General features: G+C 35.6%; 1 protein-coding gene and 1 pseudogene across 1 annotated transcript; one reads left to right on the top strand and one right to left on the bottom strand.

Annotated features, from left to right (window-relative positions):
* Positions 1 to 84,215: 84,215 nt before the first annotated feature.
* LOC110652729 (DEAD-box ATP-dependent RNA helicase 50) lies at positions 84,216 to 95,659 on the top strand. The gene is made up of 9 exons (XM_021808353.2): positions 84,216 to 84,624; positions 84,989 to 85,098; positions 85,229 to 85,594; positions 86,733 to 86,927; positions 88,010 to 88,197; positions 94,132 to 94,345; positions 94,546 to 94,677; positions 94,769 to 94,944; positions 95,048 to 95,659. The coding sequence occupies exons 1-9, from the start codon at positions 84,402 to 84,404 to the stop codon at positions 95,283 to 95,285; spliced, it is 1,842 nt and encodes a 613-aa protein (XP_021664045.2). The 5' UTR covers positions 84,216 to 84,401; the 3' UTR covers positions 95,286 to 95,659.
* A 1,717-nt stretch (positions 95,660 to 97,376) lies between these two features.
* LOC110652709 (transcriptional corepressor SEUSS-like) lies at positions 97,377 to 139,010 on the bottom strand (annotated as a pseudogene).
* Positions 139,011 to 144,179: the final 5,169 nt, after the last annotated feature.

Raw genomic sequence — 144,179 nt, 5'->3', positions numbered from 1 at the left:
GGTTTATGGAATAATGATGTTAAAATGTGTTGGTTATTATGGTAGTTTGAGTGTGTGTAAGGTGGTGTGAAGTGGGACATGTAAATAAGCATAAAAAGGTGATTGAATTGTTGTAAATTGGATTGAAAAATTCTGCACTTGTTGGTGTATATTGAATGTAATTGTAAGCTGCCAAAATGACCTATAATGTGTTGTGAATTATGTTTAGGTTATGGTACAACCAGAATTGGTTTGAATGTTAAGTTTGGTGAGTGTTAAAAGTGATGCTTGATGTGTATGCAAGAAATGCAATAAGACAGTTTGAGTTTTAGGCCTATAACTTTAATTGTGTGGCTCCAATTGGTATGAGACCAATTGGAGGTAAAACTAGGCACAAAATGTGCCAACTTTCATAAAGGAAGCTTGCCAAAATTCTGCTTTCAAGGTAGCTTGAAAAATGACCAAATCCGGATTAAGTGCAAATGAGGCCTGAAAATTGACCATTTGGGCAGCAGTTAGTATTTAGGCCATAACTCACTCAAAACAGGTCTAATTGACCTGAAATTTTAACCATGAATAGTTAAGACCCATATATACAAGTCTTATGAAGACACAAAAGCCCAGAAATGACCATAAGCAAGTCAAACAGCTTGCACAAGTTCGGGTCCAAAAACTGGCCGAACCTAAAATGACCTAAAGTGACCTAAAATGACCAATTTTGGTGTAATTTGACCAGCAATAATAAAATGACTATAACTTGGTCTACATAACTCAGAATGATCTGAAATTTTGCCCCGCGTTCCATAAGACATAGATCTACAAGTTTGTAGTTTTGACCAAAACCCGAAAACTGAGGGAACTAGGTCGTCCGGCTAGGTCAAACTAGTATCCCGGAATCCAGCAAATTGCAAGAAAACGCAAAATACATAGAAATGAATTTGGTAACGTGTACCAACCCTAAAATACTGTCGAATGTGACATATTAGTAACATTAAAACCTAAGTTACCTAGAATGCATCGAGGGTCGACATATTAGGTTGACTAAGCAAATATTTGAATTCAGTGAATTACTTATCAAGCATTATCGTTAGAGACAGTTTAATTTAGTGCTAAAACACTTCAAATTGTGTTTCTCAGTTAGCAAAGACTCAGGAAAAGGGAAGGAAACACTGAGTCAAGACCAGAAGACAGTTATCAGAGGTTTGTGCACAACAGCTATTTCTTTTGAATTATTTTCAATTGGAATAAATTATGACTATTTGTATATTATTATTTTAAATTGTGAAACTGTGAAAAATTGTTTGTATGATATTTGATGGATATTTATTGCTTGAAAAGCATTGTAAATGGTTTGAAATTGTGAAAAATTGTTTGAATGATATTGATGGATACTTATTGATTGAAAAGCATTGGAAATGATTTGAAACCACAGCTATCATGTATATTGATTGTATTCCTCGCTAGCTTGTCTAGTGGGACAAATTGAATTCCCTCTCTGCCTGAAGTGTTAAGGTGTGTGCCTGTTGAGGACGAATTGGATGAGTACTCATATTTTTGCTAGCTAGCTATGTTATTCCTCATTAGTCATCGACTTTTGGGACGAATTGAATACCTCATTAGCCATCGGCTTTTGGGACGAATTGAACTTTGGAACATGATTAAGCTGTGTGTGATTTATTGATATGTATTGTGAAATTGTGAAATGGAGTTTAAATTCTTATTGACATTCACTGTCTTTTGAATTTAACTATGTTTTGATTACTGAGATTTATTGTGATATTGTGTTAAATTCCTTCTGACATTCATTGTCTTGAATTTAACTATGATTTTACGTATCCATCATTTAAATGATTTATGAATTGTGATTTAAAGTTGTATTTGGTTAATGTTGTGCACCACTGAGACATTGTCTTAGCGATAGCTTTTTATTGCTGTCACAGGTAGACAGACAGACAGGGCAGCAGACTAGGCTATTAGTATATCCAGCGAGAGATTATCGGGTATAACGAGTATACCCCATTTTGCATTTTGTACTGTAATGTATAACCACTGTATGTACATATTGTTTTTGGTTTTGAGCCGTTGTAAATTAAAATTGTACATTGAAGTTGTAAAGTAAATTATGAGTTATTTTGACTTGTAAAAATTGTATTATATTTCTTTTATCTCAGTCTTTGAAAAATCACTATGGATTTGAGTTGAGAAATATGTTGTGTTGAGAAATATGTTGGAGTTGAGATTTGGAAATATATTGAAGTGCTTTTTACAGGTTTTCTGAAGGACTGTTTTATCCAAAATACAGATGGCACTCTGCTAAAATTTTTACAGAAATTCCAATTAATTCAAATGTGTTAGTTCTATCACTTCAGTTCAACAAAGGTTTTTAACACCTGTAAATAGTGCTCACCACTGTAAAAGAAGTAAGAAAAGTTTTTAAAATCCCTTGTAGTGTATTTAATGGGTTATCAGTAGACGGAGTTTGTAATTCATTAGGTATACTACGGGATCATGTCATGCCTTACAGAGGGGTAGGGTGTGACATCCACCTACATAGCCACAACCACAGCCACCACCACCTATACAGCCACCACCACTACCACCTCCACAGCCATAGCCAGTGCAGAGGTCCCCTTTGCAGAGACTGTAGAAATATGGGGCCATTGATTTTAAGGGTAAGAAAGAGGATGATCCAGCTGCTGTAGAGTACTGGCTAGAGTGGATAGAGAGGGTATTGCAGTAGCTACACTACACCACAGAGCACTAGTTGGAGTGTGCTCTGTCACTGCTTCAGGATGATGCATATCAGTGGTGGGTGACAGTGTCGAGAGTGGTATAGCCTATACAGATCACCTGGAATTTCTTTCTGGTTGAGTTCAGAAAGAAATATATCAACCATGTGTACCTAGAGGCCAGAAGGAGAGAATTCCTGGCATTGAGACAGAGGCAGCTTACAGTCTCTGAATATAAGCGAGAATTCATGAGACTTAGTAGATATGCATGGGAGATAATGCCCACAGAGGCTGATAGATGTAGGAGGCTTCAGGACGGACTAAATAACAACATCAGACTGATTGTTACATCTCACCACTTCACAAACTTCTCGTTGTTAGTAGCACTAGCTCTTGATGTGGAGAGAGTTAGAGATGAGGAGCAGTATAGGAGGGACAGGTAGCGTAAAAGGGGTTCTGGATTCGGCCAGTCTTGTGACACCCGTACCCGTGTACAGTATACCCGAGTAAGTAATGCCACACGGTGTACTGGCACACTCTAATATACCTTAATTGATTTATATCATGCTTTTGAATATAATTTGTGAAATATAATTCATTTATTGAAATTGTAATTTATTTGAGGTTCCAAAAATTTTAAAGAAAATCCAGCGGAGTACCGGCTAAAAATGGAGAAAACAGTTCTTCGGAACCTGTGAAAAACACTTCTAATAATCATATTCATCTATTCACAAACTCCAATATCAAAATCTCAATATTTTTCAACCATTCGTTTCTCAATCATTCATCACATTTGATAGTCATGTAACAGTCACAGATCAATATTCACTTTTCCATTTACAAACACAATTTTGCATTATTTACATGAAAATCAAAATACATTACATAAGTTTCATTTACACAAAGGAAAATAAAAATCAATTACAAAATACCAAAATGAAGCCTAGTGTCCTACCAATGCACTATAGACGGTGAGGTGACACTGACACTATGCAGAACTGTGAACTGCCTTACCGAATCTGTGGTCTACTGGGCTCTCTGTCCAAATCTTCAGTACCTACGCGTTGCAAAAGCGACGCGCTAAGCATAAAGCTTAGTGGTGCCAATAATACAAGAAAATATAATATGCAAATAAAAATGATAATTTCCTTGCTATTGTGTTCATAAGAAATAAGTAATTACTAACTTATTGTTTAGTCGAGGGCTAATCATGTTTTATGATATTAACTTCTTCATGCATTTCGTTAATTTTTTTTTTTTTTATGATCTTGAGCTTCCTTGTATTTTTGTAATCATTCCTGATACTTAATTTTCGTATTTTCTTTAATAATCAGTTCACAGTTATACTTTTCCATTCATTTGGTTGCCCAAGTAACCTATACTGGATGACTAGACTGGATAACGGGTCGTTGGCACTGGGCACCGTGGTGCCTCGGGCCGTTATACCATGGGACGCAGAACGTCAACCACGTATGCAGTCAATATAGCTAAAAGCTATGATATCACATAATCGGGCATAAAAGCCATGAATACGGGCATAAAAGCCATGGATACGGGCATAAAGCCATGAATACAGGCACAAAGCCCTTCCTTTCGCAGTACTGCTAAAACAATACCCTATTGGCATGCCAAACTATCCAAACCAATCTAGTTAGGTATACTAGGGCATTTGATACTTTTAAATTCTTCAAATTTTGAATTTCAAGTTTTGGTGTCACTATTCACCTCATTGGTCAACAAAAATGTTGACTTTTGGATAGAAAATAGGTGTATTGGTTTTAACAACCCAAACATACCACATTTTGTATTTAAAACTTGTTGGAATTGATTACTATTACCATTTCTAAGTTTAAACCAAGGGAAGCAGAATTTTCAGTTTGTGAAGCTTAACTTTACTATTCCATTAAGTACTGTTGCAGTGGGAATTTAAAGAAATGGCAAACATGAAAGTTGTTCCTTATTTTTCCTAGTTGAATTTCCTTTTTTGAATCACTCCATTTGGAGTTTTGTAGCTCCAGATATGGTCCAAAAACCACAGCTGGCCGGATTTCCATTCTGCAGAAATTACCATAGCTACTGAATAACATGAGGATGTTGCCACTGCCATTTGGGTTAGGTTCTGGTCATAATTTGGGGTAGGTTTCTTCATGAAAGTTCTTTTTCTATGTCTTAACTTATTGCTGTAAAAATTTCAGGTCAATTGACCTTATCTACAGTGAGTTATACACTGTTCATTTGGTCATTTCTGCAGGTGCTGTTGCAGGGTATTCGGATTGGGGCCAACTTTTGGTCCACTTACTTTGGTCTTTTGGGCATGGTTTCTTCAGCAAAAATGTGCCATTATAAGCCTAGTTTCATTTCCAATTGGCCAAACACCAATTGGACCTACACAGCCAAAGTTATGGCTGTCTAAGTGGACTGAAATCTCAGTCACCTTGCTGCTGTCTTTAGGCAGCCTACACATTCACTTTGCCAAGCTATATTTCAGTCCAAATTGTGGTCAACTTACCTAAAATGGTTACTAATTGACCATTAGAGTGTTCTTTAACAATTTCATAAGCCAAGTCAAGTTTTCTCTCCTAAACCCTAGCTCAAATTTATAGTTTTGCACAAACTACCCTAGTTAACTAACTACATCAATATCCTTATGTTTATATACTTTAAACTTGATTTGTAGTTCATTCTAAGTCAATCAAAAACACCCAATTCTATTCCTTCCCTAGGGCAGCCGAAATCCATGGCATACATACCCATAAGTTTCATTCATTTAATCCACAATTTCATACTCATTTTTAAGTCCTTAACATGGAACAAGAGATATACATGCATAATTAAGCACTAACCTCTTTGCTCAACTTATTGAGCTTGTGAAAACTCTAGAATTTCTCCTCTTTGTGGCTGCCTAGAGTTGCCTTGTGATGTGGGGACAAGTTTTAGTGAAGGTGACTTAGGGTTTAGTAGTGGAATTTCATGGGAAATGGAAGAAATTAAAGGAAACTTTCATTGAGGGTTATGGAAAAGGGAAGGTCACGTTTTGGTTGAAGAAGAAGAAGAAGATGACCAGAATTTTTGGTCTCCTTTGGTCTCTTTTATTAGTTAATTAAAGGGTTGTTTAATTGTGATTGGAGGAAGCTTTTTAAATGACATCACAATATGTCATATTTGGCATTTTATTGCATTTTCTTTTCTTTTCTTTTCTACTAACTTTCAATTAATTTTTCATCAATATTAATTCATATTTTATGTCATAATAATTATTTACTCAACTGGACAAGTCGGCCAAAAATCGTCTCTGAAGGCGAAATGACCAAAATGCCCTCCGTTTGGCTTAACGAGTCAAAATTGTCTGTACCGATTGTAAAATTTTTCTAAATATTTTCTTGGCATTCTAATGCCATAGGAACCTCAATGACCCTTCTCTAGAGTCCCAAAATTTATTTTATGAATTTTTCCCCGGGTCTAGGGCTCCTCGTTGCTAGAACCGCAACTTCCCTCTGGGTTACCCATCGCTTGGGCACTGACTCATTTGACTTGGTTGTATTTTATTTCTAAAATTTTTCCTAAATTTTTCTTATTAATATTTGAGTTAATTTTGGTTCTTGACTTTAGTTTAAATATTTTTCCGGACGTTCTAGCTGTCCGGACCGACACTGGTCACCGGAACAGTAGAATGTACGGAGTTGCTACCGGGAGGGTGTTACAAGTCTAGTTCAGTAGCCACTGATAGTAAGAAGACTAAGGGGTCTCAGGGTCAGACTCAGGGCTGAGGTAAGAAGCAGAGATCTCAGTTTACTCCAAGGAGAGGAGGACAGTCAGGTGTATCAGTTGATAGTTCTCCGAGTACAGTTACATGGGGATCAGCCCCGATACTAGCCTGTACTCATTGTGGGAGGAACCACTAAGGAGATTATAGATTGTTGACTGGTGGGTGTTTAAGATGTGGATCTACAGAGCACTTCTTGAAAGACTGTTCATAGAGGAGTGCTCCCACTACTCCACCCTAGACAAAGAGGTCTACCTTGGCAGCATAGAAGGGTAGAAGACCTGCGAGGCCCGATACAGTTTACACATCACATAGGCCTACTACAGAGACTGTTGAGAGGCAGGAGGCTAGGGTAGCACCCTGTGCTTATGCTTTGAGAGCTCGAGAGGAGCCAGATCTAGCAGATGTCATTCGGGGTACTTTTCTCTTTATGACATATCTGTTTATACTTTGATAGATCCTAGTTCCATGCACTCTTACATGTGCATCGCACCACTGGATAGTAGAGGGGTACAGATCGAGGAGTTAGAAGAGGACATGTTGGTCACAATCCCTTTAGGCTATAGTGTTATGGTGAAGAAGGTCTATAAGGGTTGTCCTTTGAGGATATAGGGTTATGAGTTTTCGGCTGACTTGATTGAGCTACCATTCCATGAGTTTGATGTGATACTGGGAATGGATTGGTTATCACATCATCAGGTGATGGTAGATTGTCAGTTGAAGAGGATTTTATTATAGACAGCAGATGGGGATGAAATTACAGTTTTGGGTGAAGCAATGGGTTATTTTTCTAATATCATATTAGCCATAGTAGCCAGGAGATTGATAAGGAACGGTTGTGATGCTTTCTTAGCACATGTGATTGACACTAGGAAGACTAGCCTGAGTTTATAAGACATCCCCACTGTATGTGATTTTTTGGATGTATTTTCGGAAAAGTTGCCGGGTTTGCAACCAGAGAGAGAGGTGGAGTTTGCTATAGAGGTTATGTCGAGTACTACACCGATTTCCATTGCTCCATATAGGATGGCACCCAATGAACTGAGAGAGTTGAAAGTTCAGTTACAGGAGCTACTGGATAAGGGTTTTATACGCCCTAGTGTGTCACCCTGGGGAGCACTAGTGCTGTTTGTGAAAAAGAATGATGGTACCCTTTGGCTTTGTATAGACTATCGGCAGCTGATAGTTGATCTATTTGATCAATTGAAGGGAGCAGGTGTATTTTCCAAGATAGATCTCATATCAAGCTATCACCAGCTGAGGATAAAGGAGACAGATGTGCCTAAAACTGCTTTCAGGACCTGATATGGACACTATGAGTTCCTAGTGATGCCATTTAGGCTGATGATGCACCAGCAGCTTTCATAGACCTAAAGAACCGTATCTTTAATCCCTACTTGGATCGATTTGTAGTGGTCTTCATAGATGATATTTTGGTGTATTCTAAGAATCGGGAGGAGCATGATGAACACATGAGAGTGGTACTACAGACACTGTGGGAAAAATAGTTATATGCCAAACTGTCCAAGTGTGACTTCTGGTTAGATGAGATATCTTTTCTTAGACACATTGTATCAGCAGATGGGATCAGGGTAGATCCAAAGAAGATTGAAGCAATAATTGAGTGGAAGTCTCCTAGAAATGTAACAGAGGTTAGAAGTTTCTTGGGGTTAGCAGGTTACTACAGAAGATTTGTGAAGGGATTCTCCCTTATAGCTACTCCACTGACCAAATTGCTGCATAAGAATGCCAAGTTTAACTGGAATGACAAATGTCAAGCCAGTTTTGAGAAGTTGAAGGCTATGCTTACAAAGGCTCCAGTGTTGACACAACCAGAGTCAGGGAAAGACTATGTGATCTACAATGATGCCTCTCATAACGGGCTTGGGTGTGTCCTGATGCAAGAAGGGAAAGTGTTTGCTTATGCTTCCAAATAGTTAAGACCACATGAAAAGAACTATCCAACTCATGATCTAGAATTGGCAACAATAATATTCGCATTAAAGATATGGAGGCATTACTTATATGGTGAGAAATACTACATTTACATGGATCACAAGAGTCTGAAGTACTTGCTAACCTAGAAGGAACTCAATCTGAAATAGAGGAGATGGATTGAATTCCTTAAGGATTATGACTATGTGATTGACTATCACCCTGGGAAGGCAAATGTAGTGGCTGATGCACTGAGCAGGAAGTCCATAATGGCTTTGAGAGCACTGAATGTTCACTTGTCCTTAGCTCTAGATGGAACTATTTTGGCTAAGTTGCGTGTAAAGCCAAGTTTGCTACAGTAAATACAGGAAGCACAAATAAGGGATGAAAAGCTTATGACTATTATGGGCAGAGTTAAAGAGGGGAAGGAGACTGATTATGAGCTGAAAGAAAATGGGTGTTTATACTACAAAGGTAGCATATGTGTATCAGGAGATGAACAACTAAAGAAGAGTATTCTGAAAGAACCACAAGGTAGCTTCCATACCATACACCTAGGAAGTACTAAGATGTATCATGATTTGAAAGCACATTATTGGTGGCTTGGAATGAAGAAGAGATTGGTGACTTTGTGGCAAAATGTTTAACATGCTAGCAGGTTATGGTTGAGCATCAGGTTCCATCAGGGTTATTGCAACCTATATTCATCCCAGAGTGGAAATTGGATCGCATCACCATGGATTTTGTCACTAGGCTGCCATTGACATAGAAGAAGCATGATATTATATGGGTGATTGTTGATAGATTAATCAAGTCAGCTCACTTCCTACCAGTTAGAGCCAACTGCTTACTGGAGAGGTTAACAAAGATCTACATGGAGTTCCAACATCGATCATATCTTACTGAGATCCAAGATTTACTTCGAGGTTTTAGAAGAAGCTACAAGAGTCATTAAACACTCAACTACACTTTAATATGGCTTTTCATCCTCAGATGGATGGACAGTTAGAACAAGTGATTCAGGTGCTAGAGGATATGCTTCGGAGCTACATCATTTTGAAGGAAGTTGGGAGAAGTTCCTTCCTCTGGTAGAATTTGCCTATAATAATAGCTACCAAGCTAGCATAAAGATGGCTCCATATGAAGCATTTTATGGGAGGAGATGCAAAACTCCCTTATGTTGGACAGAGTTGGGCAAGGAGAAAGTAATGAGCCCAAACTTAGTTAGGCAGATAGAGGAAAAGGTGAAACTCATTAGAGATAACTTGAAAGCCGCCTCAGATAGACAGAAGTCATATGTTGATTTGAAAAGGAAAGATATAGAGTATGAGGTTGGTAATAAGGTGTTCCTCAAAGTGTCGGCCTGGAAGAAAGTGCTAAGATTTAGCAAGAACGGTAAGTTAATCCCTAGGTTTATCGGTCCATAAGAGGTCATTGAACATGTGGGTCTAGTAGCTTATAGGCTAGCTTTACTACCTGAGCTGGACAAGATCCACAATGTATTTCATGTATCGATGCTCAGGAGATACAGATCAGATCCCTCACATGTCATCTCAATGGAAGAGATAATTGTACAACCTGATTTGACATATGAAGAAGAACCAATCAAAATCTTAGCACGAGAAATAAAAGAACTCAGAAATAAGAGGATTCCACTGGTGAAAGTTCTATGAAGACACCACAACACAGAAGAGGAGACATGGAAGAGCGAGGAAACGATGAGGCAGCAGTTTCCTTAGCTCTTCACATCAGGTAAATTTCGAGGACGAAATTTTTATTTAGAGGGAAAGAATTGTAACGCCCTCACTTTAGGTAGTCCGTACATGCTACTGTTCCGATGAACTAATGTCTGTTCGGATAGCTAGAATATCTGGAACTACACTTAAACTTAGGTGAAGAGAAATAAATTGACTAAATATAAACCAAACAAAATCAAGAAAAAATAAAAGAAACGAAGTGCAACTCAATTAAAGTAGCCGAAGTCACGGCAATGGGTGACCTTAATGGGAAGTGACTGTGAATACAGTTGCCGACCCCAGACCCACGAGAAACCCTATGACATAAATATTTGGGATTAGATTAGAAGATATGTGAGGTTTAAATAATATTAAAAATTTCAAAGAAAATTTAGTCAATCGGTATAGACAAGTATAACCTGATAAGTTTAACGAATGGCATTTTTGTCATTTCACCCTCAAAGTTGAATTTTAACCTAAATGTCAATTAAAATGAGAAAGATTAAAATACATAAAATAAATTAAAATTATGAAAAATGCAATGGAAATGGGAAAAGAAAAGAAATAAATTATGATGTAGGCATTACATCGTGCTAACTTAAGCATAACCTAAGCATGATGCAAAAATTAACCCATAAAAATTTATTCTAATTTACCATAGGATAAATATTGACATAAGAGACAAAGTAACATTAAAAAGTCATCTTTTTTCTCCCATTTCTCTCCATGGTCGAACCACCTTCTTAGAGAACTCCCACCATTTTCAAGCTTTTAAGCTTGAATCCCTCTCTCTTCTCACTCTAAAACCCTAAGTCATTTTCTCTAAAAATTAATCCCACACCATAAGGAAGATAATGGCAGCCAAGAAATTAAAGATTTGTGGAGTTTTCACAAGTCCAAGAAGTGTTCATTAAGGTTAGTGTACTAAATAAGTTTTCTTTCTCCTTCAACTAGTATAAGCATGCCAAACTAAATCCAAATTGCTTGAATAAAGAAAACCATTACCAAGTGAAAACCCTAAAATTCGGCAGCCTTGGGAGATGTAGGGATTTGATGAAATTATGAACATAATTGTAGTTTGTGGTGTTGACTAACAAGTAGAGATGAGTTATATATTGATTTGCAAGTGTTATATGCTTGAGATCGAAATTTTGAGTTAAGGTTTTGATCTAACTTTTGAAAATTTTGTATATGACTTGAAATTTGCATTGTTAAGATTAATTGTTGCTTAATAGAAGTGCTATGAATGTCAATTGACATAACACCCTCACTTTAGGTTGTCCATACATTCTACTGTTCTGATGACTAATGTCTGTTCGGACAGCCAGAATATCTGGAACTACAGTCAAACTAGAGTGGGGAGGCATAAATTGACTGAATAAAGACCAAGAAAAATTAAGGAAAAATAAAAGAAGTGAATTGCAAATGAGTTAAATGAGCCGGGGTCACAACAATGGATGACCTCACCGGGAAGCCACTGTAAAGAAAGCTAGCAACCCTAAACCTATGGGTAATCCTGTGAAATATTTCCTGGGACTCCGGTGAAGAGTTATTGAGGGTTCGATGACAATAAATTGTTAAAAAAAACTAGGAGAATTAAAACAATTAGTATAGACAATTTTAGTGCATTAAGCTAAATGAAGGGCATTTTGATCATTTCACATTCAGAGATGATTTTTTACCAACTTGTCCAATTAAGTAAGTGAATTATATGACATAAAATATGAATAAAATATTTCTAAAAGAAAAAAATTTAATGGAAAAAGAGAAAAAGAAAAGAAATGAAAGAAAAGAAAAGAAATAAGATATATATATATATATATATATATATATATATATATATATATATAATGTCATAATGACATCAATTAAAAAGCTTGCCCAATGGGAATTTAACAAAAACAATAAGGGATAAGAAGAGAATTTAAATGAGCCAAAATTCATAAAAAAAAAAAAAAGAGTCATCTTCATCGTGTTTTCTCTCCATGGTCGATTTCCCTCTTCTCCCATGCTCTCTTCTTTTTTTTTATTTTTTGTTAGTAGTATGCCCTAGAGTATATCATTTAGTATGTATCTTGTACATGTTTTATTAATAAAAGGCATTTTCACTTTTCCGTTTACATAATATATTTATGTGTAATAGAAAAGGTCCATTGATATATTGTTAAAAATTCTATTCTTAAGTTGTTAAGAATATGAGTGACAGTATTTCTAGTACAAAATATCATAAATTGGTTCACAATTGAGGATACTTCACACAGGACATGACTTATCCAGAAAGATTGTATTCATGTTTATTCCCAATGTATTTATATGAGATATAAATAAGATGGAATGGTGAGTCTCATGCCATATAACAAACATGATAGGCACTTATACATGATAAATAGGCTGAACCAGTGATATTTATGACAAGCATATAGAGTTTACTCCTATTAATGCATTGTCATAAATCATATCAGTGCATATAATCTTTAGACCTGAGATAGCACAATTATCTTATATATAGGTGGTTTGAGTTTGATACTGCTTTCATACTTGTACTGTGTATGGGCATATGGGCATGTGTTGGCACCTACTAGTTATATATGGAGGTAGGTGTTGATCAAGATGGAATCTGTTACCCTAAGTAAATAGGGATAAAATCCTATATTCATTTAATTATTCTTGATGTCTCAAGTTCCTAGCCAGGACAGATAGATTTAATTAGAAAAGAGTTTCTGATGAGAAAATCTTTTTAATCAAGAACTAGAATTAAAAGAGAACATAATATTCATAGCAAATGGGGTTTGACATAAACCATGACTCCAGCTCGAATTGGGATTTTGTAACAGAGAGATTCTAGTGCATGGTAACATATGATTATAGGTTCATTTAAGGTAAACCTTATTACTAATTGGGTGGCTATGGCATGCTATGCTAGATGTTAACCATGGTCTATGAGGTGCATAAAATGATTTAGAGAAATCATTTATGGTAAAAAAGAGTTCTGATGATATTAAGAGTTAATATCATATCTCATTGCCAATTAGTGATGAGCCTAGTGAGTCACATACATACACAAGTAATCACCAAGTTAAATGTGATTTAATTAATTAATTAAAGAGTTTAATTGATTAATTAAATAGGTTTGGTTTGCAATTAGATTGCAAAGTCCCTAGCATGGCTTGAAGCCAAATCTAGGTTATTTGATGTATAGTATAAGTTAAATTTATATTTAAAGTGTTTAAATATGAATTTAATTATGATAAATTAATTAATGGAGACTAATTAATTAATTTATATTTGATATAAATTGATTAGAAGAAGAGAAATAATTATTTTGGGTTGAGAACTCAAAATTAAGACACAAGGGTATTTTGGTCATTTCACAGGGTGACACTTGGCACCATGAGATGGTGACATATGGCACTACACGTACACTTGCCAATTGTCTTTTAATCATGTAAGATGATCAAAATTAAGATTAAATCTAAGTTTGACACTTGGCACAATGTGAATGGGTCAATTAAACTAAGAGCCAATCAGAATGTGACATGTGGCAAGGGTTTTAAGTGGTGACCTAGCTATATAAGGGAAAGGATAAAAGAACAAAATTATAAGCTGCTATTCTTTCTTTTGTACCACCACCAAAAGAGCCTCTTCCCTCTCTTTTTCTTCATCTCTCATCAATTCAAAGAGAATTGACAACATTCTCTTGAACTAAAATTACCAGAAATCGTTTCTAGTGTCCTGTATGCATCTATAACATCTCTAAAGGCAAAACTTGAATTTCTAATTAATTGGAAAGGCTTGAGAAGCTATTCAAGAGGCTGTCATTGGTGATCTTAGTGTGGACAAGCTAGAGGGACAACATCTGGTGTCCTAGGTGCATCCCAAAGGTGCCAAACACAACTACAGTTCATCAAAAGGTTAGTGCACTTGTTCTTGATTTAATCTAGGGTTCTAATGAATTAATTTGTTAATTCTAAAATCTTAAATGGAAAATGTAGATCCAAAAAATATATTGAAAGTGTTTTAATATGCTGTTTATCATTGAAATCAAATAGATAAATAATGAATCTTGCATGATGCATGAGACCCTAGAAGAAAAATTTCGGATTCAATGATCTAAACTTATGTTTTTCATGTTTCTGCTCCTTCAATTGGTATCAGAGCCACTATATTTCCCATTTAGATTGTTGATTATATGATTTAATTATGTGATTTGATCATGAGATGATTGTTTCATTGCTGGTTGGACCAACAAAGGTGGTGGCATGCTTGTTTGGAGTCGCCATAGGTGGCGGCTTCTATGGTTGTGCAAACCTAGGGTGCGCATGGCTGTTTGGGCTTAAATGTGGGCTTTATTTCAAGGCCCATAATTAGGCCCATGACTAATTAAAGTGTTTAATTAGGTGTTTTAATCACACAATTAAATTTTGATTCAAATCTAAATTTTTAAAAGTTATTTGAATGTGATTCAAATCTGAATTTTTAAAGTTGTTTGAATGTGATTCAAATATGAATTTTTAAATTTGTTTGAATCATATTCAAATCTAGATTTTTAAGTTGAATATGAGATATTCAATTTAATTTAAGCATGTATGTTTTATTTAATTGTTAAATAGTGATATGCATAATGGATGATTATGGACTATAAAAGACCAATGTGATTGGATTTATTTCTTTTATATTTTCTTTGGGTTGTAAATTAATTAACTTATTTTTATTTATTTTGGGTATGTATTATAAAGCTTATAATATTTTGGATTGTAATTTCATTTATTTAGTTCTTGTAAATTTGCCTTGGTATGCTAAGGATTACTATGCAATTGGATTGCAAGAAGATCAAGGAGATCAAGAGCATTGGTGGGACCAATGGAAGGAATTCAAGATCAAGTGTTGATTATGTACTCCTTCAGCAAATCTTGTAATATAAATGAATGAAATGCACCTAGGAATGCCCTGATTCAATTCTTGGTGGCTCAGAATTGAATCCCTTAGAAAGTCCATGATCATACCATATTTACTATTTATCCATGAATGCATGAGATGTATGGGAATGTATGCAAGTATATGATATATGCATGCTAAATGGATAATGTGCAAAGTGAGAGCATAATAGTAATTAGGATGACCACAAAATCTTCCAAATAAATGATTAAGTTGGATATGCTATAATTAAAGTAATTATAATATGGGCTCTCCATTGGGGCAATTATTTTAAGAAATTTTAAATAGTTGTATATGATGCAATTAATTTAAGAGATTTTCTTAAGAATAATTGTTAAACATGAGATGTTGTAAATATGTAAATGGTTTGGTGGCCAATATTGGATGTACCTGAGGACATTAAAATTATTTGCATGTTTACTGGCTCAACGGGATTAACTTAATTAATGCAAGATAAGTTAATAATGAATGTACCTGAGATTTTGAGCATTAGGGGCTTCGTAAAGGATTGAACCTCACATGAAATGTTATGGGTAAGGAGTATCTTACTTATAGTTTATTGTAATTCCAATAATAGATATACTTGAGGATGATTAATAAGATTATAAGAATTTAATCACCCACTAGAAATCCATCCAACTAGGATTTCCGTTTTCTACTTTGGAAGTGCAGGATTCGCCAAGTTAGTGGGGGGACCAATTTGATTAAAAGATCATAATCATTTTGGTTAATTACATGATATATTTACTAATTAATCTGGTTATTTTCTACAATTAATTTTCTGATAATAATAAGCACAGAACAACCAACACCATCCAATATCCTTGTAAGCATACTTGATCACAATAGGTTGACAGGACCTAATCTGTCTGATTAGCTAAGAAATTTGAAACTTATCCTAAACCTTGATCATATAGGATATGTTATAGACTCAAATGTTCCAGGTCCCTTACCTCCAAAGGCCACACAAGAGGAATATGAAACTTTGGACAAGTGGAAGGAGCATGATATGAAAGCTAAGTGTTACATGCTTGCTTCCATGAGTAATGAGTTACAGAAGTAGCATGAGAACATGCAGAGTGCGAGTGAGACCCTCCTTTACCTATAAGAGTTATATGGTGAGCACCGCAGGAATGCTAGGTATGAGATATCTAGACAGCTATTCCGCATGAGGATGTTTGAGGGACAGAATATTGGGGATCATGTCCACAAGATGATTCGGCTGATTGAGCAGCTGGAACATCTTGACTTTAACATGGATTTCCAACTGCAGACGGATTTGATCCTTCAATCCCTTCCTGAGTCTTTTGGGAATTTAGTGACAAATTTCCATATGACTAAATAGGAATGCACCTTGGCTGGTTTACTCAACATGCTGGTTATTGCCCAAAAGAATATGCCGGGCAATAAAGGAAAAGAGGTAGCTTTGATTGCATCTTCTTCTACTGGAAAGACCAACAAGAAGAAGGGTAATAAGAAAAAGAGACCTCAGATTCCTGGTCATTCCAAGAAAATAGCTAAACAGAAAGGGAAGACTAAAGCTGATGGAGGCAAAGGAAAGTGTTTCCACTTTGCGGAAGGATGGGCCTTTGGAAAAGAAAGCGCCTGAGTATCTTGCTTCTCTGAAGGACAAGAAGGATAGACCTTCGGAAGGTATGTCCGTATCTTGTTATTTAGATTCTGATGATACTCATAGTTCATCTACAGCTTGGGTTTTAGATACTGGTGCCAGTTCTCACATTTCTTATAATATGCAGGAACAAGCAAATAGTAGCAGCTTGCGTTCTCGAGATGTTAGAGTCTAGATTGGCAATGGCTCAACTATTGAAGCTTTAGCCATAGAATCTAAATCTTTTTACATGTCTGGACATGTTTTATATTTGGATAATATTTTATATGTAACTGATGCTTTTAAGAACATCATTTTTATATCTAGTTTGACTAGAAATGGCTATGAATTTCAGTTTATAAATGATGTTTGCAATATTTATTTTGGAAATAAATATGTTGGTTCTGGTTATATGAATGATGGTCTTTATTATTTGGATAATAATGACAAACGCAAAATGAATGCAAGTGATCTAAATGAATGCATTGCCATGGTGAAAATCAGCTCAAGTTCAAAATATATTTGGCACTTAAGGTTATATCATGTTGTAGAAGATAGGATTGCAAAATTGGAGAAAATGGGGATTTTATCCTCATTGGGCTCTGAGCCTACTCCAACTTGTGAATCTTGCCTTCAGGGTAAAATGACTAGATCACCCTTTGTTGGACAAGGCCTATGGGCTGAAAATATTTTGGAGCTAATACATAGTGATGTATGTGGTCCATTTAAGGAAATGGTTAGAGGCGGTTTTCATTACTTTATTACCTTTACTGATGATAAATCAAGGTTTGGGTATTTGTATTTGATGAAATACAAACATGAATCCTTTGAAAAGTTCAAAGAATTTAATTCTGAAGTAGAAAATCAAATAGGAAAGAGTATTAAAGCTCTTCGATCAGATCGTGGAGGTGAATATTTGAGTACTAAATTTAATGAATACTTGAGAGAGAATGGCATTGTTTCCTAGATGACTCCTCCAGGAACACCACAGCTGAATGGTGTATCTGAAGGAGAAATCGCACCCTATTGGATATGGTACGTAGTATGATGAGCTATACTGATATGCCAATCTCTTTTTGGGGATTTGCATTAGAATCAGCTTTGCATATTCTGAATAGGATTCCATCAAAATCAATATCTTCCACACCTTATGAGATATGGCATGGAAGAAAACTAAGTTTTAAGCATGTTAAGATTTGGGGTTGTCCAGCTTCTATCCAAAAGCTGAACACTGATAAATTGAAAACTAGATCAGAAAAGGGTCAATTTGTTAGATATACAAAAGATAGTTTTGGATACTATTTTTATTTGCCTACATCACAAAAGGTTGTGATAAGTAGAGATGCCACATTTCTTGAACAACAGTTTGTTCAAGAAGGAGGCAAAGGAAGGCAAATAGAGTTAGAATTGGAGAATTTTGACCAACCAACAGAACAGATGGATATAGATCCATCTAGACAGCCTACACCTATTAATGAAATATCTACAGCTGTTCCTCGTAGAACAACCAGGGTATCTCACCCACTAGTGAGATATGGTTTCCTTCATGAAGAAGAACAAGAGTTGTCTACTCATGAAGAAGTAAATCATGGAGATGATCCACTTACCTATGAAGAAGCTATATCAGATATAGACTCTTCAAAATGGATTGATGCTATGAAATCCGAGATTGATTCCATGTATAAAAATCAAGTTTGGGATCTTATTGATCCTCCTGAAGGCATTGTACCTATAGGGAACAAATGGGTTTTCAAGAAGAAAATTGGTTCTAATGGAAAGGTAGAGACCTATAAGGCAAGGCTAGTAGCGAAAGGGTTTCGCCAAAGGCAAGGAATTGACTATGAGGAGACTTTCTTGCCTGTTGCCATGCTTAAATCAATTAGGATTCTATTAGCAATAGCTACATACTATGATTATGAGATTTAGCAGATGGATGTCAAAAAAGCTTTTTTCAATGGATACACTGAAGAAAACATTTTCATGGAACAATCTAGGGGTTTTGAATCCCAAGATGGTTCCAAAGTATGTAAGCTAAAGCAATCCATTTGTAGGTTGAAATAAGCTTCGAGGAGTTGGAACATCCATTTTGATGAAGCTATTAAGTCATTTGCTTTTATCAAAAATAAGGATGAGCCATGTGTATATAAGAAGATTAGTGATAATGCTGTCACTTTCCTTGTCTTATATGTGGATGACATTTCGCTAATAGGTAATGACACAGGTATGTTAACAACTATAAAGGTATGGTTGTCAAATACATTCTCCATGAAGGACTTAGGGGAGGCAACCTATATTCTTAGGATTCACATCTATAGAGATAGAGCGAAAAGAATAATTAGTTTATCCCAAAGTCTATACTTGGAAAAGGTGTTAAAGAGGTTTAACATGCTTGATTCGAAGAGAGGATTGTTACCAGTGAGACATGGTATCCACCTTTCTAAAGAGATGTCTCCAAAGACACCTAAAGAAGGAGATAAAATGGCTAGGATTCCATATGCTTTGGCTATTAGAAGTTTGATGTATGCAATGTTGTGTACTAGATCAGATATCGCATATGCTGTTAGTTTGACTAGTAGATATTAATCCAATCCAGGTTTGGAACACTGGATTGTCACACCCTACCCCTCTGTAAGGCATAACATGATCCCGTAGTATACCTAATGAATTACCAACTCCGTCTACTGATAACCCATTAAATACACTACAAGGGATTTTAAAAACTTTTCTTACTTCTTTTACAGTGGTGAGCACTATTTACAGGTGTGAAAGACTTTGGTGAACTGAAGTGAAACAACTAACTCATTTGATTTATTTGGAATATCTGTAAAATTTTTGGCAAGGTGCCATTTGTATTTTGGACAAAACAGTTCTTCAGAAAACCTGTAAAAAGCACTTCAAATCCACAGTGATTTTCAAAGACTAAGATACAAAAATATAACACAATTTTTACAAGCCAAATAACTCATAATTATTTTACAACTTTACTGTACAACTTAAATTTACAACTGCTCAAAACCAAGAACAAAATATACATACAGTGAATATACATTACAGTACAAAATGCCACATGTGGTATACTCACTATACCCAAAAATCTCTCGCTGGCGATACTAGCAGCCTAGCCTGCTGCCCTGTCTGTCTCTCTACCTGCGACAGCAATAAAAAGCTATCGCTGAGACAATGTCTCAGTGGTGCACAACATTTACCAAATACAAATTTTAAATCACAATTCATAAATCATATCAATAGTGGATACTTAAAACCATAGTTAAATTCAAGACAATAAATGTCAACAAGAATTTAAACTCCATTTGTTAATATCACAATAATTTTCAATAAGTCAGATCATGGTTGAATTCAATAGACAGTATATGTCAATAAGAGTTTAAATCAATTTCACAATCTCACAATACATAATAACACAATTCGATCAAATAACTGAAGAATACAGTGTTGCCAATCTATAACACAATTTAGGCCATGACACAATTTTTCCATATATGCCGTGTTGTACACCACGACAAGACATGCTCACCCCAATAATCGAAATCAATGAGGGAGGAAGCTAGCTATATAATGAGAACTCATCCATACTCACCTCGGTGGGAAGTCAAAGAGGGAGGAAAATAATAATACTCACACATGACTAATAAGTCAAAGAGGGAGGAATAATCACACTCACCCCATTAATGGAGGAGGAACATAGTATCAGTGTCATGCCAATTGTGAGTCAAAACAATTCCAAACATTTTATTCAAATGATCCGTAAGAATCCAATAAATTTCCAAAGTTATAATTTCATTCACAAAATGGCAACACAATTCGTAATTTACTTCAATTTCCACAAAAACCATTTCTGATGCTTTTCAATCAATAAGTATCCATCAAATACCATTCAAACAATTTTTCACAGTTTCAAACCATTCACAATGTTTTTCAATCAATAAGTGTCCACCAAACACATTTCCACAATTTAAAACAATGATATGCAAATAGTCAATATTTATTTCCATTGAAAATAATTCAAAAGAAACAGTTGTTGTGCACAAACACAATTTAAAACAATAATGTACAATAGTCATAATTCATTTCAATCGAAAAATTCAAAAGAAATAGCCGTTGTGCACAAACCTCTGATGACTGTCTCCCTGGTCTGGACTCAGTGTTTCCTTCTCTTTTCCTGAGTCTTTAGTAACTGAGAAACACAATTTGAAGTGTTTCAGTACTAAATTAAATTGTCTCTAACGATAATGTTTGGTAAATAATGCACTGACTCAATTTTTCACTTAATCACCTAATATACCGACCCTCGTTGCGTTTTAGGTACATTAGGTTTTAGTATCGTTAATATGTCACATTCGATAAGGTTTTAGGTTTGGTATGTTTTACCAAAGTCATTTCCTTGCTTAGTGCATTTTAATGCAAATTCTTTGGATTAGGGACACTGGTTTGACCTAACCGGACGATCTAGTTCCCTCGGTTTTCGGGTCTCGGTCGAAACTACAAACTTGTAGATCTAGGTCTTATTGCACGCAGTGCAAAATTTCAGGTCAATCCGAGTTAAGTAGACCAAGTTATGGTCATTACACTATTACTGGTCAAGTGGTACCATTTTAGGTCAATTTTAGGTCAAATTGGTCAATTCTGGTTCGGCCAGTTTTTGGACCCGAACTTGTGCAAGTTGTTTGACTTGCTTATGGTCATTTCTGGGCTTTGGTGTCTTCATAAGACTTGTAGGTATGGGTCTTAACTATTCTTGGTCAAAATTTCAGGTCAATTGGACCTGGTTTGAGTGAGTTATGGCCTAAACACTCACTGCTGCCCAATTGGTCATTTTCAGGTCCTAATTGCACCTAATCCGAATTGGTCAAATTTTTAGGTCACCTTGCAAGCAGAATTTTGGCATGGTTTCTCAATGAAAGTTGGCACATTTTGTGCCTAGTTTCACCTCAAATTGGTCTTATACTAATTGAGGTCACACATTCAAGGTTATAGGCCAAAATATACACTGCCCTTAATATGCATTACACACCCCAACTTCAAACACACACTTACCTTTGCAAGGTTTACTTCCATACCCTACCAAACTGTTTTGGCACATTACCAACAACATTTTCTACATAACATTAGCATTATTTTGGGCAGATTCCAATCACCCTCAACACACCAAATATCATTCACAATTACAATTTCTAAGTACCATTACAAACACACCTAAACATTACAAACTTTACATACACTTTACAATGTAAATTGACATACATATCATCAATCCTTCTAGGTCAATATGCTGCCCACACTCCCTTCAATATACACCATTATTCAAGTGTCCACAAGCTGCCACAATTCATTCATCAACATCCCATTGCCGTACCAATATACAATTTCCCATCCAAGTGCATAAATCACCATATAAACATGAAGTAAATCACTAGGTTACTAAATCACCATGATCAACATTATTTCTCATCAATTATATGCATATTAAATCATCAAAAACGTGACCCCATGGCTGTCCAAAATGGAAACAATAATAACCCTTCAAACTCAAAATTTTCTTTCACCAAACTAACACCCATAACATAAACATAAACTTTAACAAAGAAATTCTCAAAAATGCAAACTTACCTTTAATTGTAACTTGCTAAACCTTCACCAAACTTCTCAAAATTGGTATCAATATCTTCCTTGTGATGTGTAGACCATTTTTCATAAAAGAACCTAAGTGTTTAGAGGTGGAATGGAGGGAGAGAATGAAGCTCATGCAAAACATCAATGGTGGTTCTCTTCTCTCTTGAATTCGCCACTTTGAATCTAAAGGAGGAAGATGAATTGCAGATGGTGAGATGAGTGTACACCTGCCCCATTATGTCTTTAATTTATTCCCTTAGTGGCCCACTCACATTATTTAACCATATTATAAGTTTAATGTTTTATTTACACCATTTCCACTCCATTTTTGGCTATTTATTTTAGGTACCACTAAACAAATTTTTCATTTCATTTTCTAAGTGTAATATTATTTATTTTTAATGGACATTTAGGTCAAAAGACACTTCGGGATGTCAAATGACCATAATGCCCTGCTCGGGTGGCATTCCGATTTTTCAGTACACTGGTTTTGTCTGTTTTTCGATTTCTCACTTTTCTTTGTACTAATTATTTAATTTTTCTTTGATCTTTCTAATGATATTTATTCTTCAATAAGGTTATATTTATGTCCTAAAAATATTTTACAGTGGTTCCCGCATCCAGGGTACCAACGGTCCACGCCGTGACTTCCAGTCTGATCACCCATCGTGAGGTTTCCTACTGCTTAACTTGATCACATTTCTTTGCAATCATTTTTCCTTTGTTTTTCTTGTACTTTCTTTTCTTTTATTTCATTATTTTATGTCTCCTCACTCTCATTGAAGTGTGGTTCTAGGCATCCTAGCTGTTCGGACAACACTGGTCACTGAAGCAGCAGAACGCACTACCGAACTTAGGGGTGTTACAATTCTCCCCCCCTTAAATAAATTTCTTACTCGAAATTTTACCCAGTAATCATCTTACAATAGTCATACGTTTATTTTCTCCTTTCTATATGATCGTAAGACTTTTAACAATCTAATACAATGTTTACTTTGTTTGGATAACACCAATCTCCTCTTACTATTATGTTGTCTAATATTTCAGATCACGTTCCTTATGGAATGACCCTTGAGGTCATATTAGAATCATTCATCGTGCATTGGTCCTCGACCATTCTAGTCCATAGTCTTCCTCACATTCGGAATATTTCTTTGTTACATATGAATCAACTGTTCAAGTCTCTACTTCCATAACTCTTTTTATCTGTCAATGTTCTATAACTTACTTCCTTTTGTACTGAACTATAACCTTTCGATATTTTAACTTTTGAGTTTTAGATCCCTAAGTAGGATTTTCAAACTTATTTCTAACAATTAAATTCTGTCCTGGCATAACTATGCCAAAACAGATGCTGTTGGCAACTATTCTCATCTAGGTGTACTATCGGTTAGTACGTAGCTCTACACAATAATCTCAAGTTAGTATCGTAATCTGCACTACAAAGATAAACATCAAGAACATTGCATAGTTACTACGATACATCCCAATAGATCAAACTTTGTTATCTTTTATTCTTTTTGAATTCACTGATATTCGAATCTTATTCTGATTACAATATCCATTAGCAATTTCTAACAGTAACCTCCTTGCCCTCATCTAGAGCAAATCCATTACTGCATCTTACTTTTACGTCCTCTTGCCTTACATTAAGTAGGCTCGCCAATTAGCTTATAATTTTATGGTGTGTCAGCAATTACTTTTCACCGATAAACTCTTCCAAAACTAATTTCACTTGTTATCACAATCCTTATCCTAAAGGACTAGTCACTAATGCATCAAAATTTATTTCCCTGACCTCCTGTACAATAATACAAGGAGATTTCTCCCGTTAGTGCATATTTATAATGTAATGTCTTGTATGTATCAAACATTTGAGCGATTGTAGTTATCGACAAAAGATTTCAAATTCACGATTCAAATTCACTTTAAAACCATTGCTCGATACCACTAAAACATGTCACACCCTACCCTCTGTAAGGCATAACATGATCCCGTAGTATACCTAATGAATTACCAACTCCGCTTCATCGATAACCCATTAAATACACTACAAGGGATTTTAAAACTTTTCTTACTTCTTTTACGATGGTGAGCACTATTTACAGTGTGTGTGAAAGACTTTGGTGAATCAAGTGAAACAACTAACTCATTTGATTTATTTGGAATATTCAGAAAATTTTTGGCAAGGTGCCATTTGTATTTTGGACAAAGCAGTTCTTGAAAAACTCAGAAAAGCACTTCAAATCCACAGTGATTTTCAAAGACTAAGATACAAAAATATAACACAATTTTTACAAGCCAAATAACTCATAATTATTTTACAACTTTATCAGATAACTTAAATTTACAATCGCCAAAACCAAGAACAAAATATACATACAGTGAATATACATTACAAGACAAAATGCCACATGTGGTATACTCACTATACCCAAAAATCTCTCATGGCGATACTAGTAGCCTAGCTGCCGCCTGTCTGTCTCTCTACTGCGACAAAGAATAAAGCTATCATTTGAGACAATGTCTCATGGTGCACAACATTTACCAAATACAAATTTTAAATCACAATTCATAAATCATATCAATAGTGGATACTTAAAACCATAGTTAAATTCAAGACAATAAATGTCAACAAGAATTTAAACTCCATTTGTTAATATCACAATAATTTTCAATAAGTCGATCATGGTTGAATTCAATAGACAGGTATATGTCAATAAGAGTTTAAATCAATTTCACAATCTCACAATACATAATAACACAATTCGATCAAATAATCAAGAATACAGTGTTGCCAATCTATAACACAATTTAGGCCATGACACAATTTTTCCATATATGCCGTGTTGTACACCACGACAAGACATGCTCACCCCAATAATCGAAATCAATGAGGGAGGAAGCTAGCTATATAATGAGAACTCATCCATACTCACCTCAGACTGGAAGTCAAAGAGGAGGAACATAATCATACTCACCCTGGACTAATAAGTCAAAGAGGGAGGAATAATCACACTCACCCCATTAATGGAGGAGGAACATATTATCGATGTCATGCCAATTGTGAGTCAAACATATTCCAAACATTTTATTCAAATGATCCGTAAGAATCCAATAAATTTCCAAAGTTATAATTTCATTCACAAAATGGCAACACAATTCGTAATTCACTTCAATTTCCACAAAAACCATTTACAGTGCTTTTCAATCAATAAGTATCCATCAAATACCATTCAAACAATTTTTCACAGTTTCAAACCATTCACAATGTTTTTCAATCAATAAGTGTCCACCAAACATATTTCCACAATTTAAAACAATGATATGCAAATAGTCAATATTTATTTCCATTGAAAATAATTCAAAAGAAACAGTTGTTGTGCACAAACACAATTTAAAACAATAATGTACAATAGTCATAATTCATTTCAATCGAAAAATTCAAAAGAAATAGCCGTTGTGCACAAACCTCTGATGACTGTCTCCTCGGTCCGACTCAGTGTTTCCTTCTCTTTTCCTGAGTCTTTAGTAACTGAGAAACACAATTTGAAGTGTTTCAGTACTAAATTAAATTGTCTCTAACGATAATGTTTGGTAAATAATGCATTGACTCAATTTTTCACTTAATCACCTAATATACCGACCCTCGTTTCGTTGTAGGTAGATTAGTTTTTAGTATCTTTAATAAGTCACCTTCGATAAGGTTTTAGGTTTGGTATGTTTTACCAAAGTCATTTCCTTGCTTAGTGCATTTTAATGCAAATTCTCGGATTCCGGACACTGGTTTGACCTAACCGACGATCTAGTTCCTCGGTTTTCGGGTCTCGGTCGAAACTACAAACTTGTAGATCTAGGTCTTATTGCACGCGGTGCAAAATTTCAGGTCAATCCGAGTTAAGTAGACCAAGTTATGGTCATTACACTATTACTGGTCAAGTGGTACCATTTTAGGTCAATTTTAGGTCAAATTGGTCAATTCTGGTTCGGCCAGTTTTTGGACCCGAATTTGTGCAAGTTGTTTGACTTGCTTATGGTCATTTCTGGGCTTTGGTGTCTTCATAAGACTTGTAGGTATGGGTCTTAACTATTCTTGGTCAAAATTTCAGGTCAATTGGACCTGGTTTGAGTGAGTTATGGCCTAAACACTCACTGCTGCCCAATTGGTCATTTTTCAGGTCCTAATTGCACCTAATCCGAATTGGTCAAATTTTTAGGTCACCTTGCAAGCAGAATTTTGGCATGGTTTCTCAATGAAAGTTGGCACATTTTGTGCCTAGTTTCACCTCAAATTGGTCTTATACTAATTGAGGTCACACATTCAAGGTTATAGGCCAAAATATACACTGCCCTTAATATGCATTACACACCCCAACTTCAAACACACACTTACCTTTGCAAGGTTTACTTCCATACCCTACCAAACTGTTTTGGCACATTACCAACAACATTTTCTACATAACATTAGCATTATTTTGGGCAGATTCCAATCACCCTCAACACACCAAATATCATTCACAATTACAATTTCTAAGTACCATTACAAACACACCTAAACATTACAAACTTTACATACACTTTACAATGTAAATTGACATACATATCATCAATCCTTCTAGGTCAATATGCTGCCCACACTCCCTTCAATATACACCATTATTCAAGTGTCCACAAGCTGCCACAATTCATTCATCAACATCCCATTGCCGTACCAATATACAATTTCCCATCCAAGTGCATAAATCACCATATAAACATGAAGTAAATCACTAGGTTACTAAATCACCATGATCAACATTATTTCTCATCAATTATATGCATATTAAATCATCAAAAACGTGACCCCATGGCTGTCCAAAATGGAAACAATAATAACCCTTCAAACTCAAAATTTTCTTTCACCAAACTAACACCCATAACATAAACATAAACTTTAACAAAGAAATTCTCAAAAATGCAAACTTACCTTTAATTGTAACTTGCTAAACCTTCACCAAACTTCTCAAAATTGGTATCAATATCTTCCTTGTGATGTGTAGACCATTTTTCATAAAAGAACCTAAGTGTTTAGAGGTGGAATGGAGGGAGAGAATGAAGCTCATGCAAAACATCAATGGTGGTTCTCTTCTCTCTTGAATTCGGCCACTTTGAATCTAAAGGAGGAAGATGAATTGCAGATGGTGAGATGAGTGTACACCTGCCCCATTATGTCTTTAATTTATTCCCTTAGTGGCCCACTCACATTATTTAACCATATTATAAGTTTAATGTTTTATTTACACCATTTCCACTCCATTTTTGGCTATTTATTTTAGGTACCACTAAACAAATTTTTCATTTCATTTTCTAAGTGTAATATTATTTATTTTTAATGGACATTTAGGTCAAAAGACACTTCGGGATGTCAAATGACCATAATGCCCCTGTTCGGGTGGCATTCAGATTTTTCTATTACGGGTTTTGTCATTTTTTCGATTTCTCACTATTCTTTGTACTAATTATTTCATTTTTCATTGATCTTTATAATGATATTTATTCTTCAAAAAGTTTCTATTTATGTCCTAAAAATGTTTTCGGGGTTCCCATGATCGAGGCAGTCAACGGTCCACGCCGTGACTTCCCAGTGCGGTCACCCATCGTGAGGTTTCCCGGCTCGTTTAACTTGATCACATTTCTTTGCAATCATTTTTCCTTTGTTTTTCTTGTACTTTCTTTTCTTTTATTTCATTAATTTATGTCTCCTCACTCTCATTGAAGTGTGGTTCTAGGCATCCTAGCTGTCCGGACAACACTGGTCACTGGAGCAGCAGAACGCACTACCGAACTTAGGGGTGTTACATGGATAGCTGTCAAGAATATTCTTAAGTACTTGAGAATAACTAAGGATTTATTCTTGATATATGGAGGTGGTGACTTGCAATTGGATGGTTATACTGATTCTGATTTCCAATCAGATATCGATGATAGAAAGTTTACCTCTGGGTATGTGTTCATATGTAATAGAGGTGCAGTCAGTTGGAAGAGTTCCAAATAGAGTATGACTGCAGATTCCGCTCTGAGGTGAGTATATTCTTGCATCGAATCTTTGCAAAGGAAGGAAGTTTGGATAAAGAAGTTCGTGACAGAACTTGCAGTAGTTCCTTCCATTGAGTCAGCAGTTCCACTTCACTGTGACAACAATGGAGCAGTCATACAGGCTAAGGAACCTCGGTCTCACTAGAAGTCCAAACAAATAGAAAGGCGCTACCACATTATCAGAGAGATAGTTGGGCCAGGCGATGTAGCCATGCAGAAAATAGCATCAGCTGAAAAACCAGCTGATCCATTCACTAAGCCTATGTCACAAAATCAGTTAGACCAACATCTTGAGAAGATGGGTCTAAGGTATTGTAATGAATACATCTAGTACTAGTGGGAGATTATTAGTAGTATGCCCTAGAGCATATCATTTAGTATGTATCTTGTACATGTTTTATTAATAAAAGGCATTTTCACTTTTCCATTTACATAATATATTTATGTGTAATGGAAAAGGTCCATTGATATTTTATTAAAAATTCTATTATTAAGTTGTTAATAATATGAGTGACAGTATTTCTAGCACAAAGTATCATAAATTGGTTCACAATCAAGGATACTTCACATAGGACATGACTTATCCAGAAAGATTGTATTCATGTTTATTCCCAATGTATTTATATGAGATATAAATAAGATGGAATGGTGAGTCTCATGCCATATAACAAACATGATAGGCACTTATACATGATAAGTAGGCTAAACCAGTGACATTTATGACAAGCACATGGAGTTTACTCTTGTCAATGCATTGTCATAAATCGTATCAGCGCATATAATCTTTAGACTTGAGATAGCACAGTTATCTTGTATATAGGTAGTTTGAGTTTGATACTGCTTTTATACTTGTACTGTGTATAGTTATATGGGCATGTGTTGGCTCTTACTAGTTATATATGGAGGTAGGGGTTGATCAAGATGGAATCTGTTACCCTAAGTAAATAGGGATAAAATCCTACGTTCATTTAATTATTCTTGATGTCTCAAGTTCCTGGTGAGGACAGATAGATTTAATCATAAACGAGTTTCTTATGAGAAAATCTTTTTAATCAAGAACTGGAATTAAAAGAGAACATAATATTCATAGCAAATGGAGTTTGACATAAACCATGACTCCAGCTCGAATTGGGATTTTGTAACAGAGAGATTCTAGTGCATAGTAACATATGATTATAGGTTCATTTAAGGTAAACCTTATTACTAATTGGGTGGCTATGGCATGCTATGCTAGGTGTTAACCATGGTCTATGAGGTGCATAAAATGATTTAAAGAAATCATGTAACAGCCCGGCCCACTAGTGATATTGTCCGCTCTAGGCCGAAGCCCTCACGGTTTTAAAACGCGTCAATAGGGGTTACGAACCACCAACTTATAAACCCAGCATCTCTCCAGTGTTTTGTCGATGTGGGATTTGCCTAGGGTGTTACAATCCACCCCCCTTATGGGACTCAGCGTCCTCGCTGAGGTTTGTCCCACCATCGCTCAAGGTTGCACGTGGAGCGGCTCTGATACCACAAATGTAATGGCCCGGCCCACTAGTGATATTGTCCGCTCTGGGCCGAAGCCCTCACGATTTTAAAACGCGTCAATAGGGGTTACGAACCACCAACTTATAAACCCAGCATCTCTCCCGTGTTTTTTCGATGTGGGATTTGCCTAGGGTGTTACAAATCATTTATGGTAAGAAAGAGTTCTGATGATATTAAGAGTTATTATCATATCTCATTGCCAATTAGTGATGAGCCTAGTGAGTCACACACATACACAAGTAATCACCAAGTTAAATGTGATTTAATTAATTAATTAAAGAGTTTAATTGATTAATTAAATAGGTTTGGTTTGCAATTAGATTGCAAAGTCCCTAGCATAGCTTGAAACCAAATTTAGGTTATTGAATGTATAGTATAAGTTAAATTTATATTTAAAGTGTTTAAATATGAATTTAATTATGAGAAATTAATTAATAGAGATTAATTAATTAATTTATATTTGATATAAATTGATTAGAAGAAGAGAAATAATTATTTTGGGTTGAGAATTCAAAATTAAGACACAAGGGTATTTTGGTCATTTCACAGGGTGACACATGGCACCATGAGATGGTGACACATGGCACTACACATAAGCTTGCCAATTGTCCTTTAATCATGTAAGATGATCAAAGTGAAGATTAAATCTAAGTTTGACACTTGGCACAATGTGATTGGGTCAATTAAACTAAGAGCCAATTAGAAGGTAACATGTGGCAAGGGTTTTAAGTGGTGACCTAGCTATATAAGGGAAAGGATGAAAGAACAAAATTATAAGCTGCTGTTCTTTCTTTTGTGCCGCCACCCAAAGAGCCTCTTCCCTCTCTTCTTCTTCATCTCTCATCAATTCAAAGAGAATTGATAATATTCTCTCGAATTAAAATTGCTAGAAATCATTTCTAGTGTCTTGTATGCATCTATAACATCTCTAAAGGCAAAACCTGAATTTCTAATTGATTGGAAAGGCTGGAAATGCTATTCAAGGGGTTGTCATTGGTGATCTTGGTGTGGATAGGCTAGAGGGACAACATCTGGTGTCCTAGGCACATCCTAAAGGTGCTAAACACAACTACAGTGCATCAAAAGATTAGTGGTCTTGTTCTTCATTTAATCTAGGGTTCTAATGAATTAATCTATTAATTCTAAAATCTTAAATGGCAAATTTAGATCCAAAAAATATATTAAAAGTGTTTTAATATACAAATAGATAAATAATGAATCTTGCGTGATGTATGAGATCCTAGAAGAAAAATTTTGAATTCAATGATCTAAACTTATGTTTTTCATGCTTTCGTTCCTTCATTTTCTACCTTGATTTTCCCTAAGTTTTCTACCATAAAACCCTAACTTATCTGCACCAAAACTTGTCCTTACATCTTGGAGAAGCTAATTATAGCAAAAAGAAGAGAAAGGATTGAAGTTTTGTTGGTTTGAAATTAAGCTACAAAGAGGTTAGTGCACTATAAGACTTTCCTCCTTTCTTTTATAGTTATTAACACTCAAACTAAGTCAAATTTTTATGAAATTGAAAAGAAAACCTTAGATACATGGGACTTTAAATTTCGACAGCCATGGGTTAATTGGAGTTTGATGCTTTTTATGGATGTAAACTAGTTTAGTGATGATGTTTAATGAGTTGTTATGTATTGAAAGTTGTATGGATTGAGTATGCTTGACCTTGAAACCTTAAGTTAGGGTTTTGACTTAATTATTTGAGAAATTTGTGAAAATGTTTGAAATTGACCAAATTGAGATTGATTGATGATATTTAGAAGAGCTATGAATAACAAATTGTAGTTTGGGAGTAAGGAGGAATGAATATAAGGAGTGCATGTTCTTTGCAGGAAATTTAGACCTATGAGTCCAGTGTCTTGTTTGAGCTATAACTGAAATTGTGTGACTCCAATTGGTATGAGGCCAATTGGAGGTAAAACTAGACTCAAAATGCCCCATTTTTCATGAAGAAACCATGCCCAAACTCTGTCCATAAGTTGACTGATATATTGTCCCCATTCGGATAACCATACATTGAACCCAGAAAAAAATGAATAAATAAATAGTATATGTTCATTTAGCTTAGACATAGGACTAAAACTCTCATTGAGAACACCAAGCGCAGAAATGCCTCTAACCTAATGAAATTGCTTGCCCAAGTGAGGTCACCAAACTGAACAGAATCCATTTTGCCAGAATTTTCTAGACATAAGCCTACTCGACCAGTTTTGAACAAATGGCCATAACTTGGTCTATAAAAACCCAAATCCAATGAAACCAGTGGCAAAATTTCCACAAGACATAGATCTACAATATTGATGATTTGACCAAAACCCAAAAACTAAGGAAACTAGGTCAATTTACTAGATTAATTCAGTATATGAATTCTGGAAATTACCTAAGTGACCATTTGACCCCAGAATACTCATTTAGTCATATCTACCACTAGAAAACTCCAATTAGGATGAGCCAAACTGATCTAGAACCCTACGAAAAAGGCTCCAAGTTTGTTTTAGACATGGTCCTCAACTTATGAACATAAGAACCCTAAAATGGAGGTCAAATCTACTGACCTAAACCTGGACCCTGAAGACATAGGTTACTCGAGTCTAGGCCAGTTATTTAGCCATAACTAATTCTAAAAAATTTGGAAAATTGTAATTAAAATTTTTGAGTGACCATAAGACATAGGATAATAACTTTTATGAACATTATGCCTAAAAATGACTGTAACATGTCCAATTAATTAGACCAAGATAAACTCCAGAATCTATCTAATTCTGGACCCAGAAAAAGACAGTGAACCAGTTATGGTTATTTGACCATAACTTGAGTTCTAAAACTTCAAATGACATGATTCCAAAAGAAAAACAAAGACAAGACATAGAGGGACAACTTCCATGAAGGAAGTACAACCAAACAGTGGCCACATCTTGGCCAATTGGTTAGATGAGTTGAAGACACTAAATCTGGACTTTGAGAAAGGTCCATAAAATAACTGAGTATATGAGATGAAATGAATTAGAATAAATTGTTAAACATAAAAATAAGATGAATTAATGAAATTATAAATACTTAATAATATTAGTCTGCCCAAAGTACACCGAGACTCATTTATATAACTTGGATCAATTGGTATACTAATTAGGGACTATAGATTGCAGTACTGCCCATAGGGATAATCATTGACAGACAACATATGTCTAAGATGATTGTTCTACTGGCTTTATGCCTGTCTGATGGCCATAGTGTCAATTTTCATTATTACTGGCTTATGCCTGCCAGCAGGCCTTGCGCCTAACATAACCATTGTATACTGGGTAGACATACGAATGTCTAACTAGTATACTCCCATGTATCCAGTCTTTATAGTCTGTCACAGGTTACTTGGGCACAGTTATGAGAAATAAAATTTTAAATTCAAACAAGTACATGAGAGAACTATTAATATAAATTATATAAGACCAGGTATAAATTACATGAATAAAAATATCCCTATTAATTTAATTGCTTTCAAAGTTTGATAAACAAGTAAAAAGAATGTAAATACATATAATTGTATGTTACTTTATAAGGTTATACTTAAAATAATTATTTTAAATTGTTTAGTTATTTTTTCTTATTTATGCACCACTAAGCGTTATGCTTAGTGCGTTGATTTTTTCATCGCGTAGGTAAAGGAAACCTATAGCAGCAGCAGTAGAGCTTAGACAGGACTTGAGTAGATCTGTTACAGTGTAGATTCTCACATCATTAGTCATTTTGGTAGGGCTCATGTATAGTTAGATTTTGCATTTTGGTATTGTATGTAAGTAAACACTGAAAATCATTTTGGATTATATATAAATTGTAAATTATTGTGTATAAAGTTTATATGAATGAAATGAAATAGGTTTTCCAAAAAAAAAAATTTATGAGCAATGATATGATATGATGTGTGAAAAATTACTATGAGATGATGTATGAACTGGATATAAATTGTTTTTAACAGGTAAATAAGGAAACCCGCCACGCACTAATAAAACAGAGGAGACTCTGTCTGGATCTCCATAAAAATGAAAAAAAAACATAAAAAAAAAATTCTACATATAAGATAATATAATTAAATAGATAATTAAATTAACATTGTACACGATAAGACAATACAAGGTGCTCCGACAACGATTGTAGCACGCCTTGCTCAACTACACTATAGACGGGTGAGGGGTGTTACATTTATTGGTATCAGAGCAAAGGTTTAGGCGTTCCTAGGCACAGGTAAATAGAAAGATATAGTGCGCATAACATGTATGAGCCTTTATTTAGGAGTCGAGGTGACACTAATGCACATCTTCTCTTTGTTTGTTTTATAGGATTGATGGAGTTTGATCCTTCAGCGCAAGGATCTTTCAGACCTGAGGAGGAGGAGGTTGGCAGTCATATACCTACTCCTAGTCAGGACTAAGACAGGAGAAAGGAGTCATCATATGGTGCAGTGCATGGTGCAGTGGGTAGAGCACAGCAGGCATTCTTAAGCAGATGACCCAGATGCTCCACTAGTTTACCGGGGCCATTCCATAGCCACAGCTGCAGCCACAGCTGCAACCACAACTGCAGCCACAGCCAGTACAGCGGTCCCCACTAGAGAAGCTAAGAAAATATGGGGCCGTCGACTTTATGGGTAAGAAGGAGGACGACCTAGCCGCTGCTGAGCATTGGCTAGAATGGACTGAGAGAGTGTTGAAGCAACTACACTGCACACCAGAGCAGCAGCTAGAGTGCACTCTGTCGTTACTATAGGAAGAAGCCTTCCAGTGGTTAGATACGGTGTCTAGAGCAGTGCAGCCGACAGTGCTTACTTGGGCTTTTTTTCTGACTGAGTTCAGAAAGAAGTATATTAGCCATGTGTAGCTAGAGGCTAGAAGGAGAGAGTTTCTGACCTTGAGGCAGAGGCAACTCACGGTCTCTGAGTATGAGAGAGAGTTTGTAAGGCTAGGAAGATATGCCCGAGAGATAATGCCTTCAGAGGCAGATCAGTGCTGTAGATTCAAGGATGGAGTGAACGATAATATCAAACTTATAGTGACGGCACATGGGTATACAGACTTCTCCAAGTTACTAGCCGCAGCTCTAAATGTAGAAAGAGTATGAAATAATGAGCAAACCTGAAGAGAAAGACAGTGAAAGAGGAGTTTTAGGCAAGGTCAGTCCAGTACACCAGTTTCTGAGGGTAAGAAGCCCAAGGGTTCATTAGGCCAGGGCCAGAGACAAAGGTCTCAGTTTACACAAAGAGGAGGATAGTCCAGAGCATCAATGGGGAGTTCTCCAGGCATAGCAGTAGAAGGATTAACCTCCATACCATTATGCACTTACTGTGAGAGGAGGCACCGAGGAGAGTGCCAGTTGTTGACCGAGGGATGCTTCCAATGCGGAGCTACATACCATTTTCTACGGGATTGCCCCCATAGGAGTGTTCCCACTGCCCCACCACAAACTGAAAGATCTGCCCCCACAGCTCAGAGGGGTAAATGACCTGCGAGGCCAAAGGCAATGAGTACATCACAAAGACCTGCTTCTGAGACCATTGAGCGACCCGAGGCCTGAGTAGCACCTCATGTGTACGCTATGAGGGCACAGGAGGAGCTAGAGCCAGCAGATGTTGTTAGAGGTATATTTCTCATTATGATACTTTAGTATATGTAATGATAGACCCCGTATACAAGGTGAAAGTAGATAGGTGCAGAACTAGTTGAAGATAAAATTATAGTGCTAGATTTAGTCAGATAGACTAAGAAGACAAAGAGATAGTACTTCCTCGATTATTTACACTGGGTAAATTTTGAGGACGAAATTTTATTTAGAGGCGAAGAATTGTAATGCCCTCACTTTAGGTAATCCGTACATTCTACTGTTTCAACGAATAATGTCTATTCGGACAGCCAGAATGTTTGGAACTACAGTCAAACTAGAGTGAGGAGGCATAAATTGACTGAATAAATATCAAGAAAAATTAAGAAAAAATAAAAGAAGTAAATTACAAATGAGTTAAACGAGCTAGGGTCACAGCGATGGGTGACCTCACTGAGAAGCTACTGTAAAGACAGCTAGAACCATAAACCTGTGGAAAATCCTGTGAAATAATTCCTGGGACTCCGATGAAGAGTTATTGAGGGTTCGATGACAATAAATTATTCAGAAAACTCAAGGAGAATTAAAATAATTAGTATAAACAATTTTAGCACATTAAGCTAAACGAAGGGCATTTTGGTCATTTCACATTCAGAGATGATTTTTGACCAACTTGTCTAATTAAGTAAGTGAATTATATGACATGAAATATGAATAAAATATTTCTACAAAAAAAAATTTAATGGAAAAAGAGAAAAAGAAAAGAAATGAAAGAAAAGAAAAGAAATAAGATATATATATATATATGATGTCATATTGACGTCAATTAAAAAGCTTGCCCAATGGAAATTTAACAAACACATTAAGGGATAAGAAGAGGATTTAAATGAGACAAAATTCATAAAAAAAGAGTCCTCTTCCTCATATTTTCTCTCCATGGCCGACTTCCCTCCTCTCCCATGCTCTCTTCATTTTTTTATTTTCTACCCTGATATTCCCTAAGTTTTCTCCCATAAAATCCTAACTTATTTTCACCAAAACCTGTCCTTACATCTTGGAGAAGCTAATTGTAGCAAAAAGAAGAGAAAGGATTGAAGTTTTGTTGGCTTGAAATTAAGCTACAAAGAGGTTAGTGCACTATAAGACTTTCCTCCGTTCTTTCGTAGTTGTTAACACTCAAACTAAGTTGAATTTTTATGAAATTAAAAAGAAAACCTTGGATACATAGGACTTTAAATTTTGGCAGCCATGGGTTAATTACAGTTTGATGCCTTTTATGGATGTAAACTAGTTTAGTGATGATGTTTAATGAGTTGTTATGTATTGAAAGTTATATGGATTGAGTATGCTTGACCTTGAAACCTTGAGTTAGGGTTTTGACCTAATTATTTGAGGATTTTGTGAAATTGTTTGAAATTGACCAAATTGAGATTGATTGATCATATTTAGAAGTGCTATGAATGACAAATTATAGTTTGGGAGTAAGGAGGAATGAATATAGGGAGTGCATGTTCTTTGCAGGAAATTTGGACCTATGGTCCAATGTCTTGTTTGAGCTATAACTGAAATTGTGTGACTCCAATTGTTATGAGGCCAATTGGAGGTGAAACTAGACTCAAAATACCCCATTTTTCATGAAGAAATCATGCCCAAATTCTATCCATAAGTTGACCAATTTACTGTCCCAATCCGAATATCCATACACTGAACCCAGAAAAAAATGACCAAATAAACAGTACATGTTCATTTACCTTAGACATAGGTCTACAACTCTCATTGAGAACAACAAGCCCAGAAATGCCTCTAACCAAATGAAATTGCTGGCCCAAGTGAGGTAACCAAACTGACCAAAATCCATTATGCCCAAAATTTTCTGGACATAAGCCTACCCGACCAGTTTTGGTAAAATGGCCATAACTTGGTCTATAAAACCCCAAATCCAATGAAACCAGTGGCAAAATTTCCATAGGACATAGATCTACAACATTGATGATTTGACTGAAACCCAGAAACTAAGGAAACTAGGTCAATTTACTAGATTAAGTCAATTTATGAATTCTGGAAATTATAGTATTAGAACCAATGTAACTATTATCTATGCAAAAGTCAACATTTTAGTTGACTAATGAAATGAATAGTAACACCTAAACTTAAATTTCAAGAATTGTACAATTTAAAAGTATAACATGCCCTAGTACACCTAGCAAGATTGGTTTGGATAGGTTGGTAGGCCAATAGGGTTCAATTAGTAGTACTGCACATGGCATTATGCTATTCTGTGATTTCATGGCTTTTAGCCATTCTGACATTGTGTTGATGCTTGGCCTTGTGCCTAATGTTATTACAGCTTATTAGCTGTTCTGTTGCACACCGAGAGATGCATATGTGACCGATGGTGTGACGGCCTGAGGTATTAGATACCCAGTGCCAGTTTACCCTTTTATCCAGTCCAGTCATCCAGTATAGGTTACTTGGGCAACCAAAAATGAAAGTTGATAAATTTAATGAAATAATGAATATAATAAGTACCAAATAAATAAGACTGCCAATAATTATCAAAAATTTGTCTGCATGAGACATCAATACACTCACTGCATATTTATTTCCTTTCAGTTCTTTTTATTTCATTATTGGCACCACTAAGCATTATTGCTTAGCTCGTCACTTTTTGCCACGCGTAGGTTCCAGAGAGACAGATAGAGAGCCCAGCTATCACATCTTACCCCTCTGTAAGGCATAACATGATCCCATAGAATACCTAATGAACTACCGAACTTCACCTACCGATAACTCATTAAGTACCCTACAAGGGATTTTAAAACAATTTTCTTATTTTTAATAAGTGGTGAGCATTTCTAATAAGTATTTTAAACATGTAATTAAGTTGAAAGCTAGTTGGAAATTTTAGCCCATTTTATTTTTCCGCAAATTTTATAAAAATTTTGACAGAGTTCCCTCTGTATTTTGAGAAAACAGTTCTTCAAATACCTGTAAAAAGTACTTCTAAAAATTTTCTCAACAACTGCTTCAATTTTAAACTCAATCTCAAATAATTTCTCAACACATTTATCAACTTTCAATTTCAAATCCAGTATCCAATGATCATCAAAATACTAACAATCCATTTCATTTAAATTAAATAAAATAGTTCCATTCATATTTCATTAGAAACAAAACAATTTAAATAGATCATTACAAAATTTACATTAAGAGAATTTCAAACTACAATATATATTACAACTTTATACAAATTTTATACAACTGCTCAAGACCCATTTTTACATGTCCATACATTTATGTGCAATATATACATCAAAAGAAATATTTACAATTAGGGTATAAATTATACCCGAAAACTTTAGACTAAATGATCCTCAATCTTTAGCAACTCAGTTTTCTGCTCCTCTAGTCTCTGTATCTGCGACAGCAATAAAAGCTATCGCTGAATACTAGGACTCAGTGGTGCACAACATACTAAAATAATCTTTATGCAAAAATAAAATCACATTTATTCAAAAAATTTGACTAAACATGAGCATTAAACACAAAACATGAATTATGAGATTTTAATGCAAACTACGCTTATTTCGAAGTATCAAAACACATTTCATAAAACCCACAGTTAAATCATGCCATTCGAAACAAATAGAATCTCAATAGCAAGAGGCTAAAGAGAAATCACATCACAAGGCTAGCTAGCTCACATATATGGATATCCATTCACATCCTCTTCTACTGGCACACCTCAACACTTCTCCAGAGAAGGAATCAAAATTCAAAACTAATTACCCCCACTAGTCGTGCTAGTGACGTGTTCAAATATATGGTCATGACACTGTGGTTTCAAAACTTATCTTAACAATTTGCTAAACATTGCCATTTCAAATATACACAATAACTCACAATTTAAATCAAACATCCTGAATAAGATCACAATAAACTTTCAACAATTCAAAGCAAGAGTAAAAATGCATATTTCATTCACTTTATCAATAACTTTTAAGGCATAGTAGTGTTGTGCACAAACCTCAAGCGAGTCATCCCTTAGCCTCGACTCAGTTCCTCGGGTTCCTTCCCGATATTCTTTTCAACTGAAACACACAATTTTATAATGTTTCAGTACTAGAACTTAACACAAATCTAAAATAAATTTAGCTTCACATTCACCTAGTTCTAACGTGTTAAATTCGACGTCCTCGAAATTTTTGTGTTTCGGGTTACTATTCACTGCACTATTCAAGTCAAATTGTTGACTTTGTAAGGCTTAATAGGTATGGGAATTCCAAATTCACCCACATACCACATTTTGGTCGCTAAACTTGTTGGTTTTGGTCATTTTCTCAAAACTTAGGTCTTTTAGGCAAAATTGCCAATTTTCGGTTTTGGAGTCCTAAGTTGCACTGTTTCATTGGCCCTTTTACTGTTAGAATTTGGCAAAACTTCCTTCATAGAAAATGTTCCTTAATGTCTTAAGTGTATTCCCATTTTTGGATCACCCCAATTGGAGTTTTGTAGCTCAAGTTATAGCCAAAATACAATTACTGTTCACGTGCACTGTTCATGCTGCAATTTAGGTTCTGGCAAATTTTTAATCCAACTTCATTCAATAATTTGATCAAGTTAAGTCCATAATGTGGTCTAATTTCCTTCATACGAAATATTCTACTACGTCTTAGGTTTCCATCGGTTCAAGAATCGCCTAAATTGGAGTTTTCTAGAGAGAGTTATAGCCATTGGAACTTTACTGCTCAAATGGAAATCTGCAATTTTGCAGGTTCAGTAACTCAACTTTGCTCAATCATTTGATTATGTTAATGGCATAATTTGGGTTGGTGTTCTTCATGAAAGTTTTAGATCTATATCTTATCTAATTACTGGTAAAATTTCAGGTCATTTTGACCTTCCTACCTCGAGTTATGACCAAATGAACAATTACTATTTATTTGGTCAATTTGTGCAGTGGCAGCCTGCTCTCATTTCACTTTGGTCAATTGGTTCACTAAGTTTTGGTCAGTTTTTGGCCATGGTTCCTTGATGAAAATTGTGCTATTTTATGTCTATTTTCACCCCCCCATTGGTGGCATATGAATTGGACTTTTAAAATTTCCGTTTTGGTCCTTCAAATTTGGCTTGGTCATGCTGCCAGCAGCATGACCATTTGCCCTACGAATTTAACTTTCATTCTCACAATTTCCACACATCTCTTTTGGTCATTATTGACCATTTTTCATCTCAAAATATACCAAAGTCATTATTTAAGCATTTCTCCAAAAATTTGCCTCAAAACCCTAGGTCTCCAAACCCTAATTACACTAAAATGTTGCATTTATTCCCATTTATGCATTTCCAACTTACTACCATTCTCATGCAAGCTTAGTAACACATTTAATTCATTCAAAATACATCAAACTCTCCCACATCCATGGCTGGCTGAAATTCCCTTTGCTCCTCTACAATTGTTTTCTTTTGATTTTAATTAAATTTCTAGATTACTCAAACCATAAAGATAACCAATAAACTAAAATTTGCAATTTGGATTGCTTACCTCACTTGAAATTCCTCTTCCTCAATTTTCTTCTTTTTTTCCTTTCCTAATCTTGCTCAAACTTCCTTTCAAGTGAAATCAACAAGGTTTAAGGTTGGTAAATAAATTTTCTAGGTTGGGATTTAGGGTTCTTCAAGCTCAAAATGAGCTTTAATGGTGGTTTAAGTGAGAGAGATTTGGGAGAGGGAAGGGAGGCCGCAAAAGGGAAGAAGAAGAAGTGATTTTTTTTGTTTTTTTTTTCTTTTCTTTTCTTTATTTATTTTAGTTATGGAAGACCACAAATTTTCCAATTAATTTATTAAATTAATTAGTCTAGTTATGGCATCATGCATGAGGTCATGCATGATGTCATCACCTTTTTACTTTTTGATTTTTTCGTTTTTTTTTTCTATTTTTCTATTAGTTCTTTAATTTAATTCTCGATTCTGAAATTTTCTTTTCTCCGATTTTATTTGACAGTTAGGTCAGGAGTCAGCTCTCGGGGTCAATTGATCAAATTGCCCCTCGCCGGTTCATCCCGGTTTGCAAATAATTCCATATTTCTTTCAGTTCCCTGACCTAATTATTTGACTGACTTAACAGTTCTTTTTCGTGATTTTCTCTTTTCCACTGTGTCCATAAGGATCCTAAGGACCGCAGCGTCACTTTTTACGGTTCGAAATTTGAGTTTAAAACGACTTCGCAGTCATTCCCGAGAAGGTCACCCATCGTTGTGACTCTCGGCTCGTTTAACTTCTTTTGTTCTGTTTTTCTTATTTATACTTAACTAATTGAACATTACTAATTATTTGTATTTGTGGCTTATCTAGTTGTCTTAAGTGTGGTTCTAATTCCCTTAACTGTCCGGACCGACACCGGTCACCGGAACAGTGAAATCTACCAGGCTATGTAAACGGGGGTGTTACAATTCTCCCCCCCTTAAAATAAATTTCGTCTAGAAATTTTACCTGGTATCAATCTACGAGCATTTGTGGTCTTTGTCTCCTCATGTCCTCCTCTCATTCCCAAGTAGCCTCCTGGCCCGAATGATGGTTCCACAGCACTTTTACCAACGGTATCTGCTTGTTCCGTAACTGCTTCACCTCATAAGCCAAAATCTCTATGGGTTCTTCTTCATATGTGAGGTCTGGATTTACTTCAATTTCCTCTACTGGTAGTACATGAGATGGGTCCGATCGATACCTCCTCAACATAGACACATGGAAGACATTATGTATCTTTTCCAACTCTGGAGGTAGTGCCAACCGATATGCTAAAGGACCCACTCTTTCCAAAACCTCATATGGCCCAATGAAACGAGGACTCAGTTTTCCCTTTCTGCCGAATCTCATAATTCTCTTCCAAGGAGAAACCTTGAGGAAAACTTTATCACCCACTGCATACTGAATATCCCTTCTTTTCAAATCAATGGAGGACTTCTGACGGTCTGATGCAGTCTTAAGTCAACCTCTAATCACCCTGATTTTCTCTTCAGTTTGCTGAACGATTTTGGGTCCAATCATCTTTCTTTCACCCACGTCATCCCAACACAACGGGGTTCTACATTTCCTGCCATACAAAGCTTCATATGGAGGCATCCCAATGCTTGATTGGTAGCTATTGTTGTAAGCAAACTCAATCAAAGGCAAGTGTGTATCCCAACTACCCTCAAACTCAATTACACAAGCCCGTAGTATGTCCTCCAAGATCTGAATTACCCTCTCAGACTGGCCATCTGTCTATGGGTGGAATGCAGTACTGAAGTTCAATCTAGTTCCTAAGGCTCTCTGAAGACTACCCCAGAATCTAGAAGTGAACCTAGGATCTCTGTCTGACACGATGGATACTGGCACTCCATGCAGTCTCACAATCTCATCGATGTATAACTTGGCCAATCTTTCTAAACTGTAATCCATCCGGACTGGCAGAAAATGAGCAGACTTAGTTAGTCTGTCGACAATGACCCAAACTGCATCATGACTCTTCTATGTCCTCGGAAGTCCCATCACAAAATCCATCGTTATTCACTCCCATTTCCATTCTGGTACTGGTAGTGGATGTAACAACCCAGTAGGTACTTGATGCTCTGCCTTCACTTGCTAACAAGTTAGGCATTTGGATACAAACTCTGCCACATCTCATTTCATACCCATCCACCAGTAATGCTCCTTTAGCCCTCTATACATTTTTGTGCCACCAGGGTGCATGGCAAAAGGAGATTCATGTGCTTCCTTCAAAATTATCTTCCTCAATTCAACATCATTAGGAACACATATTACGCCTGGTGTAGCGATGAGACCATCATCTCTCGATTGCAGTGCGGTTTCTTGCCTGCCGAACTTCTTCCAACGACACGATACTTCGATCATTACGAGCGACCATTCTAATCTGATCAATCAACACTGGCTGCACATGCCATGCAACTGCTATCTGCCCATCATCATTAATCTCTAAGCTGGCATGCAATGATCTTAACTCATGTACCAAAGACAAAGGAGTAACCGGTAGACTTGCCATAGTCTTGCGACTTAAGGCATCAGCCACAACATTAGCTTTCCCTGGCTGATAGTCTATCACACAATCGTAGTCTTTTATCAACTCTAACCATCTCCTCTGTCTCAAATTCAGCTCTTTCTGGGTGCCCAAATACTTCAAACTCTTATGATCTGTATAGATGTAACACTTTTCCCCATACAAATAGTGTCTCCAGATCTTAAAAGCAAACACAATAGCTGCAAGCTCCAAATCATGTGTTGGATAGTTCCTCTCATGCGGTTTCAGCTGGCGTGATGCATAGGTAATGACATTTCGATCTTGCATCAATACACAGCCTAACCCATTGTGAGAAGCATCACTATATACTGTGTATTCTTTACCCGGAGTAGGTAAAGTCAGGACTGGAGCTTCAGTCAAACATTTCTTCAATTCATCAAAACTCTGTTGGCATTTATCCGTCCACTGAAATTTTACATCTTTTCTAAGCAACTTGGTCAATGGAGATGCCAACATGGAGAATCCCTTCACAAATCTACGGTAGTATCCAGCTAAACCCAGAAAACTACGAATTTCTGTGACATTTCTGGGTGGCCTCCAATTAAGGACAACTTGAATCTTACTTGGATCTACCTTAATGCCCTCTTCTGATACTACATGCCCCAAGAAAGATATCTCCTTCAGCCAAAATTCACACTTCGACAATTTGGCATATAATTGTTTCTCCCTCAAAGTCTGCAGTACAATCCGCAGATGTCTATCATGCTCTTTTGCATTCCTCGAATAGACCAATATATCATCAATGAATACCACAACAAACTGGTCGAGGTATGGTCTGAAGATAGTGTTCATCAGATCCATAAAAGCAGCCGGAGCATTAGTTAACCCGAATGGCATAACTAGGAACTCATAATGGCCATAGCGAGTTCTGAAAGCAGTTTTGGCAATACTCTACTCTTGTACTTTCAACTGATAATAACCTGATCTTAGGTCAATTTTGGAGAACACAGCTGCACCCCTCAACTGATCAAACAAATCATCAATGCGGGGCAATGGATATCTATTCTTTATTGTCACCTTATTCAACTGCCGATAATCAATGCATAACCGGAGAGTGCCATCGTTCTTCTTTACAAACAACACTGGCGCTCCCCAAGGTGACACACTAGGGCGGATAAAGCCCTTGTCAAGCAACTCTTGCAATTATACTTTCAACTCTTTTAATTCTGCAGGTGCCATTCTATATAGCGTTATGGAGATTGGGTCCACACCAAGCATAACATCAATCTCAAACTGCACCTCTCTTTCTGGAGGTAATCCTAGCAATTCATCAGGAAATACATCCGGAAAATCACATCTGATGAGGATGTCCCTTAGTCTTTGGACTCCCCACTTGGCGTCTATCACATGTGCTAAGTATGCTTCACACCCCTTTACGATCATTCTTACGGCTAGTGCAACGAAATGATGTTTGATGGCGATAATGCCTCTCCCGTGTATTACCACATCACCGTATAAAGGAGACCAAAAGTGACTGTCTTGATCTGATACCAATCATGGCATAATGCCTGGCTAACCAATCCATGCCCAAGATGATATCATACTCTCTGAAGGGCATTTCAATCAAGTCTGACAGGAAAACATGTCCTTGGATCACCAAAGGATAGTCTCTATAAATTCTGTTGACCCGGACCTCTTGTCCTAATGGACTAGTTACTAGCACTTCAAAACCCATTTGCACACATGGAACAGCAAGTGAACTAACTATGCTAGAACTAACATATGAATGAGTTGAACCCGGATCAAACAATACAAATACTTCTTGATCAGAGATAGAGAATATACCAGCTACCACGTCAGAAGTCTCAGCCTCTTCTCGCTGTCTCATTGTATAAATTCTGGTTGAAGCACTTCCTTGTCCCGATCGACCAAGCGTGCTCGATCGCTCAAGTAGTGCCTCTACCTCTACCTCTTCCTCTGCCAACTGACTGTGAACCTCTGAGAGCAGGACTCTGAATAGATCCCTCGGCAGTAGTAGGAGCTGGACTATATTTCGGAGCACTAGTACAGTCCTTAGCTATATGACCCTTGCCACCGCAGTTAAAGTAGGCTCCAGTGGCCCAGTAGCACTCCCCCCCATGAATCTTGCCACAAGTCTCACAGGGGCGGGCAGAATGTGAACCCCTGCTTGACTGCTGACCAGACCTAGGGGGTCTCTGTCCGGAGAATCGGCCCCTACCAAATCTTCCACCTCGACCCCTGCTGGGTCCACTAAACTTCTTCTTTTTCCCAGAAGTCCCACCAGAACTCAGCTCTACAGACTTTTCCCCTTCGTCTTTGTCTAATTTCTTAGCTTTCTCTGATTTTTCTTTGACTGGGGTTGATTCTGATTCTATTCTTTCCAACTCAAGTGCTTGAGACATGAGCTTTGAAAAGTTGCTGTGTCGGAATCCCACAACTTGCATCCTTATGCTGGGCTTCAAACCCATCTCAAATCTCTTGCACCTTGCCTTACTAGTAGTAAGGAGACTCCCCGCATAGTGACTCAGGCGGGAGAACTCCCTCTCATACTCTGCCACCGATCGACTCCCTTGTTTCAGACTCAAAAATTCTTGCAGTTTCTGGTCAACATATGCATTTGGGATGTATTTCTGTCTGAACTCTCTGATGAAGTCATCCCAGGTCAGCACTGGTGGTTCAGCCAAGCTGTGGGGGATGGTCTTCCACCAATCATACGCATCCCCTGGCAGTAGAGATACAGAATACTCAAACTTCAGTTCATCTTGGCAGTGCAACTTCTTAAATACTCTGTCCATTCTTTCAAGCCATTGCTCTGCCTCTAAAGGGTCCACTGTACCCTTAAATTCTACAGTCCCATACTTCAGTAATTTATCATATTGTCTGGCTGGAGGCAGTGGTTGTGCCACAGGTGCTTGGGGTGGAGCTTGAGCAGGCATACCCCCAGCCATTTGTTAAAACATCGCAGCCATCTGCCAGGCAAACTGCGTGGAATCTGCGGCATTTGTGGGGCTGGCGACCCACTAACATTCGGTAAAGCCGGGCTTCCGCGTGCCTCGGCTTCAATAGATCGCTCAATCGAGCGATCCCCTTCTTCCATAATACCGAGTAGGGTATCTCCTGAACAAGTAACACATGGAGATTTCCGTCCGTTAGTTCATATTCATGATGTAATGCACTGTATGTAACAATTATGGACATTGAGCAGTTGTACTTAACAAGAAGGACACAAATTTATATGTTAAAACATACTTCAAAATTTTGCTCTGATACCACTAAAACATGTCACACCTTACCCCTCTGTAAGGCATAACATGATCCCGTAGAATACCTAATGAATTACCGAACTTCACCTACCGATAACTCATTAAGTACCCTACAAGGGATTTTAAAACAATTTTCTTATTTTTAATAAGTGGTGAGCATTTCTAATAAGTGTTTTAAACATGTAATTAAGTTGAAAGCTAGTTGGAAATTTTAGCCCATTTTATTTTTCCGCAAATTTTATAAAAATTTTGACAGAGTTCCCTCTGTATTTTGAGAAAACAGTTCTTCAAATACCTGTAAAAAGCACTTGTAAAAATTTTCTCAACAACTGCTTCAATTTCAAACTCAATCTCAAACAATTTCTCAACACATTTATCAACTTTCAATTTCAAATCCAGTATCCAATGATCATCAAAATACTAACAATCCATTTCATTCAAATTAAATAAAATAGTTCCATTCATATTTCATTAGAAACAAAACAATTTAAATAGATCATTACAAAATTTACATTAAGAGAATTTCAAACTACAATATATATTACAACTTTATACAAATTTTATACAACTGCTCAAGACCCATTTTTACATGTCCATACATTTATGTGCAATATATACATCAAAAGAAATATTTACAATTAGGGTATAAATTATACCCGAAGACTTTAGGCTGAATGATCCACAATCTTTAGCAGCTCAGTCTGCTGCTCCTCTAGTCTCTGTATCTGCGACAACAATAAAAGCTATCGCTGAGTACTAGGACTCAGTGGTGCACAACATACTAAAATAATCTTTATGCAAAAATAAAATCACATTTATTCAAAAATTTGACTAAACATGAGCATTAAACACAAAACATGAAATATGAGATTTTAATGCAAACCACGTTCATTTCGAAGTGTCAAAACACATTTCATAAAACCCACAGTTAAATCATGCCATTCGAAACAAATAGAATCTCAATAGCCAGAGGCTAAAGAGAAATCACATCACAAGACTAGCTAGATCAAATATATGGATATCCATTCACATCCTCTTCTACTGGCACACCTCAACACTTCTCCAGAGAAGGAATCAAAATTCGAAACTAATTACCCCCACTAGTCGTGCCAGTGAGGTGTTCAAATATATGGTCATGACACTGTGGTTTCAAAACTTATCTTAACAATTTGCTAAACATTGCCATTTCAAATATACACAATAACTTTCACAATTTAAATCAAACATCCTGAATAAGATCACAATAAACTTTCAACAATTCAAAGCAAGAGTAAAAATGCATATTTCATTCACTTTATCAATAACTTTTAAGGCATAGTAGTGTTGTGCACAAACCTCAAGCGAGTCGTCCCTTAGCCTCGACTCAGTTCCTCGGGTTCCTTCCCGATATTCTTTTCAACTGAAACACACAATGTTACAATGTTTTAGTACTAGAACTTAACACAAATCTAAAATAAATTTAGCTTTACATTCACCTAGTTCTAACGTGTTAAATTCGACGTTCTCGAAATTTTTGTGTTTCGGGTTACTATTCACTGCACTATTCAAGTCAAATTGTTGACTTTCTAAGGCTTAATAGGTATGGGAATTCCAAATTCACCCACATACCACATTTTGGTCGCTAAACTTGTTGGTTTTGGTCATTTTCTCAAAACTCAGGTCTTTTAGGCAAAATTGCCAATTTTCGGTTTTGGAGTCCTAAGTTGCACTGTTTCATTGGCCCTTTTACTATTGGAATTTGGCAAAACTTCCTTCATAGAAAATGTTCCTTATTGTCTTAAGTGTATTCTCATTTTTGGATCACCCCAATTGGAGTTTTGTAGCTCAAGTTATAGCCAAACTACAATTATTGTTCACGTACACTGTTCATGCTGCAATTTAGGTTCTGGCAGATTTTTTATCCAACTTCATTCAATAATTTGATCAAGTTAAGTCCATAATGTGGTCTAATTTTCTTCCTACGAAATATTCTACTACGTCTTAGGTTTCCATCGGTTCAAGAATCGCCTAAATCGGAGTTTTCTAGAGAGAGTTATAGCCATTGGAACTTTACTGCTCAAATGGAAATCTGCAGTTTTGCAGGTTCAGTAACTCAACTTTACTCAATCATTTGATTAGGTTAATGGCATAATTTGGGTTGGTGTTCTTCATGAAAGTTTTAGATCTATATTTTATCTAATTACTGGTAAAATTTCAGGTCATTTTGACCTTTCTAGCTCGAGTTATGACCAAATGAACAATTACTGTTCATTTAGTCAGTTTGTGCAGTGGCAGCCTGCTCTCATTTCACTTTGGTCAATTGGTTCACTAAGTTTTGGTCAGTTTTTGGCCATGGTTCCTTAATGAAAATTGTGCTATTTTATGTCTATTTTCATCCCCAATTGGTGGCATATCAATTGGACTTGTAAAATTTCTGTTCAAAGTTGGCTTGGTCATGCTGCCAGCAGCATGACCATTTGCCCTACGAATTTAACTTTCATTCTCACAATTTCCACACATCTCTTTTGGTCATTATTGACCATTTTTCATCTCACAATAGACCAAAGTCATCATTTAAGCATTTCTCCAAAAATTTGCCTCAAAACCCTAGGTCTCCAAACCCTAATTACACTAAAATGTTGCATTTATTCCCATTTATGCATTTCCAACTTACTACCATTCTCATGCAAGCTTAGTAACACATTTAATTCATTCAAAATACATCAAACTCTCCCACATCCATGGCTGGCTGAAATTCCCTTTGCTCCTCTACAATTGTTTTCTTTTGATTTTAATTAAATTTCTAGATTACTCAAACCATAAAGATAACCAATAAACTAAAATCTGCAATTTAGATTGCTTACCTCACTTGAAATTCCTCTTCCTCAATTTTCTTCTTTTTTTTCCTTTCCTAATCTTGCTCAAACTTCCTTTCAAGTGAAATCAACAAGGTTTAAGGTTGGTAAATAAATTTTCTAGGTTGGGATTTAGGGTTCTTCAAGCTCAAAATGAGCTTTAATGGTGGTTTAAGTGAGAGAGATTTGGGAGAGGGAAGGGAGGCCGCAAAAGGGAAGAAGAAGAAGTGATTTTTTTGTTTTTTTTTTCTTTTCTTTTCTTTATTTATTTTAGTTATGGAAGACCACAAATTTTCTAATTAATTTATTAAATTAATTAGTCTAGTTATGGCATCATGCATGAGGTCATGCATGATGTCATCACCTTTTTACTTTTTAATTTTTTCCTTTTTTTTCTATTTTTCTATTAGTTCTTTAATTTAATTCTTGATTCCGAAATTTTCTTTTCTTCGATTTTATTTGACAGTTAGGTCAGGAGTCAGCTCTCGGGGTCAATTGACCAAATTGCCCCTCGCCGGTTCATCCCGGTTTGCAAATAATTACATATTTCTTTCGCTTCCCTGACCTAATTATTTGGTCGACTTATGATTCTTTTCGTGATTTTCTCTTTTCCACTGTGTCCATAAGGGTCCTAAGGACCGCAGCATCACTTTTTACGATTCGAAATTTGAGTTTAAAATGACTTCGCAGTCATTCCCGATAAGGTCATCCATTGCTGTGACTCTTGGCTCGTTTAACTTCTTTTGTTCTGTTTTTCTTATTTATACTTAACTAATTGAACATTACTAATTATTTGTATTTGTTGCTTATCTAGTTGTCTTAAGTGTGGTTCTAATCCCTTTAACTGTCCGGACCGACACCGATCACCGGAACAGTGAAATCTACCAGGCTATGTAAATGGGGGTGTTACACCAACAGACCACAGACTGGGTGAGGTCACAGATCTGCCTTGTAACACCCTCTCGGTAGCAACTCCGTACATTCTACTGTTTCGGTGACCGGTGTCGATCCGGACAGCTAGAACATCCGGAAAAATATTTAAACTAAAGTCAGAAACCATAATTAACTCAAATATTAATAAGAAAAATTTAGGAAAAATTTTTGAAATAAAATACAACCAAGTTAAGCAATGGTGCCCAAGCGATGGGTAACGAGAGGGAAGTTGCGGTTCTCATAACGAGGAGCCCTAGACAGGGAAAAATTCATAAAATAATTTTTGGGACTCCAGAGAAGGGTCATTGAGGTTTCTATGGCATTAGAATGCCAAGAAAATACTTAGAAAAATTTTTCAATCGGTACAGACAATTTTGACCCGTTAAGCCAAACGGAGGGCATTTTGGTCATTTCGCCTTCAGAGACGATTTTTGGCCGACTTGTCCAGTTAAGTAAATAATTATTATGATCTAAAATATGAATAAATATTGCTAAAAATTAAATTAAAAATGAATAGAAAAGAAAGAAAAAGAAAATGACTTAAATGCTTAATTATGACATCACCATGATGTCATTTAAGTGCCCTCCACTAATTACCATTCAACAACACAACAAAGACTCTTTAAAAAGAGAAAAATGGCAAATTAAGAAACCAATTTTCTGGTTCTTCTTCTTCCTCAAAACGTGAACCTCCCCTCCATAACCCTCCATGAAAGTTTCCTTTAATTACTTCCATTTCCCATGAAATTCCACTACTAAACCCTAAGTCACCTTCATTAAAACTTGTCCACTCATCTTGGGGAAGTGTTTGGCAGCCTAGAAAAGGAAGGAAAGTGAAGTTCAAGCTTGGAAAATTCTGCCCTACAAGAGGTTAGTGCACATATCTACTTAAAACCCTTATTTTTTATGTTAGCGACTTGAAATCAATATGAATTTGTGGATTAAATGAACCAAATTTGAGCGTATGCCTACCATGAATTTCGGTAGCCCTATTGAAGGAATAGGAATGAGTGTTTTTTTGGACTTAGAGTGGACTAGAAATGATGTTTAAGGTACATATACACAAGTATAATGAATTGGTATGCTAACTAAGGTAATTGGTGTAACCCTTGAATTTGAGCTAGGGTTTAGGAGTGAAAAATTGGACTTGGCTTATGAAATTGTTAAAGAACATTCTAGTGGTCAATTAGTGACCATTTGAGGAAATTTGACCATAATTGGGACTAAAATATAGCATGGCAAAGTGAATGAGTATACTGCCTAGAGAGTGCAGCATGGTGACTGAGATTGCAGCCCACTTAGACAGCCATAACTTTGGTTGTGTAGGTTCAATTGGTGTTTGGCCAATTGGGCATGAAACTAGGCTTATAATGGCACATTTTTACTGAAGAAACCATGCCCAAAAGACCAAAGCAAGAGGACCAAAAGTTGGCCCCAATCCGGATACCCTGCAAGCTGATTCTGCAGAATGACCAAATGAACAGTAACTGTTCATTTGGCCATAACTCACTGTAGATATGGTCAATTGACCTGAAATTTTTACAGCAACAAGATAAGACATAGACAAACAACTTTCATGAAGAAACATACTCCAAATTATGGCCAGAACCCATTCAACAAGTGTAATACCCTCCCGATAGCAATTCTGTACATTCTACTGTTCCGGTGACCGGTGTCGGTCCGGACAGCTAGAACGTCCAGAAAAATATTTAAACTAAAGTGAGGAACCATAATTAACTCAAATATTGATAAGAAAAATTTAGTAAAAATTTTAGAAATAAAATACAAACAAGTTAAACGAGCCGGTGCCCTAGCGATGGGTAACCAGAGGGAAGTTGCGGTTCTCGCAACGAGGAGCCCTAGACCCGGGGAAAAATTCATAAAATAATTTTTGGAACTCCAGAGAAGGGTTATTAAGGTTCCCATGGCATTAGAATGCCAAGAAAATACCTAGAAAAATTTTTCAATCGGTACAGACAATTTTGACCCATTAGGCCAAACGGAGGGCATTTTGGTCATTTTGCCTTCAGAGGTGATTTTTAGCCGACTTGTCCAGTCGAGTAAATAATTATTATGACATAAAATATGAATAAACATTACTAGAAATTAAATTGAAAATGAGTAGTGGAGGAAAGAAAAGAAAAATACAATATATGCAATTTATGACATTATTTTGATGTCATTTAAAATTACCAACCAATCACAATTAAGCAACCATTTGACTAACTAATTAAAGAGATAAATAAAGACTAAGGAAGACCAAAAACCAGTAGCCATCCCTCTTTCCTCAAGTACAGCCGAAACCTTTGATTTCCCTAAACCTCCATTAATCCTTCAACCAAAGCTCAATTTCCTCCTTCATTTCACCCTAAAACCCTAGAGACCTTTCACTAAAATTTGTTCTTACACCTTGCAAAACCTTTTGGCAGCCAAGAAGAAGAGAAGAAAGTGAAGAATTTGAGCTTTTGAAAAGCTCCTAAGTGAGGTTAGTGCTATACTTTCACTCTCACTCCTTTAATCCTTGCTAGAGCATCATTTTAAGTTAAGAAATTGTAAGAATTTGAAGTAAATCATATATGTTAGAGTATCTTCAATTTTCGGTAGCCCTAAGGAAGGATGAGTTTGATTGTTTTAATGAATTTAGAGTGGCTAGAAATGATGTTTAAGGTATGAATATGCATGGATGTTGAACTAGTGTGCTAATTGAGGTTTATGGGTAAATTGAATTGGACATTAGGGTTTTGAGAAGTAAAAATTGATTTGGCTTATGAAACTGTTAAAGAACACTCTAATGGTCAATTAGTGACCATTTGAGGTATGTTGACCATAAATTGGACTGAAAAATGGCATGGAAAAGTGAAATGGTAGGCTGCCTAAAGACAGCAGAATGGTGACTGAGATTTCAGTCCAATTACACAGCCATAAATTTGGCTGTGTTGGTCCAATTGGTGTTTGGCCAATTGGACATGAAACTAGGCTTATAATGGCACATTTTTGCTGAAGAAACTATGCCCAAAAGACCAAAGCAAGAGGACCAAAAGTTGGCCCCAATCTGGATACCCTGCAACAGCACCTGCAGAAATGACTAAATGAACAGTAACTGTTCATTTAGCCATAACTCACTGTAGATTTAGTCAATTGACCTGAAATTTTTACAGCAACAAGTTAAGACATAGACAAACAACTTTCATGAAGGAACCTACCCCAAATTATGACCAGAGCCAATTCAAAAATGCAATCATAGTCACTGTTCATGTTACTGTAGATGTGGTAATTTCTGCAGAATGGAAATCCGGCCAGCTGTGGTCTTTGGGCCATATCTGGAGCTACAAAACTCCAAATGGAGTGATTCAAAAAAATAAATTCAACTAGACAAAATAAGGAACAACTTTCATGTTTGTCATTTCTTCAAATTCTCACTGCAACAGTGCTTAATGGAATAGTAAACATATGCTTCAAAAACTGAAATTTTCTGCCCTCTTGGTTTTAAGTTAGAAATGGTAATGGTGACCAATTCCAACAAGTTTTAAAAGCAAAATGTGGTATGTTGGGAGTGCCAAAACCAATGTACCTAATTTCTACCTAAAAGTCAACATTTTAGTTGACCATAGAGGTGAATAGTAACACCGAAACTTGAAATCCAAAGATTGAAGAATTTTAAAGTATCGAATGCCCTAGTATACCTAACAAGATTGGTTTGGATAGTTTGGCATGCCAATAGGGTTCAGTTAGCAGTACTGCACATGGCAATATGCCATTCGGTGATTTTATGGCTTTTAGCCATTTTGACTTTGTATTGAGACTTGGCCTTGTGCCTGATGTTATCTGACTTATTAGGCATTACATTTGCCTGCACGGAGATGCATATGTGACCGATGGTGTGACGGCCCGAGGTACTAGGTACCCAGTGCCAGTTTACCCGTTATCCAATCCAGTTGTCTAGTGTAGGTTACTTGGGCAACCAAATGAATGAAAGTGAACAAAGTTAATGAATTAATGTATATACCCATACTAAACAAATGAATCATACACATTCCCTACATATTTGTTTTCTTGCTATTTTCTTTTATTTTATTATTGCACCACTAAGCATTATTGCTTAGCGCATTGCTTTTGCCACGCAGCGTGAGTACTGGAGATACAGATCGTGAGCCCGGTAGACCACGCAGGTGGGTGAGTCTATCTGCAGATTACGCTCGATGTCCGTGTCACCTCAACTTCTGCAGTGCATTGGTAGGACACTAGGTGTCATTTTGGCATTCTGTAATTAATTTTGATTTTCTTATATATAATTAAACTTGTATAATGTATATTGATGTTCATGTAAATTATGAAAATTGTATTTGTAAATGGAAAAGTAAATATTTATTTGTGATATATATGTGATCATCACATGTGATGGATGACTGAGAATTGAAATTGAAATGTTGAGATCTTGATATTGAGTTTTGTGATGATATTGGAGTTGAGAATGAATGAATTTGTTTATTGGAAGTGTTTTTCACAGGTTCTGAAGAACTGTTTTCTCCATTTTTAGCCGGTACTCTGCCGGATTTTCTTTAAAAATTTTCGGAACCTCAAATAAATAATACTTTTGATAAATGGCTAAAATAAATTATATTTCATAAATTATATTCACAAGCATGATATAAATTAATTAAGGTATATTAGAGTGTGCCGGTACACCGTGTGGCATTACTTACTGGGTATCTTGTACGGGTAAGGGGTGTCACAATAAAGCGATGTGATCCTTTGTTCATGGTCTTGTAGATTTGGTAAATTCTGCGAATTGAAATCCGCCATTTGTGGTTTTGGACCATATATGGAGCTACAAAACTCCAAATGGAGTGATTCAAAAAAGGAAATTCAACTAGACAAAGTAAGGAACAACTTTCATGTTTACCATTTCCTCAAATTCCCACTGCAACAGTGCTTAATGGAACAGTAAAATTAAGCTTCAAAAACTGAAAATTCTGCTCTCTTGTGTTAAGCTTAGAAATGGTAATGGTAATCAATTCCAACAAGTTTTAAATGTAAAATGTGGTGCATTGGGAGTGTTAAAACCAATGTAACTATTTTCTATCCAAAAGTCAACATTTTTGTTGACCAATGAGGTGAATAGTGACACCAAACTTGAAATTCAAAGTTTAAAATTTAGAAATGCATCTAGGGGACTTTAAATTGCAATTGGCAATTAATACTAGCAAATATAAAACTCAAAATATGGGATCTTGGTGTAATTAGAATTAATATATCCATTAAGTATAAAAAAATCAATATTTTGGTTGACTAGTAAGGTGAATAGTAATCAAAATAATTAGTAAACTAATATGAAGACCTAGAACCAGTTCTAAGCTTAAATGCTTAGAATTGTATGACAAATGTGGACTATGCATCCTAGGTAAAATTGTTAAAAAAAGAAATTAAGGCCATAAATTTGAAATCCATGAAATATTCATGGATTACTTGAAACATGAAAAATAAGTCACCTAATTGATGTGAATAGATAGTTAGGGCTTATATGCCCATCACAAATGGAATTCATAAAATATTAATAATTCAACTTGAAATATAAAATTTGTAATTACATAAGTAGATTCTTGAATGTATAAATGAGAAAAGGGAAAATGTTTTGAATACAATGGTACATGTGAACCATTGTTTAGAATTGTGATTAATATGAATAACATAATGAATGAATAAATGAACCATATTAATGTATGAATGAGACATTAGTTCTCATTATTGTAGAGAGGAGAAGTATTTTAAGTACAATGGTATAAAAGGATAATTGATGTGAATTGTGATCATATAAATGATCAAATGAATGTATGAATTATAATTGAAATTTATCATGAAATAATGAAGTCATAAAACACAATTTATTAATATTTAATGATATTATGTGCCCGTGTATTGTCTAGACATGTGTGTCAGATTGGATAGTTTGGCATGCCAATAGGGTATTGTTTTAGCAGTACTGCGAAAGGCTTTATGCCTATATTCATGGCTTTATGCCCGTATTCATGGCTTTATGCCAACATTTATGGCTTTTATGCCCGATTGTGTTATCATTGCCCTTTTAGCCATACTGACTGCATACGTGGTTGACGTTCTGCGTCCCATGGTATGACGGCCCGAGGCACCGCGATGTCCAGTGCCAACGACTCGTTGTCCAGTTTAGTCAGCCTGTCATAGGTTACTGGGGCAGTGTAACTTATTGAAATAAATTAAGACTATTAGTAATTAAAAATATTTGAAATTAAATAAATGAGTAAGATGACCTAAAATAAATTAGAATAGTTATTTATTAGAAAGTATCGAAATGAACTGGACCGATATTAAAATTTACTTATTATGAAATAATCTGAATCAACCTAGCAAGTATAGAGAAAGTGCTAAAAGATTAGCAAAGAAAATTATAACATAAATAAATATTGCAAATGTGACTTATATAATAATATAAGCATAAATTTATTATTTTCAGATCATTTTTCTTTGTACATTATTACTGTACATTGGCGAAATAAACACTTTCAAAAAAGACTAAATTAGGATAAACCATATTAAATTTTAGAAACCGCATGTGAAGTATAAATAAATCTTAATTATTTGAATTATGTTTTATTTCTATCTTTATTTGTATATTATTTCCTTGTTATATTATTGCACCACTAAGCAGCAATGCTTAGCGCGATGGAATTGTTTCCTCGCAGTCTTGAAGTTAAAGCCCAGCAAATACTAAACAGAGATTTTGGAGATTCGATCTGCATAGCGTTCAAGGTTGTCACCTCCTCAGCAATGCATGTAGATAGGGCTCACATTAAGCATATCATGTATTTTGTGTATGTTATTTATTTCTTATATTGTAATGTAAATTAGCAAATTGTAATTAATTTGTATATCATGTAAATTAATGATCTATTTAATTATTGCATATGATGTAAATTAATGCAAATTTGAGAATTTTGCTATAAGAATGGAGCATGAATGAATTTGTACAAATGAGTATAGATTTGAATTACATAATGATTTTTCAAATGAAATGTATGGATGAGATTTGAAATATGAGATAATTATGATCAGCATGGATAAGATTTTATTTTAGAAATATTGTTGAATTTCAAACAGGTGAATATTGAAATACGCCAAACGATAATAAAATAGGGGAAACTCCGCTGGTTTCTCCGTTGAAAAATAATTGATATTAAATTAAATGAATTCAAAATTATTTAAGAAAAATAAGGTAAGATAAGTTAGGGTGCTCCGGCACCGATTGTAGCATGCCTTGCTCGGCTACACTGTAGTCGGGTGAGGGGTGTTACATGCCTAGAGTCAGAGTCACCTCTCATCTACAGTGCATCAGTGGTATGACCTTTAGGCCCCTTTTGAAATTATGTTTATGCATTTTGTAATAGGTTGTAGTTTGTGATTTGTAAATTATGAAATCATGTAAATAGTAAATTTATGTAATCATATGTTGATGTACATATTTTGAAGAATTTTGTTAATTAATATAATTTGAGAATATCTTCATGAAATTTTAGTTGATTTTGAATTTGAATGAAATTGTGGATTAATGTTGAGAACTTGAAATGATTGCTAATGTTGAGACCATGTTGATTGTTATTGGAGTTTGAGAATGATTGGAAATGATTATTGGAAGTGTTTTTCACAGGTTTTGAAGAACTGTTTTCTCCATTTTTAGCCGGTACTCTGCCGGATTTTCTATAAAATTTGCAGAACCTCAAATAAATTATAATTTCAATAAATGACTTAAATGAATTATATTTCACAAATTGTACTTCATAACTATGAAAAAAATTAATTAGGAAGGATAAAAATGATTGAAATAAAATAGGGTGTTCCAGTACACTGTGTGACATATCTTACTCAGCTATACTGTAGACGGGTAAGGGGTGTCACATTTAGTGGTATCAGAGCATGGTTTAGGCGTTTCTGAGCCTAGATTGAGTCCATACCATGCATTACATTTGTAAGAGTCAAGGTGACACTAATGCAGATCTGTTTGTCTTTGTTATTTTGATTAGGATATGGACCCCACATCTCAGAGGGCAGTTGAGGAGGAAGTGGAGAGTCATGCTCCACCTGCAGTAGCTGAGACTGGGGGTAGGGGAGAACCTTCTCCACCAGCTCCAGCAGAGTCTGCTCAGCCTCCACAGGCCATGTTTCAGCAAATGGCCGAATTCTTCAGACAAATGGCTGGGGTAATGCCACCACCACCACCACTTCCACAGCAGAAATCATACCTAGAAAGACTGAGAAAATTTAGAGCAGTTGATTTCTTTGGCAAGAGAGAAGATGATTCTGTTGCAGCCGAAAATTGTTTGAACAGAACAGGAAGGGTTTTAAAACAACTCCACTGCACTCCAGAGCAAAATCTAGAAGCTGCTATATCTCTGTTGCAAGATGATGCCTACCAATGGTGGGATACAGTGTCTAGTGAAGTGCAGTCAGAACTAATAACTTGGGACTTCTTCCTCTCATAATTCAAAAAGAAATATGTGGATAGTGTATACCTAGAAGAGAGAAGAAGAGAGTTCATTAACCTGAGGCAGAGACAACTAACAGTGGCCGAGTATGAAAAGGGATTTGTCAGACTGAGCCGCTACGGAAGGGAGATAGTCCCTAATGAAGCTAAAAGGTGTAAGAGATTTGAAGAGGGATTAAATGATAATATAAAGATCATGATCACTGCCTTGGGAATCACAGACTTCACCAAGTTAGTGGAAGCTACAATAAAAGTTGAAAAGGTTAGAACAAGTGAGCAGACCAGAAGAGAGACACAGCAGAAGAGGGGCCCAGGTCAGTCTAGTTCATCTCCTATACCTAGAAAGAAGTTTAAGGGTCCACCTGCACAGAGTTTAGGTCAATCACAAAGTCAGGGTCAGACCCAGGGGCCCAGGCCATAGTTCACCCCTAGGAGAGGTCAGTCCACACCATCAGTGGGCAGCTCTCCAGGGACAGGGTTCAGGGGACCAGCCCCAGTATCTTCTGCATGTCCACATTGCCTGAAGTGGCATAAGGGGGAGTGTTGGAGAGTGACTGGTGCCTACTTAAGGTGTGGGTCAACAGAGCATCAGTTGAGGAACTGTCCATGCAGAACTACTACAGCTGCTCCAACATAAACAGACAGACCTGCTCCTGCACCACAAAGGGGTAGGAAATCTGGCAAATCTGAGGCAGTGAGACCATCACAGAGGCCTACATTTGAGCCAGCAGAGAGGCCTGAGGGTAGAACACCTTCCAGAGCCTATGCCATAAAAGCTCAAGAGGAGCAAGATGCCCCGGATGTCATCAGGAGTACTGTAACACCCTCCCTAGAGCAACTCCGTACATTCTACTGTTTCGGTGACTAGTGTCGGTCCGGACAGCTAGAACGTCCGGAAAAATATTTAAACTAAAGTGAGGAACCATAATTAACTCAAATATTAATAAGAAAAATTTAGGAAAAATTTTAGAAATAAAATACAACCAAGTTAAATGAGCCGGTGCCCTAGCGATGGGTAACCTAGTGGGAAGTTGCGGTTCTTGCAACTAGGAGCCCTAAACCCGGGAGAAAATTCATAAAATAATTTTTGAGACTCCAGAGAAGGGTCATTGAGGTTTCTATGGCATTAGAATGCCAAGGAAATGCTTAAAAAAATTTTTCAATCGGTACAGACAATTTTGGCTCAATAAGCCAAACAGAGGGCATTTTGGTCATTTCGTCTTCAGAGATGATTTTTGGCCAACTTGTCCAATTAAGTAAATAATTATTATGACATAAAATATAAATAAATATTACTACAAATTAAATTGAAATTGAATAGAAAAAAAAAGAAAATGAATTAAATAAGAAATTATGACATCACATGATGTCATTAGTGTGCCTCCACCCAATCACATGGTGACACATGGCTATAACTCACTTAAAATGAGTTAAATGGGCAGAAATGAAAGAAAAAAAATCAGTTTTCCTTTTACTTTCTTCTTCCATCTGTAGCTCTCCTAACCCTTACCACTAGTAAAGCTTATCCAAGCTTTATAACCCACCCAAATCTCACTTGAAACCCTAAGTCCACTTCAACAAAATTTGTCTCTATATCTTGAGCAAGTGTTTGGCTGCCAAGAAAGCCAGAGAAAGTGAAGGAATTTTGAATGGGAAAATTTTGCTCAAAAGGTTAGTGTCTAATCTCTTCCTTTTCTTGCTTAATTCATGTTTAAGGCCATGAGTCAAGTGGAAATTGTCATAAAAATATAATATAATTTATGTGTATTTATCTATACAATTTCTGTAGCTTAGGGATGTTAAGGGTTTCATTAACTTCGTTGAAACAAAATGGTATGTGAGCTGCCTTGACATGAGATGAGTGTTTAAACATTTAAGTGCAAGTGAAATGTATGTATGGAACTAGAAAACTTGGAGACTTGAACAAAATTGGGTTTTGCTCATATAATGGTATATGAAAATTGTAATGGTCAATTAGGGACCATTTGACTATATGTGAGGAGGAATTGAAGTGATTTAGGACAATGGAATTGAGGTTAGGCAAGCTAGCCTTTGCTGACCTGCAGGACTGACCATGAGTCCAGTAGGTTTGGGCAGCAATAACTGGAGTTGTAGAGGTTCAATTACTGCAAGGCCAATTGGATATGAAACTAGACACATAATGGTACAATTTTGGTGAAGAAACCTTGCCCGAAAACCAAACCAAGTTGACCTAAAAATTGCCCTAATCTCAGTGACTTGCATTTTGCCTGGGCAAAATGACCAAATGAATAGTGTTTATTTATTTGGTCATAACTCAGTGTAGAAAGATCCAATTGACCTGAAATTTTACCAGAAGAAATCTGAGACATAGACCTAAAACTTTCATGAAGAACACAAATCCAAATTCTGACCATAATCTAGTCAAATTGCCAACCAAACTTAGGTTACCAAATTTGGCAGAACCAGTTTTGCCCAAAATTTTGGATTCTGTCCAATCCGGCCAGTTATGGTATTTAGGACATAACTTGAGCTAAAAAACTCCAAATGGAGTGATTCAAAAAAGGAAATGTAACTAGACAAAATAAGGAACAACTTTCATGAAGACAATTTTTCCAAATTCCTACTGTAAAAATGACCAATGAAACAGTAAACACAAGGCTTGAAATCTGAAAATTTTGAACAACTAGCACTAAGCTTAGAAATGGTATTGGCAACCAATACCAAAAATTTTAGAATGCAAAATGTGGGATGTTGGGAGTATTAAAACCAATGTACCTATTGTCTATGCAAAAGTCAACATTTTAGTTGACTAACGAAATGAATAGTAACACCTAAACTTAAATTTCAAGAATTGTACAATTTAAAAGTGTAACATGCCCTAGTACACCTAGCAAGATTGGTTTGGATAGGTTGGCATGCCTATAGGGTTCAGTTAGCAGTACTGCACATGTCATTATGCCATTATGTGATTTCATATCTTTTAGGCATTCTGACATTATGTTGATACTTGGCCTTGTGCCTAATGTTATTACAGCTTTATTAGCTATTATGTTGCACACCGGGAGATACATATGTGACCGATGGTGTAACAGCCCGAGGTACTTGATACCCAATGCCAGTTTACCCGTTTATCCAGTCCAGTCATCCAGTATAGGTTACTTGGGCAACTAAAAGTGGAAGTAGATAAATTTAATGAAATTATGAATATAACAAATACAAAATAAATAAGATTACCAATAATGATCGAAAAATTGTCTGCATAAGACATCAAAACATGCACTGTATATTTATTTCCTATTATTTCTTTTTATTTTATTATTGGCACCACTAAGCATTATTGCTTAGCGCGTTGCTTTTTGCCACGCGTAGGTTCTTGAGAGACCAACCGAGAGCCCAGTAGACCACAGACTGAGGAGATCTTCTGCAGCTCTGCATAGTGTCCATGTCACCTCACCGTCATCAGTGCATTGGTAGGACCCTAGGTTTTATTTTGGTATTTTGTAATTAACTTTTATTTTCTCATGTATAATTAAGACTTATGTAATGTATTTTGATATTAATGTAAATAGTGAAAATTGTGTTTATGAATGGAACATTGAGTATTTATTTATGACTTGTATATGAATATTATGTGAAATGAATGAATGAGAAATGGAAATATTGTTGAAAAATATTGAGACATTGTTGATGAAATGAAGTTTGGGAATGATAGAAAATTTTGGAAGTGCTTTTAACAGGTTCCGAAGAACTATTTTATCCATTTTTAGTCGGCACTCTGCCGGATTTTCTATAAAATTTACGGAATCTCAAATAAATTATAATTTCAATAAATAACTTAAATGAATTATATTTCACAAATTTTACTTCATAACTTTGAAGAAAATAAATTAGGAAGGATAAAAAATGATTGAAATAAAATATAGTGTTCCAGTACACTGTGTGACATATCTTACTCGGCTATACTGTAGACGGGTAAGGGGTGTCACAGGTACGTTCTCCCTCTACAATACATCTGTTCATGCATTGTTGGATTCAGGATCCATTCGTTCATACATCTGCATCAACCTACCCGTAGAAAGGGGGATATAAGTAGGGGAGAGTGACCAAGACATTCTGGTCACTAATCCATTGGGCCACAGTGTAGTGGTGAACAAAGTATACAAGGGTTACCCGTTAAGGATTCAGGGGTATGAATTCTTGGCAGACCTGATTGAGTTGCCTTTCCATGAGTTTGATGTGATTTTGGCAATGGACTGGTTATCACGTTATCAGGCAATGGTTGATTGTAAATTGAAAAGAATTTCTTTGAAAACTCCTGAGGGTAATGAGATTACAGTTGTGGGGGAAAGGACAGATTTCTTGTCTAATGTGATCTCAGCCACAGTTACCAGAAAACTAATGAGAAAAGGCTATGAAGCCTACCTAGCACATGTGGTGGATACTAGGCAGGCTAAGCCAGATCTGTGTGACATAACCACAGTAAGAGACTTTCCCGATGTGTTCCCTGAAGAATTGCCTGGCTTGCCACCAGAAAGGGAAGTCAAATTTACTATTGAGTTACTGCTGGGTACAGCACCAATCTCTATTGCTGCTTACAGGATGGCACCCACAAAATTAAAGGAATTAAAAATCCAGTTACAGGAGTTACTGAATAAGGGGTTCATACGCCCCAGTGTGTCACCATGGGGAGCTCCAGTGCTATTTGTGAAAAAGAAGGATGGGACTTTGAGGTTATGCATTGATTACCGGCAGTTGAATAAAGTGACTGTGAAGAATAAGTATCTGTTGCCTAGAATTGACAATCTGTTTGATCAGTTGAAGGGAGCAGGAGTATTTTCTAAAATTGATCTCAGATCAGGGTATCATCAGTTGAGGGTGAAGGATGCAAATGTGCCAAAGACTGCATTCAGGACCCGGTATGGGCATTATGAGTTCCTAGTGATGCCCTTTGGCCTAACAAATGCACCAGCAGCTTTCATAGACCTTCTGAACCGTATCTTCCATCCATACCTAGATTGGTTCATAGTGGTCTTTATTGATGATATTTTGGTGTATTCCAAGACCAGGGAAGAACATGATGAGCATTTGAGGATTCTTCTGCAAACCCTAAGAGAAAAGAAACTGTATGCTAAATTATCCAAGTGTGACTTCTCGTTGAATGAGACTGCATTCCTTGGACACATAGTGTCAGCTGATGGGATTAGAGTGGATCCTAAAAAGATAGAAGCAGTGATGGAATGGAAGCCTCCCAAGAATACAACTGAGGTCAAAAGTTTCTTGGGGCTAGCCAGGTATTACAAAAGATTTGTGAAGGGATTTTCCTTAATAGCTGCTCCAATGGCTAAGTTGTTACACAAGAATGTCAGATTTGACTGGAATGACAAGTGTCAGACCTGTTTTGAGAAGTTGAAGGCTATGTTGACAGAGGCACTAGTGTTAACACAGCCAGTGTCAAGAAAGGACTTTGTGGTCTACAGTGATGCCTCTCATAATGAGTTAGGGTGTGTATTGATACAAGAGGGGAAGGTGGTCGCTTATGCTTCCAGGCAGTTAAGGCCACATGAACAGAATTACCCTACCCATGATCTAGAACTTGCAGCAATTATCTTCGCACTGAAGATATGGAGGCACTACTTGTATGGTGAAAAGTGCTACATTTACATAGACCACAAAAGTCTGAAATACTTGCCAACCCAGAAGGAGCTGAACCTCAGATAGAGGTGATGGATTGAGTTCCTGAAGGACTATGATTGTGTGATTGACTACCATCCTGGGAAAGCAAATGTAGTTGTTGATGCTTTAAGCAGAAAATCCATCACAGCTTTGAGATCATTGAATGCCCGTCTATCCTTGGCTCGAGATTGAGCTATTTTAGCTGAGTTATAAGTGAGGCCAAACCTGCTATAGCAGATTTTAGATGGGTAGAAGGTAGATGAGAAGCTAAAGGTTATTTTGAATAAAATCTCAGAAGGGAAGACAACTGACTATGGGGTGAAAGCAGATGGGTGTCTGTACTACAAAGGAAGAGTGTGTGTACCAAATAATGGGGAATTGAAAGCCAATATTCTGAAAGAGGCACATACTAGTGTTTATACTATGCACCCAGGAAGTACAAAAATGTATCATAATCTGAAGCTTCAGTATTGGTGGCCTAGTATGAAGACAGACATAGCTGACTATGTGACTAAATGCTTGACATGCCAACAAGTCAAGGCAGAACATCAAGTTCCATCAGGTTTGCTATAGCGTATACGCATACTTGAATGGAAATGGGATCAAGTCACCATGGATTTTGCAAGTGGTCTATCTCTCACCCAGAAGAAGCATGATGCAGTACATAGATTGACGAAGTCAGCACACTTTCTACCAGTAAGGACTAACTACTCATTAGAGAAGTTAGCAAAATTATATATCAGTAAGATAATTAGAATGCATAGAATTCCACTTTCCATCATATCTGATCGAGACCCAAGGTTTACATCGAGATTTTGGAAGAAGTTGCATGAATCCTTGGGTACACAACTCCACTTCAGCATAGCTTTTCATCCTCAGATAGATGGGCAATCAGAAAGAGTAATCCAGGTAAACAATTGAAACCAATTGAATTAATATAAATATTGAACTGAAATGATAATAATAACATGAAATGTATGTCAGGTCCTTGAGGATATGCTGAGGAGTTGTGTCATTAAGTTTGAGGGAAGTTGGGATAGATACCTCCCACTGGCAGAATTTGCATATAACAATAGCTACCAAGCTAGCATCCAAATGGCCTCGTATGAAGCACTGTATGGGAGGAAATGTAAAACTCTAGTGTGCTAGACTGAATTGGGTGAAGATAAACTGGTAGGGCCAAACCTGGTGAAACAGATTGAGTAGAAAGTAAAACTTATCAAAGGCAATCTAAAGGTTGCCTTAGACAGACAGAAATCTTATACCGACCTAAAGAGGAAAGAAATAGAATATGCGGTTGGTGATAAAGTGTTCATCAAGGTGTCACCGTGGAAGAAGGTACTGAGGTTTGGAAGAAAAGGTAAGTTAAGCCCCAAGTTCATTGGCCCATATGAAGTCATTGAACGTGTGGGTCCAATGGCCTACAAGCTAGCTTTACCACCAGAGCTGGACAAGATCCACAATGTGTTCCACGTATCTATACTAAGAAGATACCGCTCAGATCCTTCACATGTCATCTCCATGAAAGAAATTGAAGTACAACCGGATTTGACCTATGGAGAAGAACCCATACGGATCCTGGCTCGGGAAGTGAAAGAGTTGAGGAATAAGCAGATTCCACTGGTAAAAGTGCTTTGGAGGCACCACAACACCGAGAAGGCAACTTGGGAAAGTGAAGAGACGATAAGGCAACAGTTCCCTCAACTGTTTACATCAGGTAAATTTCGAGGACAAAATTTAAATTAGAGGGGAAGAGTTGTAACACCCTCACTGTAGCAACTCCGTACATTCTACTGTTTCGGTGATCAATGTCAGTCTGGACAGCTAGAATGTCCGAAAAAATATTTAAACTAAAGTGAGGAACCATAATTAACTCAAATATTAATAAGAAAAATTTAGAAAAAATTTTAGAAATAATATATAACCAAGTTAAATGACCCGGTGCCCTAGCGATGGGTAACCCAGTGGGAAGTTGCGGTTCTCGCAACTAGGAGCCCTAGACCAGGGGGAAAATTCATAAAATAATTTTTGGGACTCCAGAGAAGGGTCATTGAGGTTCCTATGGCATTATAATGCTAAGAAAATGCTTAGAAAAATTTTTCAATTGGTACAGACGATTTTGGCTCAATAAGCCAAACGGAGGGCATTTTGGTCATTTTGTCTTCAGAGATGATTTTTGGCCTACTTGTCCAGTTAAGTAAATAATTATTATGACATAAAATATGAATAAATATTGCTATAAATTAAATTGAAATTGAGTAGAAAAGAAAAAAAAAAGAAAATGAATTAAATAAGAAATTATGACATCACATGATGTCATTAGTGTGCCTCCACCCATTCACATGATAACACATGGCTATAACTCACTTAAAATGAGTTAAATGGGCAGAAATGAAAGAAAAAAAAAATCAGATTTATTTTTCCTTTCTTCTTCCATTCGTAACCTCTCTTCTCCCTTCCACCCAAACCTCCATGAAAGCTCCACCAAAGCTTCATAACTCACCAAATCTCACCCCAAAACCCTAGACACCCTTCACAAAAATTAACGCCCATATCAAGAGCAAGTTTTTGATTATCATAAAGTGAATAAATTCCAAGGTTTATACAAGCCAATAAAGAGACCAAAGAGGTTAGTGCATGTTAATTACTTAATCTTGTTTATTTCTTAAAGTTTAGTTTGAATATGAACAAATAATTAAGAAATTGAGATAAATCATGCGTGAAATTGAGAATGGAATTTTGGCCAGCTTTATGGGAGTGGTAGTTAATGATTTTGATGGATTTAAAATGACTTAGAAATGGTGTTGATGTGTAGACATAAATTTGAAATGGATTAGTATGTCTAATTGACATGTATTGTGTGAACCTTGAATTTGAGCTAGGATTTGGACACGAAAACTTGGATCTTGTTCATGTGTTGGTGAATGAAAGTTTAAATGGTCAATTAGTGACCATTTGGCTATGTATGATCAAGAATTGAAGTGAGTTGTAGCTTAGGATTTGAGTTTGGCTAAGCTGCCTTGTGTGACCTGCAGGTCTAGATGTGAGTCCAGCCTGTTTGGGTAGCTATAACTTGGGTTGTATAAGTTCAATTGGTGCAAGGCCAATTGAACATGAAACTAAACACATAATGGCACAACTTTGGTATAGAAACCTTGCCCAGAAAACCAAACCAAATTGGCCTAAAAATTACCCTAATCCGGGTGACTTGTATTCTACCTGGGCAAAATGACCAAATGAACAGTGTTTATTCATTTGGTTATAACACAGTTTAGAAAGGTCCAATTGATCTGAAATTTTTCCAACAGAAATCTGAGACATATATCTACAACTTTCATGAAGAACACAAATTTCAAATTTTGACCATAACCTAGTCAAATTTCCAACCAAACTTAAGTTACCAAATCTGACAGAACCAGTTTTGCCCAGAATTTTGGATTCTGTCCAATCCGGCCAGTTTTGGTGTTTAGGCCATAACTTGAGCTACAAAACTCCAAATAGAGTGATTCAAAAAAGGAAATGTAACTAGACAAAATAAGGAACAACTTTCATGAAGACAATTTTGTCAAATTCCTACTGTATAAATGACTAATGGAACAGTAAATATGAGGCTTGAAATCTAAAAATTTTGAATAACTAACACTAAGCTTAGAAATGGTATTGGCAACCAATACCAACAATTTTAGAATGCAAAATGTGGTATGTTGGGAGTATTAGAACCAATGTACCTATTGTCTATGCAAAAATCAACATTTTAGTTGACTAATGAAATGAATAGTAACACCTAAACTTAAATTTCAAGAATTATACAATTTAAAAGTGTAACATGCCCTAGTACACCTAGCAAGATTGGTTTGGATAGGTTGGCATGCCAATAGGGTTCAGTTAGTAGTACTGCACATGGCATTATGCCATTCTGTGATTTCATGGCTTTTAGCCATTCTGACATTGTGTTGATGCTTGGCCTTGTGCCTAATGTTATTACAGCTTATTAGCTGTTCTGTTGCACACCGAGAGATGCATATGTGACCGATGGTGTGATGGCCCGAGGTACTAGATACCCATTGCCAGTTTACCCGTTTATCCAGTCTAGCCATCTAGTATAGGTTACTTGGGCAACCAAAAATAAAAGTTGATAAATTTAATGAAATAATGAATATAACAAGTAGCAAAAAAATAAGACTACCAATAATTATCAAAAATTTGTCTGCATGAGACATCAATACACTCACTGCATATGTGACACCCCTTACCCGACTACAGTGTAGCCGAGCAAGCAATGCCACTCAATGTGCCGGAGCACTCTATTTTATCTTAATTAATTTTTATCATAATTTTGAATATAACTTGTGAAATATAATTCATTTTAAGCCATTTATCGATATTTTTATTTATTTGAGGTTCCGAAAATTTTAAAGAAAATCCGTGAATCTGGCTAAAAATGGAGAAAACCGTTCTTCGGAACCTGTGAAAAACACTTTCTATATTCATATTCAATCATCTCAATTCCATTTATCAAAATCTCAACATTTTTCAACCATTCATTTCTCAATCATTCATCACATGTGATAATCATTTATAAATTACAGATACACATTCACTTTTCCATTTACAAACACAATTCTCATTATTTACATGAACATCAAATTACATTTCATAAGTTCATTTACACATGAGAAAATAAAATCAATTACAAAATACCAAAATGACACCTAGTGTCCTACCAATGCACTGCAGACGGTGAGGTGACACGGACACTATGCAGAACTGTGAACTGCCTTACCGAATCTGTGGTTTACTGGGCCCTCTGTCCAAATCTTCAGTACCTACGCGTTGCAAAAGCGACGCGCTAAGCATAAAGCTTAGTGGTGCCAATAATACAAGAAAATATAATATGCAAATAAAAATGATAATTTCCTTGCTATTGTGTTCATAAGAAATAAGTAATTACTAACTTATTGTTTAGTCGAGGGCTAATCATGTTTTATGATATTAACTTCTTCATGCATTTCGTTAATTTTTTTTTTTTTTATGATCTTGAGCTTCCTTGTATTTTTGTAATCATTCCTGATACTTAATTTTCGTATTTTCTTTAATAATCAGTTCACAGTTATACTTTTCCATTCATTTGGTTGCCCAAGTAACCTATACTGGATGACTGGACTGGATAACGGGTCGTTGGCACTGGGCACCGCGGTACCTCGGGCCGTCATACCATGGGACGCAGAACGTCAACCATGTATGCAGTCAGTATGGCTAAAAAGCCATGATATCACATAATCGGGCATAAAAGCCATGCATACGGGCATAAAAGCCATGAATATGGGCATAAAGCCATGAATATAGGCATAAAGCCTTTCGCAGTACTGCTAAAACAATACCCTATTGGCATGCCAAACTATCCAAACCAATCTTGTTAGGTATACTAGGGCATTTGATACTTTAAAATTCTTCAATCTTTGAATTTTAACTTTTGGTGTCACTATTCATTTCATTGGTCAACAAGAAAGTTGACTTTTGCATAGAGAATATGTACACTGACTTTGGCACTTCAAACATACCACATTTTTCATTTAAAACTTGTTGGCATTAAGCATTAATACCATTTCTAAGCTTTAACCAAGGGAAACAAAATTTTCAGTTTTTGAAACTTAACTTTACTATTCCATTAAGCACTGTTGCAGTGGGAATTTGAGGAAATGGTAAACATGAAAGTTGTTCCTTATTTTGTCTAGTTGAATTTCCTTTTTTGAATCACTCCATTTGGAGTTTTTTAGCTCAAGTTATGGCCAAAATAAGTTTCTTGTTCACGTGCAATCGTTCATGCCGAGATTTTGGAGTGCAGCGATTTTTGGTCCAACTTTGGTCAGTAATTTGATCAAGTTAAGTTCATAATTTGGTCTAACTTTCTTCTTATGAAATGTTCTACCATACCTTAGGTTTCCATCGGTTCAAGAATCGCCTAAATCCTAGTTTTCTAGATAGAGTTATAGTCCTCCAAACATTACTGCTCAAATGAAAATCTGCAGAGTTGCAGGTTTGATAACTCAACTTTGCCCAATAATTTGAATGGGTTAATGGCATAATTTGGGGTGATGTTCTTCATGAAAGTTGTTTGTCTATATCATATCTTGTTACTGTAAATATTTCAGGTCAATTTGACCATTCTACAGTGAGTTATGGCCAAATGAACAGTTATGTTCATTTGGTCATTCTCAGGTTTGTTTGCGTGGTATCGGATTGGGGCCAACTTTTGGTCCTCTTGCTTTGGTCTTTTGGGCATGGTTTCTTCAGCAAAAATGTGCCATTATCAGCCTAGTTTCATGTCCAATTGGCCAAACACCAATTGGACCAACACAGCCCAAGATATGGCAGTCCAAGTGGACTGAAATTTCAGTCACCCTGCTGTACTCATGGGGCAGCCTGTCCATTCCACTTTGCCATGCTACATTTCAGTCCAAATTATGGTCAACTTACCTAAAATGGTCACTAATTGACCCTTATAATGTTCTTTCACAATTTCATAAGCTAAATCCAAGTTTCACACCTCAAAACCCTAATTTCCATTATAAATTTTCACAACTACCTTAATTAATCACTTTCATTCCTTACATATATATATATATATATATATATATATATATATATATATATATATATATATATATATATATATATATTTAAACATACTCTCTAGTTCACTCTAAGTCCATCAAGACACTCAATCATGTTCCTTCTTTAGGGCTGCCAAAAATCATGGTGGACATACACATAACTTTTATTCATTTAAGTTACAAATTCATACTTGTTTCAAGTCTCTAGCATGGGATTAAAGAGTTTTAAGTATATATGTGCACTAACCTCTTGTAGGGCAGAATTTTCCCAAGTTAATCTTCACTTTCTTTCCCTTTCTAGGCTGCCAAACACTTCCCAAGAGGTAGAGACAAGTTTTTAGTGAAGGGACTTAGGGTTTTCGGGTGAGGAAAGCATGGAAATTGAAGCTTTAGAAAGTTTGTTAATGGAGGAGTGAGGGAGGAGGTGAAAAACGTTTTTGAAGGAGAAGAAGGGCTGATGTTTGCTTTTTAATTCTTTGGTCTCTTTTGACTCTTTTTATTAGTTAATTTGATGGTTACTTTGTAACACCCCCGTTGCATAGCCTGGTAGATTTCACTGTTCCGGTGACCGGTGTCAGTCCGGACAATTATTGGGATTAGAGCCACACCTAAGACAACTTGAGAACCCATAAACACAAATAATTAGTAATGTTTAATTAGTTAACTATAAATAAGAAAAACAGAACATAAGAGGTTAAACGAGCCGAGAGTCACAACGATGAGTGACCTCCTCGGGAACGACTGCGAAGTCGTTTTAAACTCAAATTTCGAACCGTAAAAAGTGACGTTGCGGTCCTTAGGACCCTTATGAACACAGTGGAAAAGAGAAAAATCACGAAAAAGAACTGTTAAGCCAGTCAAATAATTAGGTCAGGGAGCCGAAAGAAATATTGGATTATTTGCAAACCGGGATGAACCGGCGAGGGGCGATTTGGTCAATTGACCCCGAGAGCTGACTCCTGACCTAACTGTCAAATAAAATCGGAGAAAAGAAAATTTCAGAATTGAGAATTAAATTAAAGAACTAATAGAAAAAAAAAAGAAAAAAAGAAAAGAAAGAAGTTAGAAAAGTCAAAGGTGATGTCATAAAAGAATTAATTAAATGAATTATTAAATTTGGACTTTGTGGTCTTCCATAAGCTAAAAGAGATAAAAGAAAAGAAAAAAAAAATTTTGATTACTTCTCCATTCTCCATTCCCGTCACTCCTTCTCCCTCATTTCTCTCATCTCATTTCCACCACTAACACCCTTCTTAAGCTTTCAAAAGCTTGATTTTATGTTATAAACTCCCTAACTCCTTTAAGTAAGTCTTGTTCTTGGACTTTAACAATCATTTTGACAACAAAAAGAATAGGAAAGAAAGAAGATTTGAAGAGGGAGAAATTCAACAAAAGAGGTTAGTGGTTAGTTTTTAATATTATGTTTAAATTCATAATTAAGTAGTTGAATTACTCTAGAAATTGTGGAAAAATGAAATGAAATAAATTGTTGAAGGGCCAAACCTAAATTTTAGTCAACTAGGATTTGAGGATGTGTATGCATGAACTTGGTGAATTTAAAGGTGTATGTGAGCTTATTGGTGTTGAATGATTAGCATTAAAACCATTAAGTGTGATTAATTACAATAATTAAATGAGTTAGGGTTTTCAATGCTAGGGTTTATGAACCAAAATTTGGAGAAATGCATAAATGACATGTTGGACCTATTGTGAAGTGAAATAATGGTCAATTATGACCAAATAACTTGTGTGGGAATGATAGGAATGAAAACTAAATTCGGAGGTAAATGGTCATGCTGCTGGCAGCATGACCAAACCCACTTTGAAGGACCAAAACTCAAATTTTACAAGTCCAATTGATATGCCACCAATTGGAGATGAAAATAGACATAAAAGAGCACAATTTTCATTAAGGAACCATGGCCAAAAACTGACCAAAACTTGGTGAAACAATTGACCAAAGTGGATTGATTGCAGGCTGCCACTGCACTAAACTGACCAAATGAACAGTAACTGTTCATTTGGTCATAACTCGAGTTAGACAGGTCAAATTGACCTGAAATTTGGCCAGGGGTTAGAGGGCATATAGATCTAAAACTTTTATGAAGAACACCAACCCAAATTAGGCCATTAACCCTTTCAAAATCATTGAGCAAAATTAAATTACTGTATTGAGATTCTGCAGAATTTTCATTGAGCAGCAATGTTTGGATGGCTATAACTCTCTCTAGAAAACTCGGATTTAGGCGATTCTTGAACCGATGGAAACCTAAGACATAGTACAACATTTCATATGAAGAAAGTGAGACCAAATTATGAACTTAACTTGATCAAATTATTAACCAAAGTTGGACCAAAATCACAAAGACCAAAATCTCAAGATGAACAAAGACACGTGAATAGTAAACTTATTTTGGCCATAACTTGAGCTACAAAACTCTGATTGAGGTGATCCAAAAATGAGAATACACTTAAGACAATAAGGAACATTTTCTATGAAGGAAGTTTTGTCAAATTCCAACAGTAGACCGACCAATGAAACAGTGCAACTTCGGAGAACCAAAACTGAAAATTGGCAATTTTGCCAAAATGACCTAAGCTTTAAACAAATGACCAAAACCAACAAGTTTGATGACCAAAATGTGGTATGTGGGTGAAGTTGGAGTTCCCATACCTATTAAGCCTTAGAAAGTCAATAATTTGACTTGAATAGTGCAGTGAATAGTAACCCGAAACACAAAAATTTCGAGAACTTCGAATTTAACACGTTAGAGCTAGGTAAATGTGAAGTTAAGTTTATTTTAGATTTATTTTAAGTTTTAGTACTGAAACATTGGAAAATTTCGTGTTTCAGTGGAAAAGAATACCGGGACAGAACCCGAGGAGTCGAGTCAAGGCCAACAGGCGACTCGTGTGAGGTTTGTGCACAACATATACTTTTATAATCATCTTTTGCATAATGTTTTGAATAATGTGAAATATTGGATTATAGCATTTTTATGATGTTTGATTTAAATTGTGAAAGTTATTGTGTATATTTGAAATGACAATGTTTAGCAAATTGTTAAGATAAGTTTTGAAACCACAAAGGTCATGACCATATATTTGAACACCTCACTAGCACGACTAGTGGAGGTAATTAGTTTCAATTTTGATTCCTTCTCCGGAGAAGTGTTGAGGTGTGCCAAGAGAAGAGGATGTGAATGGATATCCATATATTTGAGCTAGCTAGCCTTGTGATATGATTTCTCTTTAGCCTCCGGCTATTGAGATTCATGTGATTTCTCTTTAGCCTCGGCTATTGAGATTCTATTTGTTTCGAATGGCGTTATATAACTGTGGGTTTTATGAAATGTATTTTGATACTTTGAAATGAACTTGGTTTACATATAAAATCTCACAATGCATGATTGTATTTAATTTTCATGTTTAGCCAAATTTTTGAATGAATGTGCTTTAAGTTTTGAATAAAGATTATTTTAGTATATTGAGCACCATTGAGTCCTAGTACTCAGCGATAGCTTTTATTGCTGTCGCAGATACAGAGACTAGAGGAGCAGCAGACTGAGCTGCTGAGGTGTGAGAAGCTACCAGCCTAAAGTTTTCGTGTATAATTTATACCCTAACTGTAATTATTTCTTTTGATGCATATATTGCACATAAATGTATGGACATGTACATGTGTATTGATCATATTGTACAAAGTTTGTATAAAAGTTGTAATAAATTTTAATTTGGACTTTTTGAATGTAAATTTTAGTATGATGAATATATAAATTGTTTATCTTGAATGGAATATGAATAAATGATATTGATGGACAGTATTTTGAGAATTTTTGAACTTGTGAATTTTGAGAAATTGGTTGAGATTGAGTATGAATTTGAAGCAGTGGTTAGACAATTATTGGAAGTGCTTTTATTTCAGGTATTTGAAGAACGGTTTTCTCAAAATACAGAGAAAACTCTGTCAAAATTTTTATAAGATTTGCGGAAAACTAAAATGGCCAAAAATATTAATTAGTTTTAATTTCAACTAAATGTTTTAAATACTTATTAGAAATGCTCACCACTTGTCAAAGATAAGAAAATTGTTTTAAAATCCCTTGTAGGGTACTTAATGAGTTATCGGAAGGTGAAGTTCGGTAGTTCATTAGGTATTCTACGGGATCATGTTATGCCTTACAGAGGGGTAAGGTGTGACATACTTAATTGTGATTGGTGGACAATTTTAAATGACCTCATAATATGTCATAATTGGCATTTTATTGTATTTTCTTTTCTCTTCTTCTCTACTCACTTTCAATTAATTTTTTATCAATATTAATTCATATTTTATGTCATAATAATTATTTACTTAACTGGACAAGTCGACCAAAAATCACCTCTGAAGGCGAAATGACCAAAATGCCCTCCTTTGGCTTAACGGGTCAAAATTGTCTGTACCGATTGAAAAATTTTTCTAGGTATTTTCTTGGCATTCTGATGCCATAGGAACCTCAATAACCCTTCTCTGGAGTCCCAAAAATTATTTTAAAATTTTTCCCCTGGGTCTAGGGCTCCTCGTTGCGAGAACCGCAACTTCCCTCTAGTTACCCATCGCTTGGGCACCGTCTCATTTGACTTGTTTGTATTTTATTTCTAAAATTTTTACTAAATTTTTCTTATCAATATTTGAGTTATTTATGGTTCCTCACTTTAGTTTAAATATTTTTCCGAATGTTCTAGCTGTCCGGACCGACACCGGTCACCGGAACAGTAGAATGTGCGGAATTGCTACCGGGAGGATGTTACAGCATATTTATTTCCTTTTAGTTCTTTTTATTTTATTATTGGTACCACTAAGTATTTTTGCTTAGCGCGTCGCTTTTTGTCACGCGTAGGTTCTGGAGAGACAGACAGAGAGCCCAACAAACCACAGACTGGGTGAGGTCACAGATCTGCCTAGAGTCAGAGTCACCTCTCATCTACAGTGCATCAGTGGTAGGACCTTTAGGTCTCTTTTGAAATTATATTTTTGCATTTTGTAATAGGTAGTAGTTTGTGATTTGTAAATTATGAACTCATGTAAATAGTAAATTTATGTAATCATATGTTGTGGTATTTAACACCCTACTCCTCCGTAAAATGTAATATGATCCCGTAGTGTACCTAATGAATTACTGTACTTCGCCTACCGATAACTACAAGGGATTTTAAATCAATTTTCATGAAATTTAAATCATCGATTAAAATCTGGTGTTATAAAAGTTTTTCAAAATATCGGCAGAGTGCCGACTGTATTTTGAGAAAACAGTTCTTCAAAACCTATAAAGAAACACACTCCCAATATGTTTTCTCAAATACAACTCCAATAACTTCATTTCAACTCACAATTCAAATCTTAATAATCAAATCAATTCATTTTCAAACCAATCTCATCATAAAAGAAACATTTCATTGATTACAAGACTCAAAATTAATATTACAAAACTATTCAGGTAAATGAAATCTCATATTTACATTTACAATAATTTACATTTAATTACATACAAAATATTTTACAAGAGTTTTTATACAACTACTCAAATAATTTACATATATATTATTACATGCATATATCAAAACTTGTGTACATGGGTATACCTGGAGTTGATCTGAATATCTCTTCAAAGAAGCCTACTCAATTGCTCTATACTCTTTTCACCTGCGATAGCATACAAAGCTATCGCAGAGTGGTGAACTTAGTGGTGCACAACTATAACTTAAAACATAGTTCAATATACCTTTGCAAAATTACAGCAAATAATTTGGAAATCAAGATACTCATCAAATTCCAAAAATCAAATTATTCATTGCCAATAACTCAAATCATTTGTATGAAATGACTTTGATCGTGAAATTCAATTTATCAAATCACAACCAAACATTTTAGGTAATTCCAACAAAATCAATTATACATAAATCATAATTAAAATCACAATTCTTTACTATTCAAAACCATTCTTTATCTCAAAAGCCATTCTTTATCTAAAAAATCATTATTTATCTCAAACCATTCTTTATCTCAAAAAGACCATTCTTTATCGCAAAAGTCATTCTTTATCTCAAAAACCATTCTTTATCTTACTAACTATGTAAGACTAATCCGAAAAAGCCATCTTCGGGGTGATTCTAACTCCCTATGGTCGGGGAGGTCAAATTGGATTCTAACTCTCTATGGTCGGGGAGGTCGAATCATCGTGCACAGCACACATCACAATAATGAATCTTCCGAAAGGGCCATAACATAAAAAAAAAAAAAAAAAAAAAAACTTAGATCTAACCTCTAATAAGAGGAGAATCTAAGCCTGTGCATGTACCATGGTAATCAAAACACAACTAACTCCATTGTCTTCTCAACAAATGAGAGAGACGGGTAATAACCTAGTCAAGCATCTATAGTGAGATATAAAACAATATCACAATCCTTTTAGTGAGCATAAATCACAATACAATTCGATTCAAAGTCAATTCCAATATCCAATAATTTTTATGCTCATCACAATTCAAATCATAAATTTGCATTTTTCCATGCAAATTGCCCATCACAACTAAAAATATGTTCTATCACAATTTTCTAAAACATAATTTATTTAATCCATAATAATGCTTAAAACTTGTGGAAATACCATTTCTCAAAGCTAAATTCGTACATACTATAACAATTTCAATAATCATTGAACTAAATCCAATGCTTGTTAAACATAATACATAAGAAAAATATGTCATTTAATCATATGAAATATTCAGAACAAAATTAGTTAAAAACTAGTTGTGCACAAACCTCTGATAAATGCCTCTTGGCTCTGACTCAGTGTTTCCTTCCCCTTCCCTGAGTCTTTGCTAACTGAAACACACAATTTGAAGTGTTTCAGTACTCATTAAAACCGTCTCTAATAGCAAGACTTAATAATTAATTTATTGAATTCTATTATTTCCTTAGTCAACCTAAGATGTTGACCCTCGATGCATTCTAGGTGAATTAGGTTTAATGTTACCAATATGTCACATTTTATAGCCCTTTAGTGTTGGTATATGTTATCAATTTCATTTTCAAGTATATTGCATTTTATTGCAATTTGCCGAATTTCGGTATACTAATTTGACTTAGCCGGATGACCTAGTTTCCTCAGTTTTTGGGTTTCGGTCCAAACTATAAACTTGTAGGTCTATGTCTTATTGCACGCAAGGCAAAATTTCAGGTCATTCTGAGTTGTGTAGACCAAGTTATAGTCAATTTACCAATGCTGGACAGAATGCATCAAAATGGTAACTTTAGGTTATTTTTAGGTCACTTTTGGTTCAGCTAGTTTTGGTACCTGAACTTGTGCAAGCTATTTAGCTTGGTTCTGGCCATTTCTGGGCTTTGGTGTCTTCATAAGAATTGTAGATCTATGTCTAAAATATTCATGGTAAAAATTTTAGGTCATTTGGACCTGTTTTGAGTGAGTTATGGCCAAAACACTAACTACTATCCAAATGGTCAATTTTCAGGCTTTCAAGTCACTAATCCGGATTTGGTCATTTTCCAAGTCACCTTCTAGGTAGAATTTTGGTAAGCTTCTTTCATGAAAGTTGACACATTTTGTGCCTAGTTTCACCTTCAATTGGTCTCATACCAATTGGAGTCACACACTTAAGGTTCTAAGCTAAAATGTACACTGCCCTATTACACATTATTTATCCTTACCAATTACACATCCAACACTTACCAAATTAATTCTTTCATGCCAATTCTAGTTTATACCATAACATTAACACACTTTACTTCACATTTTTGGTCATTTTGGGAGCTTGTAACCACTCTCAACAAATACATTATAACTCATAATTTTTCCAAGTCCAATTACAACAATTAACCACATGACATACCTCATTTACATGTCCCAATTCAAACCATTATACACATAACCATGCTGCCATCAATAACATCTTAGACAACCATAAACAAGTAAAAACAAGCTATATATACAGAATTTCCATGGCTGCCAAAATGTACATCTCCATTAAAACATCAAACTTCAAAAATTCTTCCATAAATCAACCACCCACAACCTTGGTTACACTTTTAATGAAACAAGAATTGAAAACACTCACTTACCACTTATGAAGTTCTTCAAAACCTCACCAAAACTTAACTTTCTTGCTCCTAGTATACTGCCCAAGGTATGGAGGTCAAGTTTAATGAAGGGAGCTTAAGGTTTTTATGGCTAAATCATGGTGCATGGAGGTGTTTTCACTTTGGCCATGGGAGCTTTCATGGGAGAGCTTCGGCTGGTGCAAATTCTGGAGGTTGAAGATGACTTATGCTGTCCCATTTGTGATATTTTAATGTCCACTAACTTCACTTAGTGGAGCACTAAGTGTGGTTAAGATTAATTAATCTAAAGTTTCACAATTTCCATTTTTTACCTCATTTCTTTTTCTATTTAAATTATGTACCACCATTTTAATTTTTCATGAAATTTTCCAAGTGTAATATCATTTATATTTAATGGACATTTAGGTCAAAAGGCAACTTGGGATGTCAAATGACCACAATGCCCCTATTCTGGTTGCATTCCCGATTTTTCGGTAACACCGAGTTTTGTCGTTTTCTCGATTTCTCGTTTTTCTTTGTACTAATTATTTAATTTTTCTTTGATATTTCTAATGACATTTATACTTCAATAGATATTTATTTAAGTCTTAAAAATATTTTCCAGAGTTCCCCGCGGTCCAGGGCTAGTCAACGGTCCACGCCGCAACTTCCCAATGCGATCACCCATCGCTATAGTTCTCGGCTCGTTTAACTTGGTTATATTTCATTACTATTTTTTTTCCTTTGTTTTTCTTGTATTTTCTTTTCTTGTATTTCATTATTTTATGTCTCCTCACCCATATCTCAGTGTAGTTCTAGGCATCCTAGCTGTCCGGACAGACACTGTCATCGGAATAATAGAACGCACTACCGAACATAAGGGTATTACAATATACATATTTTGAAAGAATTTGTTAATTAATATAATTTGAGAATATCTTCATGAAATTTTAGTTGATTTTGAATTTGAATGAAATTATGGATTAATGTTGAGAACTTGAAACGATTGCTAATGTTGAGACCATGTTGATGGTTATTGGAGTTTGAGAATGATTGGAAATGATTATTGGAAGTGTTTTTCATGTTTTCAAGAACTGCTTTCCATTTTTAGCAGATCTACGAATTTTCTATAAAATTTGCGGAACCTCAAATAAATTATAATTTCAATAAATGACTTAAATGAATTATATTTCATAAATTGTACTTCATAACTATGAAAAAAATAAATTATCAAGGATAAAAATAATTGAAATAAAATAGGGTGTTCCGGTACACTGTGTGACATATCTTACTCGGCTATACTGTAGACGGGTAAGGGGTGTCATAGGAACAACTCCCATGAAGGATGTATGGCCAAACAGTGGCCATATCTTGACTAAATTGTTAGGTAAAGTTCAGATATCAAATCTGGACCTTGAGAAAGGTTCATAAAATAACTTAGCATATGATATGAAATAAGATAGAATACTTTGCTAAGCATAAAAATGACATGAATTAATGAAACTATAGGTATGAAATAACATTATTTTGCCAAAAGTACACTTAGACTCATTTATATAGCTTGGATCGATTGGTATACCAATTAGGGACTACATATTGCAGTATTGCCCACAGGGATAATCATTGACAGACAATATATGTCTAAGATGATTGTTTTACTGGCTTTTGTGCTTGCCTGATGGCCATAGTGCCAATTTTTATTATTACTGGCTTATGCCTACCCGCTGGCCTTGTGCCTAATATGACTATTGTATACATGTTAGACATACGACTATCTAACTAGTATACTCCCGTGTATCTAGTCTTTATAATCTATTATAGGTTACTTGGGCACAGATAAACATAATAGGACTGAGAATGGAACAAATGAACCAAAAAGACCCTGATTAAGTAATTGCTCCCAAAGTTTTAGAAATATGTAAAAGATTTTAATTTCATGAAATCCTACACATCTTTATAAGATTATATATGAGATAATTATTTCAATTTTTAGTTATTTTATTATAAATTATTGCACCATTAAGCAGAAATACTTAGCACGTTGGTTTTTCCATCGCGTAGGTACAGGTGAGCACTAGCAGCCGCAGCAGTAGTAGGAGAGGATCAGATCTACTACAGGGTCGGTGTCACCTCACCAGTTCATTTTGGGTAGGGCTCATATGCATTTAAATTTTGTATTTTGGATCACTGTACATAAGTAGATGTTGTAAATCAGGTTGAGATATGTAACTAAATTTTGGATATATATATATATAAGTGTACATTATTATAAGTAATGTTATATGAATGAAATGCAAGTTTATTTTCTTGAAAATTATATGAGTAATGGTATGATGTGGTATATGAATAATTAACATGAGAAATGATGTAATGAAATGGATATAATTGGTTTTTAACAAGTAAATGAGGAAACCCATCATTTACTAATAAAACAGAGGAGACTCTATTTGGGTCTCCACAAAAATGAAATAGGATAAAAAAAAATTTATATGTAAGATAATATATTAAAAGACAATTAAATTAATATTATATATGACAACATAGGATAGAGTGCTCCGACACCGAATGTAGCACACCTTGCTCGACTATACTGTAGACGGGTGAGGGGTCTTACATTGGAGATGCTGTTTGAATGAGTTTTGGCAACTTGGCAAAATTCTAATTGGGAGTTCTAGAAATTCCCAGGTTTGGCTACCGAAAACAATTATTTCGATAGCCAAAGTAGTTATTGTTTCTTGGGAGTTTTTTAATGTCATAAATTCGGCAATTGAAGTTCCCAACTTCGGTAGCCAAAGTAGAGAAGCTCAGGACTTTAATAGCCAGTGTAGGTAGTGCCCATGCTCATTCATATAGACTCTTTAACATAACATTTGCACACACATATAAAACTTACCACTATTTCCCTTGTTTGCAAAACCTTAAGTTTTGCAAGAATTTTTCATCAATGATAGGAATTCTAACGTCAGAAAAATAGTGGGTGTTACAATAGTTATTTTTTAATATAATTTTATTTATTCAATATGGCATAATAATAAAAGTGTAATCATTTTCTTTCTGCGTTTTTCTTTCCATTAAAACATGAAAAATAAATAAATCACTTTCATTTTCTTTCCCCAGTGAAAAAGTTTTTAAGGAAAATAATAATTTTTCTTTCTACAAAGATTTTACCTTTTTATAATTTTATTTTATTTTTCAGTTTTTTTCAATTTTTGTATTTAAAAATATAATAGGTAAAAAAATTAATTTTTAAGTTAAAATAAAATTTATTTGAAAAAATAAAAAATAATATAATTGTTTGAAAATTTAATTAATTTTTTTAAGAGGCTTAAGACTTTATTTATCTTGCAAAAAATAACTTATATATAAAAAATATTTTCTATAAAAATATTTTTCATTATATATATATATATATAAAAGTTAAAGCACAAAAATAGACTCATAAAATTAAGCCATTTAGCTTATTAATATACTTAAAAACTTGCCATATGTCACATTTTATAATCCACATGCCTTAATAATTGATCAAATAATATTCACTTGGCATAAATATTGATTACATTAAATTTAATTTATTCTTTTTAATTTTAAAATTTAAATCTTTATTTTTTTAATCCATTTTACTGACATTTTTATTTTTACTTTTTTTTTTGTTATCCTTTGATTAGTATGTATAAACTAATTTAAAATATAATACATCGTTTATCCAAATTTAAAATTTAAAATTAAATAGTATTTATATTAGTTATTATTAAATAATTTATTTATTAATACTGAAAAATAAATTCATTTCTTATTTTTCTTGAATGTTGAGTATATGACTTATTAAATCTCACTTTTTTACATACTTATTCGATAATTTAATTGTTTTATATTTTTAAATTTGCATTATTATTTTTAATTATTTATTATTTATTATTTTCAAATCCATTTTGTTTATAATAATAAATTGTCTTTTAAATATTTTTTTATTGTGTGCATAATTATAGACTGTACTTCAAAAAATAAACATTCTTACAACAAATATAGAGTTTGAAAATCAAATGACTAAACTATAGAGATATATTATTAACCATATAACTTTTCAATAATTTATATAAAAAATACAAAATATTAAATAGGAAAATTAAACAATGAGGATTTGTAATTGCTGAGAAGTATAAAAAATTTAATTTAAAAGAACAAACTTAAGACCTTGAAAAAAGAAGAAAAAAAAGAGGGAAGAATAAAATGCAAATTATAAATTAAGAAATTATTATTATTATTATTTCTGAAATATTATGGTAATATATAAGATTTTATTTTTGAATATATTTATTATTATAATTATTATGGATAAACTATTTCTAATAACATATAATTTTTTTTTAATCACAGTTATATTGCAAAAATATTATATTGTTATATTTTTATAGAGAAATATTTAAAGTGAAATAATTGATCATTATTAAAAATAAAAATTTAATTTAATTTTAATAAGAATATAATTATTCAAAATTTTAATAAAAATTTTAATTGTATTTAATATAATTAACTAAGAATTTTATAATTAACAAAATTTTATAATATAATTTTAAAAAATAAAATTTTATAAAAATAAATATTAAATTATGTATTAAAATAAAAAATAAATAAATCATGCAATGTTTAGGTAAAATGATTAATTTGATTATATTTTTAAATTAATAATATATATTTATACTTATATATTTTTACATTTTAATAAAATTTATAAAAAAAATAAATGGGGCTAAATAAATAAAAAATATAGCATAAGAAATTTTACACAAAATGATCAAACAATAACATGCGGAAGTAACTAAACATGGATATGCAACAGATATTCTTACCGGCGGCTTGAAGGAAAACTTTCTTTCTCCATAGCGAGCGCAGAAGACGCGAGGGAAAACGAAGGAAGAGTGTGGGAAGAGATGCTGGCAATGGGTGCTCTTCCTTCTCCTCATCCTCTAAAAAACCTGAGGCCTCAAATCATTGGCTCCCACAGTCACAGTTGCGTATTCTTCAGTTTTGATTTGAAAAGCAGTAAAAGGGTTTTCGCTTCGAACACTCCCTTTCAAGCTGTTCCAGAGCTCGATGATGCTGATGGCACTTGCTCCCATCTTCCGAGCCAGGATGACAAAGATGCTTCTCCAGGTACACTTTCTTTTCTTTTCTCAACTTTGTCAAATTTTAGTTTAATTTATTCATCTCATTTCCCTTCTTATGTTTGTTGAGTTAAAAAAAGTTTGAGAATTTAGGTATATAATCATTTGTTTTGGTTGAAATCCATCAAAAAGTTATTTCCTTTCAATGATTTTTGTTTGAATTTGGGAACACTGTTTTTGAGCTAGCAATTTGATTTACTACCCATCTTTCCCAATTGAAATTACAATGGCTGACATGACATTTATACCATCATCTTATCTTACTCAAAAACTTAAAATACAGGTCAAACTAAAATTTTTCGCTTTACACTCCCACTGTTCCTTGGGTTTAATTTTATTTTGTGGGCTCACAGGCATTGTAAGTACCACAAAAAGTGCTTCTCCAACGCCTTCTAGTTTCAGAAAACTGAAAGCACACAAGTTAAAAGTTCTAATGAAAAGATCTTCACTGGTGAAGGAAAAGGTAACTAAACAGGCGTATGCACATTTTGATAAGTCTATGGCTCAGATACTAAATCAGATTCTATGGAGAAAAAGAAGATTCTGCCTAATCTCATAACTGACCAAATTATGTCAAAACTTCATTGATGCAGACTTATGGAGAGACAATGGTAACTGGGATGAGGGAGGACACGAAAACTTCGAATGCTTATTTCAAACACGGTGAACATCAGATGTTGGATTATGAAATTATGCAAGATGATTCTCAAAGATCTTTCCCCAAAAGAGCTGGACCAAAACGTTCAGCTCCTGCTGGTTCTTCTTACTCAAGAGGGTGGGGCAACGTAGGTCACGTTCATAGTCTCAAATCCAAATCAACAAAACCTCTGCAACAACAGCAAAAATTTTCTGCTGACAATGACTTCTTTAGTAGAAAATCATTTAAAGATTTGGGATGCACTTGCTTTATGATTGAATCTTTGAAGGGGCAGTTTTTCGTACGCCCTTCACATATTCAGGTACATCAATAACATGTCTTGTTGACCAAGAACCGAATTGCATTGCGTCTGTAAAACAGATCTTGTTTGATCCATTTCCAAATAAATGTTCTATCTGAAAAGTCGACCTCGAATTCTGACTAGTTTAATTCAATGGGTGATTATTAAAAGTTATCCAGCCTTTAGATTCTGTTCTGATAATATCTAAGCAACCCCTCCTGCCCTCCCCTGAATTAAAAGAATGAAATATTAAAAAAAAAGAACAAAAAGAAAGGAAATGGGTACAATGGAGAAAATTCTCTGGTTGAGTTTTTAAAGATCATTGCTTGACTATTTTCATATCCATCCATGCTGATAAGCACGTGCTTTTTTCCTCCACTTGTCTTGCCTTAATGTTGCAAAGCTCCTGGTTTAGGTTGAACCAAATGCTGCCTTAATTATTGCTTTCTAGGTGTTAGTTTTTTGGTTGTTTTTTCGGTTGGTTCTGAGTGTGATTGTTAGCCTTTTGCACTGGAATACCCTTTTAGTTCCTCTTCATTTCAGTGTCCAATGAGTAGCTTTTCTGGTATAGGTTAAAATAGATGCTAGTTTTAGAGGTGATGCTATTATTTTTTCACTAGTAGTAATGCAATTGTATTTATATGTTCTTTCTTATTAGCATGGTTTTGAAAATATTTGTTGGTAATATTTTGAAATTTTGTTGCGAGAGGCATATATGATGCAATTTTAGCTAATTGTATAAACATGGTTTACAGTTTTGATTTTGTTGAATCATATTAAAATGAGAAAAATATAGTGACAAAGTACTTTTAGATGAGCTATTGAATAAAAATAGTTGTTATTGGAGAGAGAAAGAGAGAAACTAAAGTAGGTGTTGTTTCAATTTTTGAAGACAAAGAAATGGCCTTTGATCTTACAGAAGAGAGAGACTAGATCTTACAATGTCATGCAGCAGTATTTAGTTGAAAGCCTGTTAGAGTGCTGCATTCAATTTCTTCTTCTTTCTTTTCTTTTTTTTTTTTTTTTTTTTTTTTTTTTTTTTTAATTTTGTGGAAGTGGATTGGATTAATATTGTTAGAGATCTCACATCACACCTTATAAAAGTTATGCTATTATCAATTGTGACTTTTACATATTTTGTGCATCTGGATAATTGCAGGCCATGGCATTTACACCTGTAATTGAAGGGAAGAGCTGTGTTATAGCAGATCAAAGTGGATCAGGAAAGACATTGGCATATCTGGTCCCTATAATTCAACGCCTCAGGCTAGAAGAACTCCAAGGACTTGGTGAATCTGTTTCAAAAAGTCCTCAAGTACTTATCATGGTGCCAACTGCTGAGCTGGCATCTCAGGTGGATGCTTTTGTGCTTAAGCCAACTCAAATCAGTCTACTGTGATCTCTCATCTTTTTTCTCATAAAACATTTTTTAATTGTTGGAATATCACTTGCAGGAATAAGTCCCATATTGGTAGTGTGCAAGAAAATTAAAGGGTATATAAGTGTTGGCAAACCTAACCAAAATGGGCCATTTTGGTGATGAAGAGCCTAGTTTCAAGCCCAGTTTAGCTTATAGCCTGGTCCGGTTTTGGTTTCAGTTTAATTTTCCAGTGTTACCGTTGCGTTTCAGTTTCAAGTGTCAATCAATTGTCTCGATTGCCACTTGAGGGGCAGTATTGGAATATCATTTTTGGGAATAAGTCCCATATAGGTAGTGTATAAGAAAATTAAAGGGCATATAAGTGTTGGCAAACCTAACAAATATGGCTTTGGCCATTTTGGTGATGGAGAGCCCAATTCAGCCTATAGCCTGCTAGTTTGATAGTCACACTCCTTGAGTCATAATTCTTAACATTAATGAATTGTACTTTCTTTTTTGCCATCTCTACTATAGCATGACATTCTCAATATCAACTCATGGAATATAAAACTCTTTGGTGCCAGCTTCTGGATGCGAGTTAATAAATTGTGCTTGATTATTCTTTCATTATTTTATGGATCTATAACTTGTCATGAGGTTGACAGAGAAAATTCTAAATTCTTAAATAATTTGCATGACCTGAATCTATGTTGTGAATAGAACATAATCAAGGTCGAGAAAGCTTGAAGGTGGGACTGCAAAAAATGGCTTGAATTTCTATGTAGTTATAAGACAAGCAAGGAGGAGTAAAAGTTATCAAATAGAGTTACACAGCAGAGCTGCCAATTGGACACCGAGAACTCATGAAGTAGTACACCAACGAGAACACTGTTCTGTTAGAATATAACGTTGTTTTTCCCCATAGAGTTGCCTCTTTTTTTTAATTTATTTGTGTGTATGTGTGTGTGTCGGCACAAATTTTCATGTATTATCTAAGAATTTAGAATTCTGTGTCTTTCAAATCCTCTTTTTTAAAGCACTATGGCTATTTCTTTAAGTAAATGAACCTTCTGCAGGTTTTGAATAATTGCCGGTCAATATCAAAATTTGGGGTTCCATTTCGATCTATGGTTGCAACGGGTGGATTTTCTCAGAGAACTCAACTGGAAAATCTAGAACAAGGTGTTGACATTCTAATAGTGACGCCTGGACGTTTCACATTCCTAGTTAAAGAAGGATTCTTACAGCAAACAAATCTGAAATGGTAACCTCATTTCAATATTGCCTTCTTTTCATATGATGTTTAGTTTAAATGAAGGTTAGGTTGGTGTCATTGCCCACAAAAGTAACATCCTCCCCAATTTCCAAGTGTTTTCCCCCTATTTTTCCTTTCAAAAAGCATATTAAGTGGTGATATATCATTATAAAAACATGTTATTTCAAATCCACCCCAAATAAATTCCCATCAACATTTGTGAATGGGGTTCCATTTCGTTCTGTAGAAAGAGATGATTCTCATTGATTTCAATTAATCTGTACATGGGTATATATATACAATTGATTCCTATAATTGTGTTCTACTAATTAGAAAGAAATCCTAAATAAGAAATCCTAAATAGGAATACAGAATACAAAATATACAGAGAAATAATATAGTGATTGACTTTCCATAACATAGTGATTGACTTTTCATAACACTCCTCCTCAAGTTGGAGCATAGATGTTAATCATGCCCAACTTGTTACAAATGTAGTCAATTCTAGCTCCATTAAGAGCTTTTGTGAAAATATCTCCTAACTGCTCTCCAGTTTTTATGTGTCCTGTTGAGATGATCTGTTGTTGAATCTTTTCACGAATAAAGTGACAATCAATCTCAATATGTTTGGTCCGCTCATGAAACACCGGATTAGAAGCAATATGAAGAGCAGCTTGATTATCACACCACAATTTCTCAGGCATGGAGATCTTAAAACCTGTCTCATCTAGTAATTGAAGTATCCACATTACCTCACATACTGATTGTGCCATGGCTCTGTATTTGGATTCAGCACTAGATCGAGAAACTACACTCTGCTTCTTGCTTCTCCAAGACACCAAATTTCCTCCAATAAAAACACAATATCCAGTAGTTGACCTCCTGTCAACCTTAGATCCAGCCCAGTCGGCACCTGAAAAACATTCAACATTCAAATGCCCATGATTACCATATAGCAAACCTCTTCCTGGAGCGCCCTTCAGATAACACAAAATTTGTTCCAAGGCTTCCCAATGAGCAACAGTTGGAGAAGATATAAACTGACTTACCACACTAACGGCATAAGCAATGTCAGGACGAGTGACTGTAAGGTAGTTCAATTTTCCTACCAATCTCCTGTATCTCTCTGGATCTTAAAACAACTCACTATCCCCTGCTAACAATTATAAAGTTGGAGTCATTGGTGCGCTACAAGGCTTAGCACCTAATTTTCCTGTCTCTGTCAATAGATCGAGGACATATTTTCTTTGAAACAAGAAAATACCCTTCTTACTTCTCATAACTTCGATACCCAAGAAATATTTTAACAATCTCAAGTCTTTGGTCTGAAACTGAGTTTGGAGGAAGGTTTTAAGAGATGAAATACCTGCAGAGTCACTCCCAGTGATGACAATGTCATCCACATAGACTACTAAGAGAATTAGACCAGCCTCAGATTGCCTATAAAATACTGAGTGGTCACACTTACTCTTTTGCATACCAAATTCCTGTATTGCTTCACTGAATCTCTCAAACCATGCCCTAGGACTTTGTTTCAAGCCATAAAGAGACTTCCGAAGCCTACAAACTTTACCCAACTCCCCCTGAGCAACAAACCCAGGTGGTTGCTCCATATACACCTCCTCCTGAAGAGCACCATGAAGGAAAGCATTCTTGATATCCAATTGATGCAGGGGCCAATCATATATAGCTGCTAAAGAGACAAACAAGCGAATAGAAGTAAGTTTAGCTACAGGAGAAAAAGTATCAGAGTAATCAACCCCATATGTCTGAGCATATCCTTTTGCTACAAGGCGTGCTTTTAACCTAGCCACAGAACCATCAGGATTTACCTTTACTGTATATAACCATTTGCAACCAATAGCTTTCTTACCAGTGGGCAAAGGCAATAGTTCCCATGTACCATTAGCATCTAAATCCTCCATTTCCTCTTTCATAGCATCACACCAGCCAGGATGAGACAGTGCCTCATCAACAGTATTAGGGATAGGAACAGAGTCTAAAGAAGTAACAAAACACCAATAACAAGAAAACAATTGATTATAAGAAATAAAAGAAGAGATAGGGTAAGTACATGAACGTTTACCTTTACGAAGAGCAATGGGTAAGTCTAGATCAGAATCATGATCATTATGAGGTACAGGATCTCCCAACGAAGTAGCTGGTGGAGGATCTGAGTCAGGAATCTCCAATCTCCTGGAATAAACATGAACAACGGGAGGTCGAGTAGGTCTAGAAATGTATGAACAGCCGTGGGAGAGGACTAGACATTGGTTGGACAGTATATATTAAGAGATCATCCTCCTCCCCCTGACTCTCACACACAGATGATGGAGGAAAAAATGGAGTGGACTAAAAAAATGTGACATCTGCAGAAACAAGATAACGATTAAAAGTAGGAGAGAAACAACAGTACCCTTTTTGGAGTCGGGAGTACCCAAGGAAGACACTTTTGAGAGATTTTGGATCCAATTTAGTAACCTGTGGACGAACATCACGCACAAAACAGGTACAACAAAAAATACGGGGTTCAATAGGGAACAAAGATTTTGTAGGAAACAAAGTAGTATAAGGAATATCCTGGAATGATGTAAGACGGCATACGATTGATCAAAAAACATGCCGTAGAAACTGCATCTGCCCAAAAGTGTTTAGATACTTTCATCTGAAAAAGAAGAGCACGAGTTACCTCAAGAAGATGACGATTTTTTCTTTCGGCCACGCCATTTTGGGATGGGGTATCCACACAGGAAGACTGATGAAGAATGCCATTTTGTGTCGTATAAAGCTGAAATTATGCTGAAAAGTATTCTATGGCATTGTCACTTCTTAATATGCGCACAGAAATATTAAATTGAGTTTTGATTTCATTACAAAAAGCACAAAAGATAGAAAACAACTCAGAACGATTCTTCATTAAATATAACCAGGTAACACGAGAGTAATCATCAACAAAAGTAACAAAATAACGAAATCCAGTTTTAGATGTAACAGAACAAGGACCCCAAACATCAGAATGAACAAACTCAAAAAGAGATGAAGCCCGTTTATTGACTCTAGACACAGAAGGCAAACGATGATGTTTTGCAAACTGACACGACTCACATTCTAGTACTGATAAAGACTGAAATTGAGGACACAGCTTCTTCATGGTAGACAAAGAAGGATGACCCAATCTACAATGAACTTCAAGAGGTGTTAAGGTACTGGAGCAAACAAGCGACCGCGGTACATGATTTTCCAGAATGTAGAGACCACCTGACTCGCGTCCTCTACCAATAATCTACTTCGTCGTAAGATCCTTAAACAAACACTGGTCAGGAAAAAAGGAAACAGAACAATTTAAGGTACGAGTAAGTTTACTAACAGAAAGTAGATTAAAAGAGAATTTGGTAGACACAAAACAGAAGACAAAGAAATTGACGAAGTCGGATTCGCAGCCTGCAACCCATGACACAAGAAGTAGAACCATCACCAAAGTAATGAGAGGAAGTGAGATTAGACTGAAAAGCAGATAGAAGACTAAAATTACCTGTCATGTGATCTGTCGCACCAGAATCAATAACCCATTTGGATGAAGAAGACACAAGGCATGTAGTGGATTTACCTGACTCAGCGATCGCAGTGACAGGGGAACTGGTAGGCTTTAGAGATGCCTGATACTGGGAAAATTGTGCAAAATCCTCTGCAGATACCAAAATAGTTTTCTCAGAGGAAGATATCAGAGAATTCTCACGCCATATTTGCCATCTTTTATCGCTGATTTTTACTATGAAGTTGCGACAATTATATTTTGTATGGCTGTGCTCATGGCAATAATAACAAATGACTCCTCTTGAGTCTGATTAGAACTAGCCTCTCCATTACGCTGATTACTACATTGCTGTAATTCCTCCTCTACTTCCTCTTCTATTACCCTGTTATCCATTTGGATTACGGCTAATAAGAGCACTACTGGCAGGCTGTGAAGATTGAGTACTCTCTGTACGAAGTACCCGTGTGAACGTTTCATGCAAAGAGGAAATCTCAGAACTGGAGAGGATCTGAGATTTAGCAGTCTCATACTCTGAAGGAAGGCGTGCAAGAAAACTCATAACGACGATTGCTCCGTTGGGCTCTTGAACTTTCACATCGTGACTAAAAGGCAACAATACATTAAGTTCCTCATATACCCGTTTAAAATCCATAAAATAAGCCGTGAGAGACTTATCCTCTTTCTCGACGGTAGAATGCCTTACAAACATCATAAATACGGGAGATATTCCCTTTACCAGAATACAGAAAATCTAAGTAATCCATCAATTCCTTAACAAATTCACAGTGATTAATTAAACTAATTACCTCACTATGAATCGAGTTCCGAAGCTGCAAAAACAACCGAGCATCCTCCCTTAGCCAAGTTTGTCGTGTATCATCAGTGGGTGGATCTTTAGTAAGGTGATCATCCTTATCAATGCTACGCAAATAGACCCTAACAGTCTTACTCCACTCCAGGTAATTCGAACCATTAAGTTTGTGTTCCGTGATCTTAGTCATCACCGGAATCACATCAGAAATAACATTCTTATTGTCTGCCATTTGTTGAGACAAAGAAAACTAACCGAAACGCTAATCCAAAGTGCTTATAGCAGCAAAATAGCCCAAAATCACAAATCAAACAAATACCAAAATAGGATCTGAGAGCCAAACCTCAGAAGTCCTTTAATAGTTATACTGGATCAGGCAACAGCACACAGTGGTGGAATGAGGGGGTTGAGACGATGCCGGCGATGTTGATCGGGGTTGAAACGGCCGGTCGGTGGCCAAGGTCTCTCCTGAGCTGGGTAGTGAGAACAAATAGTCACCCTAGATTGATGACCTGCTCTGATACCATGTAGAAAGAGATGATTCTCATTGATTTCAATTAATCTGTACATGGGTATATATATATAATTGATTCCTATAATTGTGTTCTACTAATTAGGAAGAAATCCTAAATAAGAAATCCTAAATAGGAATACAGAATACAAAATATATAGAGAAATAATATAGTGATTGACTTTTCATAACATAGTGATTGACTTTCCATAACACGTTCTATGGTTGCAATGGGTGGATTTTCTTAGAGAACGCAACTGGCAAAATCTAGAACAAGGTGTTCAAATTCTAATAGTGATGCCTGGACGTTTGGCATTCCTAGCTAAAGCAGGATTCTTACAGCTAACAAATCTGAAATGGTAACCTCATTTCAATATTGCCTCCTTTTCATATCATGTTTAGTTTAAATGAAGTTTAGGTTGGTGTCATTGCCCACAAAAGTAAATTCCTCCCCAATTTCCTAGTGTTTACCCCCATTTCTTCCTTTCAAAAAGCATATTAAGTGGTGATATATCATTATAAAAACATGTTATTTCAAATCCACCTCAAATAAGTTACCATCAACATTTGTGAAATTAACATTCATTCATATATCTAATCAGATAAAAAAAATGTGTACACTTCTTTAATTTAAAATTAAAAGACCATTACAAGCAATCAATAAAAGTGATTTCCTTATTATATATAATCCATCTTGTGCCATGCCTTTGTGTACAGCTATGCTATCATTGCTAAGCTAAGCTTTTCTGCAGGAGATTTCAGTTATCGTATTCAAATCTTATGATTAGTCCACCCATCTAAACACCAATCTATAACATACACCAATATGTTTTACACACTAAACTAGCAGTAGGGCAGATGAAACGTGTGGCTTGACCTACAATCTGATTTCTGGTCTTGCTGATTTGTTAATTTTTGACAAACTATTGTGTCAAATGCGCCTTTCATCTACTTAACTGACCTGATAAATTATGGTCCTGACAAAAATAGTTCGGTCACCAGGGCTTGCGTATATCATAAAGTTACATAAACTTTTATGATATACTCTGCCAAACCTAAACATTTGACATAAATCTCATGTTGCAGTGTTGTGTTGGATGAGGTCGATATACTGTTTAATGATGAGGACTTTGAGGTTGCATTAAACAGCTTGATGAATTCTTCACCAGTTGCCACACAATATCTTTTCGTTACTGCAACTTTACCAGTCGATGTTTATAACAAGCTTGTTGAGATCTTTCCTGATTGTGAAGTGATCATGGGACCTGGTATGCATCGCACAAGTACCAGGCTTGAAGAGGTGGGTTTTCAATTTTCCAATCCTTTCCGTAAGTACTGAAAGTTTTCATGAGCAAGCAAGAAAGAGGAAAGAAAGACAGAGAAGGAAAAAAGCCATTTTTTAAAATGCTGTGCTATCTATTTCACAAGTACTAGAAGTTCATAATGTGCTGAAGACATTTTTAATATAATAAAAATTAACTGCTAGTTTTGTATGTGCAGGTTCTTGTGGATTGCAGTGGAGAAATTGGGACAGAAAGGACACCCGATACAGCATTTCTCAATAAGAAATCAGCTCTTCTGCGGATTATGGAGCAAAGTCCTGTTTCCAAGACAATTGTGTTTTGTAACAAGGTAAGTTGAGCTCCCAATGAGTGGAACCAATATTTTCATATATTATTTATTGAAGCCATTTCCCATTATGTTTTGCCTCCTAAATCTACAGATCGAGACATGCAGAAAAGTAGAGAATGTATTAAAACGCTTTGACAGAAAAGGAACAAATATTCGAGTTCTACCTTTCCATGCTGCACTGGCAAAAGAATCAAGGCTTGCAAACATGACAGAGTTCATGAATTCTCCTCCAGGAGAAAACTCTTTATTTTTGGTTTGTACGGATAGGTACTGTCATAACTTTTCTTCCTGACATTACTGAACCCCTTATCCTTACATCTAAGCATAACATAGCATAGTGATCTGGATTTTTTTTGTTAATTCATGACAGAGCATCACGTGGAATTGATTTTACTGGTGTGGATCATGTTATACTCTTTGATTTTCCACGTGATCCAAGTGAATATGTGCGTCGAGTTGGAAGAACTGCTAGAGGTGCCACAGGAAAGGGCAAGGCATTTGTCTTTGGGGTTGGGAAGCAAGTTTCCCTCGCACAGAGGATAATTGAGAGAAACAGAAAAGGTCACCCATTGCATGATGTGCCATCTGCTTATGAGCTTATGAGTTAAATGCTGAATGTTTGGACAAAGAAGCTGATAATCAATGTACATGCCGCCTAAGCTGTTAGATGATGACTATCTTTTCATAGTTTATTTTTGTGCCTGCTTCTCTATGTTCTTGATAGCTCACGTACATGTCCAACAGAACCTGGTAGCACAAAATGAATACAATGGAGAAGAATTAGTAAAGGATGCTTAAGCTGTTAGATCTAAGTTAAAGTCAGATTGTGTAAAAGTTGGTTAAAGAATTACTGAATCAGTTAGTTGTTAGTTCAAATTCTGTTTAGGCAGTTGTATTTCTTTGTACACAACTCTATATAGCTCAGTTGTAATTCATTAGTTCAATAGTGAGAATAATACTAAGAATTCCTCTCTTTACGCTATTTCTCTCTCTTTGCCTTATATTTCTCTGAATTTCTTTCCCATTTTCTCTGGTTTACTTGTCTACTAAACATATACAAGCTTCCCTTGTATGTAACCTGTGGAACAACTAAAACATTCCAATTATCCAACCTCCCTCCCTAAACTAGACAATCTCCATTGCAGAGAGCTTGAGTTCAAGACCTTAAGAAAATGCTGGAAACTGGAGAAATCTCTTGCGTCTGAAAACAACGTGCAGCACGAAAGGGCTTTACAGCAACAAAAACAAATTATTCAAGAACTACCGAAGGGATTTGGTCGCCTTGGCAGGCAGAGAGCAAGTTGTGAAAAACATGCTACAAAACATGCTACAAAACCCTCTTTAGCTCACAACTAGATTGGAGCTCCAAAGAATGATTTATGAATCACAACCTTTAGACTAATCTGGAATAGCTGAATTGCTCTCTACAGCTCCACATGAAATATAAATTAACAAGAAAACAAAGCAGCCATCATAAAGAGATCCCATAAGGTAGTTACCAAAATAAGACCATCCCAATTGCACCTCAGGCTTTGATGAATAGAGATGAAATTTTACGCCAACTAACTTATAATCTGCAGTGAGCATAGAGCAACAAATGACAAGAAGCAAATTCAAAAAGCAGGGATTGGAATTTTTTTGTAGGAGACAGTTTTATTAAAACTCAGGCCTCATCGGCAACAATATCCTTCTTAAATTTTAGCACGTATTGCTTTTGTGGCATACAAATTATTACTCCCTCCAAGTTCAAAAGTCCATCTTGATTTTCATGTATCACAACTCAAGAGTTGTTGGAGATATCCACTTGCAGTCAAACTTCCTCAAGAACTAGTTGTAGATGAGCCTGTGCCAACTATTCCAGAGCTAGTGATTAATAGACGAACAATACAGCAGAACGGGAATGTAATTAATCAAGTCTTGATTCAGTGGCAGGTAAAATCGATAGAAGAACGCTACTTGGATGGATATTGGAGACGTAAGGGGACAATGCCCACACTTCAGCCTTGAGGACAAGGTGTTGCTTCCAGAAGATGGCAATGATAAGGGATTTAACAAAGGCCCAAGAAATAGGCCCATCAGGGACAACAATAGCCGGATATTTATTATAGAAGAGCAAAGGGTGATAAGGATCAGAAGATTTCATTGATCAACAGGTTGTTATTCAGCATGAAAAAGAAAAGCAATCTGTTGGAGGTAATTTTGCAAATGAAGGAACGCGGAAGGCTGGAAGTCTATAAGTAGTTATGTGAGGCTCTTTGTGGGGCCATGACGGTAGTATTGTGAATTTTTCAGTTGTAATTCCAGCAAATTGCTTGGGGAGGCAGAGCTTACTCTGTGTTTGGGTGGCTGTTATCCTAGTCTATGTTTCTTTTCTTTTGTAAACCTTTTGGTGCTGGATGAAATATTTCGTGTTTGCCTGAGAATTGGAGTTGATGAATGAAATCAATAACAGTCATTGGAAAATTCCCAACCTTCCGTTTTATTAGATTGATTCCTTACTCCTCACAAATAGTCCTCTCTCTCTCTCTCTATCTATATATATATTTATATATATATTGAGCTACCTTGCTTTTTATTCTTTGTTCTATGTGAAGTTTTTGCTCATAGAACTATACTGGGAATTTAATGAAATAAACTTTTCTATTCTCAGGTAAAACTCATTTTGAAAATGTGGATTCGCCTTCACCCAAAGATTAATATTGGTGGCTGCAGTATGAAAGATGCACCATTTTATTATTATAACTGTACCATATGCAGCTGTTGCTAATCAATGACTCGATTGACAAAATTTTTCCATAATCCCCCATATAGGGAAAGATGAAGCATAGTTACAATGGACATGCCTCAAGCAAGATTCCTCGTTTCAAAGCTGTGCAAACCATACATACAAAACCGGCAGAAAGAACCCAAGTATAAACTCAAGATAAGAAGAGAGGGTGGACCAACTCAACACAAAACTATACATTTTCCTTCCCTCTAGAAATAGTACCAACTACAAAAATCGCTGCAACTGTATAAGCTCCAATTAATAGACACAAATTAATCCTCGATCATGTAGCAGATGCACTTGGTATCACCAATAGAATATCCCATCAGAAGGCATAGGGCCATAGGCAATTGTCATGAATACATCAGCAAAACTAACCTCTTTAGGCAGATTTCCAGTCAAATTGGTCATCAAGAAAGCTATTTACAGCTCCAATCCCATTAACTGATTAGTGAATTCCTGTTGCCGATGATTAATAACAGCATCGTGATGCAACAATGGCATGCCCGTCCTTCCAAGCAAAGTCCCCGAGTTGTTTCCCATGGCAGCTTTGATTCCAGTAGTGGTGGAAGACAGACCATTTCCATGACCCAAGCTCCTCATCTCTCCACCCATAGTACTTGAACTGGAGTCTACAATACCATTGCCCACGAGGCACTTCCCACTAGTAACGACATTTTGATTTTTCAATGCAAGCCCATTCATGTTCTTCATGTTGTTCCCTTCAGAATCAACACTAACCATGCTACCTCCCCCACTAAACTGTGAAGAAATCATTATCTCTTGTATGATTTTCTCAACAGATCTCTGCGACTCATTTGGATCCAGCTCATTTGGCCGAAGATGATTGTTGCACTGGTAGTTGGGTTGGTGAATTTGCTGAAACTACATGGTTTGCAGCAGTTGATGGTGTTAGCACATTATGAGAACTCTGAGGGGGATTATTAGATGATGAAGGCGTTGGACATGAGAAGGGAGAAGGAGGATTGGGTTGAGCTTGTGGCAGAGCGGTTGAAGAGCCCGCAGATGGGATCTGAACAGGAGTCCCAGCATAAGGACTTCCAGGATTGTTCATCTGATTCTCAATCCGTGAGTTCATGGAATTCTGGCGGAGAAGGCCAGCAACAGAGCTAATGGTGGACACTGTACCATAAAAGTTGTCTGCACTTGCAACACTGCTGCTTGCAGAAGGGTGCACAACATTTGTCTGTACAGATTGATCACTGTTCAAGGCATGAACTCTAATTTGCTGCTGCTCCTGAGGTTGCTGAACTGAATAATGTAGCCCTGGCCTAGTCCTATGGGAAAACTGCGCCAAACTCTCTGTAGAATTCAAGAGGTATTGGGTAAAAAACATACTTGGCAATTATAATACAATGGCAATTAGATGTCAAATAAAAATTAGAAATGGATCAATAGAACCCTTACTTGCATTCAGAGCAAAGGGAAGCAACAAATTACAAAATTGTATGGTTGAAAATGAGGATGGTCAAAAGCTCAAATCAGCCCTCCAACTTTGCTCTCAAAGTCAATGGGCCTTTTGTGTTTGAATTTGGCTCAATCACACCCTTGTAAAATTCGAGATTGAGCAATGGAGCCCCCTTTTCCTCCATATTTGAGCAGTAGAATATTACTTTGAAAGCAAGTTCATATAAGAAATCCAAGTCTTCTATTGATCATAGGATGGTGCAGTTCTCCTAGGTAAGTAGGTATGACATCTAAGAATCCTAAATTCCTAATTACAAGATCGTCTAAAAGAGTGAAAGACTACTACTAGCATACCAAGTCTGTCTGAAATCCTCAAATTCCAGATTCCTTGGTATGACAACTTGCACCACATTTTGTAAAATTGTTCTGCTACATTAGTGATGATGTTTAGTTGCAATCATCCAAATTTAGTCCACACCCTAAATTGACCCCCTTTAGGTTGCAGGAAGAGATCATAATACGCCAATGAACTGATACTGACCTCAAATCTAGTTGCAGCAAGCAGATAATCAAAGCCCTCTGTAAACAGTAATTTATTTTTTGCGGTTAAACCAAAGAAGGGGATTGCAACTCAACTCAACTCAACTCAACTAAGCCTTTATCCCAAAAATTTGGGGTCGGCTATATGGATTCGCTTTTTCCACTCTGAACGATTTTGGGTTAAATCCTCAGAAATGTGTAATGCTTCTAAGTCATGCTGTACTACTCTCCTCCAAGTCAATTTAGGTCTACCCCTTTTTTTCTTTCTATCCTCTAGCCTAATGTGCTCTACTTGTCTAACTGGAGCCTCCGTATGTCTACGCTTCACATGACCAAACCACCTCAATCTCCCTTCTCTCAACTTATCTTCAATTGGCACCACTCCTACCTTTTCTCTAATACTTTCATTACGGACTTTATCTAGTCTAGTATGACCACTCATCCACCTTAACATTCTCATCTCTGCAACTCTTATCTTAGATGCATACGACTCTTTCAGTGCCCAACACTCACTACCATATAGCATAGCCGGTCGTATGGCTGTACGGTAAAATTTTCCTTTTAATTTATTGGGAATCTTACGATCACATAAAACTCCCGTGGCACGTCTCCACTTCAACCATCCGGCTTTAATCCTATGACTAACATCCTCCTCACATCCCCCATCTACTTGAAGGACTGAGCCTAGATATTTAAAGTGATTACTTTGGGACAGTGCCACTCCATTCAAACTAACTCCTTCCCTATCACCAGTTTGGCCTTCACTGAACTTGCAATGCATGTATTCTGTCTTCGTTCTACTTAACTTAAAACCCTTTGACTCTAGAGTACTTCTCCAAAGTTCTAGCTTCCTATTGACTCCTTCTCGTGTCTCATCTATCAGAACAATATCATCCGCAAACATCATGCACCAAGGAATACTCTCTTGTATATGTTTCGTCAGTTCATCTAAAACTAATGTAAAAAGGTAAGGGCTTATGGCTGATCCTTGGTGTAATCCAATTGAGATCGGAAAATCTCTTGTGTCCCCTCCCACTGTGCGCACAATAGTAGTTGCTCCTTCATACATATCTTTCAATACTTGTATGTACCTAATAGATACCCTCTTTTGTTCTAACGCATTCCATAAGACCTCTCTTGGAACACTATCATAAGCCTTCTCCAAATCAATAAAAACCATGTGTAGATCTTTCTTCCCATCTCTATATTTCTCCATCAAGCTTCTAATGAGAAAGATCGCTTCCATAGTTGAACGACCAGGCATGAAACCAAATTGATTGAGAGAGATAGAAGTATCATGACGTAGTCGATGCTCCACAACTCTCTCCCACAACTTCATAGTATGGCTCATGAGTTTAATTCCCCTATAGTTTGAGCAACTCTGTATGTCTCCCTTATTTTTAAAAATAGGTACTAAAATACTCTTCCTCCATTCATCAGGCATTTTCTTTGAGTTTAGAATCTTATTAAATAATTTAGTTAACCATGCCACTCCCATATCTCCCAAATACTTCCACACTTCAATTGGTATTTCATCGGGTCCACAGGCTTTACCTACTTTCATTCTCTTAAGTGCCCACTGATAATTCCAATCTAAAAAAGTTTTGAGGTATCTCAAGTCTCATCAAATAGTAGAAAGCATGGTCTGAAAAAGTGGTGGTCCTAAAAAGAGCTAAATGGGGGAAAGGGATACTTGTAGTCTACTCGAACTAGTTTGAGGAAGGAACTGAGGAGGAATGCACTCTCTGAAACACTTGATAGGGAATTAGGTTAGCACTGCCCCCTCCTCAGCCAAAGGGATACTGAATACATGGTCTGAACTAATAATTGTCTCAATCTAATTCAAAGAAAGCTGTTCAGGACAGCCCTAAGTCAACAATAATCCACAATTTTTTTAAAATATTTGTTGAATTTTAAACCCATGAATGGGAATATCAAACTGGCAGACCTATATGCTGAACTGAACTTGAAACTAGGTTCCCTATCTAGTTTGCCAACACTTGTATGCCCTTTAATTTTCTTATTCACTACCGATGTGGGGCTTGTTCCCACAAGTGATACTCCAATAATATTAAAATAAAATACAAAACAGTGTCACTCATGATTCAATCTGTTAAACACATTGTAAATTCCAAAAGGTTTTAGAATGAAGTGGTGACGAGGTGGGCTGGTCCCTCTGACTTTTGACAGGGAACTCGTTAACTGAAACTTCCTTAACCAGATTAAAGCTCATTTCTAAATAATCAGAACATGCTCTACGATATGATGTGCAGGTGGCCAACGTGGGATAAACATGTGCATTCATCAGTAGGATGTATATAAACTGTGAAACACCAGTCCTATACCAAACAGATAATCCAGATTACCCATACCAACGAGGCTTTAGATAACTGCCCATGTACTTGTGTATGCCACCCAATAATCCCAATACAGGTTATCACATTTTCTCCTTCTATTTTCTTTTTGGCTAAGCATATATATGAAACTTTTAGGCCCTAAAGCTTGATCAACTATAGCCAGATTACTGTTATGGAAAGTCAATCACTATATTATTTCTCTGTATATTCTGTATTTTATATTTCTAATTATGATTTCTTCCTAATTAGTAGAACAAAATTATAGGAATCAATTGTATATATATATCCATGTACAAATTAATTGAAATCAAAGGAGAATCATCTCTTTCTACATGGTATTAGAGCAGGTCATCTATATAAGGTGACTATTTGTTCTCACCACCCAGCTCAAGAGAGACCTGGCTGCTGACCGGCCGTCCGCTCTGATCCAATCGCCGGAATTCAAGCGCGTGAGGCTCACGCGCCCAACTCAGGTTCTCACCGTTTCTTCACTCGCTGACGCGTGGAGGCACGTCCGCCAACCGTTTCGACTCCGATCAGCATCGTCAGCGTCGCCTCAACCCCCTTATTCCACCACTGTGTGCTGTTGCCTGATCCAGTACACTATTAAAGGATTTCTGAGGTTTAGCTCTCAGATCCTATTTCGGTATTTGCTTGATTTGTGATTTTGGGTTATTTTGCGGCTGTAAGCACTTTGTATTAGCGTTTCGGTTAGTTTTCTTTGTCTCAACAAATGGCAGACAATAAAAATGTTATTTCTGATGAGATTCCAGTGATGACTAAGATCACAGAACACAAACTTAATGGTTCGAATTACTTGGAGTAGAGTAAGACTGTTAGGGTCTATTTGCGTAGCATTGATAAGGATGATCACCTTACTAAAGACCCACCTATTGATGATACACGGCAAACTTAGCTAAGGGAGGATGCTCGATTGTTTTTGCAGCTTCGGAACTCGATTCACAGTGAGGCAATAATTAATCACTGTGAATTTGTTAAGGAATTGATGGATTACTTAGATTTTCTGTATTCTGGTAAAGGGAATATCTCCTGTATTTATGATGTTTGTAAGGCATTCTACCGTGCTGAGAAAGAGGATAAGTCTCTCACAACTTTTTTTATGGATTTTAAACGGGTATATGAGAAACTTAATGTATTGTTGCCTTTTACTCCTGATGTGAAAGTTCAGCAGGCCCAACAGGAGCAACTCGCTATTATGAGTTTTCTTGCAGGCCTTCTTTTAGAGTATGAGACTGCTAAATCTCAAATTCTCTCCAATTCTGAGATTTTCTCTTTGTATGAAACGTTCACACAGGTCTTTCGTACAGAGAGTACTCAATCTTCACAGCCTGCCAGTAGTGCTCTTATTAGTCGTAATCCACATGAACAACAGGGCAATAGAAGAGGAAGTAGAGGAGAAATTACAGGCAACAGAGGTAATCAGCGTAATGGGGAGACTATTTCTAATCAGGACTTAAGTGGAGTCATTTGTTATTATTGCCATGAGTCTGGCCATACAAAATATAATTGTCCGCAACTTCAGACAAAAAAATCAGCGATCACATATGGCAAATATGACAGCAAATGATTCTACAGTATCTTCCTCTGAGAAAACTGTTTTGGTATTTACCGAGGATTTTGCACAGTTTTCCCAGTATCAGGCATCTCTAAAGGCTACCAGTTCCCCTGTCACTGCTATCGATGAGTCAGCTAAATCCACTACATGCCTTGTATCTTCCTCATCTAAATGGGTTATTGATTCTGATGCGATAGATCACATGACAAGTAATTATAGTCTTCTATTTGTTTTTCAGTCTAATCTCACTTCCTCTACTGTTACTTTAGCTAATGGTTCTACTTCTTATGTCATGGGTTCTGAAACTGCGAACCCGACTTCGTCAATTTCTTTGTTATCTATTTTGTGTCTACCAAAATTCTCTTTTAATCTACTTTTTGTTAGTGAACTTACTCATACCTTAAATTGTTCTGTTTCCTTTTTTCCTGACCAGTGTTTATTTTAGGATTTTATGGCGAAGCAGATTATTGGTAGAGGACGTAAGTCAGGTGGTCTCTATATTCTGGAAAATCATGTATTGCGGTCGCTTGTTTGCTCCAGTACCTTAACACCTCTTGATACTCATTGTAGATTGGGCTATCCTTCTTTGTCTACCATGAAGAAGCTGTATCATCAGTTTTAGTCTTTATTAGTTGTCTAGAGTCAATAAATGGGCTTCATCCCCTTTTGAGTTAGTTCATTCTGATGTTTGAGGCCCTTGTTCTGTTACTTCGAAAACTGGATTTCGTTATTTTGTTACTTTTGTTGATGATTACTCTCGTGTTACATGGTTATATTTCATGAAGAATCATTCTGAGTTATTTTCTATCTTTTTTGCCTTTTGTAATGAAATCAAAACTCAATTTAATATTTCTGTGCGCATATTAAGAAGTGACAATGCCAAAGAATATTTTTCAGCACAATTTCAGTCTTATATGACACAAAATGGCATTCTTCATCAGTCTTCCTGTGTTGATACCCCATCCCAAAATGACATGGCCGAAAGAAAAAATCGGCATCTTCTTGAGATAACTCATGCTCTTCTTTTTCATATGAAAGTTCCTAAACACTTTTAGGTGGATGCAGCTTATACGGCATGGTTTTTTTATCAATCGTATATCGTCTTCTATCCTTAATGGGGATATTCCTTATACTGCTTTGTTTCCTACAAAATCTTCGTTCCCTGTTGAATCCCGTATTTTTTGTTGTGCCTGTTTTGTGCATGATGTTCGTCCACAGGTTACTAAATTGGATCCGAAGTCTCTCAAATGTGTCTTCCTTGGGTACTCCCGGCTCCAAAAAGGGTACCGTTGTTTCTCTCCTGCTCTTAATCATTATCTTGTTTCTGCAGATGTCACATTTTTTTAGTCCACTCCATTCTTTTCTCAATCATCTGTGTATGAGAGTCAGGGGGAAGAGGATGATCTCTTAATATATACTGTCCAACCAATGTCTAGTCCTCTCCCACAGCCTTTTCCTTCTGTCTCTAGACCTTCTCGACCTCCCGTTGTTCATGTTTATTCTAGGAGATTGAAGATTCCTGATGCAGATCCTCCACCAGCTATTTCGTTGGGAGATCCTGTACCTCATACTAATCATGATTTTGACCTAAATTTACCCATCGCTCTTCATAAAGGTAAGCGTTCATGCACTTACCCTATCTCTTCTTTTGTTTCTTATATTCAATTGTCTTATTGTTCTCTGTGTTTTGTTACTTCTTTAGCTTATGTTCCTATCCCTAATACTGTTGGTGAGAAACTGTCTCATCCTGACTGGTGTGCTGCTATGAAAGAGGAAATTGAGGCTTTAGATGCTAATGGTACATGGGAACTATTGCCTTTGCTCACTGGTAAGAAAGCTATTAGTTGCAAATGGGTATTTACAGTAAAGGTAAATCCTGATGGTTCTGTGGCTAGGTTAAAAGCACACCTTGTAGCAAAAGGATATGCTCAGACATATAGAGTTGATTACTCTGACACTTTTTCTCCTGTAGCTAAACTTACTTCTGTTCGCTTGTTTATCTCTTCAGCAGCTACATATGATTGGCCCCTGCACCAATTGGATATCAAGAATGCTTTCCTTCATGGTGATCTTTAGGAGGAGGTGTATATGGAGCAACCACCTGGGTTTGTTGCTCAGGGGGAGTGGGTAAAGTTTGTAGGCTTCAGAAGTCTCTTTATGACTTGAAACAAAGTCCTAGGGCCTGGTTTGAGAGATTCAGTGAAGCAGTACAGGAATTTAATATGCAAAAGAGTAAGTGATATCACTCAGTATTTTATAGGCAATCTGAGGCTGGTCTAATTCTCCTGGTAGTCTATGTGGATGACATTGTCATCACTGAGAGTGACTCTGCAGGTATTTCATCTCTTAAGACCTTCTTCCAAACCCAATTTCAGACCAAATACTTGGGATTGTTAAAGTATTTCTTAGGTATTGAAGTTATGAGAAGTAAGAAGGGTATTTTCTTGTATCAAAGAAAATATATCCTCGATCTATTGATAGAGACAGGAAAATTAAGTACTAAACCTTGCAGTGCACCAACGACTCCAAATTTATAACTGTTAGCAGGGGATAGTGAGTTGTTTGAAGATCCAGAGAGATACAGGAGATTGGTAGAAAAATTGAACTACCTTACAGTCACTCGTCCTGACATTGCTTATGTCGTTAGTGTGGTAAGTCAGTTTATGTCTTCCCCAACTGTTGCTCATTGGGAAGCCTTAGGACAAATCTTGTGTTATCTGAAGGGCGCTCCAGGAAGAGGTTTGTTATATGGTAATCATGGGCATTTAAATGTTGAATATTTTTCAGATGCCGACTGGGCTGGATCTAAGGTTGACAGGAGATCAACTATTGGATATTGCGTTTTTGTTGGAGGAAATTTGGTGTCTTGGAGAAGCAAGAAGCAAAGTGTAGTTTCTCGATCTAGTGCTGAATCCGAATACAGAGCCATGGCACAATCAGTATGTGAGGTAATGTGGATACTTCAATTACTAGATGAGACAAGTTTTAAGACCTCCCTGCCTGCGAAATTGTAGTGTGATAATCAAGCTTCTCTCCATATTGCTTCTAATCCGGTGTTTCATGAGCGGACCAAACATATTGAAATTGATTATCACTTTGTTTGTGAAAAGATTCAACAACAGATCAACTCAACAGGACATATCAAAACTGAAGAGCAGTTAGGACATATTTTCACAAAAGCCCTGAATGGAGCTAGGATTGACTACATTTGTAACAAGTTGGGCATGATTAACATCTATGCTCCAACTTGAGGGGGAGTGTTACGGAAAGTCAATCACTATATTATTTCTCTGTATATTCTGTATTATGTATTCCTATTTAGGATTTCTCATTTAGGATTTATTCCTAATTAGTATAACACAATTATAGGAATCAATTGTATATATATACCCATGTACAGATTAATTGAAATCAAGGGAGAATCATCTCTTTCTACAATTACAAATACCAATGTTCTAAAACTTAAAATGGCAATAAAAGAAAAGAATTGTATAATGCAACTCAAGCCACTATTTGCCAAAGTAAATTAAGAAAATGAAAGAAGAACAACAGAAAGCGAGAAATTTATTAAATCTTACCCATTGGTCCCTTTCCAGTCTCTCGACTGTAGTCAATCAAGTCCTTCATGCTATTAACCACCTCTGATATCTATATTTTGTTCCATGGCACACAAAGCAAGGAAAAATATAGTTAAACAGTTCTATAGCAATTGGTTCAACATTCTAAAAAGAGCTCAACTGTGATCTATCAATCATATTAGTTTTGCAATCATACTTTATCACAAGAGGATAAGCTGGCTCCTATGTATTTCATAATGAAAGGAAATACAAAATGGCACCAATAAACAATTCTCTTAACTGCTACATGTCCAAAGTTATCTACTAAATAATAATGCTCATATAGCACTGCAATTTCAAATGTATTTAGGGTGGGAAAGTAGCCCATACCATAATGTCAAATGCTCTGTAGCCATCAGTTCAGGTAAATTCAAGACCATGTACCCATATAGGTAACTAAAAAGTAAATAATGTGCCCAAGAATCCTATTAATGAATGATAATTGAAAGAACACGTCAAGCAAATGAACTCAGATATCTTACAATTTATCTTATTGCCTAAAGCAGCATAATCCATTCTGTGCAAAATTCATTCATTGTTCTTGCATAAATCGGGAATGATGTTATATTTCAAATTCAAAACTACAATCTCCTAAAGTTGAAAAATAGCATCTCATAGTCACATAGAGCTTCGCTGCATTAAGGGTTGACCAACACAGTTGTATCATAAAAAAAAAAAAAATGCATTGGAGCAACTTCAGATGGTAGACAAAATTTCCAAATGGAAATTAATCAACTTAAGGTATTCCAGGAGAAATTAATCAAAATATTACCATACTACATACTAAATAGAGCAAAAACAACCAATTTACATTGCAAATCACAACAAATCAGATGCTTAGGAGAGGAGCCATATTCAAGTTCAAGAATTAAGAATAGACAATAGGAAACCACAAAGCCGCAAAGATAATACCTGGAGACATCGCGCGTATCTCTTTGAATATCCCAAATCATTAACTAAAGGTACCTCCAAAGCTTTTGCTAATTGACGAGCAGATGCAAGAAACCTGAAAAAATGCTCATGTAAGAAAGAGAGAAATGCCATGTAACACAAGTTAAACATTCTCCCTCCAACAGCACATCCCCACCCCCCTTAAAAAAAATAATGATGCAAAACAATACAATATAGTAATAGAACACATCCAAAAAAATGAAGACTCAAATGAAAATATTGAGATGGACACAAGGATATTATTCACATCTATAATAAGAGCTTAGATGCTATCACAAATTTTATAAATCAAAAAGTACAACAAAATATTACAGGATGGAAAAAATAAGACTTTCAAATGTTATCATACTGCCACAGCATCCTTAATTTCTTTTGGCTATAAGATTTCCTAATTGTATCTTGATTCTTCGTTTAACTTCTAATCCTAATTACTAACAATTAAAACATTTTGTATACCATAAGATTTAACACTTATCATACTATTTTATTAAATGAAACGTATCACGGTATACTAGAAAAGATAACAAAAAGCATACAAACAAAAGAAAAAATATAGCATTCCAACAAACAAAATGGGAAATAGCATAAAACTACTGTTAACCTATGAAAGTCATCAAGAGAATTTCAAGGGAAGAAAGCTCACATATTACAGTTACTTTCTAAATCAAGTTTCGATGAGCCGGATGATGCTTTTTGAGCAGAAGCCTGGTATTTTTGTGCTGCAGCTCCAAGCTGACTTACCTGCATAATATAAAGTAGATTTATCAGAAAGAGTCTCCAGAAATCAACAAATCCCCTTCAAAATACCACATTGGAGCACAGTGGGCAAGAAAGAATCAATCGTACAAGAACAGAGAAATCTGTATCTTCCTAAACAGAAATGTGGAGAAGAAGTAGAAGTCTTGAGAACAGATCATAAAAAAAAATAAAAATAAAAATAAAAATAATTTAGGCTATGAGATGTAACCAAATTAGTTTTAACTTTTGAAGATAGGAAAAGCAGTAATTCAAGGAAATCATTAGCCATGTGCGGAAGCACCTTTATTCTTTAAGGGTCATAAAGTTCTTTAAGGATCACAAAGGGAAACTTTATCTGCATCTTTGAAGAGTCAAATGGCACTTGGAGATACAGACAATGACCATCCATAGGCATTCTAAAGATGATCAGCAATGAAATCTTATTTAATCTAATCTGATAAAGTGCAAAACCTCTAAAGAAGATGAACAAGCTATAAAAGGGCCTTTGTTAGACAATCATTTCACTGAGGTCAATTCCACGGCTAAAAGGGGAAAGCATATCAATGATATCTTTAGGGCTTCTCCTTCCTCAATTTTTGTGCCAGAAGCATCCTTTGAGATATGAAAGTTAATTATTTCAACACTTAATTTATTTATAAAAATTCAGAGCAACAAAGTTGTTACGTAGTAAGGTTCTCAATCATCCCAAAACTGCAGAACTGGAGAACAAGAATGAAAGGAAGAGAAGCAGGGGGAAGAACAGAACAGAGAAACAGAAAAAGAAGATCAAGAAAGAAGGAGAGAGAGAGAAAGAGAATCATAGAGTTAGAGAGAGAAGTAATGTTGTATTATTAAATTCCTGCTTGGTTGTATCCAATATAATATTTATTTATAAATTTTATTCTCATATTCATTATCAACTTCATACTTTCTGTAACTAACCACTAACTACTTCCCACAGCTCTCCAACTCCTTATTCATAACATTCCCCTCCTCTTCAAGTCATTGTTGTCCTCAAGAATGAATTGTGGAAATGGAGCTTTAATGGAGATCAAGTCCTGCTTTCCCTCACTAATGCTTCCATGAGGGGATCAAAAGGTCAAATTCCATTAACATGTGGTAACCAAATAAAAGCCCAGCACCCCAGCAAGACCTCTCACCATCTTTCCATCATCCAGAGTTGCAACTGAATTCTCCAACACCACCTGTGGCAAAAACCCGAGAGACTTGATTTGACAAACCTAGCATTTTGTATTTTGTACAGATATTCACTTTTTTTCTGCCTTCTTGACATCTCCCATTTATCTTCCATGAGAATTATACAATCAGAACAGCTGACCTCACAATCTTCAAAAGATGACCTCTTAATTGATAGTGAGTTAAATTTCTTTCTTTTTCTTCCATAAATTTCACATTCTTGTTCATTCAAGATCACAATAACATTTGATGTCAATGCCAAATATGGCACTACCTGCATTGTTGTAAACCAATTTTGATATCTGGTTTGCTTTTACATGAGGGAAGCTACAAGGCCCAGCACTGGAAAGGCTGGTTTATTTCAAAAGAGTTTCTGATCAACTTTCCTAGTAAGTTCACATTTCACAGCCTCCAAGCCTTTTGAGTCCACATTCTTCAGTGCTTCATCAGCAACTCCAGCACAGGTAACAGTTGAATTTAGGTTAATTGCAACGTTCCTAAAAATATCAGAGAAAACTCTTAAGTCATCATCTGAGCAGTTTTCAGATGTGTGTAGCAACTGAAGACCACAATCAGTAGCCAAAATCTTGATATTGTTTTCTTTTGCAAAAACAACCAACAATATGCCGAACTTTGTTTAACAAAATACGTGGATTTCCATCTGCATCAACAGTCGAAAAAAGATCAGCCTAGTCCATATCCCAAAATTTAATTACATGCTCATCAGCAGCAGCCAAGAATTGATTCTTCATTAGATCAAACTGCACTACAGCAAAGGAATTCTTCTGTAATCCAAGGTAGATTCTCTTTATTGCACCTTCACTTTCATTCCATTCAACAAGAAATGACTCCACATTTACTGGTCCCACATGAGAAAAGCCTTCTATCATCAGCACTATATGCTATTGATGAACATCCCAAACCAGGATCATCATAATCAACTCTGACTCCAATATTATCATATAGTCATGCTTTTATATTGTCATCCCCTGAAGTTGAAAAGATAAAATGAATGCCTTCTTTGCTAAGAGGCCAGATAGAATCAAAAGCAGCACCATGACCTTCAAAACTATACCTTTTCACACTAGTAGTCACATCCCATGCCTTGACCATCTTATCATCACCACATGTTATGCCCAAAAGTTTGTTCTCATGGGCAGAGAATGCTAGATCATTTACACCACCCACACTTTTTGTAAATATGTTATTTTTCTTGTTATGGAAAGTCAATTACTATATTATTTATTTGTATATTCTGTATTTTATATTCCTATTTAGGATTGTAGAAAGAGATGATTCTCATTAATTTCAATTAATCTGTACATGGGTATTTATATACAATTGATTCCTATAATTGTGTTATACTAATTAGGAAGAAATCCTAAATAAGAAATCCTAAATAGGAATACAGAATACAGAATATACACAGAAATAATATAATGATTGACTTTCCATAACACTCCCCCTCAAGTTGGAGCATAGATGTTAATCATGCCCAATTTGTTACAAATGTAGTCAATCCTAGCTCCATTCAGTGCTTTTGTGAAAATATCTCTAAGCGCTCTCGGTTTGATATGTCTGTTGAGATGATACATTGTTGAATCTTTTCACGAACAAAGTGACAATCAATCTCAATATGTTTGGTCCGCTCATGAAATACCGGATTAGAAGCAATATGAAGAGCAGCTTGATTATCACACCACAATTTCACAGGCAGGGGGGCCTTAAAACCTGTCTCATCTAGTAATTGAAATATCCACATTACCTCACATACTGATTGTGCCATGGCTCTGTATTCGGATTCAGCACTAGATCGAGAAACTACACTCTGCTTCTTGCTTTTCCAAGACACCAAATTTCCTCCAACAAAAACGCAATATCCAGTAGTTGACCTCCTATCAACCTTAGATCCAGCCCAGTCGGCATCTGAAAAACATTCAACATTCAAATGCCCATGATTACCATATAACAAACCTCTTCCTGGAGCTCCCTTCAGATAGCACAAGATTTGTCCCAAGGCTTCCCAATGAGCAACAGTTGGGGAAGACATAAACTGACTTACCACACTAACGGCATAAGCAATGTCAGGATGAGTGACAGTAAGGTAGTTCAATTTTCCTACCAATCTCCTGTATCTCTCTGGATCTTCAAACAACTCACTATCTCCTGCTAACAGTTGTAAATTTGGACATAATTTTCCTGTCTCTGTCAATAGATCGAGGACATATTTTCTTTGAGACAAGAAAATACCCTTCTTACTTCTCATAACTTCAATACCCAAAAAATACTTTAATAATCCCAAGTCTTTGGTCTGGCGGGTTTGGAGGAAGGTTTTAAGAGATGAAATACTGCAGAGTCACTCCCGGTGATGATAATGTCATCCACATAGACTACCGGGAGAATTAGACCCGACCTCAGATTGCTTATAAAATACTGAGTGATCACACTTACTCTTTTGCATACCAAATTCCTGTACTGCTTCACTGAATCTCCCAAACCAGGCCCTAGGACTTTGTTTCAAGCCATAAAGAGACTTCAGAAGTCTACAAACTTTACCCAACTCACCCTGATCAACAAACCGGTGGTTGCTCCATATACCTCCTCTGAAGATCACCATGAAGGAAAGCATTCTTGATATCCAATTGGTACAGGGGCCAATCATATGTAGCTGCTAAAGAGATAAACAAGTGAACAGAAGTAAGTTTAGCTACAGGAGAAAAAGTGTCAGAGTAATCAACCCCATATGTCTGAGCATATTCTTTTGCTACAAGGCGTGCTTTTAACCTAGCCACAGAACCATCAGGATTTACCTTTACTGTAAATACCCATTTGCAACCAATAGCTTTCTTACCAGTGGGCAAAGGCAACAGTTCCCATGTACCATTAGCATCTAAAGCCACCATTTCCTCTTTCATAGCAAAGACACACGGCCGGGATGAGGCGATTGCCTCACCAATGATTATTAGGAATAGGAGCGAGTCTAAAGAAGTAACAAAACACCGAGAACAAGAAGACAATTGATTATAAGAAACAAAAGAAGAGATAGGGTAAGTACATGAACGTTTACCTTTACGAAGAGCAATGGGTAAGTCTAGATCAGAATCATGATCAGTATGAAGTACAGGATCTCCCAACGAAGTAGCTGGTGGAGGATCTGAGTCAGTAATCTCCAATCTCCTGGAATAAACATGAACAACGGGAGGCCGAGTAGGTCTAGAGACAGAAGAAACAGGCTGTGAGAGAGGACTAGACATTGGTTGGATAGTATATATTAAGATATCATCCTCCTCCCCCTGACTCTCATACACAGATGATTGAGAAAAAAATGGAGTGGACTCAAAAAATGTGACATCTACAGAAACAAGATAACGATTAAGAGTAGGAGAGAAACAGCGGTACCCTTTTTGGATCCGGGTGTACCCAAGGAAGACACATTTGAGAGACTTTGGATCCAATTTAGTAACCTGCGGACGAACATCACGTACAAAACAAGTACAACCAAAAATACGGGGTTCAACAGGAAACAAAGATTTTGTAGGGAACAAAGCAGTATAAGGAATATCCCCATTAAGGACAGAAGACGGCATACGATTAATCAAAAAACATGCCGTAGAAATTGCATCCGCCCAAAAGTGTTTAGGAACTTTCATCTGAAAAAGAAGAGCACGAGTTACCTCAAGAAGATGTCGATTTTTTCTTTCGGCTACGCCATTTTGGGATGGGGTATCCACACAGGAAGACTGATGAAGAATGCCATTTTGTGTCATATAATACTGAAATTGTGCTGAAAAATATTCTTTAGCATTGTCACTTCTTAATATGCACACAGAAATATTAAATTGAGTTTTGATTTCATTACAAAAGGTAGAAAACAACTCAGAACGATTCTTCATTAAATATAACCAGGTAACACGAGAGTAATCATCAACAAAAGTAACAAAATAACGAAATCCAGTTTTAGAAGTAACAGAACAAGGACCCCAAACATCAGAATAAACTAACTCAAAAGGGGATGAAGCCCGTTTATTGACTCTAGACACAGAAGGCAAACGATGATGTTTTGCAAACTGGCACGACTCACATTCTAGTACTGATAAAGATGGCCCGAGGACACAACTTCTTCATGGTAGACAAAGAAGGATGACCCAATCTACAATGAGCTTCAAGAGGTGTTCTGATGCTGGAGCAAACAAGCGACGCGGTACATGATTTTCGAATGTAGAGACCACGACTCACGTCCTCTACCAATAATGCGCCCGTCATAAGATCTGAAACAAACACGATCGGGAAAAAGGAAATAGAACAATTTAAAGGTACGAGTAAGTTTACTAACAGAAAGTAGATTAAAAGAGAAATTTGGTAGACACAAAACAGATGACAAAGAAATTGACGAAGTCGGATTCGCAGTTCCAGAACCCATGACACAAGAAGTAGAACCATCAGCTAAAGTAACAGTAGAGGAAGTGGTATTAGACTTAAAAGCAGTTATAAGACTAGAATTACATCATGTGATCTGTTGCACGGAATCAATAACCCATTTGGATGAGGAAGACACAAGGCATGTAGTGGATTTACGACTCGTGATCGCGATGATAGGGAAGCTGGTAGGCTTTAGAGATGCACGATACTAGGAAAAGCGTGCAAAATCCTCTGCAGATACCAAAGCAGTTTTCTCGGAGGAAGATCTTGTAGAATCCTCTGCGCCATATTTGCCATCTGTGATCGCTGATTTTCCTCTGAAGTTGCGGACAATTATATTTTGTATGGCGGTGCTCATGACAATAATAACAAATGACTCCTCTTGAGTCTGATTAGAACTAGCCTCTCCATTACGCTGATTACTTACATTTGCTGTAATTCCTCCTCTACTTCCTCTTCTATTACCTGTTGTCCATTTGGATTCCGGCTAATAAGAGCACTCTTGTGTTTGTGAAGATTGGGTACTCTGTCTGAAGGACCCGTGTGAATGTTTCATGCAAGAGGAAATCTCGAATCGGAAAGAATCGAGATTTAGCGATCTCATACTCTGAAGGAAGACACGAAGAAAACTCATATGACGATTGCTCCGTTGGGCTCTTTGAACTTTCACATCAGAACTAAAAGGCAACAATACATTAAGTTCCTCATATACCCGTTTAAAATCCATAAAATAAGCCGTGAGAGACTTATTCTCTTTTTCAGCACGGTAGAATGCCTTACAAACATCATAAATACGGGAGATATTCCCTTTACCAGAATACAGAAAATCTAAGTAATCCATCAATTCCTTAACAAATTCACAGTGATTAATTAAACTAATTACCTCACTGTGAATCGAGTTCATTTGCAAAAACAACCGAGCATCCTCCCTTAGCCAAGTTTGTTGTGTATCATCAGTAGGTGGATCTTTAGTAAGGTGATCATCCTTATCAATGCTACGCAAATAGACCCTAACAGTCTTACTCCACTCCAGGTAATTCGAACCATTAAGTTTGTGTTCCGTGATCTTAGTCATCATCGGAATCACATCAGAAATAACATTCTTATTGTCTGCCATTTGTTGAGACAAAGAAAACTAACCGAAACGCTAATCCAAAGTGCTGACAGCAACAAAATAATCCAAAATCACAAATCAAGCAAATACCGAAATAGGATCTGAGAGCCAAACCTCAGAAGTCCTTTAATGGTGTACTGGATCAGGCAACAGCACACAGTGGTGGAATGAGGGGATTGAGGCGACGTTGGCAATGTTGATCGGAGTCGAAACGGCCGGTCGGCGGCCAAGGTCTCTCCTGAGCTGGGTGGTGAGAACAAATAGTCACCCTAGATGACTTGCTCTGATACCATGTAGAAAGAGATGATTCTCATTGATTTCAATTAATCTGTACATGGGTATTTATATACAATTGATTCCTATAATTGTGTTATACTAATTAGGAAGAAATCCTAAATAAGAAATCCTAAATAGGAATACAGAATACAGAATATACACAGAAATAATATAATTATTGACTTTCCATAACAAGGATTTCTTCCTAATTAGTAGAACACAATTATAGTAATCAATTGTATATATATACCCATGTACAGATTAATTGAGATTAAGGAGAATCATCTCTTTCTAAATGGTATCAGAGCAGGTCATCTATCTAGAGTGACTATTTGTTCTCACAACCCAGCTCAGGAGTGACCTTGGTGTCCGACATTGCTTCGACTGATCAACATTGCCGCCACGCCTTAACCCCTCATTCCACCACTATGTGTTGTTCGATCCAAAGATACCATTAAATGACTTCTGAGGTTTGGCTCTCAGATCCTATTTCAGTATTTGCTTGATTTGTGATTTTGGGTTATTTTGCTGCTGTAAGCACTTTGGATTAGCGCTTTGGTTAGTTTTCTTTGTCTCAACAAATGGCAGACAATAAGAATGTTATTTCTTATGTGATTCCGATGATGACTAAGATCACAAAACACAAACTTAATGGTTCGAATTACCTGGAGTGGAGTAAAACTGTTAGGGTCTATTTGCGTAGCATTGAAGATCCACCTACGGATGATACAAAACAAACTTGGGTAAGGGAGGATGCTCGGTTGTTTTTGCAGCATCGGAACTCGATTCACAGTGAGGTAATTAGTTTAATTAATCACTGTGAATTTGTTAAGGAATTAATGGATTACTTAGATTTTCTGTATTCTGGTAAAGGGAATATCTCCCGTATTTATGATGTTTGTAAGGCATTCTACCGTGCTGAAAAAGATGATAAGTTTCTCACTGCTTATTTTATAGATTTTAAACGGGTATATGAGGAACTTAATGTATTATTGCCTTTTAATCCTAATGTGAAAGTTTAGCAGGCCCAACAGGAGCAACTAGCTATTATGAGTTTTCTTGCAGGCCTTCATTCAGAGTATAAGATTGCTAAATCTCAGATTCTCTCCAGTTCTAAGATTTCCTCTTTGCATGAAACGTTCACACGGGTCCTTCATACAGAGAGTACCCAATCTTCACAACTTGCCAGTAGTGCTCGTATTAGCCGAAATCCAAATGGACAACAGGGTAATAGAAGAGGAAGTAGAGGAGGAATTATAGGCAACAGAAGTAATCAGCGTAATGGAGAGGCTATTTCTAATCAGGACTCAAGAGAAGTCATTTGTTATTATTATCATGAGCCTGGCCATACAAAATATAATTATATGCAACTTCAGAGGAAAAATCAGCGATCACAGGTGGCAAATATGGCAGCAGAGAATTCTACAGTATCTTCATCTGAGAAAACTATTTTGTTAACTGCAGAGGATTTTGCATAGTTTTCCCAGTATTAGGCATCTCTAAAGCCTACCAGTTCCCCTGTCACTGTGATCGCTGAGTCAGGTAAATCCACTACATGCCTTGTGTCTTCCTCATCCAAATAGGTTATTGATTCTGGTGCGACAGATCACATGACAGGTAATTCTAGTCTTCTATCTGCTTTTCAGACTAATCTCACTTCCTCTACTGTTACTTTAGCTGATGGTTCTACTTCTTGTGTCATGGATTCTAGAACTGCGAACCCGACTTCGTCAATTTCTTTGTCATCTGTTTTGTATCTACCAAAATTCTCTTTTAATCTACTTTCTGTTAGTAAACTTACTCGTACCTTAAATTATTCTGTTTCCTTTTTTCCTTACCAGTGTTTGTTTCAGGATCTTACGACGAAACAGATTATTGGTAGAGGACGTGAGTCAAGTGGTCTCTACAATCTGGAAAATCATGTACCGCGGTCTCTTGTTTGCTCCAGTACCTTAACACCTCTTGAAGCTCATTGTAGATTGGGCCATCCTTCTTTGTCTACCATGAAAAAGCTATGTCTTCAGTTTCAGTCTTTATCAGTACTAGAATGTGAGTCATGTCAGTTTGCAAAACATTATCGTTTGCCTTCTGTGTCTAGAGTCAATAAACGGACTTCATCCCCTTTTGAGTTAGTTCATTCTGATGTTTAGGGTCCTTATTCTGTTACTTCTAAAACTGAATTTCGTTGTTTTGTTACTTTTGTTGATGATTACTCTCATATTACCTGGTTATATTTAATGAAGAATCGTTCTGAGTTGTTTTCCATCTTTTGTGCCTTTTGTAATGAAACCAAAACTCAATTTAATATTTTTGTGCGCATATTAAGAAGTGACAATGCCAAAGAATACTTTTCAGCACAATTTCAGTCTTATATGACACAAAATGGCATTCTTCATCAGTCTTCCTGTGTGGATTACCCATCCCAAAATGGCGTGGCCGAAAGAAAAAATCAGCATCTTCTTGAGGTAACTCGTGCTCTTCTTTTTCAGATGAAAGTTTCTAAACACTTTTAGGCGGATGCAGTTTCTATAGCATGTTTTTTTATCAATCGTATATCGTCTTCTGTCCTTAATGGGGATATTTCTTATATTGCTTTGTTTCCTACAAAATCTTTGTTCCCTCTTGAACCCCATATTTTTTGTTGTACCTGTTTTGTGCGTGATGTTCGTCCACAGGTTACTAAATTGGATCCAAAGTCTCTCAAATGTGTCTTCCTTGGATGCTCCCGGCTGCAAAAAGGGTACCGCTGATACTCTCATACTCTTAATCGTTATCTTGTTTCTGCAGATGTCACATTTTTTGAGTCCACTCCATTTTTTCCTCAATCATCTGTGTATGAGAGTCAGGGGGAGGAGGATGATCTCTCAATATACACTGTCCAACCAATGTCTAGTCCTCTCTCAAAGCCTGTTCCTTCTGTCTCTAGACCTACTCGACCTCCCGTTATTCATGTTTATTCCAGGAGATTGGAGATTCCTGACTCAGATCCTCCACCAGCTACTTCGTTGGGAGATCCTGTACCTCATACTGATCATGATTCTGATTTAGACTTACTCATTGCTCTTCGTAAAGGTAAACGTTCATGTACTTACCCTATCTCTTCTTTTGTTTCTTATAATCAATTGTCTTCTTGTTCTCGGTGTTTTGTTACTTCTTTAGACTCTGTTCCTATCCCTAATACTATTAGTGAGGCACTATCTCATCCTGGCTGGTGTGCTGCTATGAAAGAGGAAATGGAGGCTTTAGATGCTAATGGTACATGGGAACTGTTGCCTTTGCTCACTGGTAAGAAAGCTATTAGTTGCAAATGGGTATTTACAGTAAAGGTAAATCCTGATGGTTTTGTGGCTAGGTTAAAAGCACGCCTTGTAGCAAAAGGATATGCTCAGACATATGGAGTTGATTACTCTGACACTTTTTCTCCTGTAGCTAAACTTACTTCTGTTCGCTTGTTTATCTCTTTAGCAGCTACATATGATTGGCCCCTGCACCAATTGAATATCAAGAATGCTTTCCTTCGTGGTGATCTTCAGGAAAAGGTGTATATGGAACAATCACCTGGGTTTGTTGCTCAGGGGGAGTTGGGTAAAGTTTGTAGACTTCGGAAGTCTCTTTATGGCTTTAAACAAAGTCCTAGGGCCTAGTTTGGGAGATTCAGTGAAGCAGTACAGGAATTTGGTATGCAAAAGAGTAAGTGTGATCACTCAGTATTTTATAGGCAATCTGAGGCTGGTTTAATTCTCCTGGTAGTCTATGTGAATGACATTGTCATCACTGAGAGTGACTCTGCAGGTATTTCATGTCTTAAAATCTTCCTCCAAACCCAGTTTCGGACCAAAGACTTGAGATTGTTAAAGTATTTCTTGGGCATTGAAGTTATGGGAAGTAAGAAGGGTACTTTTTTGTCTTAAAGAAAATATGTCCTCGATTTATTGACAGAGACAGGAAAATTAGGTGCTAAGCCTTGTATTGCACCAATGACTCCAAATTTACAACTGTTAGCAGGGGATAGTGAGTTGTTTGAAGATCAAGAGAGATACAGGAGATTGGTAGAAAAATTGAACTACCTTACAGTCACTCGTCCTAACATTACTTATGCTGTTAGTGTGGTAAGTCAGTTTATGTCTTCCCGAACTGTTGCTCATTGAGAAACCTTGGGACAAATCTTGTGTTATCTGAAGGGAGCTCCAGGAAGAGGTTTGTTATATGGTAATCATGGGCATTTGAATGTTGAATGTTTTTCGAGATCTCGATCGAAATGGATCTAAGGTTGACAGGAGGTCAACTACTGGATATTGCGTTTTTATTGGAGGAAATTTGGTGTCTTGGAGAAGCAAGAAGCAGAGTGTAGTTTCTCGATCTAGTGCTGAATCCGAATACAGAGCCATGGCACAATCAGTATGTGAGATAATGTGAATACTTCAATTACTAGATGAGACAGGTTTTAAGACCTCCTTGCCTGCGAAATTGTGGTGTGATAATCAAGCTGCTCTCCATATTGCTTCTAATCCTGTGTTTCATGAGCGGACCAAACATATTGAGATTGATTGTCACTTTGTTCGTGAAAAGATTCAACAACAGATCATCTCAACAAGACACATCAAAACTGGAGAGCAGTTAGGAGATATTTTCACAAAAGCTTTGAATGGAGCTAGGATTGACTACATTTGTAACAAGTTGGGCATGATTAACATCTATACTCCAACTTGAGGGGGAGTGTTATGGAAAGTCAATCACTATATTATTTCTTTGTATATTCTGTATTCTGTATTCCTATTTTGGATTTCTTCCTAATTAGTAGAACACAATTATAGGAATCAATTGTATATATATATATATATACCCATGTACAGATTAATTGAGATTAAGGAGAATCATCTCTTTCTACATTTCTATGATATAAACGTTGGGGCGTCCTCTATTAACGACGCGCTACATCGGAGCCCGGGTGTAGTGAAAAACATGCAAGGGTGTAGGGCGTTCACCGAAAGCGACACGCCATGCCGGCGCCTGGGTGTGGTGTTAAGTGAGCAAGGGTTCCCACATTATGGACGGGTGTGGGTAAAGAAGTTAGTCCATAGGACAGATGGTAGAACAGATAACGGAACAGAACACAAAATAGACATAGAAAACAATAGAAGATATCAGTGAAAGAGACCAATTAGGAAGGAACAGGTTATGAGAAGGATCAGGGTTGGTACTTGGAATGTTGAATCACTTACAGGAAAATTAATGGAGCTTGGGGATACCTTGGAAAGGAAAAGGGTGAATATTGCTTGCATTCAGGAGACTAAATGGGTAGGAGAGAAAAGTAAGGAAGTGGGTAATTCAGAGTACAAACTGTGGTTTACCGGAAAGGAGAGAAATAAGAACGGAGTGGGCATAATCATAGACAAGACATTGAAATACGCAGTAATAGCTATGAAAAGAGTAGGAGATAGAATTATACTAGTAAAACTAGTACTAGAAGGAGAAACAATAAATATAGTTAGTGCTTATGCCTCACAAATAGGACTAGACAGTAAGAGTAAACAAAGGTTTTGGGAAGATATGGATGATTTAATGCAAGCATACCGAATGAAGAGAATGTTTTCATTGGTGGAGATTTGAATGGACATGTAGGAAGTGATAGACAAGGTTACGAGAATGTTCATGGAGGTTTTAGTTTTGGAAGTCGAAATGAGGAGGGAAAAAACATCATGGATTTTGCTATGGCATACGACCTAATGCTAGCAAATACCTACTTTATAAAAAGAGTCACATTTAGTAACTTTCAAAAGTGGGCAACATAGAAGCCAAATCGACTTCCTCTTAACTAGGAAGACAAATAGAGCTCTATGCAAGGATTGCAAGGTCATTCCAGGAGAGGCTTTAACAAGTCAACATCGGTTGGTGGTCTTGAATGTCAAGTTTATGAACAATTTAAGTAAGGTCAGAAGAAATAGTATGGCTCGAACAAAGTGGTGGGAGTTCAAAGGAGTAAAGCAAGTGAAGTTCAAAAATGAGCTTCTCGAGTCCGAAGTATGGAAGCTGGATATGGGGGCTAATGATATGTGGATACAGATGGCATCAAAGATTAGAGAAGTAGCTAGAAAAGTACTTGAAGAGTCTAAAGGACATGGACCACCCTCAAAAGAGAGAAGGTGGTGGAATGAGGAAGTACAAAAGGCAGTGAAGAGAAAAAAGGAATGGTATAAGAAATTACCTAAATATGATAATAATGAGGTATATGAACAGTACAAGATAGCAAAGAAAGAGGCGAAAGAGGCAAAAAAGGCAGTTAGTCAAGCAAGAGCACATGCCTTTGAAAAGTTATATGAGAAACTTGGAGCTAAAGAAGGGGAGAAAGATATTTATAGATTAGCAAGGAGGAGAGAAAGGAAATGTCAAGATTTCAATCAAGTTAGATGCATTAAGGATAAAGAAGGAAAAGTGTTGGTGAAAGATGAGGACATTAAAGAAAGATGGAGAAATTATTTTAATGATCTCTTTAATAATAATCAAAATGGTAATAGCATAAATATAAATTATAAAACAATAGAAAAGAATGTGAATTATATTAGAAGGATTAGATCTTTAGAAGTAAAGGAAGCACTTAAGAGAATGAAAGTGAGTAAAACCTGTTGACCCGATAAAATACCAATTGAAGTGTGGAAGTGTTTGGAAGATATAGGAGTGGCATGGTTAACTAAATTATTTAATAAAATTCTAAACTCAAAGAAAATACCTGATGAATGGAGGAGAAGTATCTTAGTACCTATCACTGTTATCAAAGGCGCGCCTCAGGCGCAGCCCCAGGCGCCTCGAGGCAGCTGAGGCGCAAGACATCATCGAGGCGCACAAAGGCGCGCCCCAATGAGGCAAGGCGCATGATAAAAGGGTAGGCTGCTAGGATTTTTTTTTTTTAAACTTGTCCAGCAGCCAGCAGCCAGCAAAAAGAAAAAAAGAAGAAGAAGAAGAAGAAGAAGAAGAACAACAACAACAACAACAACAAGAAGAAGAGGAGTGAAGGGAGAGATCAAACAAACCTGGTATGTATTTTTTCTTATTCTTTTCTTATTCTTTTTCTTCTTCTTCTTCTTCTCCTCTCACTCTCCTCTGCTCTCTTCCCCTGTGCTGCATCTTTTTCTTTTTAGTTTCAGTGTTTCCTTTTTTTTTTGCTGCCAATGCCATGCTTTCTCCCTCTCTCTCTCCCTTTCCTATGCTGGGTATTCTTTTTCTGCTTCTTTTTTTTTTTTTTTGGACTGCCATGCTCTCTCTCTCTCTCTCTCTCTCTCTCTCTCTCTCTCTCTCCTGTAGTGTTTCTGCACTGCACTTTCTGTTTCTGCTTCTCTTTTTTTTTTTTTTGGACTGCCATGCTCTCTCTCTCTCTCTCTGTCCTGTAGTGTTTCTGCACTGCACTTTCTGTTTCTGCTTCTCTTTTTTTTTTTTTTTTGACTACCATGCTCTCTCTCTCTCTCTCTCTCTCTCTCTCTCTCTCTCTCCTACAGTGTTCCTACATTGCACTTTCTTTTCTGCATTTTTTTTGCTGCCATGCTCTCTCTCTCTCTTTCTTGCACTGTTCCTGCACTACATTCTTCTTCTGCATCTTTTTTTTTTTTTTGCTGCCAATGCCATGCTCTCTCTATTCTGGTTTCTGCACTGTTGCAGCAGCTGCAATTTTTCATTTTCTTCTTTTTATGCTCTCTCCTTAGTCCTTACCCTGCAATGTTTTTCTTTTCCTTTTCTTTTTAGTATAAATTTGTGATTTTGACATATTATTTATTGTGAATATGTAAAAATGTGTTGAGACTTGACAACTTGAGATGCTATTATGCTAATATGCTAATTCAATTACTCTTATTAGCTTTTAGTTTTATTATTGGATTAAAAATGTTTTATGACTTTATTTTCTTATTGCTAATTGTTATTAGGTCTTCTTAGAAATTATTAGAAATTTTGTAATTGAATTTGTGTTATCATAAATTGCTAATTTCTATTATTATAATTGGATTATGGTACTATAAATTGGTATGTATATTATTGTTGGCTTGTTGTTACTTGTTAAATTATTAATTTTCTTATCTTTTTATTTTATTTTTGCAAAGATGGAATCGGAAGCATCTACCGCTGCTAAAACTGACAATAGCAACAAAGATCCCGCATGGAAATATGTCAACTCGGTGAATCCAAACAATAGAAATGATGTTGCTTGTAACTTTTGCAGCAAAGTTACAAAAGGAGGGATATTTCGAGCTAAACAGCATTTAGTTGGAGGATTTCGAAATGCTACAATGTGTAAGAAGTGTCCAACACATGTGCGTGAAGAGCTACAAGAGTATATGCAGCAAAAGGCTTCAGCAAAGACCTTAGATAAATTGCCTGATTATGAGGATGTTGAAATTCTTGGAGATGACGAAGATGAAGATGATGTTGGGACAATTCTTAGAGGCTCAAAAGGAAATAGTAAGGTTCAAAAGAAGGCAAGGACAAAGGGTCCAATAGATTTATATTTTGCCAAAAGTGCTGCAGAGGCGGTACAAGATAGAAAAAATTCAAAGCTGAAGCAAACCACTATTAATGAGGCATGTAAAAAGGAATTGCGAAAAAAAGCATGCAAGGATATAGCACAATGGATGTATGATGCGGCAATTCCTTTTAATGCTATCAATTATCCAAGTTTTCAAGATATGGTGGAGTCTATTGGACAATTTGGGATTGGTATGAAAGCACCTAGTTTTCATGAGGTGCGGGTTCCCTTATTGAATGAAGAAGTTGCTGAGGTGAAGAATTCATTAAAGTCCTATGAAGAAGAATGGGCAAAGTATGGTTGTTCTATAATAGCAAATGGTTGGATTGATAAGAAACAAAGGACTTTGATTAATTTCTTGGTGAATTCTCCAAAGGGAACTGTTTTCATGGAATCTGTTGATGCTTCAGAGTACTCAAAAACTGGTGATAAGATATATGACCTGCTTAATAGATTTGTAGAGCATGTTGGAGAGGCTAATGTGGTTCAAGTTGTGACAGATAATGCTAGCAATTGTGTGCTTGCAAGTAATTAAGAGTTTTTATTCTTACTATTATTAGATAGTTTAATTTAATTGTAAGTAAATAATGTATTTAATATTTATGCTACTTGCTACCATATTTGTTTTGTTTTTAGGGAAGTTGTTAGAAACAAAGTGCCCTCATTTGTATTGGACTCCTTGTGCTGCTCATTGCCTAGATTTGATGCTAGAAGATATTGGAAAAATTCCCAAAATTCATAACACAATTAAAAGGGCAGTAACATTGAATGGATATATTTACATTCGTCCTGGTGTGGTGAACATGTTGCGGCACTTTACTGTTGAAAGAGAGCCAATTAGGCCAGCTGTCACAAGATTTGCAACTGCTTTTCTCACCCTTCAATGTATACATAAGCACAAGGCGAATTTGAGAAAGATGTTTACCTCAGAGGAATGGACCAAAAGTAAGTGGGCAAAAGAACTGTCTAGTAAAAAAGTATACAGTATTGTCATGATGCCTACTTTTTGGACTAATATTATTTATATCTTAAAGATATTTGGTCCATTAGTTCGTGTGCTTAGATTAGTTGATGGTGAGAAAATGCCTGTAATGATATATATTTATGAGGCGATGGATAGGGCTAAAGAAGCAATTGCAAAGTCATTTGATGAAAATGAAGAAAAATACAGGACAATTTTTGAGATTATTGATAAACGATGGGAAAGCCAACTCCATCAACCTTTGCACGCAGCTGGATATTATTTGAATCCTGAATTTTTTTATTCAAATGAGAAAATTAATGAAGATGTTGAGGTTGTTACCAGTTTATACCAAGTTGTAGCAAGGTTGATTCCAAGCAAAGAAGAGCAAGACAAAATAATGGCACAATTACCTTTTTATCAAAATGTTGAAGGTATCTTTTGGGATGAATATGGCAATTAGGAATCGAAAGAAAGTATCTCCAGGTAATATAATTTTATCCATAAGCATGTAATCTCATATTGCAATATTTTTGAATAATAATTAATATGCATTATTTTTTCATTAGCTACATGGTGGCTAACTTATGGAGCAACAACTCCAAATTTGAGAAATTTTGCTGTTAAAGTGCTTAGCCTCACTTGTAGTGCATCTGGTTGTGAGCGTAATTGGAGCATCTTTGAGCATGTAAGTGACAAAACATCTCCCTTTAGAATTATACCTTTCATTTGTTCTTTCAAAAATTATACTTATTAAAATTATTATATTTTGCAGATCCACAGTAAAAAAAGAAATAGACTAGCTCAAAATCGCTTGAATGATTTGGTGTTTGTCAAGTACAATCGGTCATTAAAGCGTAGATATGATGCACGTGACCGCATTGACCCCATCTCATTGAAAGACATTGATGATAGTAATGAATGGTTGATGGGTCAAATTGAGGAAGAGATGGATAGAGATGAACTTGTTTTTGAAGATGATGATTTGACATGGAATGTGGTTGCTGCAGCTACTGGAGCTGAAGAGAATGCCTACAACACTAGATTAAGCAAAGGGAAAAATGTTGCTTCTACATCACAGCAAAAAACAAAAGCATCATCCACTCGTACTTCTTCACTTCTTGAAGACGAGGAAGAAAATGATGATGATGACGATGTTAATTTGGAAGATGAGTATGAGGAGGATAATGAAGATGATGAAGAAGATGAAGATGAAGAGGATGTTGATATTTCTATTGATGGGGATTGAACATTTAGTAGTTTACAAGTTTATTAAACTTTAATTTTTAGTAGTTTATTTTTATCTCTTTTGGATTATAAACTAATTATTACTTGCATATTTTTTAGTTATTATTATATAGTTTTATGTTACTTAAGGTGTGATAGCATAATTATAATTTTTTTTATTTTTAATATATATTTTTTATTTTTGCGCCTCAGCTCTCTTGGGCGCCTTGCGCCTAGGCTCCAAGACACCTTGGCGCCTCGGTGCGCCTTGAGCCTTTGATAACTATGGTACCTATTTTTAAAAATAAGGGAGACATACAGAGTTACTCAAACTATAGGGGAATTAAACTTATGAGCCATACTATGAAGTTGTGGGAGAGAGTTGTGTAGCATCAACTACGTCATGACACTTCTATCTCTCTCAATCAATTTGGTTTCATGCCCGGTCGTTCAACTATGGAAGCGATTTTTCCCATTAGAAGCTTGATGGAGAAATATAGAGATGTGAAGAAAGATCTGCACATGGTTTTTATTGATTTGGAGAAGGCTTATGATAGTGTTCCAAAAGATGTCTTATGGAATGTGTTAGAACAAAAGAGGGTATCTATTAGGTACATACAAGTGTTGAAAGATATGTATGAAGGAGCAACTACTATTGTGCGCACGGTGGGAGGGGACACAAGAGATTTTCCGATCTCAATTGGATTACACCAAGGATCAGCCATAAGCCCTTACCTTTTTACATTAGTTTTAGATGAATTGACGAAACATATACAAGAGAGTATTCCTTGGTGTATGATGTTTACAGATGATATTTTTCTGATAGATGAGACACGAGAAGGAGTCAATAGAAAGCTAGAGCTTTGGAGAAGTGCTCTAGAGTCAAAGGGTTTTAAGTTAAGTAGAACGAAGACAGAATACATGCATTGCAAGTTCAGTGAAGGCCAAACTGGTGATAGGGAAGGAGTTAGTTTGAATGGAGTGGTACTGTCCCAAAGTAATCACTGTAAATATCTAGGCTTAGTCCTTCAAGTAGATGGGGGATGTGAGGAAGATGTTAGTCATAGTATTAAAGCCGGATAGTTGAAGTAGAGACGTGCCACGGGAGTTTTATGTGATCGTAAGATTCTCAATAAGTTGAAAGGAAAATTTTACCGTACAGCCATACGACCGGCTATGTTATATGGTAGTGAGTGTTGGGCACTGAAAGAGTCGTATGCGTCTAAGATAAGAGTTGCAGAGATGAGAATGTTAAGGTGGATGAGTGGCCATACTAGACTAGATAAAGTCCGTAATTAGAGTATTAGAGAAAAGGTAGGAGTGGTGCCAATTGAAGATAAGTTGAGAAAAGGGAGATTGAGGTTGTTTGGTCATGTGAAGTGTAGAAATACGAAGGCTTCAGTTAGATAAGTAGAGCACATTAGGTTAGAGGATAGAAAGAAAAAAAGGGGTAAACCTAAATTGACTTGGAGGAGAGTAGTACAACATGACCTAGAAGCATTACACATTTCTGAGGAATTAACCCAAAATCGTTTAGAGTGGAGAAAGCGAATCCATATAGCCGACTCCAAATTTTTGGGATAAAGGCTTAGTTGAGTTGAGTTGAGTTATCTCTTTCTACATTTCTCTTCTCCAAGAATTTTGACAGCAAAAAATTCAGTTTTGGGAATGAGTTGTGCATGCCCATAACTTTTTAATGACACCTCAAATACTCTTTCTGAAACTTCGATAGATTCAATTCAAAGGCAAGAATCATACCCATCCTCCAATTTCTGTTCCAGGTAGTGTCCATTTCTCTTATCAAGTTCATTGGTTTTTCCATCTTAAATGGGTGTTCTCAATTCACCGTCATCACTCCAAGAAGTCTAAGGTTGAATCGGTTCCACCCACTTTTCCATTTTCTGATCCAGTAACAATTCGAAACTTTTAAATCCCCTCTCGATAATCTCGCACAATGCATGTTCCAAATCTAGAATCTTTTGGTCCCAAGATTGCACTTCCATGATCCGCTTTTTTCTTCCCCCTTGCCAGTCCTCAGAAGGCTGTGACACTAAATTCAAAAGAAGAACAGAGAAGCAGAAAAGGGAATTGATAGGAAAAGATTTATTTTCAGGAAAATTGGGAAAGAATTAGAGAAAGAAGATAGATTATTGAGTAGAAACCCTAGAAATAGGGCTGTGACACTTCAGGAAGAAGAATTAGAGTGACAGAAAAGGGAATTTTAGGAAGAAAGCAAGAAAAGGAAATAGAAAGGAGAATTTCAAGAAGGAAAGAAAAAAGAAGAACAGAAGAATCAGTAATCAAAGGAAGCCAAGAATCGATGACTCTGATGCCAAATGTTATGTATTAAGGTCCTCAATGGTCCCAAAATTGCAGAACTGGAGAATAAGAATGCAGAGGGAAGAACAGAGTAGGAATACAGAAGAAAGAAGATCATGAAAGAAGAAAAGAGGGAGAGAGAGAGAGAGAGAGAGAGAGAGAGAGAGAGAGTTAGGGAGAGAAGCAATGTTATATTATTGAACTCCTGATTGGTTGTATCCAATACAATATTTATTTATAAAACTTTATTCTCATATTCATTCTAAACTTCCTATTTTCTGTAACTAACCACTAACTACTTCCCACAGCTCTCCAACTCCTTATTCATAGCAAGAGTATGTGGCCTAGTTTCCTATGCCAGTTCAGATTCCTGCTATATTTAAGGGAATACAGCTCTAACTCAATGTCATGTTACCTCCAAAATTCATAATTTATGGGAAGAAAAGAATAATTCAACCATAGATCCTGAGATTTCAGTAAGATGGCTTAAACTAGTCTACATTATAGGAGCAAGATCCCTACACAAGAAGAAAGTATGAATGAGCTGCATAAAATAAAAGCATTTATACTAGTAACCTGAGGGATTATCAACTTTCGCGGAATAAGTTCCTCGTGGTGCCGTGCACAAAACTCCCAAGAGCAAATCTAGCAAAGATGAATGCATTTAGAACTACAGTGTAAAAAATTAATAATAATAATAATCATATATTGAGAATTTCACATCTCTAATGAGGACCATCCATGCCCTGTCAGACCTTCAGATCTGGAGAAAAAATGATTCGAAGATGACCATTATGTACTACACGAAGGTGCTGAAAAACACTTTCTTGTATCGCTTTTGCATAGTCAAGAACAATTTGACCGTTTGAGTTCTGATATTCATGAGGCATATCAACGCAAAGAAGCTCTTCCAAAGTGCCACTGTCGTATTTGATTTTGAACAGTCTGGGCAGAACCTCAACAGTTGTTTCTAAAGCACAGAAACAAGATTACAAGTGTGAAACTTACACATTTAAATCAAATGCTAATTTCAGCAGAGAAGGAAAAGAAAATGGTGATGTGTTTACTTCAACTTTCATAAAGCTCGTGTTTAGTCATTTGAAGGTTTGCTGTTCAAATATGATATTGCAATTGAATAAATAATTATAAACAACTATATTTTGCACGACAAGACCCTATTTCAGCCCAAAAAATATTATGTCTATGTAAATTCAATGATAAACCACATAATGACATTGCGAGTCTTGTGACTAAAAATTAAATCAAATATCATCACTATTTCAGCAGCACATCAATTCTCACAATGAGGCAAGCCTTGGGGCAACAGTGAGATTGCACCTTTGTGAGCTGTAATTGAGAGATCAAGTGGAAATCATAGTTTTCAAAACCGGACCGGACCGGCTAGTCGGACCAGGTTAACCATGACCCAGACCACTGGCCAGTCTGGTCTGGTTAAATCACAGGTAATTTCATTTAAAATGAAAAAAAAATGCGCCTCCAGATCTCTACAAGTGTTGAACCCGTGACCTGTGGGAGTAAGTCAGAGAGCTTTTCCACCAGAAAAAGTTGTGCGTTTTGATGTTAAGGGCACGGATAATTTATTTTAATGTTAATTTAAGTTATTTAATTGGCTTTCTATTCAATTTTTTTTTTATATCAGAAAAAAAGTATATAGATTTTCTCTAATGTTATAGAATTTTAATGTATTAAAATTTATTTTTCATTGGTATTAGAATGATTATTATAAAAGTTTACTCTAAACATTTCTTTTATTACAAAATAATAAATATTTATAAAATATATCAAATTATTTCCCAATACATTAGTATTATTTTTCAGAACATTATTAATTTGGTAATATATATTAATATTTATTTAATAGTATATAAGTTAAATCCCGGTTCGACTCCCATTAAATCTTAAACCCTTAACCCTCTATCTTTACCGGTTTAATGGCTAGGCCGGGTTTGAAAACCTTGGTGGAAATAGCCTATCTGAAAAGAAGCCAGGGGGAAGGCTGCATTCAATGGGCAATTCTCTCCCAACACTAGCAAAGCAAAGAGCCTCATCCATTGAGGCCATCCTATCAACCGTCACAATGAATTAATGACCCAAAGAATTCTGAATCTAAGTAGTACATTTTTTTGGTCCCCTATATCCGTTATGCTTCCACTTGTATGCTAATACATGCTTTGGGAGTTCTAATCATGTCTAAAAAATCTGCAGGTAAATGACTTCAAATCATCTCTTAAAATGCTCTACATTAAGGTCATTTTTACCCCTTTTCTAGTTGAGTTTTGAACCAAATACTATTCTACTACACCCCTTTAGCAACTAACCAAGGCTCAGGGACCTTATAATTTAACATTCCTACCTGTACCCTGGCCCAACTAGTAATAGATGATAGAAACAATCACCAAATGTAGATGTTTACATGGATGTTTGATGACAAAATAATGAATAAGATTAAAAAGAACACATCCGTTAGAGAATGCAAGCACGTAATGGAGATAAAATGAGAGAGGGTCAATTAAGATAGTTTTGTGATATCCAACGTAAAGAATCAAATGCCCTAGTATGGAAGTGTGATAAGTTAGTAAGGAAAAGAATGATAAGGGAAAGGGAAAGACATAAGATAACATTGAGGAAAGTAGTATAAAAGGATTTACAAGTCCTGGAAACTAATGTGAAACAGAGTAAAATGGCAAAAAATGATCTATATAGCCTGTTATGGAAAGTCAATCACTATATTATTTCTCTGTATATTCTGTATTCTGTACTCCTATTTAGGATTTCTTCCTAATTAGTAGAACACAATTATAGGAATCAATTGTATATATATACCCATGTACAGATTAATTGAAATCAATGAGAATCATCTCTTTCTACATGGTATCAGAGCAGGTCATCAATCTAGGGTGACTATTTGTTCTCACTACCCAGCTCAGGAGAGACCTTGGCCGCCGATCGGCCGTTTCAACCCCGATCAACATCGCCGGCGTCGTCTCAACCCCCTCATTCCACCACTGTGTGCTGTTGCCTGATCCAGTACACCATTAAAGGACTTCTGAGGTTTGGCTCTTAGATCCTATTTCGATATTTGCTTGATTTGTGATTTTGGATTATTTTGCTGCTATAAGCACTTTGGATTAGCGTTTCGGTTAGTTTTCTTTGTCTCAACAAATGGCAGACAATAAGAATGTTATTTCTGATATGATTCCGGTGATGACTAAGATCACGGAACACAAACTTAATGGTTCGAATTACCTGGAGTGGAGTAAGACTGTTAGGGTCTATTTGCGTAGCATTGATAAGGATGATCACCTTACTAAAGATCCACCCACTGATGATACACGACAAACTTGGCTAAGGGAGGATGCTCGGTTGTTTTTGCAGCTTCGGAACTCGATTCATAGCGAGGTAATTAGTTTAATTAATCACTGTGAATTTGTTAAGGAATTGATGGATTACTTAGATTTTCTGTATTCCGGTAAAAGGAATATCTCCCGTATTTATGATGTTTGTAAGGCATTCTACCGTGCTGAGAAAGAGGATAAGTCTCTCACAGCTTATTTTATGGATTTTAAACGGGTATATGAGGAACTTAATGTATTGTTGCATTTTAGTCCTGATGTGAAAGTTCAGCAGACCCAACGGGAGCAACTGGCTGTTATGAGTTTTCTTGCAGGCCTTCCTTCAGAGTATGAGACTGCTAAATCTCATATTCTCTCCAGTTCTGAGATTTCCTCTTTGCATGAAACGTTCACACGGGTCCTTCGTACAGAGAGTACTCAATCTTCACAGCCTGCCAGTAGTGCTCTTATTAGCCGTAATCCAAATGGACAACAGGGTAATAGAAGAGGAAGTAGATAAGGAATTACAGGCAACAGAAGTAATCAGCGTAATGGAAAGGCTAGTTCTAATCAGGACTCAAGAGGAGTCATTTGTTATTATTGCCACGAGCCTGGCCATACAAAATATAATTGTCCGCAACTTCAGAAGAAAAATCAGCGATCACAGATGGCAAATATGGCAGCAGAGAATTCTACAGTATCTTCCTCTGAGAAAACTATTTTGGTATCTGCAGATGATTTTGCACAATTTTCCCAGTATCAGGCATCTCTAAAACCTACCAGTTCCCCTGTCACTGCGATCGCTGAGTCAGGTAAATCCACTACATGCCTTGTGTCTTCCTCATCCAAATGGGTTATTGATTCTGGTGCGACAGATCACATGACAGGTAATTCTAGTCTTCTATCTGCTTTTCAGTCTAATCTCACTTCCAACACTGTTACTTTAGCCGATGGTTCTACTTCTTGTGTCATGGGTTAGGCTCGCAAACCCGACTTCGTCAATTTCTTTGTCTTACATTTTGTGTCTATCAAAATTCTCTTTTAATCTACTTTACATTAGTAAACTTACTCGTACCTTAAATTGTTCTGTTTCCTTTTTCTGACCGGTGTTTGTTTGAGGATCTTACGACGGCGATTATTGGTAGAGGACGAGTCAGTGGTCTCTACATTCTAGAAAATCATGTACATGGTCGCTTGTTTGCTCGGTACCTTAACACCTCTTGAAGCTCATTGTAGATTGGGTCATCCTTCTTTGTCTACCATGAAGAAGTCGTGTCCTCAATTTGATCTTTATCAAGACTAGAATGTGAGTCGTGTCGTTGCAAAACATCATCGTTTGCCTTCTGTGTCTAGAGTCAATAAACGGGCTTCATCCCCTTTTGAGTTAGTTCATTCTGATGTTTGGGGTCCTTGTTCTGTTACTTCTAAAACTGGATTTCGTTATTTTGTTACTTTTGTCGATGATTACTCTCGTGTTACCTGGTTATATTTAATGAAGAATCGTTCTGAGTTGTTTTCTATCTTTTGTGCCTTTTGTAATAAAATCAAAACTCAATTTAATATTTATGTGCGCATATTAAGAAGTGACAATGCCAAAGAATACTTTTCAGCACAATTTCAGTCTTACATGATACAAAATGGCATTCTTCATCAGTCTTCCTGTGTGGATACCCCATCCCAAAATGGTGTGGCCGAAAGAAAAAATCGGTATCTTCTTGAGGTAACTCGTGCTCTTCTTTTTCAGATGAAAGTACCTAAACACTTTTGGGCGGATGCAGTTTCTACGGCATGTTTTTTGATCAATCGTATGCCATCTTCTGTCCTTAATGGGGATATTCCTTATACTGCTTTGTTTCCTACAAAATCTTTGTTCCCTATTGAACCCCGTATTTTTTGTTGTACATGTTTTGTGCGTGATGTTCGTCCACAGGTTACTAAATTGGATCCAAAATCTCTCAAATGTGTATTCCTTGGGTACTCCCGGCTCCAAAAAGGGTACCGTTGTTTCTCTCCTACTCTTAATCGTTATCTTGTTTCTGCAGATGTCACATTTTTTGAGTCCACTCCATTTTTTCCTCCATCATCTGTGTATGAGAGTCAGGGGGAGGAGGATGATCTCTTAATATATACTGTCCAACCAATGTCTAGTCCTCTCCCACAGCCTGTTCCTTCTGTCTCTAGACCTACTCGACCTCCCGTTGTTCATGTTTATTCCAGGAGATTGGAGATTCCTGACTCAGATCCTCCACCAGCTACTTCGTTGGGAGATCCTGTACCTCATACTGATCATGATTCTGATCTAGACTTACCCATTGCTCTTCGTAAAGATAAACGTTCATGTACTTACCCTATCTCTTCTTTTGTTTCTTATAATCAATTGTCTTCTTATTCTCGGTGTTTTGTTACTTCTTTAGACTCTGTTCCTATCCCTAATACTGTTGGTGAGGCACTGTCTCATCTTGGCTGGTGTGATGCTATGAAAGAGGAAATGGAGGCTTTAGATGCTAATGGTACATGAGAACTATTGCCTTTGCCCACTGGTAAGAAAGCTATTGGTTGCAAATGGGTATTTACAGTAAAGGTAAATCCTGATGGTTCTGTGGCTAGGTTAAAAGCACGCCTTGTGGCAAAAGGATATGCTCAGACATATGGGGTTGATTACTCTGATACTTTTTCTCCTGTAGCTAAACTTACTTCTATTCGCTTATTTATCTCTTTAGCAGCTACATATGATTGGCCCCTGCATCAATTGGATATCAAGAATGCTTTCCTTCATGGTGATCTTCAGGAGGAGGTGTATATGGAGTAACCACCTGGGTTTGCTGCTCAGGGGGAGTTGGGTAAAGTTTGTAGGCTTCGGAAGTCTCTTTATGGCTTGAAACAAAGTCCTAGGGCATGGTTTGGGAGATTCAGTGAAGCAGTACAGGAATTTGGTATGCAAAAGAGTAAGTGTGATCACTCAGTATTTTATAGGCAACTGAGGTGGTCTAATTCTCTTGGTAGTCTATGTGGATGACATTGTCATCACCGGGAGTGACTCTGCAGTATTTCATCTCTTAAAACCTTCCTCCAAACTCGCTGGACCAAAGACTTGGGATTGTTAAAGTATTTCTTGGGTATCAAGTTATGAGAAGTAAGAAGGGTATTTTCTTATCTCAAAGAAAATATGTCCTCGATCTATTGACAGAGACAGAAAATTAGGTGCTAAGCCTTGTAGCGCACCAATGACTCCAACTTTACAAATCAAGTAGTTGTGGGATAGTGAGTTGTTTGAAGATCGAGAGAGATACAGGAGATTGGTAGGAAAATTGAACTACCTTACAGTCACTCGTCCTGACATTGCTTATGCCGTTAGTGTGGTAAGTCAGTTTATGTCTTCCCCAACTGTTGCTCATTGGGAAGCCTTGGAACAAATCTTATGTTATCTGAAGGGCGCTCCAGGAAGAGGTTTGCTATATGGTAATCATGGGCATTTGAATATTGAATGTTTTTCAGATACCGACTGGGCTGGATCTAAGGTTGACAGAAGGTCAACTACTGGATATTGCGTTTTTATTGGAGGAAATTTAGTGTCTTGGAGAAGCAAGAAGCAGAGTGTAGTTTCTCGATCTAGTGCTGAATCCAAATACAGAGCCATGGCACAATCAATATGTGAGGTAATGTGGATACTTCAATTACTAGATGAGACAAGTTTTAAGACCTCCCTGCCTGCGAAATTGTGGTGTGATAATCAAGCTGCTCTTCATATTGCTTCTAATCCGGTGTTTCATGAGCGAACCAAACATATTGAGATTGATTGTCATTTTATTCGTGAAAAGATTCAACAACAGATCATCTCAACAGGACACATCAAAACTGGAGAGCAGTTAGGAGATATTTTCACAAAAGCTCTAAATGGAGCTAGGATTGACTACATTTGTAACAAGTTGGGTATGATTAACATCTATGCTCCAACTTGAGGGGGAGTGTTATGGAAAGTCAATCACTATATTATTTCTCTGTATATTTTGTATTCTGTACTCCTATTTAGGATTTCTTATTTAGGATTTCTTCCTAATTAGTAGAACACAATTATAGGAATCAATTGTATATATATACCCATGTACAGATTAATTGAAATCAATGAGAATCATCTCTTTCTACATAGCCAAACCCATTTAGTTTCAGATAAGGCTTAGACGCTTAGTTGTAGTTGTTGTTATTGTTGTTGTTGTCTAGTGTTCATGACATGGCATAACAAAAAGTTATATCACCTCTGATTTCTAGTAAATCATCTCAAGTCTCAACTTTGTAATTCATGCTCGCCTTTTTTTCCCACGTTGCTACAACTTCTCAATAGAGCTATATCATAGTGTCTCTATAAACACTAAATCTCCAAAGATGCTATTGAGCAGAATGTTCAGTGTTTGCTCAAGAAGAGTGTTAAAAGATCCATATCTTGAAAAAAAAAAGACAATTATGCTTCATCAAACTAAAGGAACTATCAGAACTCATCAAATCCTAAGTTGTAACAGGGGCACTCTAAAAATTATATCACAAACCTTTTGTGATAGAACCTTAGACTTATTAGCATGGATGGCAATCAAATGATCTAAATCCTTCATGCCATTCCTTTCTGTAATTATTTCTTTCAATTCTTCACCACAGCATTTCTTTTCACATTTCTGAGAAACTAGTATCTACCTGTAACCCACAACATCTATCCGGGAAAATTAAGCAACTAAAGTAGATGCACCAGAAACCCTACAATTCATCAAGATAAAATGTTTGCAATGTGGCAGCTCTGAAAGGGTGAAGGTAAAGGATAAAACTTCCACCAAAGTTAACTTTCAAAACCTTGTAATAAAATGATATTATATGTATCATGAAGCAAGCAAACAGTAATCCTTCTAGTCATTGAAACAAAATTTTAAAGAATAATTTCAGATCTGAAGGGGTAAAGCATCCACCAAGATCCAGCTGTAAAACCTTGAAACAGGAAATATTCAGGATATATAAAATCCTTAAGCACATAATCCCAGAACATTATAAATAAAAAATTTTGAACTTCAGTCCACAAGATGCAAAATTTAGAAAGGAAATTGTACAATATACTGGAGGAACACACACTAATTCACTAACTGGCATAATTTACTCAAAGTGACAAAAAGCACAAAGTTTCTCTCCCATAAATTATTGGAAAATAACCAAAAAAAAAAAATTGGTTGAAGCAGAAACAAATTGCATACCAAAACCACGGCCAGGTTTGTGATTGCATATTTCACAATGCCATAAATCCTGCAAATATAGCAACCATGTTACAAACTTACAAGTATTCTCTCACATCAATAAAAGAAAAGGTTTACAAGTTCTATACAATATCATAAGCATTTCCTAACCATCAGAATAATTTTCATGGCAAACTTGTCACAAACATGTCACAGAGAGAAAATAAAATATAAAGGCAAGAAAGCTTATGATCCAAACAAAACGAGAGCGCATGTGAGGCCAGTATTTGTTTGAAAAGTAGTATAAGAAGGGAAATATTCAAGCTCTGAAACTACACATTTCATCATAGATATTTCTCTCATATGAGTGCATAAATCATCATCTTCATGGCACTAAAGTAAGAAGGAGAAAATGGGTCCAGTTAATGCTGATAAAGATAGTCCACCAACGATTTTTTATCCCATAAAAGAGTAATGGCCTTTTTATCCCCCTCTGTCTTCCCCCAGAAAACACCAGTTTCTTTTCCTAATTAATTATAAATTAATTGGTCTTTTATCACTGCATACCTGATGAAAAACACCATTAGTTTGGCGGCTATTTCCATACAATGAAACACACCATCTCTTCCTGGCATTGTTAGCAAAAAATTCCAAAACAAATTTCCGCCAAAACTCAATATTGTTATCCTGAATAAATAATCAGTCACAACAAACACATCAGTAAAACAACAAAGACTAACACAAATGCTGTCCCCCAGGAGTGAAATAATCTTACAGCAGGTCTATGTTGCTGCTGATACATGTATTGAATCAATCGCTGAGCACAGGTTCCTGGTTCATAGACTGTTCTCACAGCAGATCTAATGGGCCCATTCTGTTGTTGAGACTGCTGATATGACTGAGGCCGTTGTTGAGGAAGTGCCCCCAGTAGCTGCTGCTGCAGCTGCAAAATGCGCTGTTGCTGTAAAAAACTCATCTGTGCAATGGCGGCTTGAGAAGACTGCCTGGACATGTGGAGGAGCTGCAGCTGCTGCTGCAGAAACAGTGCTTGATCAGAATGCTGATTTTCCAATTTTACAGGTCCTATGCCTCTTCCAATCTGATTCTGTTGCAGCTCTAGCTTCACTGGACCAAGGCTCTGCAAGGACTGCAACTTTGGCTGCAGGCCAATTTGATCATTCATTACATCTGGCTCCAACTTCACAGGGACCACAGACCCTCCTACTCCTAACCCACCTCTAATGGATTGGAATTGTGGCTGTTGCTGTTGTGGTTGACTGCGTGAAACAGGAAGCTGCTGCATTGACTGCTGGCCATGTTGGAATCTCTGTGGCTCAAATTGTTGAATTTGGTATTGCTGCTGATCTGACAATGTTGAGCTTCCAGAATGACTTGGAATTTGACCAGAAGAAACAGAATTCATCAAGTTTAAAGGAGCCAAAGATGGTGTGAAACCAACATCATTTGGTACAATAGAAACTGGATTAGATTCCATCATAGTATCAACAATTCCCCGCTGAAAACCCCCCAGGCCAGAGAGACTGGTGCTTGAACTCCCATTTCCAAAACTCTGATTGAGCAGAGAAGAAACATTTGGAGAATTTCCCAGAAAATTCATATTATATTGTGCTTGTGGCAAGCCAAGTGAAGAAAATTTAGCTTGTGGAGAAAAGAACTAAACTAGAAGGGTTTATCCCAAAAGCCCAAATGAAACAGACTGGGAACCACCAAATGGAGTCAGTGGCCTTGATGTCACCATTTTGATACTATAACATCACATACCTTCAAAAACCAAGTCAACAAACTGAAATTATCTAAACACCTCATCAAAAGAAGAACTAAAAATTCGTTCTCAGCAGCAAATTCATTTCTTTTTCATTTGAACCCCCAACACCTTGTCAGTTCTCACCACTCAGAAAAGGAATTCAAAGTGCATTTCCTTTCATCTTTAGAAAGTAAATTCAGAATATATTAATAAAATATAGAGAGAAGCAAATTCTGGCAACTAGCTTTGGCTGTTAGTTCCTTGGCAATACAACAGTTGTACAGAACAATACCTCGCAGAGAGTTTGCTGATGAAATTAAGCCTCAAATCACCACAAAACAGAAAATGGAAGGGAGGTAGGAAGATAAAAAGTAAAGCTACACCATTAATGAATCACCATCTATGTACAGCATATAACTAGCTATCTGCTAAGAAAACACCTTATCAACTCAGTTTCAAAACCAATAAAACTCCACAAAACCGGTTTAAGGATGAACGGATGTACACAAACATAAACACACAGTGAGAAATAGACATTTCCGAGAAAATTGACAACAGCAAAATAATTTTCATTAAGTGAAACAAAACGCGAGCCCAAACGAGGGAAGATGGAAAAAGAAAAAGAAAGAGGGAGCCACTAATCCCTACAAGATTATATTCTCAATTGCGTTGAAATTCATGCCTTTTGTACAGTTCTCAACTCCATTCAACAATTAAAATGAAGACACAAAGAAAAAATAATAAATTCCTTTGCTTTCCTCCATTTCTCAGGGACCAGACACACACACAAATCAAATCAAACCAATCATGCGTCAAAATGCATAAAAACATGCACACATATGCGTATCCACAGAATTCTACACACAAATTTAGGAGAGAGAGAGAGAGAGAGAGAGCAAGCGAGCTTACCAGAGGGAAAGAGAGAGCGAGTGATAGAGCAAGCTTTGAGTGGCAGTGCAGTTGAACTGTAGAAGAAAGAATCTGAGATGATTTTTTTTTTTTAATCATCTGAGTGGCAGTGCAGTTGAACTGTAGAAGAAAGAATCTGAGATGATTTTTTTTTTTTTAATCATCTGAGTGGCATTTTTCTTTTTTGGTTTTATACATAAACCAGTCCTTCACCAGAGCGTGTTGCCTACTAAAAATTTAATTCTTTTTTTAATTTTTATTTAACATAAATAAGTCAACTTGGTCGGTCAGATTATTTATTTTTTTATATATTAAAAAAATATTATTATATTAATATATATAATATTTGTATACTATAATTATTGTGTTTGAATGTCGAGGATGTGACATAAATTAAAGTTAGGTTATTGGTTCATGAGCTTAGTTTTTAATCGTTGATGTTATTTGTTTAGTTTTGTTTATGAAATAATTTTTCATTTTAATTTTAAGAATTGATAAATTGATACTATCACTTGAGATTGGAAGTTTAGATTTATTAGAAAATTTTATTATGATATTACGCATTTAATTTATTTAAATTAGTCCATAAACTCAAAATGCGAGTTAATTTATTTATTTATAATAATTTTTAAATTTTTAAATTTAATTTATAAATTAAAAAAATAAATTAAGGATTTATTTTTTATTTTAGTATTTATATGCTACATACTTATAAGTTAATTTTATTATATTATCTTTATTTAATTTTTAAAATTTTATCATAAAACTCATTTAATATATTTTTTTAGTTATTTTAATAATAAATAGATTTATAAGTTATTTTTTATTAAGCACATTATTAATCACTTATAAATACTTTAATAAAATACATAATTGCTTAAAATTTTAAATATTTATAAGTTCAAATTAGCTTATAAATACTAGGTGCCTATAAGTTAATTTTCATAAGTCGAATATGTTCTAAAATAAATTAAAAATGATAAAATAAAACAAAAATAATTAGTATTTATTATTTTTTATATTAATAATTTAATATTCATTTTATTTCACTTTCCTAAGATTAATTTATATTTATTATTATTATTGTTATGGTCAACTTATGGCCATTTAATTAAAATGGTCAAATAGATAGAAAACATTTTACTATTATAAAAATTAAATTTGAATATTTTTGTTCTTTTTTTTAATTAAATAACATTTAATTATAAATTAATTTTTTATTTAAATAATTTTTATTTGTTTGTCTATCTTATTATGCCATATTAGACATTTAATATATATTAAACACTCTTTTTTCATTAAATATTTTCATTTCTGCTAAATGCTATCAATTTTTTTAAATTTTTCAATTTTTTATTATTTCTTTCAAAAACCATTAATTATTATTCTCAAAATTTATTTATTTAAATATATTTAATTAATATTTATTTAATTAAATATATTTTATAAATTTTTTATTTAATATTTCTTAAACTTTTAAATATTTTATTTCATTATAATTATATATCGAATGTAATTATAACTAATATTTTAATTATTTATTTTTTATTATTATTAATTTTAAACTGAATTATTTTTAAATTTTAATTAAATATTTATATTTTTATGCATAAATTATCTCTCAACTATATTTTTATATAGAAGTAGAATTTCAAAGATAAATTATAAATATGATTGCATTGTAAATAAAAAAATAAAAAAATTAAAGTTACAATATTAAAATTATAAAATCTATTTTTTGAAAAATAATATATATTTTTAATATTTATTATATTAATAGAAAATAATAATATTTTAAAATTTAAATTTTTATGAAATATATTTATTTTATATTATAAATTTATGTAAAGTGATAACCATTTTTGTCAAAAAATTATTTTATGAAAAAAATATATCAGATTAATAAAAAAAATTTACACTTAGATATAGTATTTTAAAAAAATAATATAATATTATATTATTTTTAATTAATAATAATGTTATATATTTTTATTATTATTAAAATTAAATAATTCAATTCATTATTAATAATTTAATATTTTTTATTATATTAATAACAAAAAAAATATTTTTTTTTATTAATCTAATATATTTTCTGTAATTTAAAAAAAATAAATATCAATTTATAAAATATAAAAATTTCATGAAATTTAAATTATTTTTTAAATAAAGCACTTTTATTAAATTTTAAATGAAATAATCATAGAAACTACTATTTATATATGTATAAAAAGAATTAAATAAATATTTTAATTAATTATGTCACAAATGAATTAAAAATTTATTAAATTAAATTAAATAAAAGATAAATTTTAATTTGAAATTAAATCAATAGTAATAACTAATCTTGTAATTAAAAATTACATTAAAAAATAAAAATTATAAATTACATATATATAATATCAGCATTATACTAGTTAGCTTGTAAGTACTTGGTATTTATAAATTGATTTTCATGAATTAAACTAAATATATTTTAAAATAAATTAAAAATGATAAAAATAAATAAAAATATTATCTAATTCAATCAAATAGAAAAGATTTATTTGAAAAATAAAATAAAATTATAATTCATTAATAAAATTTATTAGCAACTAAATAATAAAAATGACAACGAAACTAAAGTCTAGACATGAGAGTTAGTTAAAATGTCTTTCTAAAACAATTTCTTTTTATACAATTTATAATAGGCCAATTGAATAAAAAAAATCCAAAATTTTAGGTTTAATTATAATTATAGCCAAAATTTTAAATTTTGTGTATTACAATCCAAAGTTAATTATCACAATTGTCGCTAAATGAATTAAATTGAATGTGAAAAAATTAACAATAAATTACAATATAGTTTTTGAAATTTTATTTAATTAATAAAATAGTCAATTAATTTAGACTTTATATTTAAATATTTTATATTTATTATTTAAAATATATTTATAATATAAAATATATTTATTTATAATGGAAATTTTATACTAAAACTTATATTTATTAATTAAATATATTTTAAAATAACAAAAATTCTAAAATTACATAATAATAAAGTTAATCAAAAAATAATCACATTGCAAAAAAATTTTTCACTTGTCAATTTCACAAAAAAATAACATTGTAATAAAAAAATCTTTAAAGTTATGGATCGAGCATAGTCCATACAATTAATTATCAAAACTATTCATAATTTTATAAATAAATATAGGAGTTAATCTTTCTAAAATTATATTAATTAATCATCAGTTATTAATTAAATATGACAATAAAAACACATTGTCAACTATATCAAATTTATTTTAATTATGTGTAATTTTGATTAAATTTCTATAAATTTAATAATAAAACTTAATTTAAAAATTTTTTAATTTATTTTTATATAAAAATGAATTTGTAATAATTTTACCAAGTAAAAATCAACCATGTGCAAATGTTAAAGCTAAAAAATTAAAATAAAAAATATACTTGCTTACATCAAAATAATTAATTAATTTATTAATTATTTTTAGGCCTAAGAATTAATTAAATGATTTTTTGTAAAATTAATTAAATTGATTTTTTGTAAAATTAATTTTATTAATTTTATTTTATCAATTTAATTAGTTTATGGCCTAAATTAATTATTAGATAAATATCTTAAGAGTTATTTGGTGGTTAGCTAAGATAAAGGAGGTTAGTAGCAATTCTAAAGTGTTATAAGGGAGTGGGTTGATAACTGTTAGCAACTGCAGAATGTGAAAGTGTGTCTTTCCAAATCTTCTAGGTACCTGCAAGAAAACTATAAAAGCTAGATAAGTAGTAACGTGAAAACCCCCCAACACCCATAAACAACTCAAATCAAATAACAACTCAGACTATAGTAGTCTTTTATCTTTATCTTTATCTGTCTTTTATTTTCCAAGCTTTCACATTTAATTTCAAGCCTTGTACTTTCTTTACAATCAATCAATCAAAAGCATTTCAATTCTAGTTTACTTACTTTCGATTATTTGTGAAATTGACGAAACTGCATACAGCAGAGTCAGTTTTTATAGTCATTCGGTTTAGAAATCAAAACGCAAATTAGGAGATATACTCAGTATTTGACATGTCCTCGCAAACCCTAAGCTATGAGACAACAGAGATTATTTTTCATAACAAACAAGTTTAGGCACACCTGGTGGGACTAAGGTCACAGGACATTGAAGGGAGCCCTACAGCAGCGAGCCTAAATTTTTAAGTTTCTCTCATGGTGGAACAATTTGAGAAGGGACTAGCTATTAATGGAGAAGAAATGTAGAATTC

The sequence above is a fragment of the Hevea brasiliensis genome, chromosome 10 (assembly GCF_030052815.1).
Source record: "Hevea brasiliensis isolate MT/VB/25A 57/8 chromosome 10, ASM3005281v1, whole genome shotgun sequence".
Lineage (NCBI taxonomy): Eukaryota > Viridiplantae > Streptophyta > Magnoliopsida > Malpighiales > Euphorbiaceae > Hevea > Hevea brasiliensis.
The sequence above is the reverse complement of the archived record's forward strand: the minus strand, read 5'-3'. Positions and strand labels throughout refer to the sequence as shown.

Coding starts and splice junctions, on each gene's coding strand:
- LOC110652729 (XM_021808353.2), top strand. CDS start 84,402: ATGCTGGCAATGGGTGCTCTTCCTTCTCCTCATCCTCTAAAAAACCTG. Junction 86,928..88,009: donor CTGCTGAGCTGGCATCTCAG/GTGGATGCTTTT, acceptor AACCTTCTGCAG/GTTTTGAATAATTGCCGGTC. Junction 94,678..94,768: donor CAATTGTGTTTTGTAACAAG/GTAAGTTGAGCT, acceptor CTAAATCTACAG/ATCGAGACATGCAGAAAAGT.